Source organism: Halictus rubicundus, chromosome 1 (assembly GCF_050948215.1).
Source record: "Halictus rubicundus isolate RS-2024b chromosome 1, iyHalRubi1_principal, whole genome shotgun sequence".
Lineage (NCBI taxonomy): Eukaryota > Metazoa > Arthropoda > Insecta > Hymenoptera > Halictidae > Halictus > Halictus rubicundus.
Window position 1 is genome coordinate 4,527,808 of NC_135149.1, and position 144,179 is coordinate 4,671,986.

The 144,179-nt window shown below is 41.5% G+C and overlaps 6 protein-coding genes and 1 long non-coding RNA gene across 7 annotated transcripts; 3 read left to right on the forward strand and 4 right to left on the reverse strand.

Annotated features, from left to right (window-relative positions):
- Positions 1–42,009: 42,009 nt before the first annotated feature.
- On the forward strand, positions 42,010–45,078 carry LOC143353222 (TBC1 domain family member 31). Its single transcript, XM_076786386.1, has 4 exons — positions 42,010–43,912; positions 43,990–44,459; positions 44,519–44,748; positions 44,811–45,078. Exons 1-4 carry the CDS (start codon positions 42,515–42,517, stop codon positions 45,074–45,076), a joined length of 2,364 nt encoding a protein of 787 aa, XP_076642501.1. The 5' UTR covers positions 42,010–42,514; the 3' UTR covers positions 45,077–45,078.
- Positions 45,079–45,158: 80 nt separating this feature from the next.
- On the reverse strand, positions 45,159–46,638 carry Aprt (adenine phosphoribosyltransferase). Its single transcript, XM_076786398.1, has 4 exons — positions 46,302–46,638; positions 45,777–46,008; positions 45,620–45,698; positions 45,159–45,526 (listed from the first exon to the last, which is right to left on the reverse strand). Exons 1-4 carry the CDS (start codon positions 46,400–46,402, stop codon positions 45,387–45,389), a joined length of 552 nt encoding a protein of 183 aa, XP_076642513.1. The 5' UTR covers positions 46,403–46,638; the 3' UTR covers positions 45,159–45,386.
- Positions 46,639–47,130: 492 nt separating this feature from the next.
- On the reverse strand, positions 47,131–64,895 carry Lrt (Leucine-rich tendon-specific protein). Its single transcript, XM_076786408.1, has 5 exons — positions 64,421–64,895; positions 56,029–56,398; positions 49,842–50,156; positions 49,355–49,687; positions 47,131–49,258 (listed from the first exon to the last, which is right to left on the reverse strand). Exons 1-5 carry the CDS (start codon positions 64,543–64,545, stop codon positions 47,891–47,893), a joined length of 2,511 nt encoding a protein of 836 aa, XP_076642523.1. The 5' UTR covers positions 64,546–64,895; the 3' UTR covers positions 47,131–47,890.
- LOC143353249 (dynein regulatory complex protein 11) lies at positions 57,429–63,073 on the forward strand. Its single transcript, XM_076786420.1, has 9 exons — positions 57,429–57,574; positions 57,643–57,795; positions 57,924–58,057; positions 59,120–59,383; positions 59,458–59,759; positions 59,828–60,335; positions 60,593–60,939; positions 61,044–61,292; positions 62,627–63,073. The coding sequence occupies exons 1-9, from the start codon at positions 57,429–57,431 to the stop codon at positions 63,071–63,073; spliced, it is 2,550 nt and encodes an 849-aa protein (XP_076642535.1).
- A 2,815-nt stretch (positions 64,896–67,710) lies between the features above and the next one.
- On the reverse strand, positions 67,711–74,422 carry LOC143365818 (uncharacterized). The gene is made up of 8 exons (XM_076806414.1): positions 74,355–74,422; positions 74,027–74,069; positions 73,716–73,849; positions 68,777–73,639; positions 68,542–68,705; positions 68,256–68,460; positions 68,057–68,179; positions 67,711–67,986 (listed from the first exon to the last, which is right to left on the reverse strand). Coding segments are annotated over exons 1-8 (5,667 nt in total). The 5' UTR covers positions 74,357–74,422; the 3' UTR covers positions 67,711–67,853.
- A 1,294-nt stretch (positions 74,423–75,716) lies between these two features.
- LOC143365897 (uncharacterized) lies at positions 75,717–79,859 on the forward strand. Its single transcript, XM_076784479.1, has 5 exons — positions 75,717–75,881; positions 76,209–77,206; positions 78,010–78,100; positions 79,623–79,735; positions 79,815–79,859. Exons 2-5 carry the CDS (start codon positions 76,253–76,255, stop codon positions 79,857–79,859), a joined length of 1,203 nt encoding a protein of 400 aa, XP_076640594.1. The 5' UTR covers positions 75,717–75,881; positions 76,209–76,252.
- Positions 79,860–142,080: 62,221 nt separating this feature from the next.
- On the reverse strand, positions 142,081–142,586 carry LOC143365430 (uncharacterized). Its single transcript, XR_013084544.1, has 2 exons — positions 142,502–142,586; positions 142,081–142,264 (listed from the first exon to the last, which is right to left on the reverse strand). It is a non-coding gene; the product is annotated as an uncharacterized LOC143365430 (long non-coding RNA).
- Between the last annotated feature and the right edge of the window lie 1,593 nt (positions 142,587–144,179).

Genomic DNA, 144,179 nt, shown 5'->3' on the forward strand with positions numbered 1-144,179 from the left:
GGTCGACTCGGTAGGAGTATGTAAGGGGTGTTTTTGATCTGGGGAACGGAGTTCCCCAAGGCAAAAAATTTTTTCGAACCCCCCCCCCCTTTTCGAGATAACAGCACTGACAAGGGGAAGGAGCCGATTTTCGAAAAAACTTTCAACGAGGCAAATTACGCATTCAGCGAGGGCTTTACAACCATATAAGAATAAGTGGGGGTTAACTATCCAAAAACCCCCACTTCCCTCTTGCGAAATCCTGAATTTAGCAGAATTTTAGCATTTTTTAGCGTTTTTTCGTCACGTTCAGACGACTGCAGACAAGTCGAAGCGTTTTTAGAATTTTTCCCGTCGATCGCATGAGATTTTTCCAAAAATTCTAACAATTTTGCGAAATTCGTCAAATTTCCGAAGTTAGCAGGCAGAGAGAACTTTGCAGCCGTGAAGTAGATTTCTGCGGACCTCGGCGATTCTGTGCGATTTGTAGATAACATAGGTTAGGTTAATAGAAAAATTAGAATTACAACTGTTTGCGTTAGTTTTTTGGTTTTTAGTTGATAGGTTTAGCTAGTAAAGTATTAGAGTTTAGGTTTTAGATTTGAAATCCTAGTGTTAATCTCGAGTCTAGGTACTTTAAGTGTCAGTATATATAAAATAGATTAAGTCTAAGCGAATCGATTAGAGTAAATTAAATTAAGTACATGCGTAACCAGCGATAATAGATTTTTAACGATTTTTGTAGAAATTGAAAAGTCAAATAGAGGCAAATACCTTTAAAAAAAAAAAAAAGGATAGGGGATAGGATAGAGGATAGAGGATAGGATAGGATAGAGGATAGGATAGGATAGAGGATAGGATAGGATAGAGGATAGGATAGGATAGAGGATAGGATAGGATAGAGGATAGGATAGGATAGAGGATAGGATAGGATAGAGGATAGGATAGGATAGAGGATAGGATAGGATAGAGGATAGGATAGGATAGAAGATAGGATAGGATAGAGGATAGGATAGGATAGAGGATAGGATAGGATAGAGGATAGGATAGGATAGAGGATAGGATAGGATAGAGGAGAGGATAGGATAGAGGATAGGATAGGATAGAGGATAGGATAGGATAGAGGATAGGATAGACGATAGGATAGGATAGAGGATAGGATAGGATAGAGGATAGGATAGAGGATAGGATAGGATAGAGGATAGGATAGGATAGAGGATAGGATAGGATAGAGGATAGGATAGGATAGAGGATAGGATAGGATAGAGGATAGGATAGAGGATAGGATAGAGGATAGGATTGGATAGAGGATAGGATGGGAGGGTTCCGTGGGTGAGCGCGTTAGTCGATCGGCTACCACCAGTGAGGTCGTGGGTTCGATTCCCGGCGGCGGTGCCCTCATTTTTCCCGAGATCCTACAATTGGTGTCAGAAGTGGGATTGGGGGAACACCGATCGCCGCACGAGGTGGCGCTGTGAGTTTCTAAGTTGTTACGACGAGTTGTGTTTGGTGGCTCTGTGTATGGCCACAGCACAAAAAAGACGATGAGACGACGCTGTGACGGACATTCGAGGGCGAATGTCGTTGCAGGATGGCCGAGTGTGGGATCAGGGACCCCCAGACCAAAAAGTATGTAGGAGATCGGGAAGAATGGGAGGGTTCCGTGGGTGAGCGCGTTAGTCGATTAAGACTTGCTAGTTATAAAAACTTGTGTTTAATTGCATTGTGTCTGAATTTACTCTGAATATCATCATTTCAGATCTCCGGAGCATTATTTAAGAAATAAAACATTCACTTCTATAGAAGATATAAGGAGGCGCCTTGAGTTATATTTTCTGAGGGAGCGGCCCCTCCAATGCTTCCGTTGTTTGGAGACGGGGCACACGCGGGCGACATGCAAGAGCGCGGTCGACAGAGGCGCGATGTGCTACCGCTGCGGGGCGGCGGAGCACCGGGCTTCGGCCTGTAAGGCCGCCCCCAGGTGTCCGCTCTGCGCGGACCTGGGGAGACCATCGGGCCATAGATTCGGGGCCAAAGTGTGTGCCCCGGCTCCCAAGAGGGGCCGCGCGGCGACGAAAGAGAAGGGCGCGTCTGGGGCTGCATCCGCGCAGCGGCCGCAGACGGCGCCGGGGGCCCGGACCTCCCAGGGAGGGGACTCTGCAGAGCCCATGTTAGAGTAGGTACTTTTAATCCTACTCCGGTTCTGCAGGCGAACCTCAACCACTCGCGCGCGGCACAGGACCTGTTTGTCCAAGCCGTGCGCGAGTGGGGGGCTGGGCTGGCAGTTGCGGCGGAGCCGTACGCAATCCCCGAACACCCCTTCTGGGTGGGGGACGAGATCGGCTCCGTAGTAATAGTGGCGGGAAGCCGCCCCGGGTCCCCGTCGGTCTCCCTTCTGGAGCGGGGCGAGGGATTCGTGGCGGTGCAATGGGGGGACATCGCGGTTGTCGGGATCTACATCTCGCCGAGCTGTGGCCTCGATCAATTTCGGGGGTTCCTGGGCGGGCTGAACAGCTGCATCGCGCGGTGCAGCGCCCGCCCGGTTCTCGTTTTGGGAGACTTCAATGCCCACGCGGTATCGTGGGGGAGTCCCAGGACGACCACTAGGGGTAGCGAGGTGTTAACCTGGGCGGCCGGCCTGGATCTCCGGTTGATTAACCGGGGATCCACGCCGACGTGCGTGCGTCCGCAGGGGGTCTCGATTGTCGACCTGACATGGGGGACTCCCTCGGCCGTGCGCCGGGTGTCGGGATGGAGGGTGGCCGAGGAGATAGAGATTGCGTCAGACCATACGCCCATCGTCATGGACGTGTGGCCCACCCTCCACGCGCGGGATTCCCGGCCGGGCCGGGGGGACCGACGGCCGCGATGGGCCTTGAAGCGGCTGGACGCGGACGCGTTCGGGGCCGCGGTAGCCGCGGCGACATGGACGGGGCCGGCCCTGTCCGAGCTGGCGCCTGCGCAAGGGGCGAGGCGGCTGCGGGAGGTAATGACGGCGGTGTGCGACACCGCCATGCCCCGCAGCCGGTTCGCCCCCAGGAGGGCGGCGTACTGGTGGTCCGCCGGCATTGCGGAGCTCCGGCGTGCCTGCAATGCCGCGCGGCGTCGGTACAGCCGAGCGCGTAGGAGGCGCGACGACGAGGAGGCGACGGCGAGGCTCGGCGGGGAGTACCGAGCCGCGCTCGGGGTTCTCCGCAGGGCTATCGCGCGGGCCAAGGCCGACGCGTGGTCGGAGCTCGTCGGCACGGTGGACTCCGATCCATGGGGGCGCCCGTACAAGCTTGTCATGAACAAGCTGCGCGCGTGGGCGCCTCCGGTGACGGAGTCGATGGACCCCCACCTGCTCGAGGGAGTGGTGGCGTCCCTCTTCCCGCGAGAGGGGGGACAACTGCGCCGCTCCCATTGGGAACAGGAGCCTCTCTCCTGGTCCGCAGAGTGGGAGGTGTCGGCCGGCGAGCTGGGTGAGGCGATGGCCAGGGCGCGGCGGGTGGGCCGCAAGGCCCCGGGCCCGGACGGGGTGCCGGGTCGCGCGTTGGTCTTGGCCCTGGAGGGGGGACTCGCCGCCGAACTCCGGCAGCTGTATAACGGCTGTCTGAGGGAGGGGGTGTTCCCCACGGAGTGGAAGTCGGGCAGGTTGGTCCTCCTTCCGAAGGGGGGCAAGTCCCGGGACTCGCCCTCAGGGTACCGGCCAATTTGTCTGCTGGACGAGGCGGGGAAGTTGTTCGAGCGCGTACTCGTTGGACGCCTCGTCCGGCACCTGTCGGCGGGAGGGGTCCCCGATCTGAGCGGGGTTCAATTCGGCTTCCGGGAGGGTCTCTCCACCGTCGACGCTATTCGGCGGGTGAGGGCTCTCTCGGAGGCCTGTACGAGGGGGGGCGGTGTTGCGTTGGCGATATCCTTGGATATCGCTAACGCGTTCAACACCGTCCCCTGGGATCGGATAATGGAGGCCCTGGTCTTCCACCGGGTGCCTCTGTATCTCAGAAGGGTGATCGGGAGCTATCTCTCCGACAGGGGTATAGAGTATCCCGGCCGGTACGGGATGGTGCGCAGGGGCGTCGTGCGCGGGGTTCCGCAGGGCTCGGTGTTGGGCCCGTTGCTGTGGAATCTTGCGTACGATCGCGTCCTGCGGGAGGAGATGCCTCCCGGGGTCAGCCTGACGTGTTACGCCGACGACACGCTGGTATTGGCCACCGGGAGGTATGCGAAGGAGGCCATCTGCCTGGCGGAGCGCGGCGCGTGGCGCGCGGTGCGCGCGATCCGGTCGCTGGGCCTAGAGGTGTCCGTCGAGAAAACCAGGGCCATGTGGTTTCTCCGCTCGGCCCGGTTGGCGGCGCCTCCCCAGTGCTGGATCTGCGTGGGGGAGGGGATGGTCAAGGTCGGGTCCCAGATGCGGTACCTGGGACTCGAGCTTGACGGCCGGTGGCGTTTTGACCGCCACCTTGAGTCGCTGACGCCCCGGGCGGAGAGGGCGACCGCTGCGCTCGGTCGCCTTCTCCCGAATCTCGGGGGACCCTGTGGACGGGTGCGTCGTCTGTTCGCGGTGGTGGTGCGAGTTTTGGTCCTGTACGGAGCCCCTGTGTGGGCGCGCGATGTCTTGGCTAGGGGGCGCAGTGGCGGCACACGGTCGCTGCTGCGTCGCATCGAGCGCAGGCTGGCCATAGGCATCGTGCGGGGGTACCGCACCATTTCATACGCGACGGCGATGGTGATGTCGGGGCTGATCCCCCTCGAGCTGGAGGCCCGCGTGTTGGCGGATGTGCATACGCACTCCAGGGAACTCCGGCTCCGGGGGGTGGCCCCGGATCAGGCGCGGCTCATGGTGGATGAGCTCAGGCGACATGCTCGGCGGCACGCAGCCCGGGAGTGGCGCGATAGCCTTCCCGGGACGAGGGAGGGCGAGAGGCGGGCCGTTCGGGCCATCCTCCCGGTGTTCGATCAATGGAACAGGGGATGGATGGGGCATAGGGTCTCCTACCGTGTGACGCAGGTGATGAGCGGGCACGGGTGCTTCGGCGACTACCTGTGTCGCATCGGGAGGGAGACCGAGGAGGCGTGTCACCACTGCGGCGAGCCGCGGGACACGGCGCAACACACTCTGGAGGAGTGTCCGGCATGGGGGGGAGAGCGCCGTGCCCTGCGGCGCGCGGTGGGCCACGACCTCTCGCTCCCGGCTGTCGTCGCTGCGGCAGCCGGTGGCGAGGAGGCGTGGAGGGGGTTCGCTTCCTTCTGCGAGCGGGTTATGCTGCGGAAGGAGGCTGCGGAACGGGATCGGGAGCGTAATCACGATCCCGGCCGAAGGGGGGGGAGGCGGCGCAGGGTACGCCCCGGGGGCGTACCCCCGTTGCGACGCCTCTGACGCGAGCGGGGACGCCCTTGATGATCTCGAGGCGGGGGATCGGATATCCCCTTACACTCGGTCACCAACGGCGTCCCCGGAGGCCGCCGGGCATCTCGAGCGGGGGCTCGGATGCTCATCGGGCGGCCTAACAGGGGGGAAGGCGCCACGTCGTCCGTTGCGTGGTGCCTTCGGATAGAGTAGGTACGGGAGGGGGCCGCGTCCCCCCCTGGGTGGTATGCTAAGGCGGGGGCACACCGGATTGACATGCGCGCGCAGAGCACGGGTGCCCCCAGGAGTCTAGGGACGGACGGGGAGGAGTTAGTGGGTATACTCGGCGTTGCACCAACCAGCCGAGGAGTCCCACATAACCCGGACCACCCCCCCCCCGGGGGGGTTCGGGTATCCGTAACGAGATTACCTCCTCGGAAAAAAAAAAAAAAAAAAAAAAAAAAAAAAAAAAAAAAAATAGGATAGGATAGAGGATAGGATAGGATAGAGGATAGGATAGGATAGAGGATAGGATAGGATAGAGGATAGGATAGGATAGAGGATAGGATAGGATAGAGGATAGGATAGGATAGAGGATAGGATAGGATAGAGGATAGGATAGGATAGAGGATAGGATAGGATAGAGGATAGGATAGACGATAGGATAGGATAGAGGATAGGATAGGATAGAGGATAGGATAGGATAGAGGATAGGATAGGATAGAGGATAGGATAGGATAGAGGATAGGATAGGATAGAGGATAGGATAGGATAGAGGATAGGATAGGATAGAGGATAGGATAGGATAGAGGATAGGATAGGATAGAGGATAGGATAGGATAGAGGATAGGATAGGATAGAGGATAGGATAGGATAGAGGATAGGATAGGATAGAGGATAGGATAGGATAGAGGATAGGATAGGATAGAGGATAGGATAGGATAGAGGATAGGATAGGATAGAGGATAGGATAGGATAGAGGATAGGATAGGATAGAGGATAGGATAGGATAGAGGTTAGGATAGGATAGAGGATAGGATAGGATAGAGGATAGGATAGACGATAGGATAGGATAGAGGATAGGATAGGATAGAGGAGAGGGTAGGATAGAGGATAGGATAGGATAGGATAGGATAGGATAGAGGATAGGATAGAGGATAGGATAGAGGATAGGATAGGATAGAGGATAGGATAGGATAGAGGATAGGATAGGATAGAGGATAGGATAGGATAGAGGATAGGATAGAGTATAGGATAGGATAGAGGACAGGATTGGATAGAGGATAGGATAGACGATATGATAGGATAGAGGATAGGATAGGATAGAGGAGAGGATAGGATAGAGGATAGGATAGAGGATAGGATAGAGGATAGGATAGGATAGAGGATAGGATAGACGATAGGAAAGGATAGAGGATAGGATAGGGGATTTGGTAGGATAGAGGATAGGATAGAGCATAGGATAGAGGATAGGATAGGATAAAGGATAGGATAGAGGATAGGATACAGAATAGGTTAGGATAGAGAATAGGAACGGATAGATGATATTATAGGATAGAGGATAGGATATGATAGAGTATACGATAATATAGAGGGTAGGATAGGACAGAGCATAGGATAGGATAGAGGATAGGATAGGATAGAGGATAGGATAGGATAGAGGATAGGATAGAGGATAGGATAGGATAGAGGATAGGATAGGATAGAAGATAGGATAGGATAGAGGATAGGATAGGATAGAGTATAGGATAGGATAGAGGATAGGATAGGATAGAGGATAGGATAGGATAGAGGATAGGATAGGATAGAGGATAGGATAGGATAGAGGTTAGGATAGGATAGAGGATAGGATAGGATAGAGGATAGGATAGACGATAGGATAGGATAGAGGATAGGATAGGATAGAGGAGAGGGTAGGATAGAGGATAGGATAGGATAGGATAGGATAGGATAGAGGATAGGATAGAGGATAGGATAGAGGATAGGATAGGATAGAGGATAGGATAGGATAGAGGATAGGATAGGATAGAGGATAGGATAGGATAGAGGATAGGATAGAGTATAGGATAGGATAGAGGACAGGATTGGATAGAGGATAGGATAGACGATATGATAGGATAGAGGATAGGATAGGATAGAGGAGAGGATAGGATAGAGGATAGGATAGAGGATAGGATAGAGGATAGGATAGGATAGAGGATAGGATAGACGATAGGAAAGGATAGAGGATAGGATAGGGGATTTGGTAGGATAGAGGATAGGATAGAGCATAGGATAGAGGATAGGATAGGATAAAGGATAGGATAGAGGATAGGATACAGAATAGGTTAGGATAGAGAATAGGAACGGATAGATGATATTATAGGATAGAGGATAGGATATGATAGAGTATACGATAATATAGAGGGTAGGATAGGACAGAGCATAGGATAGGATAGAGGATAGGATAGGATAGAGGATAGGATAGGATAGAGGATAGGATAGAGGATAGGATAGGATAGAGGATAGGATAGGATACAAGATAGGATAGGATAGAGGATAGGATAGGATAGAGTATAGGATAGGATAGAGGATAGGATAGGATAGAGGATAGGATAGACGATAGGATAGGATAGAGGATAGGATAGGATAGAGGAGAGGGTAGGATAGAGGATAGGATAGGATAGGATAGGATAGGATAGAGGATAGGATAGAGGATAGGATAGAGGATAGGATAGGATAGAGGATAGGATAGACGATAGGAAAGGATAGAGGATAGGATAGGGGATTTGGTAGGATAGAGGATAGGATAGAGGATAGGATAGGATAGAGGATAGGATAGGATAGAGGATAGGATAGGATAGAGGATAGGATAGGATAGAGGATAGGATAGGATAGAGGATAGGATAGGATAGAGGATAGGATAGGATAGAGGATAGGATAGGATAGAGGATAGGATAGGATAGAGGATAGGATAGGATAGAGGATAGGATAGGATAGAGGATAGGATAGGATAGAGGATAGGATAGGATAGAGGATAGGATAGGATAGAGGATAGGATAGGATAGAGGATAGGATAGGATAGAGGTTAGGATAGGATAGAGGATAGGATAGGATAGAGGATAGGATAGACGATAGGATAGGATAGAGGATAGGATAGGATAGAGGAGAGGGTAGGATAGAGGATAGGATAGGATAGGATAGGATAGGATAGAGGATAGGATAGAGGATAGGATAGAGGATAGGATAGGATAGAGGATAGGATAGGATAGAGGATAGGATAGGATAGAGGATAGGATAGGATAGAGGATAGGATAGAGTATAGGATAGGATAGAGGACAGGATTGGATAGAGGATAGGATAGACGATATGATAGGATAGAGGATAGGATAGGATAGAGGAGAGGATAGGATAGAGGATAGGATAGAGGATAGGATAGAGGATAGGATAGGATAGAGGATAGGATAGACGATAGGAAAGGATAGAGGATAGGATAGGGGATTTGGTAGGATAGAGGATAGGATAGAGCATAGGATAGAGGATAGGATAGGATAAAGGATAGGATAGAGGATAGGATACAGAATAGGTTAGGATAGAGAATAGGAACGGATAGATGATATTATAGGATAGAGGATAGGATATGATAGAGTATACGATAATATAGAGGGTAGGATAGGACAGAGCATAGGATAGGATAGAGGATAGGATAGGATAGAGGATAGGATAGGATAGAGGATAGGATAGAGGATAGGATAGGATAGAGGATAGGATAGGATAGAAGATAGGATAGGATAGAGGATAGGATAGGATAGAGTATAGGATAGGATAGAGGATAGGATAGGATAGAGGATAGGATAGACGATAGGATAGGATAGAGGATAGGATAGGATAGAGGAGAGGGTAGGATAGAGGATAGGATAGGATAGGATAGGATAGGATAGAGGATAGGATAGAGGATAGGATAGAGGATAGGATAGGATAGAGGATAGGATAGACGATAGGAAAGGATAGAGGATAGGATAGGGGATTTGGTAGGATAGAGGATAGGATAGAGGATAGGATAGGATAGAGGATAGGATAGGATAGAGGATAGGATAGACGATAGGATAGGATAGAGGATAGGATAGGATAGAGGATAGGATAGACGATAGGATAGGATAGAGGATAGGATAGGATAGAGGATAGGATAGGATAGAGGATAGGATAGGATAGAGGATAGGATAGGATAGAGGATAGGATAGAGGATAGGATAGAGGATAGGATTGGATAGAGGATAGGATAGGATAGAGGATAGTATAGGATAGGATAGAGGATAGGATAGGATAGGATAGAGGATAGGATAGAGGATAGGATAGGATAGGATAGAGGATAGTATAGGATAGGATAGAGGATAGGATAGAGGATAGGATAGGATAGAGGATAGGATAGGATAGAGGATAGGATAGGATAGAGGATAGGATAGGATAGAGGATAGGATAGGATAGAGGATAGGATAGGATAGAGGATAGGATAGGATAGAGGATAGGATAGGATAGAGGATAGGATAGGATAGAGGATAGGATAGGATAGAGGATAGGATAGGATAGAGGATAGGATAGGATAGAGGAGAGGATAGGATAGAGGATAGGATAGGATAGAGGATAGGATAGGATAGAGGATAGGATAGACGATAGGATAGGATAGAGGATAGGATAGGATAGAGGATAGGATAGAGGATAGGATAGGATAGAGGATAGGATAGGATAGAGGATAGGATAGGATAGAGGATAGGATAGGATAGAGGATAGGATAGGATAGAGGATAGGATAGGATAGAGGATAGGATAGGATAGAGGATAGGATAGAGGATAGGATAGAGGATAGGATTGGATAGAGGATAGGATAGGATAGAGGATAGTATAGGATAGGATAGAGGATAGGATAGGATAGGATAGAGGATAGGATAGAGGATAGGATAGGATAGGATAGAGGATAGTATAGGATAGGATAGAGGATAGGATAGGATAGAGGATAGGATAGGATAGAGGATAGGATAGGATAGAGGATAGGATAGGATAGAGGATAGGATAGGATAGAGGATAGGATAGGATAGAGGATAGGATAGGATAGAGGATAGGATAGGATAGAGGATAGGATAGGATAGAGGATAGGATAGGATAGAGGATAGGATAGGATAGAGGATAGGATAGGATAGAGGATAGGATAGGATAGAGGATAGGATAGGATAGAGGATAGGATAGGATAGAGGATAGGATAGGATAGAGGATAGGATAGGATAGAGGATAGGATAGGATAGAGGATAGGATAGGATAGAGGATAGGATAGGATAGAGGATAGGATAGGATAGAGGATAGGATAGGATAGAGGATAGGATAGGATAGAGGATAGGATAGGATAGAGGATAGGATAGGATAGAGGATAGGATAGGATAGAGGATAGGATAGGATAGAGGATAGGATAGGATAGAGGATAGGATAGGATAGAGGATAGGATAGGATAGAGGATAGGATAGGATAGAGGATAGGATAGGATAGAGGATAGGATAGGGGATTTGATAGGATACAGGATAGGATAGAATAGAGGATAGGATAGGGGATTTGATAGGATAGAGGATAGGATAGGATAGAAGATAGGATAGGATAGAGGATAGGATAGGATAGAGTATAGGATAGGATAGAGGATAGGATAGGATAGAGGATAGGATAGACGATAGGATAGGATAGAGGATAGGATAGGATAGAGGAGAGGGTAGGATAGAGGATAGGATAGGATAGGATAGGATAGGATAGAGGATAGGATAGAGGATAGGATAGAGGATAGGATAGGATAGAGGATAGGATAGACGATAGGAAAGGATAGAGGATAGGATAGGGGATTTGGTAGGATAGAGGATAGGATAGAGGATAGGATAGGATAGAGGATAGGATAGGATAGAGGATAGGATAGACGATAGGATAGGATAGAGGATAGGATAGGATAGAGGATAGGATAGAGATAGGATAGGATAGAGGATAGGATAGGATAGAGGATAGGATAGGATAGAGGATAGGATAGGATAGAGGATAGGATAGGATAGAGGATAGGATAGAGGATAGGATAGAGGATAGGATTGGATAGAGGATAGGATAGGATAGAGGATAGTATAGGATAGGATAGAGGATAGGATAGGATAGGATAGAGGATAGGATAGAGGATAGGATAGGATAGGATAGAGGATAGTATAGGATAGGATAGAGGATAGGATAGAGGATAGGATAGGATAGAGGATAGGATAGGATAGAGGATAGGATAGGATAGAGGATAGGATAGGATAGAGGATAGGATAGGATAGAGGATAGGATAGGATAGAGGATAGGATAGGATAGAGGATAGGATAGGATAGAGGATAGGATAGGATAGAGGATAGGATAGGATAGAGGATAGGATAGGATAGAGGATAGGATAGGATAGAGGATAGGATAGGATAGAGGAGAGGATAGGATAGAGGATAGGATAGGATAGAGGATAGGATAGGATAGAGGATAGGATAGACGATAGGATAGGATAGAGGATAGGATAGGATAGAGGATAGGATAGAGGATAGGATAGGATAGAGGATAGGATAGGATAGAGGATAGGATAGGATAGAGGATAGGATAGGATAGAGGATAGGATAGGATAGAGGATAGGATAGGATAGAGGATAGGATAGGATAGAGGATAGGATAGAGGATAGGATAGAGGATAGGATTGGATAGAGGATAGGATAGGATAGAGGATAGTATAGGATAGGATAGAGGATAGGATAGGATAGGATAGAGGATAGGATAGAGGATAGGATAGGATAGGATAGAGGATAGTATAGGATAGGATAGAGGATAGGATAGGATAGAGGATAGGATAGGATAGAGGATAGGATAGGATAGAGGATAGGATAGGATAGAGGATAGGATAGGATAGAGGATAGGATAGGATAGAGGATAGGATAGGATAGAGGATAGGATAGGATAGAGGATAGGATAGGATAGAGGATAGGATAGGATAGAGGATAGGATAGGATAGAGGATAGGATAGGATAGAGGATAGGATAGGATAGAGGATAGGATAGGATAGAGGATAGGATAGGATAGAGGATAGGATAGGATAGAGGATAGGATAGGATAGAGGATAGGATAGGATAGAGGATAGGATAGGATAGAGGATAGGATAGGATAGAGGATAGGATAGGATAGAGGATAGGATAGAGGATAGGATAGGATAGAGGATAGGATAGGGAATTTGATAGGATACAGGATAGGATAGAATAGAGGATAGGATAGGGGATTTGATAGGATAGAGGATAGGATAGGATAGAAGATAGGATAGGATAGAGGATAGGATAGGATAGAGTATAGGATAGGATAGAGGATAGGATAGGATAGAGGATAGGATAGACGATAGGATAGGATAGAGGATAGGATAGGATAGAGGAGAGGGTAGGATAGAGGATAGGATAGGATAGGATAGGATAGGATAGGATAGAGGATACGATAGAGGATAGGATAGAGGATAGGATAGGATAGAGGATAGGATAGACGATAGGAAAGGATAGAGGATAGGATAGGGGATTTGGTAGGATAGAGGATAGGATAGAGGATAGGATAGGATAGAGGATAGGATAGGATAGAGGATAGGATAGACGATAGGATAGGATAGAGGATAGGATAGGATAGAGGATAGGATAGACGATAGGATAGGATAGAGGATAGGATAGGATAGAGGATAGGATAGGATAGAGGATAGGATAGGATAGAGGATAGGATAGAGGATAGGATAGAGGATAGGATTGGATAGAGGATAGGATAGGATACAGGATAGTATAGGATAGGATAGAGGATAGGATAGGATAGGATAGAGGATAGGATAGAGGATAGGATAGGATAGGATAGAGGATAGTATAGGATAGGATAGAGGATAGGATAGAGGATAGGATAGGATAGAGGATAGGATAGGATAGAGGATAGGATAGGATAGAGGATAGGATAGGATAGAGGATAGGATAGGATAGAGGATAGGATAGGATAGAGGATAGGATAGGATAGAGGATAGGATAGGATAGAGGATAGGATAGGATAGAGGATAGGATAGGATAGAGGATAGGATAGGATAGAGGATAGGATAGGATAGAGGATAGGATAGGATAGAGGATAGGATAGGATAGAGGATAGGATAGGATAGAGGATAGGATAGGATAGAGGATAGGATAGGATAGAGGATAGGATAGACGATAGGATAGGATAGAGGATAGGATAGGATAGAGGATAGGATAGACGATAGGATAGGATAGAGGATAGGATAGGATAGAGGATAGGATAGACGATAGGATAGGATAGAGGATAGGATAGGATAGAGGATAGGATAGGATAGAGGATAGGATAGGATAGAGGATAGGATAGGATAGAGGATAGGATAGAGGATAGGATAGAGGATAGGATTGGATAGAGGATAGGATAGGATAGAGGATAGTATAGGATAGGATAGAGGATAGGATAGGATAGGATAGAGGATAGGATAGAGGATAGGATAGGATAGGATAGAGGATAGTATAGGATAGGATAGAGGATAGGATAGAGGATAGGATAGGATAGAGGATAGGATAGGATAGAGGATAGGATAGGATAGAGGATAGGATAGGATAGAGGATAGGATAGGATAGAGGATAGGATAGGATAGAGGATAGGATAGGATAGAGGATAGGATAGGATAGAGGATAGGATAGGATAGAGGATAGGATAGGATAGAGGATAGGATAGGATAGAGGATAGGATAGGATAGAGGATAGGATAGGATAGAGGATAGGATAGGATAGAGGAGAGGATAGGATAGAGGAGAGGATAGGATAGAGGATAGGATAGGATAGAGGATAGGATAGGATAGAGGATAGGATAGACGATAGGATAGGATAGAGGATAGGATAGGATAGAGGATAGGATAGAGGATAGGATAGGATAGAGGATAGGATAGGATAGAGGATAGGATAGGATAGAGGATAGGATAGGATAGAGGATAGGATAGGATAGAGGATAGGATAGGATAGAGGATAGGATAGGATAGAGGATAGGATAGAGGATAGGATAGAGGATAGGATTGGATAGAGGATAGGATAGGATAGAGGATAGTATAGGATAGGATAGAGGATAGGATAGGATAGGATAGAGGATAGGATAGAGGATAGGATAGGATAGGATAGAGGATAGTATAGGATAGGATAGAGGATAGGATAGGATAGAGGATAGGATAGGATAGAGGATAGGATAGGATAGAGGATAGGATAGGATAGAGGATAGGATAGGATAGAGGATAGGATAGGAAAGAGGATAGGATAGGATAGAGGATAGGATAGGATAGAGGATAGGATAGGATAGAGGATAGGATAGGATAGAGGATAGGATAGGATAGAGGATAGGATAGGATAGAGGATAGGATAGGATAGAGGATAGGATAGGATAGAGGATAGGATAGGATAGAGGATAGGATAGGATAGAGGATAGGATAGGATAGAGGATAGGATAGGATAGAGGATAGGATAGAGGATAGGATAGGATAGAGGATAGGATAGGGAATTTGATAGGATACAGGATAGGATAGAATAGAGGATAGGATAGGGGATTTGATAGGATAGAGGATAGGATAGGATAGAAGATAGGATAGGATAGAGGATAGGATAGGATAGAGTATAGGATAGGATAGAGGATAGGATAGGATAGAGGATAGGATAGACGATAGGATAGGATAGAGGATAGGATAGGATAGAGGAGAGGGTAGGATAGAGGATAGGATAGGATAGGATAGGATAGGATAGGATAGAGGATACGATAGAGGATAGGATAGAGGATAGGATAGACGATAGGAAAGGATAGAGGATAGGATAGGGGATTTGGTAGGATAGAGGATAGGATAGAGGATAGGATAGGATAGAGGATAGGATAGGATAGAGGATAGGATAGACGATAGGATAGGATAGAGGATAGGATAGGATAGAGGATAGGATAGACGATAGGATAGGATAGAGGATAGGATAGGATAGAGGATAGGATAGGATAGAGGATAGGATAGGATAGAGGATAGGATAGAGGATAGGATAGAGGATAGGATTGGATAGAGGATAGGATAGGATACAGGATAGTATAGGATAGGATAGAGGATAGGATAGGATAGGATAGAGGATAGGATAGAGGATAGGATAGGATAGGATAGAGGATAGTATAGGATAGGATAGAGGATAGGATAGAGGATAGGATAGGATAGAGGATAGGATAGGATAGAGGATAGGATAGGATAGAGGATAGGATAGGATAGAGGATAGGATAGGATAGAGGATAGGATAGGATAGAGGATAGGATAGGATAGAGGATAGGATAGGATAGAGGATAGGATAGGATAGAGGATAGGATAGGATAGAGGATAGGATAGGATAGAGGATAGGATAGGATAGAGGATAGGATAGGATAGAGGATAGGATAGGATAGAGGATAGGATAGGATAGAGGATAGGATAGGATAGAGGATAGGATAGGATAGAGGATAGGATAGGATAGACGATAGGATAGACGATAGGATAGGATAGAGGATAGGATAGGATAGAGGAGAGGGTAGGATAGAGGATAGGATAGAGGATAGGATAGAGGATAGGATTGGATAGAGGATAGGATAGGATAGAGGATAGTATAGGATAGGATAGAGGATAGGATAGGATAGGATAGAGGATAGGATAGAGGATAGGATAGGATAGGATAGAGGATAGTATAGGATAGGATAGAGGATAGGATAGAGGATAGGATAGGATAGAGGATAGGATAGGATAGAGGATAGGATAGGATAGAGGATAGGATAGGATAGAGGATAGGATAGGATAGAGGATAGGATAGGATAGAGGATAGGATAGACGATAGGATAGGATAGAGGATAGGATAGGATAGAGGAGAGGGTAGGATAGAGGATAGGATAGGATAGGATAGGATAGGATAGAGGATAGGATAGAGGATAGGATAGAGGATAGGATAGGATAGAGGATAGGATAGGATAGAGGATAGGATAGGATAGAGGATAGGATAGGATAGAGGATAGGATAGAGTATAGGATAGGATAGAGGACAGGATTGGATAGAGGATAGGATAGACGATATGATAGGATAGAGGATAGGATAGGATAGAGGAGAGGATAGGATAGAGGATAGGATAGAGGATAGGATAGAGGATAGGATAGGATAGAGGATAGGATAGACGATAGGAAAGGATAGAGGATAGGATAGGGGATTTGGTAGGATAGAGGATAGGATAGAGCATAGGATAGAGGATAGGATAGGATAAAGGATAGGATAGAGGATAGGATACAGAATAGGTTAGGATAGAGAATAGGAACGGATAGATGATATTATAGGATAGAGGATAGGATATGATAGAGTATACGATAATATAGAGGGTAGGATAGGACAGAGCATAGGATAGGATAGAGGATAGGATAGGATAGAGGATGTCTCCGAAGCTGGGCTTCGGAGGTTGTCACAAACTCGCGCCCCCCGGCAACAACCGAGATAGCAGCATCTACAGGTAGATAGGTGCATGCTACGAGAAAGAGTTACACAGGAAAGGTGCTAGGTATCCTCACCTCTATCCATCCCAGCTATAAAAAATAGGGATCAACTAGGCTAAAACACCTAGTTTACTCTTGTGTTCAAGGTCAAATTTTCAATTTCCTTGAATTTCAAGAGACCCTAAGAGTTCGCTAGGCCCTTAGAGGTCCACCCGTTAGGTTAAGTAGTTTGAGTTAGAATAATAGGGAATAATAGTAGATTAGGTGTATTTAGGTTAATTTTAGATAAGCGTGCGATATAATACTTGCGAAATAGATTTAGATTTAGAGTAGTTCTATATGTGTTATATATGTGATATGTGTTTTATATGTGTTATAAGTTTAGAATACAACGGATTTGATATATGTATAATAGAACATAACTGCGGAGAATTACTGTAAGCACCAGTACCTAAAATATAGGCAAATTTCCATTAAAAAAAAAAAGGATAGGATAGAGGATAGGATAGGATAGGATAGAGGATAGGATAGGATAGAGGATAGGATAGGATAGAGGATAGGATAGGATAGAGGTTAGGATAGGATAGAGGATAGGATAGGATAGAGGATAGGATAGGATAGAGGATAGGATGGGATAGAGGATAGGATAGGATAGAGGATAGGATAGGATAGGATAGAGGATAGGATAGGATAGAGGATAGGATAGGATAGAGGATAGGATAGGATAGAGGATAGGATAGGATAGAGGATAGGATAGGATAGAGGATAGGATAGGATAGAGGATAGGATGGGATAGAGGATAGGATAGGATAGAGGATAGGATAGGATAGGATAGAGGATAGGATAGGATAGAGGATAGGATAGGATAGAGGATAGGATAGGATAGAGGATAGGATAGGATAGAGGATAGGATAGGATAGAGGATAGGATAGGATAGAGGATAGGATAGGATAGAGGATAGGATAGGATAGAGGATAGGATAGGATAGAGGATAGGATAGGATAGAGGATAGGATAGGATAGAGGATAGGATAGGATAGAGGATAGGATAGGATAGAGGATAGGATAGGATAGAGGATAGGATAGACGATAGGATAGGATAGGATAGAGGATAGGATAGAATAGAGGATAGGATAGACGATAGGATAGGATAGAGGATAGGACAGGTTAGAGGATAGGATAGGATAGAGGATAGGATAGGATAGAGGATAGGATAGAGGATAGGATAGAGGATAGGATAGGATAGAGGATAGGATAGAATAGAGGATAGGATAGACGATAGGATAGGATAGAGGATAGGACAGGGTAGAGGATAGGATAGGATAGAGGATAGGATAGGATAGAGGATAGGATAGAGGATAGGATAGAGGATAGGATAGAGGATAGGATTGGATAGAGGATAGGATAGACGATAGGAAAGGATAGAGGATAGGATAGGATAGAGGATAGGATAGGATAGAGGATAGGATAGGATAGAGGATAGGATGGAGTATAGGATAGGATAGAGGATAGGATTGGATAGAGGATAGGATAGACGATAGGATAGGATAGAGGATAGGATAGGATAGAGGAGAGGATAGGATAGAGGATAGGATAGGATAGAGGATAGGATAGAGTATAGGATAGGATAGAGGATAGGATTGGATAGAGGATAGGATAGACGATAGGATAGGATAGAGGATAGGATAGGATAGAGGAGAGGATAGGATAGAGGATAGGATAGAATAGAGGATAGGATAGACGATAGGATAGGATAGAGGATAGGACAGGGTAGAGGATAGGATAGGATAGAGGATAGGATAGGATAGAGGATAGGATAGAGGATAGGATAGAGGATAGGATTGGATAGAGGATAGGATTGGATAGAGGATAGGATATACGATAGGAAAGGATAGAGGATAGGATAGGATAGAGGATAGGATAGGATAGAGGATAGGATAGAGTATAGGATAGGATAGAGGATAGGATTGGATAGAGGATAGGATAGACGATAGGATAGGATAGAGGATAGGATAGGATAGAGGAGAGGATAGGATAGAGGATAGGATAGAGGATAGGATAGAGGATAGGATAGGATAGAGGATAGGATAGACGATAGGAAAGGATAGAGGATAGGATAGGGGATTTGGTAGGATAGAGGATAGGATAGAGCATAGGATAGAGGATAGGATAGGATAAAGGATAGGATAGAGGATAGGATACAGAATAGGTTAGGATAGAGAATAGGAACGGATAGATGATATTATAGGATAGAGGATAGGATATGATAGAGTATACGATATTATAGAGGGTAGGATAGGACAGAGCATGGGATAGGATAGAGGATAGGATAGGATAGAGGATGTCTCCGAAGCTGGGCTTCGGATGTTGTCACAAACTCGCGCCCCCCGGCAACAACCGAGATAGCAGCATCTACAGGTAGATAGGTGCATGCTACGAGAAAGAGTTACACAGGAAAGGTGCTAGGTATCCTCACCTCTATCCATCCCAGCTATAAAAAATAGGGATCAACTAGGCTAAAACACCTAGTTTACTCTTGTGTTCAAGGTCAAATTTTCAATTTCCTTGAATTTCAAGAGACCCTAAGAGTTCGCTAGGCCCTTAGAGGTCCACCCGTTAGGTTAAGTAGTTTGAGTTAGAATAATAGGGAATAATAGTAGATTAGGTGTATTTAGGTTAATTTTAGATAAGCGTGCGATATAATACTTGCGAAATAGATTTAGATTTAGAGTAGTTCTATATGTGTTATATATGTGATATGTGTTTTATATGTGTTATAAGTTTAGAATACAACGGATTTGATATATGTATAATAGAACATAACTGCGGAGAATTACTGTAAGCACCAGTACCTAAAATATAGGCAAATTTCCATTAAAAAAAAAAAGGATAGGATAGAGGATAGGATAGGATAGGATAGAGGATAGGATAGGATAGAGGATAGGATAGGATAGAGGATAGGATAGGATAGAGGTTAGGATAGGATAGAGGATAGGATAGGATAGAGGATAGGATAGGATAGAGGATAGGATGGGATAGAGGATAGGATAGGATAGAGGATAGGATAGGATAGGATAGAGGATAGGATAGGATAGAGGATAGGATAGGATAGAGGATAGGATAGGATAGAGGATAGGATAGGATAGAGGATAGGATAGGATAGAGGATAGGATAGGATAGAGGATAGGATGGGATAGAGGATAGGATAGGATAGAGGATAGGATAGGATAGGATAGAGGATAGGATAGGATAGAGGATAGGATAGGATAGAGGATAGGATAGGATAGAGGATAGGATAGGATAGAGGATAGGATAGGATAGAGGATAGGATAGGATAGAGGATAGGATAGGATAGAGGATAGGATAGGATAGAGGATAGGATAGGATAGAGGATAGGATAGGATAGAGGATAGGATAGGATAGAGGATAGGATAGGATAGAGGATAGGATAGGATAGAGGATAGGATAGGATAGAGGATAGGATAGACGATAGGATAGGATAGGATAGAGGATAGGATAGAATAGAGGATAGGATAGACGATAGGATAGGATAGAGGATAGGACAGGTTAGAGGATAGGATAGGATAGAGGATAGGATAGGATAGAGGATAGGATAGAGGATAGGATAGAGGATAGGATAGGATAGAGGATAGGATAGAATAGAGGATAGGATAGACGATAGGATAGGATAGAGGATAGGACAGGGTAGAGGATAGGATAGGATAGAGGATAGGATAGGATAGAGGATAGGATAGAGGATAGGATAGAGGATAGGATAGAGGATAGGATTGGATAGAGGATAGGATAGACGATAGGAAAGGATAGAGGATAGGATAGGATAGAGGATAGGATAGGATAGAGGATAGGATAGGATAGAGGATAGGATGGAGTATAGGATAGGATAGAGGATAGGATTGGATAGAGGATAGGATAGACGATAGGATAGGATAGAGGATAGGATAGGATAGAGGAGAGGATAGGATAGAGGATAGGATAGGATAGAGGATAGGATAGAGTATAGGATAGGATAGAGGATAGGATTGGATAGAGGATAGGATAGACGATAGGATAGGATAGAGGATAGGATAGGATAGAGGAGAGGATAGGATAGAGGATAGGATAGAATAGAGGATAGGATAGACGATAGGATAGGATAGAGGATAGGACAGGGTAGAGGATAGGATAGGATAGAGGATAGGATAGGATAGAGGATAGGATAGAGGATAGGATAGAGGATAGGATTGGATAGAGGATAGGATTGGATAGAGGATAGGATATACGATAGGAAAGGATAGAGGATAGGATAGGATAGAGGATAGGATAGGATAGAGGATAGGATAGAGTATAGGATAGGATAGAGGATAGGATTGGATAGAGGATAGGATAGACGATAGGATAGGATAGAGGATAGGATAGGATAGAGGAGAGGATAGGATAGAGGATAGGATAGAGGATAGGATAGAGGATAGGATAGGATAGAGGATAGGATAGACGATAGGAAAGGATAGAGGATAGGATAGGGGATTTGGTAGGATAGAGGATAGGATAGAGCATAGGATAGAGGATAGGATAGGATAAAGGATAGGATAGAGGATAGGATACAGAATAGGTTAGGATAGAGAATAGGAACGGATAGATGATATTATAGGATAGAGGATAGGATATGATAGAGTATACGATATTATAGAGGGTAGGATAGGACAGAGCATGGGATAGGATAGAGGATAGGATAGGATAGAGGATGTCTCCGAAGCTGGGCTTCGGATGTTGTCACAAACTCGCGCCCCCCGGCAACAACCGAGATAGCAGCATCTACAGGTAGATAGGTGCATGCTACGAGAAAGAGTTACACAGGAAAGGTGCTAGGTATCCTCACCTCTATCCATCCCAGCTATAAAAAATAGGGATCAACTAGGCTAAAACACCTAGTTTACTCTTGTGTTCAAGGTCAAATTTTCAATTTCCTTGAATTTCAAGAGACCCTAAGAGTTCGCTAGGCCCTTAGAGGTCCACCCGTTAGGTTAAGTAGTTTGAGTTAGAATAATAGGGAATAATAGTAGATTAGGTGTATTTAGGTTAATTTTAGATAAGCGTGCGATATAATACTTGCGAAATAGATTTAGATTTAGAGTAGTTGTATATGTGTTATATATGTGATATGTTTTTTATATGTGTTATAAGCTTAGAATACAACGGATTTGATATATGTATAATAGAACATAACTGCGGAGAATTACTGTAAGCACCAGTACCTAAAATATAGGCAAATTTCCATTAAAAAAAAAAAGGATAGGATAGAGGATAGGATAGGATAGAGGATAGGATAGGATAGAGGATAGGATAGGATAGAGGTTAGGATAGGATAGAGGATAGGATAGGATAGAGGACAGGATAGGATAGAGGATAGGATAGGATAGAGGATAGGATAGGATAGAGGATAGGATAGGATAGAGGATAGGATAGGATAGGATAGAGGATAGGATAGGATAGAGGATAGGATAGGATAGAGGATAGGATAGGATAGAGGATAGGATAGGATACAGGATAGGATAGGATAGAGGATAGGATAGACGATAGGATAGGATAGAGGATAGGATAGGATAGAGGATAGGATAGAATAGAGGATAGGATAGACGATAGGATAGGATAGAGGATAGGATAGGGTAGAGGATAGGATAGAGGATAGGATAGGGTAGAGGATAGGATAGGATAGAGGATGGGATAGGATAGAGGATAGGATAGAGGATAGGATAGAGGATAGGATTGGATAGAGGATAGGATAGGATAGAGGATAGGATAGGATAGAGGATAGGATAGGATAGAGGATAGGATAGGATAGAGGATAGGATAGACGATAGGAAAGGGTAGACGATAGGAAAGGGTAGAGGATAGGATAGGATAGAGGATAGGATAGGATAGAGGATAGGATAGGATAGGATAGAGGATAGGATAGGATAGAGGATAGGATAGGGGATTTGGTAGGATAGAGGATAGGATAGAGCATAGGATTGAGGATAGGATAGGATAGAGGATAGGATAGATGATAGGATACAGAATAGGTTAGGATAGAGAATAGGAACGGATAGATGATATTATAAGATAGAGGATAGGATATGATAGAATATACGATATTATAGAGGGTAGGATGGGATAGAGCATAGGATAGGGGATTGGATAGGATAGGATAGAGGATAGGATAGGATAGGGGATAGGATAGAGGATAGGATAGGGGATAGGATAGAGGATAGAGGATAGGATAGGATAGAGGATAGGATAGGATAGAGGATAGGATAGGATAGAGGATAGGATAGGATAGAGGATAGGATAGGATAGAGGATAGGATAGGATAGAGGATAGGATAGGATAGAGGATAGGATAGGATAGAGGATAGGATAGGATAGAGGATAGGATAGGATAGAGGATAGGATAGGATAGAGGATAGGATAGGATAGAGGATAGGATAGGATAGAGGATAGGATAGGATAGAGGATAGGATAGGATAGAGGATAGGATAGGATAGAGGATAGGATAGGATAGAGGATAGGATAGGATAGAGGATAGGATAGGATAGAGGATAGGATAGACGATAGGATAGGATAGAGGATAGGATAGGATAGAGGATAGGATAGAATAGAGGATAGGGTAGACGATAGGATAGGATAGAGGATAGTATAGGATAGAGGATAGGATAGGATAGGATAGAGGATAGGATAGAGGATAGGATAGAGGATAGGATAGAGGATAGGATAGAGGATAGGATAGAGGATAGGATAGGATAGAGGATAGGATAGACGATAGGAAAGGATAGAGGATAGGATAGGATAGAGGATAGGATAGGATAGGATAGAGGATAGGATCGAAGATAGGATAGAGGATAGGATAGGATAGAGGATAGGATAGAAGATAGGATAGAGGATAGGATAGGATAGGATGGAGGATAGGATAGAGGATAGGATAGAGGATCGGATAGGATAGAGGATAGGATAGGATAGAGGATAGGATAGGATAGAGGATAGGATAGGATAGAGGATAGGATAGAGGATTTGATAGGATACAGGATAGGATAGAATAGAGGATAGGATAGGGGATTTGATAGAATAGAGGATAGGATAGGATAGAAGATAGGATAGGATAGAGGATAGGATAGGATAGAGTATAGGATAGGATAGAGGATAGGATAGGATAGAGGATAGGATAGACGATAGGATAGGATAGAGGATAGGATAGGATAGAGGAGACGATAGGATAGAGGATAGGATAGAGGATAGGATAGACGATAGGATAGGATAGAGGATAGGATAGGATAGAGGATAGGATAGACGATAGGAAAGGATAGAGGATAGGATAGGATAGAGGATAGGATAGGATAGAGGATAGGATAGGGGATTTGGTAGGATAGAGGATAGGATAGAGCATAGGATAGAGGATAGGATAGGATAGAGGATAGGATAGAGGATAGGATACAGAATAGGTTAGGATAGAGAATAGGAACGGATAGATGATATTATAGGATAGAGGATAGGATATGATAGAGTATACGATATTATAGAGGGTAGGATAGGACAGAGCATAGGATAGGATAGAGGATAGGATAGGATAGAGGATGTCTCCGAAGCTGGGCTTCGGAGGTTGTCACAAACTCGCGCCCCCCGGCAACAACCGAGATAGCAGCATCTACAGGTAGATAGGTGCATGCTACGAGAAAGAGTTACACAGGAAAGGTGCTAGGTATCCTCACCTCTATCCATCCCAGCTATAAAAAATAGGGATCAACTAGGCTAAAACACCTAGTTTACTCTTGTGTTCAAGGTCAAATTTTCAATTTCCTTGAATTTCAAGAGACCCTAAGAGTTCGCTAGGCCCTTAGAGGTCCACCCGTTAGGTTAAGTAGTTTGAGTTAGAATAATAGGGAATAATAGTAGATTAGGTGTATTTAGGTTAATTTTAGATAAGCGTGCGATATAATACTTGCGAAATAGATTTAGATTTAGAGTAGTTGTATATGTGTTATATATGTGATATGTTTTTTATATGTGTTATAAGCTTAGAATACAACGGATTTGATATATGTATAATAGAACATAACTGCGGAGAATTACTGTAAGCACCAGTACCTAAAATATAGGCAAATTTCCATTAAAAAAAAAAAGGATAGGATAGAGGATAGGATAGGATAGGATAGGATAGAGGATAGGATAGGATAGAGGATAGGATAGGATAGAGGATAGGATAGGATAGAGGTTAGGATAGGATAGAGGATAGGATAGGATAGAGGATAGGACAGGATAGAGGATAGGATAGGATAGAGGATAGGATAGGATAGAGGACAGGATAGGATAGAGGATAGGATAGGGTAGAGGATAGGATAGGATAGAGGATAGGATAGGATAGAGGATAGGATAGAGGATAGGATTGGATAGAGGATAGGATAGGATAGGATAGAGGATAGGATAGGATAGGATAGAGGATAGGATAGGATAGAGGATACGATAGGATAGAGGATAGGATAGGATAGAGGATAGGATAGGATAGAGGATAGGATAGGATAGAGGATAGGATAGGATAGAGGATGGGATAGGATAGAGGATAGGATAGAGGATAGGATAGAGGATAGGATTGGATAGAGGATAGGATAGGATAGAGGATAGGATAGGATAGAGGATAGGATAGGATAGAGGATAGGATAGGATAGAGGATAGGATAGACGATAGGAAAGGGTAGACGATAGGAAAGGGTAGAGGATAGGATAGGATAGAGGATAGGATAGGATAGAGGATAGGATAGGATAGGATAGAGGATAGGATAGGATAGAGGATAGGATAGGGGATTTGGTAGGATAGAGGATAGGATAGAGCATAGGATTGAGGATAGGATAGGATAGAGGATAGGATAGATGATAGGATACAGAATAGGTTAGGATAGAGAATAGGAACGGATAGATGATATTATAAGATAGAGGATAGGATATGATAGAATATACGATATTATAGAGGGTAGGATAGGATAGAGCATAGGATAGGGGATTGGATAGGATAGGATAGAGGATAGGATAGGATAGAGGATAGGATACAGGATAGGATAGGGGATAGGATAGAGGATAGAGGATAGGATAGGATAGAGGATAGGATAGGATAGAGGATAGGATAGGATAGAGGATAGGATAGGATAGAGGATAGGATAGGATAGAGGATAGGATAGGATAGAGGATAGGATAGGATAGAGGATAGGATAGGATAGAGGATAGGATAGGATAGAGGATAGGATAGGATAGAGGATAGGATAGGATAGAGGATAGGATAGGATAGAGGATAGGATAGGATAGAGGATAGGATAGGATAGAGGATAGGATAGTATAGAGGATAGGATAGAGGATTTGATAGGATACAGGATAGGATAGAATAGAGGATAGGATAGGGGATTTGATAGAATAGAGGATAGGATATAATAGAAGATAGGATAGGATAGAGGATAGGATAGGATAGAGTATAGGATAGGATAGAGGATAGGATAGGATAGAGGATAGGATAGACGATAGGATAGGATAGAGGATAGGATAGGATAGAGGAGAGGATAGGATAGAGGATAGGATAGAGGATAGGATAGAGGATAGGATAGGATAGAGGATAGGATAGGATAGAGGATAGGATAGACGATAGGAAAGGATAGAGGATAGGATAGGATAGAGGATAGGATAGGATAGAGGATAGGATAGGGGATTTGGTAGGATAGAGGATAGGATAGAGCATAGGATAGAGGATAGGATAGGATAGAGGATAGGATAGAGGATAGGATACAGAATAGGTTAGGATAGAGAATAGGAACGGATAGATGATATTATAGGATAGAGGATAGGATATGATAGAGTATACGATATTATAGAGGGTAGGATAGGACAGAGCATAGGATAGGATAGAGGATAGGATAGGATAGAGGATGTCTCCGAAGCTGGGCTTCGGAGGTTGTCACAAACTCGCGCCCCCCGGCAACAACCGAGATAGCAGCATCTACAGGTAGATAGGTGCATGCTACGAGAAAGAGTTACACAGGAAAGGTGCTAGGTATACTCACCTCTATCCATCCCAGCTATAAAAAATAGGGATCAACTAGGCTAAAACACCTAGTTTACTCTTGTGTTCAAGGTCAAATTTTCAATTCCCTTGAATTTCAAGAGACCCTAAGAGTTCGCTAGGCCCTTAGAGGTCCACCCGTTAGGTTAAGTAGTTTGAGTTAGAATAATAGGGAATAATAGTAGATTAGGTGTATTTAGGTTAATTTTAGATAAGCGTGCGATATAATACTTGCGAAATAGATTTAGATTTAGAGTAGTTGTATATGTGTTATATATGTGATATGTTTTTTATATGTGTTATAAGCTTAGAATACAACGGATTTGATATATGTATAATAGAACATAACTGCGGAGAATTACTGTAAGCACCAGTACCTAAAATATAGGCAAATTTCCATTAAAAAAAAAAAGGATAGGATAGAGGATAGGATAGGATAGGATAGAGGATAGGATAGGATAGAGGATAGGATAGGATAGAGGTTAGGATAGGATAGAGGATAGGATAGGATAGAGGATAGGACAGGATAGAGGATAGGATAGGATAGAGGATAGGATAGGATAGAGGATAGGATAGGATAGAGGATAGGATAGGGTAGAGGATAGGATAGGATAGAGGATAGCATAGGATAGAGGATAGGATAGAGGATAGGATTGGATAGAGGATAGGATAGGATAGGATAGAGGATAGGATAGGATAGGATAGAGGATAGGATAGGATAGAGGATAGGATAGAGGATAGGATAGGATAGAGGATACGATAGGATAGAGGATAGGATAGACGATAGGAAAGGATAGAGGATAGGATAGGATAGACGATAGGATAGGATAGAGGATAGGATAGGATAGGATAGAGGATAGGATAGGATAGGATAGAGGATAGAATAGAGGATAGGATAGAGGATAGGATAGAGGATAGGATAGGATAAAGGATAGGATAGGATAGAGGATAGGATAGTCGATAGGATAGGATAGAGGATAGGATAGGATAGATTATAGGATAGGATAGAGGATAGGATAGGATGGGATAGAGGATAGGATAGAGGATAGGATAGAGGATAGGATACAGGATAGGATAGGATAGGATAGGATAGAGGATAGAGGATAGGATAGGATAGAGGATAGGAGAGGGGATTTGATAGGATAGAGGATAGGATAGGATAGAGGATAGGATAGGATAGAGGTTATTATAGGATAGAGGATAGGATAGGATACAGGAAAGGATAGACTTGAGGATAGTATAGGGGATTTGATAGGATAGAGGATAGAGGATAGGATAGAGGATAGGATAGGATAGAGGATAGGATAGGATAGAGGATAGGATTGGATAGAGGATAGGATAGGATAGAGGATAGGAAAGAGGATAGGATAGAGGATAGGATAGAGGATAGGATAGTATAGAGGATAGGATAGGATAGAGGGAAGGATAAGATAGAGGATAGGATAGGATAGGATAGAGGATAGGATAGGATAGAGGATAGGATAGAGGATAGAGGATAGGATAGGATAGGATAGAGGATAGGATATACGATAGGAAAGGATAGAGGATAGGATATACGATAGGAAAGGATAGAGGATAGGATAGGATAGAGGATAGAATAGGATAGAGGATAATATAGGATAGGATGGAGGATAGGATAGAGGATAGGATAGAGGATCGGATACGATAGAGGATAGGATAGGATAGACGATAGGATAGGATAGAGGATAGGATAGGGGATTTGATAGGATACAGGATAGGATAGAATAGAGGATAGGATAGGGGATTTGATAGAATAGAGGATAGGATAGGATAGAAGATAGGATAGGATAGAGGATAGGATAGGATAGAGGATAGGATAGGATAGAGGATAGGATAGGATAGAGGATAGGATAGGATAGAGGATAGGATAGGATAGAGGATAGGATAGGATAGAGGATAGGATATGATAGAATATACGATATTATAGAGGGTAGGATAGGATAGAGCATAGGATAGGGGATTGGATAGGATAGGATAGAGGATAGGATAGGATAGGGGATAGGATAGAGGATAGAGGATAGGATAGGATAGAGGATAGGATAGGATAGAGGATAGGATAGGATAGAGGATAGGATAGGATAGAGGATAAGATAGGATAGAGGATAGGATAGGATAGAGGATAGGATAGGATAGAGGATAGGATAGGATAGAGGATAGGATAGGATAGAGGATAGGATAGGATAGAGGATAGTATAGGATAGAGGATAGGATAGGATAGAGGATAGGATAGGATAGAGGATAGGATAGGATAGAGGATAGGATAGGATAGAGGATAGGATAGGATAGAGGATAGGATAGACGATAGGATAGGATAGAGGATAGGATAGGATAGAGGATAGGATAGACGATAGGATAGGATAGAGGATAGGATAGGATAGAGGATAGGATAGAATAGAGGATAGGGTAGACGATAGGATAGGATAGAGGATAGTATAGGATAGAGGATAGGATAGGATAGGATAGAGGATAGGATAGAGGATAGGATAGAGGATAGGATAGAGGATAGGATAGAGGATAGGATAGAGGATAGGATAGGATAGAGGATAGGATAGACGATAGGAAAGGATAGAGGATAGGATAGGATAGAGGATAGGATAGGATAGGATAGAGGATAGGATCGAAGATAGGATAGAGGATAGGATAGGATAGAGGATAGGATAGAAGATAGGATAGAGGATAGGAGAGGATAGAGGATAGGATAGGATAGAGGATAGGATAGGATAGAGGATAGGATAGGGGATTTGATAGGATAGAGGATAGGATAGGATAGAGGATAGCATAGAGCATAGGATAGAGGATAGGATAGGATAGAGGAAAGGATAAGATAGAGGATAGGATAGGATACGATAGAGGATAGGATTGGATAGAGGATAGGATAGGATAGAGGATAGGATAGAGGATAGGATAGAGGATAGAGGATAGGATAAGATAGGATGGAGGATAAGATAGACGATAGGAAAGGATAGAGGATAGGATAGGATAGAGGATAGAATAGGATAGAGGATAGGATAGGATAGGATGGAGGATAGGATAGAGGATAGGATAGAGGATCGGATAGGATAGAGGATAGGATAGGATAGAGGATAGGATAGGATAGAGGATAGGATAAGATAGAGGATAGGATAGAGGATTTGATAGGATACAGGATAGGATAGAATAGAGGATAGGATAGGGGATTTGATAGAATAGAGGATAGGATAGGATAGAAGATAGGATAGGATAGAGGATAGGATAGGATAGAGTATAGGATAGGATAGAGGATAGGATAGGATAGAGGATAGGATAGACGATAGGATAGGATAGAGGATAGGATAGGATAGAGGAGAGGATAGGATAGAGGATAGGATAGAGGATAGGATAGACGATAGGATAGGATAGAGGATAGGATAGGATAGAGGATAGGATAGACGATAGGAAAGGATAGAGGATAGGATAGGATAGAGGATAGGATAGGATAGAGGATAGGATAGGGGATTTGGTAGGATAGAGGATAGGATAGAGCATAGGATAGAGGATAGGATAGGATAGAGGATAGGATAGAGGATAGGATACAGAATAGGTTAGGATAGAGAATAGGAACGGATAGATGATATTATAGGATAGAGGATAGGATATGATAGAGTATACGATATTATAGAGGGTAGGATAGGACAGAGCATAGGATAGGATAGAGGATAGGATAGGATAGAGGATGTCTCCGAAGCTGGGCTTCGGAGGTTGTCACAAACTCGCGCCCCCCGGCAACAACCGAGATAGCAGCATCTACAGGTAGATAGGTGCATGCTACGAGAAAGAGTTACACAGGAAAGGTGCTAGGTATCCTCACCTCTATCCATCCCAGCTATAAAAAATAGGGATCAACTAGGCTAAAACACCTAGTTTACTCTTGTGTTCAAGGTCAAATTTTCAATTTCCTTGAATTTCAAGAGACCCTAAGAGTTCGCTAGGCCCTTAGAGGTCCACCCGTTAGGTTAAGTAGTTTGAGTTAGAATAATAGGGAATAATAGTAGATTAGGTGTATTTAGGTTAATTTTAGATAAGCGTGCGATATAATACTTGCGAAATAGATTTAGATTTAGAGTAGTTGTATATGTGTTATATATGTGATATGTTTTTTATATGTGTTATAAGCTTAGAATACAACGGATTTGATATATGTATAATAGAACATAACTGCGGAGAATTACTGTAAGCACCAGTACCTAAAATATAGGCAAATTTCCATTAAAAAAAAAAGGATAGGATAGAGGATAGGATAGGATAGGATAGGATAGAGGATAGGATAGGATAGAGGATAGGATAGGATAGAGGATAGGATAGGATAGAGGTTAGGATAGGATAGAGGATAGGATAGGATAGAGGATAGGACAGGATAGAGGATAGGATAGGATAGAGGATAGGATAGGATAGAGGACAGGATAGGATAGAGGATAGGATAGGGTAGAGGATAGGATAGGATAGAGGATAGGATAGGATAGAGGATAGGATAGAGGATAGGATTGGATAGAGGATAGGATAGGATAGGATAGAGGATAGGATAGGATAGGATAGAGGATAGGATAGGATAGAGGATACGATAGGATAGAGGATAGGATAGGATAGAGGATAGGATAGGATAGAGGATAGGATAGGATAGAGGATAGGATAGGATAGAGGATAGGATAGGATAGAGGATGGGATAGGATAGAGGATAGGATAGAGGATAGGATAGAGGATAGGATTGGATAGAGGATAGGATAGGATAGAGGATAGGATAGGATAGAGGATAGGATAGGATAGAGGATAGGATAGACGATAGGAAAGGGTAGACGATAGGAAAGGGTAGAGGATAGGATAGGATAGAGGATAGGATAGGATAGAGGATAGGATAGGATAGGATAGAGGATAGGATAGGATAGAGGATAGGTTAGGGGATTTGGTAGGATAGAGGATAGGATAGTGCATAGGGTAGAGGATAGGATAGGATAGAGGATAGGATAGATGATAGGATACAGAATAGGTTAGGATAGAGAATAGGAACGGATAGATGATATTATAAGATAGAGGATAGGATATGATAGAGTATACGATAATATAGAGGGTAGGATAGGATAGAGCATAGGATAGGGGATTGGATAGGATAGGATAGGATAGAGGATAGGATAGAGGATAGGATAGGGGATAGGATAGAGGATAGAGAATAGGATAGGATAGAGGATAGGATAGGATAAAGGATAGGATAGTCGATAGGATAGGATAGAGGATAGGATAGGATAGATTATAGGATAGGATAGAGGATAGGATAGGATAGGATAGAGGATAGGATAGAGGATAGGATAGAGGATAGGATAGGATAGAGGATACAGGATAGGATAGGGGATTTGATAGGATAGAGCATAGGATAGGATAGAGGATAGGATAGAGGATAGGATAGGATAGAGGAAAGGATAGGATAGAGGATAGGATAGGATAAAGGATAGGATAGGATAGTCGATAGGATAGGATAGAGGATAGGATAGGATAGATTATAGGATAGGATAGAGGATAGGATAGGATAGGATAGAGGATAGGATAGAGGATAGGATAGAGGATAGGATAGAGGATAGGATAGGATAGGATAGAGGATAGAGGATAGGATAGGATAGAGGATAGGATAGGATAGAGGATAGGATAGGGGATTTGATAGGATAGAGGATAGGATAGGATAGAGGATAGGATAGGATAGAATAGAGGATAGGATAGGATAGAGGATAGGATAGGATAGAGGATAGGATAGAGGATAGGATAGGATAGAGGAAAGGATAGGATAGAGGATAGGATAGGATAAAGGATAGGATAGGATAGTCGATAGGATAGGATAGAGGATAGGATAGGATAGATTATAGGATAGGATAGAGGATAGGATAGGATAGGATAGAGGATGGGGACCGAGGGGATATGGGCTTAGTAGTGGTGACTCGGATCCACTACTATGTATGCCACAGTGGTGGCGGTCATATCCCTAAAATCCTCTACGCTCCACCTCCTCGTGGTGGTCCCTGGGAACACACATAGTTGTGTGTTGCTAACGGAGCGAGGGGTATTCCGCGGGAAGTAGTCCTAATGATGTGTGAGGCGATGCCGGCGGGATCTTCGGATCCTGGCAGGGCCTCCCTTGCCGGTAAGGCTCACACGGAGGGATGAAAAGCCGCGGAATGGGTCCTGCGATAACGACCGGGGAGGTCGCCGCTGGGCCCTTGCCGTAAACCGGTGGTCATGTTTTACCGGAACGGTGGTCTTGCCTTAACCGGCCGGGCCGCGAGGATGATAACCTCTATAAAAAATCCCCAACCCTAAGCTTGGTGCGCGGTGAGAGGGTACGCCCTTGTTACAGGGCGTGGCTGGTGGGGTACATCAGCCACTAGCGCACCAACGTCTGGATACCTGGCGAACTCCAGCGGAAATTAGCCTTACCCGGGCAAGGAGGCTCTGCCCGGGCGGACGTGTTTTTTCCTGCCAATCTCGTGGGACCAGAAATGGAAACAAATAACGAAAAAAATCTCGATGTTGTGGGGGAGGCTGCCGATACGGCAGCAGCGACGGTGGGGGAAGAGACGGCAGCGGTCACTGCCGGGGAGGGGATGGCAGCGGTTACTGCCGGGGAGGACGCGGTCGTGGTCATCGCGGACGAGGACTCGGATGGGGATGAAACAATCATCTCCATCTCGAGCTCCGTCGGCTCGATCGTGACGCGCGGGGGCGCGGAGAAGCGGGGCGCGACATCTGGGGTCTCTGACCCCAAGCGTGCCCGGTTAGAGGGGGGGCAGCACACCCGCGGCGGGTCGGTGTCGCGGACGGACCCCGGGGAGGGCTCGTCGGGGACGCCCATCATGGATCTGGCCCTCGGCGGCCGCGCCGAGAGGAGTCAGAAGAGGAGGGTCGGTGACCTCATCGAGCTGGGTGGGAGGATGCCGACAGCGCAGCTAGTAGGGGAGGTGGAGGAGGCGATGTTGAGGGTGGAGAGAGTCTCCACCGTCTCAAAGGGCCTCAAGGGGGACCTGGCTAAAGACTTGCGGGATTGTTCTGCAGTCGCCAGGGCCCACTGCACCACCTTGATGCAGCGGTGCTTTACCGGGATGGCGTGGCAGGGGAGCCAGGAGGTGGCCCGTCTCCGCGAGCAGAACGCGGCCCTCGCGAAGGAGGCGGGTGACCTCCGGTCGAGGCTCCGGTCAATGGAGGCCGGGCGGCGGGCGAACACCGACAGCGGTCGCCGGGCGGGACATGCGCCAGTAGGGGAAGCGCCCCCCGCCTCCTCGACAGCGGGGGTCCGTACGCGGGGGACGGAGGCGATGGGGTCGTCGGGGGAGGGAGTGGGAGTTTTGGACTCGGAAGCCCTGCTTCTCCGGGTCGGCGCGCTGATAACGGCCAGGAACCGGGAGCTAGAGGCCCGGATGGAGGAGCGGTTCCGGACGATTCTGGCCGGGTTGGCCCCGGCCCTCCGGGCGGAGGGTAAATCGGCGCGCGAGGCGACGCCGGTGGCTTCTCTGCCGGCGACGTCTGTCACCAAGGGGACTGGACCGGTGGTCGTGTCCAACGTGAGGGTGGTGCCCCCCGTTGTCATTCCGCCACCGGTCGTCCCGGCCTCGTGGATGGAGGTGACGAGCAAGGCGGCGAAGAGGGCCAAGAAGAAGATGGCCGCGGAGGAGGCTGCGGCGAGAGCAGTCGCGGCCGAGGCAGCTGCCGCCGCTTCACGGCTGCAGGCTGCGAGGGAGCCGAGGGCGGCGGGCGGCGCACGAGTGCAGGGCGGCGAAGCCCGCCGCCGGGAGGGACGGTGGCCTGGGACGCACCCCCAGAACCGGAGCAGTGGCCATCACCATCCCCGAGAGCTGCAAGCTCACTTATTCGGAGGTGATGGCCAGGGCAAAAGAGAGGGTGGACCTCAAGGCTATCGGGATCGAGTCGGGGGTGCTTCCCAGGCGGTCGAAAACCGGCGGGATCCTCCTGGAGGTCAGGGGCACGGGGTGCCAGGAGAAGGCACGGGCCCTCTCCGGGAGGATCGCCGAGGCGCTTGGGGGGACCGGGGTTAAGGTCTCCCAGGCGGTCAAGCGCGGCGAGGTGCGCGTGGCGGGCCTGGACGACTCGGTGTCGTCCGGGGACGTAGCGGTGGCGCTGGCGGCGGCGGGGGGGTGTTCCGCGGCGGAGTTCCGGGTCGGCGAGATCCGCAGACCCGCCTCGGAGCAGGCGCTGGGCTCCTGTTGGGCCCAGGGCCCCCTCGCGGCCGTCAAGAAAGTGGTGGCGGGAGGCCGGCTGCTGGTCGGCTGGTCCTCGGCCCGCGTCGAGGCGATGAGGGAGCGGCCCCTCCAATGCTTCCGTTGCTTGGAGACGGGGCACACGCGGGCGACATGCAAGAGCGCGGTCGACAGAGGCGCGATGTGCTACCGCTGCGGGGCGGCGGAGCACCGGGCTTCGGCCTGCAAGGCCGCCCCCAGGTGTCCGCTCTGCGCGGACCTGGGGAGACCATCGGGCCATAGATTCGGGGCCAAAGCGTGTGCCCCGGCTCCCAGGAGGGGCCGCGCGGCGACGAAAGAGAAGGGCGCGTCTGGGGATGCATCCGCGCAGCGGCCGCAGACGGCGCCGGGGGCCCGGCCCTCCCAGGGAGGGGACTCTGCAGAGCCCATGTTAGAGTAGGTACTTTTAATCCTACTCCGGTTCTGCAGGCGAACCTCAACCACAAGCGCGCGGCACAGGACCTGTTTGTCCAAGCCGTGCGCGAGTGGGGGGCTGGGCTGGCAGTTGCGGCGGAGCCGTACGCAATCCCCGAACACTCCTTCTGGGTGGGGGACGAGATCGGCTCCGTAGTAATAGTGGCGGGAAGCCGCCCCGGGTCCCCGTCGGTCTCCCTTCTGGAGCGGGGCGAGGGATTCGTGGCGGTGCAATGGGGGGACATCGCGGTTGTCGGGATCTACATCTCGCCGAGCTGTGGCCTCGATCAATTTCGGGGGTTCCTGGGTGGGCTGAACAGCTGCATCGCGCGGTGCAGCGCCCGCCCGGTTCTCGTTTTGGGAGACTTCAATGCCCACGCGGTATCGTGGGGGAGTCCCAGGACGACCACTAGGGGTAGCGAGGTGTTAACCTGGGCGGCCGGCCTGGATCTCCGGTTGATTAACTGGGGATCCACGCCGACGTGCGTGCGTCCGCAGGGGGTCTCGATTGTCGACCTGACATGGGGGACTCCCTCGGCCGTGCGCCGGGTGTCGGGATGGAGGGTGGCCGAGGAGATAGAGATTGCGTCAGACCATACGCCCATCGTCATGGACGTGTGGCCCACCCTCCACGCGCGGGATTCCCGGCCGGGCCGGGGGGACCGACGGCCGCGATGGGCCTTGAAGCGGCTGGACGCGTACGCGTTCGGGGCCGCGGTAGCCGCGGCGACATGGACGGGGCCGGCCCTGTCCGAGCTGGCGCCTGCGCAAGGGGCGAGGCGGCTGCGGGAGGTAATGACGGCGGTGTGCGACACCGCCATGCCCCGCAACCGGTTCGCCCCCAGGAGGGCGGCGTACTGGTGGTCCGCCGGCATTGCGGAGCTCCGGCGTGCCTGCAATGCCGCGCGGCGTCGGTACGGCCGAGCGCGTAGGAGGCGCGACGACGAGGAGGCGACGGCGAGGCTCGGCGGGGAGTACCGAGCCGCGCTCGGGGTTCTCCGCAGGGCTATCGCGCGGGCCAAGGCCGACGCGTGGTCGGAGCTCGTCGGCATGGTGGACTCCGATCCATGGGGGCGCCCGTACAAGCTTGTCATGAACAAGCTGCGCGCGTGGGCGCCTCCGGTGACGGAGTCGATGGACCCCCACCTGCTCGAGGGAGTGGTGGCGTCCCTCTTCCCGCGAGAGGGGGGACAACTGCGCCGCTCCCATTGGGAACAGGAGCCTCTCTCCTGGTCCGCAGAGTGGGAGGTGTCGGCCGGCGAGCTGGGTGAGGCGATGGCCAGGGCGCGGCGGGTGGGCCGCAAGGCCCCGGGCCCGGACGGGGTGCCGGGCCGCGCGTTGGTCTTGGCCCTGGAGGGGGGACTCGCCGCCGAACTCCGGCAGCTGTATAACGGCTGTCTGAGGGAGGGGGTGTTCCCCACGGAGTGGAAGTCGGGCATGTTGGTCCTCCTTCCGAAGGGGGGCAAGTCCCGGGACTCGCCCTCAGGGTACCGGCCAATTTGTCTGCTGGACGAGGCGGGGAAGTTGTTCGAGCGCGTACTCGTTGGACGCCTCGTCCGGCACCTGTCGGCGGGAGGGGTCCCCGATCTGAGCGGCGTTCAATTCGGCTTCCGGGAGGGTCTCTCCACCGTCGACGCTATTCGGCGGGTGAGGGCTCTCTCGGAGGCCTGTACGAGGGGGGGCGGTGTTGCGTTGGCGATATCCTTGGATATCGCTAACGCGTTCAACACCGTCCCCTGGGATCGGATAATGGAGGCCCTGGTCTTCCACCGGGTGCCTCTGTATCTCAGAAGGGTGATCGGGAGCTATCTCTCCGACAGGGGTATAGAGTATCCCGGCCGGTACGGGATGGTGCGCAGGGGCGTCGTGCGCGGGGTTCCGCAGGGCTCGGTGTTGGGCCCGTTGCTGTGGAATCTTGCGTACGATCGCGTCCTGCGGGAGGAGATGCCTCCCGGGGTCAGCCTGACGTGTTACGCCGACGACACGCTGGTATTGGCCACCGGGAGGTATGCGAAGGAGGCCATCTGCCTGGCGGAGCGCGGCGCGTGGCGCGCGGTGCGCGCGATCCGGTCGCTGGGCCTAGAGGTGTCCGTCGAGAAAACCAGGGCCATGTGGTTTCTCCGCTCGGCCCGGTTGGCGGCGCCTCCCCAGTGCTGGATCTGCGTGGGGGAGGGGATGGTCAAGGTCGGGTCCCAGATGCGGTACCTGTCGCTGGCGCCCCGGGCGGAGAGGGCGACCGCTGCGCTCGGTCGCCTTCTCCCGAATCTAGGGGGACCCTGTGGACGGGTGCGTCGTCTGTTCGCGGTGGTGGTGCGAGTTTTGGTCCTGTACGGAGCCCCTGTATGGGCGCGCGATGTCTTGGCTAGGGGGCGCAGTGGCGGCACACGGTCGCTGCTGCGTCGCATCGAGCGCAGGCTGGCCATAGGCATCGTACGGGGGTACCGCACCATTTCATACGCGACGGCGATGGTGATGTCGGGGCTGATCCCCCTCGAGCTGGAGGCCCGCGTGTTGGCGGATGTGCATACGCACTCCAGGGAACTCCGGCTCCGGGGGGTGGCCCCGGATCAGGCGCGGCTCATGGTGGATGAGCTCAGGCGACATGCTCGGCGGCACTCAGCCCGGGAGTGGCGCGATAGCCTTCCCGGGACGAGGGAGGGCGAGAGGCGGGCCGTTCGGGCCATCCTCCCGGTGTTCGATCAATGGAACAGGGGATGGATGGGGCATAGGGTCTCCTACCGTGTGACGCAGGTGATGAGCGGGCACGGGTGCTTCGGCGACTACCTGTGTCGCATCGGGAGGGGGACCGAGGAGGCGTGTCACCACTGCGGCGAGCCGCGGGACACGGCGCAACACACTCTGGAGGAGTGTCCGGCATGGGGGGGAGAGCGCCGTGCCCTGCGGCGCGCGGTGGGCCACGACCTCTCGCTCCCGGCTGTCGTCGCTGCGGCAGCCGGTGGCGAGGAGGCGTGGAGGGGGTTCGCTTCCTTCTGCGAGCGGGTTATGCTGCGGAAGGAGGCTGCGGAACGGGATCGGGAGCGTAACCACGATCCCGGCCGAAGGGGGGGGAGGCGGCGCAGGGTACGCCCCGGGGGCGTACCCCCGTTGCGACGCCTCTGACGCGAGCGGGGACGCCCTTGATGATCTCGTGGCGGGGGATCGGATATCCCCTTACACTCGGTCACCAACGGCGTCCCCGGAGGCCGCCGGGCATCTCGGGCGGGGGCTCGGATGCTCATCGGGCGGCCTAACAGGGGGGGAAGGCGCCACGTCGTCCGTTGCGTGGTGCCTTCGGATAGAGTAGGTACGGGAGGGGGCCGCGTCCCCCCCTGGGTGGTATGCTAAGGCGGGGGCACACCGGATTGACATGCGCGCGCAGAGCACGGGTGCCCCCAGGAGTCTAGGGACGGACGGGGAGGAGTTAGTGGGTATACTCGGCGTTGCACCAACCAGCCGAGGAGTCCCACATAACCCGGACCACCCCCCCCCCCGGGGGGGTTCGGGTATCCGTAACGAGATTACCTCCTCGGAAAAAAAAAAAAAAAAAAAAAAAAAAAAATAGGATAGGATATAGGATTGGAGAGGATAGAGGATAGGATAGGGGATTGGATAGGATAGAGGATATGATAGGATAGGATAGAGAATAGGATAGGATAGAGGATAGGACAGGATAGAGGACAGGATAGAGGATAGAATACAGGATAGGATAGAGGATAGGATAGGATAGAGGATAGGATAGGATAGGATACAGGATAGGATAGGATAGAGGATAGGATAGGATAGAGGATAGAGGATAGGATAGGATAGAGGATAGGATAGGATAGAGGATAGGATAGGATAGATGGTAGGATAGGATAGAGGATAGGATAGGATAGAGGACAGGATAGGATAGAGGATAGGATAGGATAGAGGATAGGATAGGATAGAGGATAGGATACGATAGAGGATAGGATAGGATAGAGGATAGGATATTATAGAGGATAGGATAGGATAGAGGATAGGATCGGATAGAGGATAGGATAGGGGATTGGATAGGATAGAGGATAGGATAGGATAGAGGATAGGATAGGATAGCGGATAGGATAGGGTAGAGTATAGAATAAGATAGAGGATAGGATTGGATAGAGGATAGGATAGGATAGAGGATAGGGTAGAGGATAGGATAGGGGATATTATAGGATAGAGGATAGGGCAGGATAGCGGATAGGATAGGATATAGGATACGAAATTATAGAGGATAGGATAGGATAGAGGATAGCATCGGATAGCGCATAGGATAGGGGTTTGGATAGGATAGAGGATAGAATAGGATAGAGGATAGGATACGATCGGATAGAGCATAGGATAGGGGATTGTATAGGATAGAGGGTAGGATAGGATAGCGGATAGGATAGCATATAGGATTGGATAGGATAGGGGATAGGATAGGATAAAGGGTAGGATAGGATAGAGGATAGAATAGGATAGAGGATAGGATAGGATAGAGGATAGGATAGGATATAGGATTGGATAGGATAGATGATAGGATACGATAGAGGATAGGATAGGATAGGGGATAGGATAGGGGATTGGATAGGATAGAGGATAGGAGAGGATATAGGATAGGATAGGATAGAGTATAGGATAGGATAGAGGATAGGATAGGATAGCAGGTATTTTCTTGTAGGAAGCAACAAACAACAAGCTAGTGACGCCCCGGGTTTGCTAATACCCGTACTCACCCACGGTCCGGCCCGTGAGTGAGCCCCTGAGGGACCTCCGATCGGAGGAATACCAATTTTATGTCAAAAATATAATATAATATAATAAAATTTCAAAATACCAATTTTATGTCAAAAATATAATATAATATAATAAAATTTCAGAATACTAATTTTATGTCAAAAATATAATATAATATAATTTCAAGAAAAGAAACTTGTGAAAAATTCCGGAGCAAATTCGAAATACAAAAAAATTAAAAATACAAAAATAATAATTGACGGCGTTCATTGAATAAACACGTATTCCAAAATAGAAAATGTATATTTGTATTGTCACTTACCAGCTGCTGAAAGTTGACCAAGGTGAGCGGAGACAGCTTCCAGGAACCGCGGGCTGACTGCGAGCCAGCGAGGCGGACCAGGGTTGACCAGTGATGTCCACTGCAGCTCTGGAAAATCCCTGGTCCACTCGAGGGTAGGCCAGGGTGGTCAGGGTGGGCCAGGGCAGCTCTGGAGAACCTCTGGTCAACTCCAAGGTCCTTCGTCCTTCTGGTCCCGGAGCCCTCCCGCTCCCTCCTGAGTGCGCACCTCGACTGACGGACTGAGCGCGGCCGCCGAGATCAGGTGCGCGGTGCGCGGTGCGCAACTCCCCCACCCCAAACTAACTTCGCTAGATTTCGATCGCGGCGATAGTAATTATTGGTGAATTTGTTATTTCTGGCTGCTTAATGTTTATAACCATTTCTTTTGGTAATGGTATCAACAAGCAATCCCTTGACCATCTTGCCATCTAATTTTTTAGTAAAAATACCTAATAGAACTCGAGATACAGAGTAACTTTTGAACCATGAATATTCGCACGTATTAATTTATCGAACCCATTTCACTGATAAATTAATTATTTCTGGCTGTTTAATGTTTATAACAATTTCTTTTGGTAATTGTATCAACAAGCAATCCCTTGACCATCTTGCCATCTAATAATTTAGTAAAAATAAATTATAGAACTCGAGATACAGAATAACTTTTAATCCATGAATATTCGCACGCTTTAATTTATCGAACACAATTCACTGGTAAATTGATTATTTCTAGCTGGTCAATGTTTATAACAATTCTTTTTGCCAACTATGTAGACAAGCACTCCCTTGACCATCTTGGAATCTAATTTTTTAGCAAAAGTAATTGATAGAACTCATGATACAGAATAACTTTTGAACCATGAATATTTGCACCCATTAAATTATCGAACGCAATAGACTGATAAATTTCTTATTTCTGGCTGTGTAATGTTTACAACAACTTCTTTTTCCAATAATGTCGACAAGCACTCCTTTGACCATGTAGCCATGTAATTTCTTAGAAAAGGTAGGTAATAGAATTCAAGGTACAGAATAACTTTTAAACCATGAACATTCTCACGGTATTTTATGTCGTGCGACACGAAACAGCATAAGTTGAGATGACTGAACTGGCCTATTCCTACATCTCGTCTGTAATATTAGTTCCACAATATTAGTTCCGACCGATACGGTAGGATGTGACACAAAAATGGTAAGAGGGCTTTAGATGGCTCTAGAGCCCCGTGGACGTGAGACAAAAAAATACATTGGGTGATTGGTCTACTCCTGTACCTCGTCTGTGGCAATAGACCCTTAGACCATAATGATATGACAGGATATGAATCCTGTCATATCCTCTCTGATACATCCTATACCTCATCCAACCTCATCTGTGCTGAAACTGGCTGAAACCACAGACGAGGTATAAGACTTATACCACCACATTTATATTATAAAGAATAATCCTATTTGTATAAATAAATAATTAACATAACAATTTTAAATGTTATTGAAGTACTAGGAGTTTCTTAACAATCACCTTTAATTTTCTGCATTACAAAGAAGTACAGATTATGACGGCTTTTGACATGAAGGTTTCATGCTTTATTGTAAAATTTGGTAATAATGCCACGAAAGGATCATTGCATGTGTTAATCTGAGATTCAATGTGTTAACATATTTTGAGAGTTTTGAAATCCAGTATCTTTATTAACTATTACTTGTTGTAGTTTGTATGACTTTTTTAATTCAAGGAAAACCGAATTAAAATTTGAACGGCGTAAACAATGTCACGCTTGACGTTCCCGAATGTAAACATAACCTACATGTAATTTTTAACTGGGAAATACACAACAAAAGTACTGAAACGAAATTGCCTTGTTCATTGTATGCAAGCCAACAAAATGTATAAGAAGAACTGGAAGAATTTGCGAGAAATTGATGATGCGTTTGAACTCGAACCGGAAATTGTTCGCAGAACACAATGTTCTGGCAGAGTTAATTTTTTGCACTTGGCATTCGATTGCCATGTGGAGTATCTTATTGCGATAGATGCAGCAGGATACTTGTACCATATCGACTTAAATAATACTCCTTCTTATCAAAAGTTAGGTAATACTGGACAAGCAACACTAGTGGCATTTAATCCTGTTAATAAATTTGAGATATTAGTTGGCCTTATTACGGCCGACATCAAAATTCTAAGGGTAAACGCAAACGTTGCACAGTTTTGTTTATTGATCGCTCACAAATTACCACCTACACATATTTCCTTTTTCAAACAATATTGTTTAACTTGTTCGCGCAAAGAAGTTATAATTTGGTGCCTACGTTCTTGTAGCAAGGTTCAACAATTAAGAGTCAATACAAAGAACGTTATAATAAGGAAAGCAAGCTTCTCGAGCTTAGGACACATTGTTGTGTTATATGACAATGACACTCTACAGGCATGGAATTTTAATGAATTGGAAAATGATGTTAAAATCGACGGAAAAACATTTGGTATTAGAAATATAAAAAACTTCATTTTCACACAAAATGGGAGAGCAATGATCATGGCTGGTGCTCAAAATAAGATGATTATTCTGAGCACAGGCGACTGGAATTTACTCAAGACTTTACTGTTGCCGGATAATATTGTTGGCATAAAGCAAATGGCGTTTATACCATCACCTTTGGATGGTGGAGCGAATAATGTACTGGCATGCATCTCGTCGAATTGCACTCTTCATTTTTTCGATCTGACTCGATCTTGTATTGTCCACGCTTTGCAGTCTAAGAAGCCTATAAAAAAAATTGCAGTCTCTGCAGATGGCAGATATATAGCGATAATAGAACTAGAAGGGCACTTAAAATTAACGATGACCGAGAAACTATACTCGGAAAAATGTAAGCCTATGAAAATGCTTAGAGAATCATGTAGACCAGTAGCGCATAATGTACCGGATCACTTGCAATGTATCAGGCAGCTCATGAAACAAGAATTGCGTCTAGAAAGACTGATACCAATTTTGAAAGAATTCGGCGAATATCCCGAAAAGTATCGACTGCTAATATGGTCGACTATTTTAAAATTACCGGGCAATAGGAGCGCATATTGTACTTTGGCTAACGAAGCTGCAAACGTACATTTTTCACCGGAGTCTCTAAAAAGTTATTCATTAGCAAGCAGAAGCAAACAGATACTGTTGACCACAACAATGAATTGCTTGATGCAATGGTCCACTTTACTGTCACAGTGCTCATTTTTACCCAAACTTGTATTTCCATTTCTTATGGTTTCCCAGGTGAGGAAGCTTATTTCTGCGATGAAACAAATGATATATGTATATTTAACATTCCAACTTGTTTATTGTTCTTGCAGAAGGATCCCCTTCTTGGATTCGAACTCATTGTCAGTATATTACTAAATTATTGCCAAAAATGGTTTGAATACCACCCTCTGCCACCTTTGAATGTGTTAGGCATAATAGAAAATATCCTTCTACAAGCTGATCCAGCTTTGTTAAATATATTTTGCGAGAGAGGAGTAACGTCCAGCGAATACGCGTGGCCACTTTTAATGACTGCGATGAGCGAAGTTTTGTCTGGTCCCGAGTGGTTGATTTTATGGGATCATTTGATATCTTATAAAAAACCATCGCTTCTTCTGATGAGCGTTGTCGCATACAGCATTTGTTCACGAGACATTATAATTTCCTCGTTACACACCCCAGAACACTTTAAGCGATACTATACCAGTCAAGGCCACATCAGCGCGAAAGAGATAATCAAACTCGCTCAAAGACTCGATAAAAACATACCGTTAAGAGCACATCCTAGTCGTTATCTCCGGTAAGAACAATTAATCGCCGTTATAAATATCATGTAAAGACTGCTGGTTTCTTTTACAGAAATGAATTAATCACATTATTTCCGAACGGACCATATTTACCATTCATGTTACACGAGTTTCCAAAATTCTTGACTGATGAAATGTCTGTACTAGAGTTGGAAAAAATTAAGGAAAAAGAACGAATTGCACAGGAACATAATCGTAAAACTGCAGAAATCGCGGAACAGAAAAGACTGAAACAAGAAACGAATGCATTTATGGAACAAATCAATCGAGCAAGGCTTAACGGTGAGTTATTATAACAACTATTGGTTATCATTTCGAAAACCTAAAATGACTACAATTTTTAGAGGTGGAAAGATGCATCAAAGAACAGTTCTCTGATGAGGATTGGAGATTCGGAAATATAGCGCACGTGCATAAATCAGAAATACAATATAACATTCCAGAATTGGAGATAGCAGCAATCTCAAGCGACGAGGACATTTTAGATTCCAAAAGTAACAAATCAAAACATTATAAACGACTGCAACAGGATGTAGACAAATTGGAATACGAAGTATACAGCCTTTTAAACTCTTTGAGATCGCAAAAATCAAAATTAGAAGATACTTGACGTTTTCTGTGTTGCAATGTGAAAAGCATCATCAGGTAGTAACATCTGAAGTGGAATGAAATATGAATGTATAAACGACGTCAATCTGTATAAATTTATTGTGAAATCTTACTACGATATTTATGATTTGTAAATACTACATAAAGTGTCTTTGTACAAGAGATTAAGAAAGTCTCACATTTTCCTATAAATGTATACAAAAATATTTGTCTCTGTATTTATAATTGCCTTGTCGCAGCAATAAGAATAATGTGTACAATGTATGATTTTTAAATTCTAGATTGTGCTTCTCACATTACCTAAAGGGAGACTATTCATACTGAATGAACGAATGAACCGGCGCTTTGAGTTTCTCTCTTCCCTTTAATCCAATTAACTCAATTATTGCTAAACATTCTACCACTTTGGTTTCTGCTGATTCTAGCAATTCTATAGCAGCAGCCATAGTACCTGAAATCACATTGTTGAATTATAATGAACAGTAAAATAAATATTTGTATACTCGGTTTTTCTATATAGTGCTCCGAACAATAGTCTGCTCACCTCCTGTTGCTAGCAGGTCATCCACAATCAACACACGTGCTCCTTTGTGTATATTATCCACTTGTATCTCAATCGTTGCCTGTACAAAGAAAATTTGTACACAATGCTGTGAGCAGTGTTAAGAATAAAGAGGTCCAAATTCAATTTATGTTCTGACCTCTCCATATTCAAGGGTGTAACTCTTCTCTATAACATTTCCTGGAAGTTTGCCCTTTTTTCGAATTGGTAAGAAAGGTTTACCTAATTCCAGGGAAATCATAGGGCCAAAGAGAAAACCCCTGGAATCCAAACCTACGACCATATCAACTTCGAGAAACAAAATATGTTCCACTATCAAGTCTTTCATTGCTCTCAATGCTACCACATTGTAGAACACGCCAAATATGTCTCTGAAAATAATATTTGAGTAAATCTTATAAACTTCCTGAACAACATTGATTTAACACTAGGTTTACGCAGCACTATAAGTGACTATTTTACATTACTTTAAATAACAAGAATGTATCTATCCAACTTTTTAGCCATTTCTTTCATAATATATACCCAACGAAATAAATTTGTTGAATAATTCCTCATGGATGCAGCTTCACAATCTGAATAATCGTAAACTAAAAATATTAAAACGCGTCCCGTAAACCTAGTGTTAAAAACTATCGTCAAGAGAATTAAACAGATTACTAACCGAAATTCAACACCTGGTTTAGGGAAATCAGGATAAGATCGAATTGCGTTTCGCAGCACTTCGAGCTTTTGGCCCTTATCCATCCTGGGTATCGAAGTCATTAGAGCTTAATTAGCGATAATGGTTGTCCTATTTGCTACAGAGGAGGAACTAATTTGAAGCAATTTTGTATGACAAACTGTTGAAATTATATTAAATAAGAAAGAACGTGTCAGTTAGGGACGATAAACGGAAGCAATATTTACGCACGCAATTCAAGTTTTGATTCCGAAAATCACGTGTAAACATCGCGATACAATCGGCATCTCGCGTCAAGAATGGTAATCCACTAGATAACTGAAGGTTAGCTCACTCAGATAACCTGCGATTAGATGATGGATAATTATTTATATTACTGAATATATCTAGTCAAATATGTACAATAGATCAACCTAATTAATAGAAACTAATCTATGAATTTACCAAATATTTTGGCTACTTAAATTAGGCGTACCCCTTGTGTAGGCAACCGATTATCCAAGTAATAATTTACTAAATGTATTTTAATCATTTATTATATATTCTTCTAACACTACCAAACCGCTCTAAATATTCATTTTTTAGATACCGTTAAAATTATTTTTATATTTTGCACACACAAATACTGATTGAAAAACTAAGTATTAATAAATAAAAGAACAATATAACATACGGGGAAAATAAAACTCGATGGTCCACGTATTCAAGCTTGTAACAACCAGCACTATGTATTTTACATCGAAGTTGTTAGCTATTTTTATCTGCTGCGATTTTTAGGAAACTATGTACACGAATAATTCTAGTATTAATAGTATAGTACAATAAGGAGTATTTATTAGAGAGGGTGTAACAAAGGAGAACGTTAATTAAAATATGTACAGCTTTACGATCTTCGTATATAGTAGGATTTAGGCACGAAACGCATTTACTTAAAATGTAAAAATATATAAGCCAGGTTTCTTAATACGTTAGTAACGGGTTTCTAACTTTATACAATAACTAAAACATTATAAATATACAACTCCTTCGCTAACGATTGGCCGAAGTGTACTTTTTATTGTTAATAGCGGACGCATACCTGGCACCTCGGATTATTTAACAAATATACTTTAATAATAAAACCAACGCATTGTCTTCTCTTTCCTAAAGATATTACAACGGCAGTGTGGAAAGTGGGCACTTCATACATTAACAGATTACCATAAACAATCTACCTGTCTCTTCTATCAACTTCTCGCAAAATAATTCCGCGTAGAACGCATCTAAATTCAGTCACGTTCTCCTTTATACTAGAATTCACTGATACTTCTACATGGAATTATCGGCTCTGTGACTAGTAGCTCATGGGGACGGTCCCTCGCAATATAATCAGATACACCATCATTCACTCCTACCGAGACTATTGTCTCGTCTCGAGAACTTTAAATAATCAACAAATATAGGCTGTATTATTTACAAAGCTGTCATTGTCTTGATCAAACGTCAACCACCATGGTTCAAAAGATAAGGCCATCGTACAACAAAATTCCTACAGTTCATCTGACGAATAAAAACCTGTTGATCGACACCGATCAGACTTTCGTTGTGGCCAGCAGTTTGATATAATGCGCTTTATGAGTGATCTCGAACTCCTGGGCAGGTAGGAAGCATTGCGTCTGTATTCTGGGATGTCTCACCCTCTTGACAACGCTTCTTGCGAGCAGCACCAGCGCTACCAGAAGGGCGCAGCCAGCCCCGATGATCACCAGTACAATGATCTCGGTGTTCTGCTTGAATCCTTGCACTTCGACGCAATGAAGCCGGTCCCGATCCATGAAGTTCCCGATAACATCTTCCACGTTCACCTCATCGAGACTGGCGCAAACCTTATAGCGACCGGGCAGTAAAACCTCTAGGGTCACGAACGTTAAGCTGCAGTTCAGCTTCTGCTTGCGAACCGCGGACTCCGCGTCGAAAACGACGATAGACAATTCGCATTCGGGCAGATTGAACTGTTTCGGTGTAGACAGGCTGACGTCCACGTGAAGGAACCCCTGATCCGACACGTTCACGTGGACTCCGGTGATCCTGGTGTCCGTGGACTCTGTGGCAGGTGTTTCTTGGTCCTTTTGCAGCCCGCGTTTCGTTTCCTCGAGCGTCAGCACGTCGCTGCAGCCGAGGCCCAAAGACATCTCGTCGTAGCTTCCTGACACGAGGATCACCACGCAGTAGCGGTACTTATGACCCGTCTGCAGGTTCAAGGAAGCCGGGATAGCCACCGGCAGCGAGCAGGGGTCTCTCATCATCCGGGAGTCGCAGTGAAGCGAACTCGAAACGGTCTGGACCTCGCTGTCGCCTATGGTCTCGTAGACAATCAAGGTATCGCAGGTGTAACGCTCCGCGCATATCTCCACATGCCACAGAAGATTCACGCCGGCCGATTTGTCGTAGTGGAACTCCTTCAGCGTTAATTGAGTAGCGGTGGGAGGCTGCCTGGTAGTGATGGACGGCGTTGGTTCGCCGCACAGCAAGCTACCAGGAGATACCTGCGTCAGGACACCGTTCTCCAAAGCCGGAGGTGTGGCGCAAACCGCGGAGGATTTGTCCTCCTCGTTTAAACTGGAATTGCTCAACCAGTTGGCGAATTCGAGGAGCGTACAGTCGCAGTTTAGGGGATTGTCGGCTAGCGAGAGCTTCTTCAATCGTAGCTTCGATGTAGGCACGTCGCTGGCCACCATCGTGATGTCGTTGTCGTCCAGGCGAAGATCTTGCAGGCTCTTCAGCGGCACTACTAAGTCCGCGGTCAACGATCTGAGGAAGTTGTGGGTCAGGTCCAGTGTCGTCAATTTCTCCAGGTGAGCCAGAGAGGCGCTCGACACCGCGACGATGCGATTGTTCGCCAGATCGAGTCTGGTTAGGGTGGACAGGTACTTGAAAGAGTCATCTTCCAGCACGTCGATCTAAAAATAAGAATAGCAATTTTAATATCGGTATAACGAAGTAACGACGAATAGGTATAATGTACATTAGTATATACAGAATAGTTTCTAGAATACCTGATTGTGGCTCAGGCTGAGATATGTCAGGTTTCTCAAGCCTATCAGTGCTCCTTGCGTGATGTTTATCAGCTCGTTTTCCGATACGGTCAAGGTCCGCAATCGCGGCATTTTGGGCAGAAGGTTTGGACCCATCGGACCTAGCAACAGGTTGTTCGACAAGTCGAGTTCCTCCAGCATCATCAGACCCCTGAAAGCTGACAACGCCGAGACACTTAAGCGGTTGCCTCTCATCCTCAAGGATCGCAACGAGGGCAACGCGACGAAAGCTTGCGGAGATAGTTGAGACAGCAGATTGTCGCACAGATCCAAGTACGTCAGGTTCGACATCCCCTGGGATAAAGTATATCGTAGGTAGGTTCAAACATGACCAGGTAGTTTCAAACATTTAACGAGAACATCAAAAACTGTGAGCGGTACTTTTTTGTCGCTGCAATTGTACGCTAACACGCTTTGTTAATAAAACTATGCGAAAACAACGGATTACCTTGAACGAGTCGGCTTCTAGGGTCTTCAGCTTGTTCTGAGATAGATCCAGCCGTTCCAGGCCGACCAGGTGCGACAAGGCGACCGTGGGCACGGTGTCTAAGAGATTGTTGGGCAGCCCAAGGGCCTGGAGAGGTCTTGTTAACGCTGTGAACGCGTTCTCGTGGACGCGTCTCAGTTCTCCCGTGGAAACTACCAAACCATGAAGAGCGACGCCTTCGAGGAAGCGTGCTGGTAGCAAGGAGATGCCCGACACGGTCACATCGAGAAGCGAAATGGTTCCCGGGCGACTGGATCTAAGGTGTTTGCTGATGGTCTGCAACGAACAAAGTTTCGATCAGTCCATGCAACTTCGATCGTCGAGATACTAAGTCCTATATAATAATAATAATAATAATAATAATAATTAAAAATAAGTTTATTATAGATATATAGATATATATGTATACAAAAATCAATAATGAATGTTAGCCGACGTGACGGGCACGTCGTTTATTTGTTTATTTGTTTATTTGTTTCCTAGGCATTTTTGAACAGAAGCATCTCGGTGCGACGCATTTGTTTTTTTTTTCTTATAATGATTCACTCTCAGTTCGAATCCGGCAGCACACGGGAGAACACTGATAAAATAAAGTATTTGAATTTTATTCACGAGTATACCTGCTTCCCAAAACCAACAGGTTATGGGCCCAGGCACATAATTAAGGTGTACGTGTTAGTGTAGAGTGACGACAAAAAAAAAAAAAAAATTGATATAAAAAAAAAATATAAAAAGAAAAAGTGAAAGTGCAAGTATTAACTGTAAGTGTTAAAACTCAGTGCGAAAATGTGTGAAGAGGCGAAAAAGGCAAAACGTAACATTAAGCCGTTTAACGGTGAAAAATATAGTATCTGGAAATATCGAATTCGTTCATTAATAGCAGAAGAAGACGCATTAAAAGTCTTAGACGAGGAAGCTCCCACTGATCCAAAGGCATTAAGTAATTGGAAAAGATGCGAAAGGATTGCCAAAGGAATTATCATTGAATACTTGTCTGATTCAATGCTCAGTTTTTCAACAGAAGCTGATACGGCAAAACAAGTCATACATAAACTGGATTCGATTTATAACCGAAAAAGCCTGGCGACTCAATTGGCGATTGAGAAGAAACTTCTAACGTTCAAATTTAAAGAAACTACACCGCTGTCAAAACACCTGATCTGTTTTGACGAAATGGTAGTTGAATTAGAAGCAGCAGGGGCAACATTAAGTGAAATGAGCAAAATCGCAAGACTTTTACTTACATTACCGAATTCATACGATGCACTTGTAACTGCGATTCAGACTCATGCGGACGAAGACCTGACACTCGGGTTTGTGAAAATAAAATTACTTGATTATGAAGTGAAATTGCAAAATGAACAAAGTGAAACGAGTGCGAAAGTTCTGCAAACAGAGACAATTATAAATAGTGAGAAGAAGAATAAGAAAAATAGAGGATTTAAATTAAATTTTAAAAAGAAGCAAAACTACGGCTTCAGAAATAAAAAATTTAATAAAAACAATAAAATGCAGTGCGATCATTGTGGGAGACGCAATCACGAAAAGAAGGATTGCTATTTCTTCAAAAGAAATCAAGCTGCAACGGAATATCATCAACGAACACTGCATACAGTTCAAATGCAGAATGAGGGTGAACGATTTGCATTTATGACTGCAGATCAAGCTGATGACGAACAGATTAATGATCCAAAAAAAATCAGTTTTATAATCGATTCGGGAGCAACGGATCATGTGGTCAAAGACATCGAGGTGTTTAAGACACTGTCTACATTGGACAAGCCAATAAAAATATCGGTTGCAAAGAAAGGAGAAGCTATCAGCGCAACAAAGATCGGGACCATCGATGTGACAACAAATCTTGGTGCAACGGGTGTCCTAGAGAATGTGCTGTATGCACCAGAAGCGACGACCAACCTTTTGTCGGTGCGCCGAATCCAGCAGAGCGGGATGACAATCATTTTTGGTGAATCTGGAGGCGTCATGGTAAAAAAGGGTGGTAAGACTATCCTAACCGGTAAGTCAATAAATAATTTAATATGCGTAAATTTCACGATAAATAAAAATATGTGTAACAAAACATATGCAAATAACATCGTAACTTTAAACGCATATAAATTGTGGCATGAACGTCTAGGTCACATCGAACAATCTAAGTTCATCAAAATGAAGCAGCATAATTTATTTGAAGACAAAAATTTAATTGAGTCAATAAGTCCTACAAAAGATTTGTGTGAAGCTTGTGTATTAGGAAAACAAGCACGACTGCCTTTCTCAAAGGAAAGGGACAGGAGTCATATTACGAGACCTTTGTTCATCATACACTCTGATGTATGCGGTCCAATTAAGCCTCCGACTATTGACAATAAAAATTATTTTGTTACATTTATCGATGAGTTTACCCACTATACGACAGTTTATCTCATTACATATAAGTCTGACGTATTTAAAATGTTTCAAGACTTTGTCGCTAAAAGTGAAACCCACTTTAATTTAAAAATCGCAAATTTAAATTGTGATAATGGGAATGAGTATTTGTCAAATGAATTCAAAGCATTTTGTGTACAAAAGGGTATCCAATATAATTTAACAGTTCCATACACGCCACAGCAAAATTCCATAGCGGAGCGAATGAATAGAACACTGTTAGAAAAAGCTCGCGCTATGATTCACGGAGCTGAACTCAAAAAGGAATTTTGGGGTGAAGCTATTCTAACGGCTAATTATCTAGTTAATATAACCCCAAGTAAAGCCATTATAGAAAACAAAACTCCTTTTGAACTTTGGCACAATAGAAAACCAAAATTAAATCGTTTGAAAGTTTTCGGTAGCACCGTGTATATTCATGACAAAAATAGACAAAGTAAATTCGATAAAAAGTCTATTAAAGGGATTTTAGTTGGCTATGGAAAGAATGGATACAAAGTATTAAACGTGGAAACAAATCAATTTATTATAGCACGTGATGTGGTTGTTGACGAGATTAATTTTAAAAACTCGAGACCAACTTATGTACACAGAAATAATGACTTTGAAGACAATAACCTTCAAACAGAACGTTTTAAAACTGATGAAATAAAAATCAGTGAGAATCAAGAAAGCGAAGCAAACGATTCTAGTAAAAAGATCGAAGCTCGTAATGATTCTCATGAAGGTGAGTTGCGACGAAGTACAAGAATAAAGAATAAACCTCAAATAAATTATAATGAGGAATATGATTATCATATTTGTGCACTGTCGACAACTTCTGACATTCCTAGCTCGTATAATGAGATAAAATATCGTAGTGATAAATGCGAGTGGGAGAAAGCTATAAATAATGAACTTAGATCGTTGTCACAAAATAACACATGGACTTTGATTCCACGTCCTAATAATAAAAACATAGTTGATTGCAAATGGGTGTTTAATATAAAAATGGATAAAAATGGAAATTCATGTATATATAAAGCTAGACTTGTTGCAAAAGGTTTTAGTCAACAATATCTACAAGACTATAATGAAACCTTTGCACCAGTTGCACGAATAACAACCTTTAGAATGATCATTGCGTTTGCAAATCAACATAATTTATTGGTCCATCAGATGGACGTAAAAACCGCATTTTTAAACGGTTTATTGAAAGAGGAGATTTACATTCGTGTGCCGGATGGGATTTCAGCGCCTGAAGGACATGTATGTAAATTAAATAAAGCATTATACGGTCTGAAACAGTCTGCAAGATGCTGGTTTGAACTTTTCGAAGTTACACTGAAAAAGCATGGTTTCCAAAACTCCTTATCAGATCGCTGTCTATATCTTTTAAATAACAATCATATTTATAAGAATATCTATGTACTCTTGTATGTAGATGATGTTCTGATAGTAACGTATGATAGAAATACGATGCAAAATTTCAAAGAATACTTAAAGAAACAATTTTCTATGACAGATATGAACGAGATAAAGTTATTCTTGGGAATAAATGTCATACGAAAAGAAAATACAATCTCATTAGATCAAAATGTCTATTTAGAAAATATTTTGCGTAAATACAATATGATTGATTGTAAAAGTTTAGATACTCCTTTGCCTCCGAAAGTAGATTTAAATGCTCTGAATGCTGACGAGTATTAAGATGCACCATGCAGAAATGTTATAGGCTGTTTAATGTATGCTATGCTATGCACACGGCCTGATTTATGCTTTGCAGTAAATCTGCTCAGCAGATATCAAAATAAAAATAACAAAGAGCTATGGCAAAACTTAAAGAAAATTTTAAAATATATAAAAGGATCGTTAAAACTTCGTTTAGTTTACAAACGAAATGATAATTATGAAAATTTATTAAATGGTTATGTAGATTCTGATTGGGCAGGTAACGAAATAGACCGGAAAAGTACAACTGGCTATATCTTTAAAATGTTTGACTGTAATACAATCTGTTGGAATACGAAAAGGCAAAATTCAGTTGCAACTTCCTCGACAGAAGCCGAATACATGGCATTATATGAAGCAACTAAAGAAGCTTGTTGGCTTAGATCTCTTTTGAAGAGCATAGAGATAAATATTAAAGAGCCGATAATTATCTTCGAAGATAATAATGGTTGCATTGCTATCGCAAGTAATCCAACAGATCATAAACGAACAAAACATATAGATGTAAAATATCATTTTACACGTGAAAAAGTGGAACAAAAGGTAATAACACTTAAATATATTCCCACAGATAAACAGTTAGCTGACTCATTCACAAAACCATCACCGAAAGTGCGGTTTTTGTACATCCGCAAGCAGATGGAACTAGTGGAACATGAATAAAAAAGGGGGAAACAAAACTATTAAAATTAAATTCATGTAAAACTACAATTTCCAAATGTTTTAAATTTTTTTTTATTTTCATCTGTAATCGTCAGTATAGTGGTCTGATTGGGTTTTTCTGGGTTTTCCCCAATCCAGTGCAACAAATGTTGGACCATTTATGTACCACCCAGTATTAAAGCATTATTAAATAAATGAAGTGTTCTCTCTTGCGTTAATTGTTAACGAATTAATTTTTGAGTGGGAGTATAGATATATAGATATATATGTATACAAAAATCAATAATGAATGTTAGCCGACGTGACGGGCACGTCGTTTATTTGTTTATTTGTTTATTTGTTTCCTAGGCATTTTTGAACAGAAGCATCTCGGTGCGACGCATTTGTTTTTTTTTTTCTTATAATGATTCACTCTCAGTTCGAATCCGGCAGCACACGGGAGAACACTGATAAAATAAAGTATTTGAATTTTATTCACGAGTATACCTGCTTCCCAAAACCAACATTTATCGTCTAGGTAACTAGAAAAAGATTTTTCTAGGCATTAACCCTCGCCAATGCTGGCTCGCGGTATCAACGGATCGTCTAGGTTTCTCCGCTAATTCCGAGATTAATTAGTCATACCGGATTGCATAACGGGGATCATTTGATTCGTGGAGGTATCGCAAGGCAGGATATTCGTCGGAGTAATTGATAACGGGACATTCAACGCAAAGCAGCCAGCGTGTACGGGAGAGGAGAAAAACGGGCTCCGCACAATGGTCTCTCGGATAATACGAACGACTTGTATTTCATCGGCGGTCTATACGCCCACGCTCGCCTGGCGGGTGGCTAAAAAAACGCTGACATCGATAGCGTGGCAAAATAATCATAATCTAAGACAAAACGCGCGACCAAACTTATTCGCGAGCGCACGATCTACAACATTAGTCGATATTACTTTTAATAAGGGAGGGTACTCAAACTTGCGCCTGATTACGATCAGCTTCTCATAGGTAGACTGCGGATTTTATGCGCTTATGGCAAAGATGAATAGGTGCAATTTAACGCAGTGGACCGATGGAAAGAATTTAAGAATATCAATGCATTACTCTTAGTATATTGAAATCATTGTCCATTCTTGCGATGGATAGAAACAATATTTATTTTTGCATACAGATCCACAGTCTAGTTATCAGGAGTTAGAGGAAGCAGAGACGATGGGTCCGGAACAAGCGTTTGTCCTCGTTTCTCGATACACCCTGTACAATCCAGACGTGGTCGTTAATTTCATTTAAAGGAGCCCACGTGAGTCACCCGTGTGCATACATATACATTCAGGATGAAGTGTACCACGCGTGAAAATTACCTGCAGCGTGGTTCTATCGCCGGTGCATCGTAGCGTGTGTGGAACGTCGCAGGAACACTCGACGCCCGCTTTTGTAATATTTGGACACTCCCAAACGGTGTCGGGCGAAGGCGAAGGCGAAGGCGAAGACGAAGGCAGAGGCGCGTGGGACGAGTCTTTAACATTCTCCTCGGCCGGGCTTTTTACAACGTTTGACGAATTATTCACCGGTGCCTCTTCAACATCGTCTGGGATCAGCGTGAGCATCGGGACGCTCGTCGTCGTCCCGTCGATCGTCCTCTCGTCTTCCGTCGGATCCTTTGTCGCGTCCGTGCACGACGCCAGCGTTATCAACACCAAGACCAGCGAACATCGTGGCGTCCACAGCATCCTGTTGAATTCCAATATTTAGTAATTTTAAGTATAAAGATTTTCATCTACTAACGAAGATACATATTCAAGTTACATTAACTAATTTTAATGAAACTTCTGTGATGGGCAGTTCTTATAAAAATTTCCGACGTATGTTTTTTTTTATCGACCATTGTCCGCACTGAAGAGGTGAAAACAGCCCCCAAAGTTGAGGATCGGGGCCATATTTTATTGAATAACTTGGAAACTATTAGAGCTAGAAGAATGGTTTTAATGGCAAGGTTATCTAATTTTTTTTTTTTTTTAAAGAATTGATCTGCAAAAATAGATTTCAAATGTCACTATTTGTTTAAACAATATCTTAAAAATTGAAATTTATTTTGCAATTTTCCTTACTAATTGTTAATCGATGTTTATACAAACTCGTATCTGTGATCTACGAATAAAAATATGGGATACGTGTTTTTTTGTCATTGAACAATAATTAATAAAGACATAATAAATTCCCATCTCGCGTGAACGCAAGTATTCGGGCTTGTATTGTAGATGAAAACATGATCAAACACGAATAAACTTCTGAACAGTACCGCATTAGATGTCGTTACTTGTTTTTTCAATGGTTAGAGAAGTTGCCCTACATAGTGAAATTTGCAAAACGCTTATGCATAGTTTCAGCCATTGTAGCAATACTCGAAAGCTATGAACTGAAGATTGTCCCGTTCAGTCCTGTCACCTTGTCACCACCGATCCCGATAACCCAACTTCCGGTCCTTCGACCACCTCAAAATTCACCCGTCCATGGCCCCATAGAAGCAATTTCCCTTAACACATTACCTACCGGCGATTATCAGCAATACTCTTCTACAAATCGGTTTTCCGTAGCTAATTTATTAGTTCCTCGATCGGTTCTTCAATAGTTCCAACAGTTTCGTCAACCACGAGGACAAGAGATAATCAGTGAACAGAAAATAATTCCCTTCTTGATGGAACAAAATCATCGCAAAGCCGGTAGTTAAAGTGTTAAGAGAGAGAGAGATTGCCCGAAACCGATGTCAAATAATTATTACAACGAGTTATGGCTGATCACGAGGAACGACTTGGACAAATTGCTGATGCTCGATCGGAAGATACAAGCCCGGGAACGAACGGAGAGTCGGGAAGACGGTTTGAACATGCTGCTTCCCACGTATTTGAGGTACACGATTTATACTTCACGCCTGCGATCGATGGCCACGAGTTAGAAGAATCGATCCGGCCCCGTAGGTATCGGAATCTGGTGAAGAGACTGATAGTCTGTCACGATCAAATGGTGCAAACGCAGAAACGGGACTTGATCAAACGAGTTCTGGACTGCGCGGTCGGTCGGATGCTCGACTACAAGAAACGGATAGTCGATCTGAATCACTCGAACTACCAGTACGTAAAACAAATCATTTTGTTCTGAAGTGAAGTTTGTTTTCAAATGAAGTTCTTCACGAAAAGAACGTAGATTTTATTGGCGAGGGATCTTCTTCTTACGATAACCGAATGTGAAACCTGTTTAGGTGGCCGGACGATTTCATGAAGCAGCTGAAATACACCCCGGACGATGTAGAGATCGCAGTATCGGCGAGTGGAAAAGATTTGGTTCAGCAGCGCAGAAAACGCTTGGCGGAGATGATCGAGAACGCTTACAAATGCAAGTGGTGCACGGTGGGAAGTTTCACAGAAATCATGGCCAAAAGTAATGTTCTCAAAAAGCTACAGGAGACTCTCTGTTGACAGTCCCATATGCGACCTCTGGTCGGTTAATCTAAATCATCCACTCTGTGTAAGCTTAAAATGAAATAAGATTTATGTTTACATAAACTCTAGATGTAATATAGTAAATCATATCATACAATAATTGTTAATTGTCTTATGTCGAAGTCCACTATTACTGTAGAAAACTGAGAATCGACAACGATTGTGTTGATCGGTAGAGCGAGACCGGATTAAAAGGAGTATACTGTACTGGCAATATTACTTCAAAAATTGTATATTATAGAACGAGCAACTTCGAGATCGCTTGTCTCCGAATAAATTGTGCAATAAAATTGGTACTCATAAAAAATCGTGATTTAATAATTTCTAAATGAAATGCAATAAGGTGCAGTGGGGTAAATCCGTACACGGGGCAAATCCGCACTTGGCCCATATTCATTCGAATATACGTTGCATTGTACCCATTGTAAGGTAGAAATCACAATTGCATGAACTGGGTTTGTGGAAACTGCAACAAAGGATAAAAAAAAATACAATATGAATGCGAGAGATGTCTTGACTAATAATTCGCTAATTCCTACATCCTCGACGATAATTCCGATTTTGCCCCATACTATAAGGAAATAAGATTCAATAATTTTTAAACAGGTAGGTGCAGTTTTGCCCCAGTTCCGGGGAAGTCCGCCGTAGCAGCACTGTTTTTAAGAAAATCATAAGTTTCAGAAGATATTTTTAATCCAAATTAATGCAACTTAAAGAATAAACCACGCGCTAAATAAAAACACTAAGATTATTAGGTTTTAGTGGAATAGATAGAAAATACATCAGTTTAAAGTAAACTTTACAATTTCTGAGTCGGTTTTACCCCACTCCACCTTACATAAATCTTTCCAATAAAGAAGACATTTTGTTCACTTTTGGCCAAGATTTCGGCGAAACTTGCCACTGTGAGGTTGACGTTCATAGAGATATTTCGAGCTGACTGGGTTTCTTGTAGTGCCCGAGAAGGAGGAGGAAGAGCAGACGTCGGTAGCCGAGATCGAGAGTGACGGAATATCGGAAGAAACCGTGTCGAGAGGCCGCAGACGTAGGGTCAAGGAAGAGAGCACGATGACGGTGGTGCCGTCGATCCTCCAGATTTCACCGGAAGAGAGTGCAGCCCGGGAAGCTCGTCGCGCAGCAGAGGAGACCAAGAGGAGAGCGATCTTGCGCATACAGACCCACGAGAGGGCGAGGATCGCGAGAATCGCTGCAACCGAGCGTCGGCATTCTTTTAACGCGATTAACATTCGATCTATTAACATTTTCACGCGTTCCTTTCGATTAACGTTACAGACGAGCGAATGAGCGTGTACAGAAGAAAGTTAGAGCTCGGCGAGGTCGTTCCAAAGAAGTTTCCCAGGGAAACGTTCGAGAGAGCAGCTAAAACGATACAGGGGGCTTGGGGTAGATACTTGAAGAGGAAGAAACAGAATAAAAGGATGAACCGATTGGAAGAACTAATAGGGATGTCGATACCCAGCTGGAAGTGTAACCATGTCCTGGCGAAGGATAGAGAAAACTTTCAGAAGAAGCTGGACCAGATACCGGTGTACGCTAAACGCGTCGAAGATACGACACAGGATCATCGGACGAAAGTAATAAATAATTGTCGTGCAAATTAATACATAGGAATTGATAACGAAGCTCGTTCAATTCTCTCAAGCTGTGGAAGATCAGAGGTCCAGGCCTGATGGAGGACATCACGGAGGAGATTCGCGAGTGGTTCATCATCTGGTACAACGAATTAGGTCATTTCGACGCGTATCCTGCGGCCAACGTAGGCGGTACCGTACTTGTTATCACCGAAGAGACCATGACTCCTCAAGAATTCCTAGCCCAGAAGACGAAGAAGCCCGAGGAAAAAGAAAAGGAGAAACCCAAGAAAAAGAAGAGAAAGCAAGTGCCGTTGATACAGAAGACTACAGCGTTCACTCGTTTGGACACGGCGAATCAAGACTTCATCGCAGATTGGAGCTTCCGCGACGAGTCGGATGATCCTCGGCAGAAGATTTACGAGGATCTAATCAAGAACAAGCTGTGCCACGAGCTGCAGTTGGAGATGAGGAAAATAGTCGACGAGTTGATGAGGCTCGAGCTGAAGAGATTGAACCGAGCGTTGAAAAAAGACTGTAAAGCCGACGGCAGGGAGGCTGAGATACCTAAATCGAAGGGTGAGCTAATTCAATTGCCTACGCTCGAAATGAACGAGCCTAATGTCTCGTTAAGACAATCGTATCAGCGAACAGTACAACAGATTCCGCGACAGAATAATCTGGCATGAGCCGATAATTAAGAAGTAATTACCCCCGCTGACTAACGCGATCACCGTGCTGGTTTCGTAGCAGCTATCGTAGGCGTGGCAGATAACAAGCGAACCTCGTTGTCTAATTGTAAGAAATAATTAAATCGCGTTCCATTTTACAAGCAGGGAAGAGGGGTGTGAAATGGAAGAAGAAAAAGAAAGACAAGGGGAGCCAATTCAGCGTGGAAGAGAGCTTCAACGAGCTGGTTCAAGCGGACATCATTGCAAACTATCCGACGACTGCTTTGAAAGATTGGGCAGGCGATCTGTCCTATCAGAATTACGAAGCAGCGAGAGAGTTTCGAGAATACAGGCACCGAATAGGCGAGATCAGGCAGGTGCTGATGGAGAATTGCATTCTTCCGTTAAGCTCCAAAGAGATCCACGAAGTTGCGCCGTTGGTGCGATCGGTTTGCATCTGCGGGCTGCCCCGACACGGGAAGTCGTTCTTGGTGAACGCGATTTGTTCCGAGGTTCGCATGTCTTTACATTCTTTATATTCTTAATACCTTTATATGTCCGCTTCGGACGAAGGCGTTTCGAAATTGTTGAAACGTTCCATTTCCGACCGGCGCAGGTCGGAGCATTGTTGATTAACATGACGCCGACCGTGCTGGTGGACAAGTACACAGGGAGGAAGAACGAGCGGAAGTTGATGGACATGATCTCGAAAGTCGCTCGCGAGCTCGCTCCCTCCGTGATCTTCATCGACAATGCCGAGAAGGCTTGGGCGAAGAAAGTGCCCGCGGAGGAGAGGTTCATGAAACCGAAACGATTCGCGAAGTACTATTTGAAGTTCGTGAAGAGCATCAAACAGGGCGATCAGGTATTCAACGAAGAATACCATAAGCCGAGCTATCGGTTGCACTATGCAGGCGATTGATCCCGACAGGGAACGATTTAATGGGATATTTTGATTTTCAAGGCCGTTTTTGCACGAATTTTTCGGAATCTTTTTCAGAAAAACTATTGAACCCTTTGCATTGAGGTTTTGCACACACATTCATTGGTTTTTGAAGTACACGTGTGGTTTTTTCAACGAAAAATAATCAAAAGTTCATGCGTCATATATTTTGTTTTTCTGCTGCTAAATCCTTACAATATTTTACAAAGGGGTTATGATAATGACCCCTTATAATATGTAAGCAATAATGAAAGTAAGCATCGAGAAACATGCTGGTTGCGAACGTATTAAGGGGCGAGTCTCGAGTAATTTTCCACGTATCGATAATTAATTCGTCTCGATGAAAGCACGTCGATTCCTTTGATTCGGTTGTCCGCGAGGAAAGCGGCCGGGTGTTGCAACCGATCGGCGTTGCATTGCCTCTCTCCTAAAGTGGCGAGGAATGTTAAAGTTGGTGATCTGGTAGCGCGCCCACTTTATGAAATTCTCGATATTCCTGTTTTGACTCTTTCTCCGATATGAATGAACCACCTGAATAAGCAGCCGGGTCTGGGTGCCCCCACCTCGGGGGCCAGCCTCTTTCTCATTCCCAAACGATCGTTCGTGCCTGGTCATCAATGAAACACCTCCTACCAAACGGCCGGGGCACGTAGGTGGTAGCGAGTTAACGTAGGATTTAGAGTGTCAATGATTCCGGACGAATACGGGCGACCATTGGCGTAGAGATTCCAACGTAACAATTAATATTCATGGTTGTTTGGCAATTGTCGTTGAGAGCTCAGGATGTGGCACGGTCTGCGATTGGTCTCAAATATTAAGGACGGCCTTTGCGCATAGAGAGACACACAGAGAGAAGGCACCCGCATTTTCCTTCTTGATCTCAGCAATGTCTCAGATCCGAGCTTTAACCCTTCGCGATCCGTAGCGTTTTCTCTCTTTTATTTCAGAACTTGCTTTAACATCATATAATTCAATTGTACTCCCATATGTACCTTTGCTAGTCTGTGTAAAATGGCTGAGAAATACTACAATTGTTATTATGTATATTTATATCATGAAATTGTGGCATTATGAAAGGGTTAGGAGACAAAGGGCTGCTTCCAATATTTTTACAACGCCCGAGCTCTCTGTAACTCCCGAGCTCTTAACGATACATTGAATCGGTACGCTATAGGATATCGCCGTCAACGCCGATCGAAAGGCTCGATCGTCGGTGAAACGCGTCCAATAAGAGCCCTCCACGTGATACTTTACAGATCCTATTTCTCACGACCTCCTCGGAGCCATATAAAGCAGCAAGACCCTTCGTCAGGGTCCACGACAAGTTCATAATGATTCCTCTCACGGACTACAACACGCTGTACATGTTTTACAAAGATCTGCTGATGAGGTACCACGGCGTCGATCGCGGGATCGACGTCTCCTGCCTGGCCAAGATGTCCGTGGGTATTCCGCTGGACTTCATAAAACAATCGGTGGAGAACGTGCTGAACGTACGCCGTAGGATCACCCTCAGGTTCAACCCACTGAACCCGCAAGAAATCATCGATGAGCTGATGAAGTACCAGCCGCCCGCGAAGAAGGCGTTGAACCAGTTCGCGAAATTCGAGTTGCGGACCCCGCTCGGGAGGAAGAGAGCAAGACTGTTGATGGCCGAGAAGGCGGAACGCGAGAGAGCCAAGCAGAAGAAGACCAAGAAATGATTCGTAGAACCGTATCTCGGCCGGTTTTTCACCGGGACAGACCGTTCCCGAAGGTTTTCTGTGCCCGCGAGAACCGTTCACCGAAAGCGAGGGAACGGCCACGACGGAAAAACTTGTCGGCGAAAACGTGGGACGTGAACGCATTCGGAGGCAAGGCTGCGCTTTTCAACCGAGGGGAAAATGTTGAAAGCGTGTCGCGCGTTTCCTCGCGTCACCTGTTTGCCAACCGAGAAAAATCGGAACAGAAATTCGAAGGGATCAAGATCGAGCGGGAACCGGCGCGTCGTCGAAGACGGCGACCTTACTTGCGAAGGGAGATAGAGAGGGAGAGAGACGTCCGTGGAAGAAGCGCGGTCATCGATTGAGCGATTCCTTCTTCCTTTCGTGTCGCGATTCGCCAACGTCCGCGTCCGGACGTGAAACTGGTTTTCGTCTTCGTAGGAGGCTAAAAACAGTCCTCGAAAAAAGCGAAGCCAGACGCAGCAAGGAACAACGGTGAAAAAACTTAACACGCTCAGATAGATCCTGGCCGAATACTCGAGTCCGAACTCGCTTCAACTCGAGTGTCCCCCAAACACTCTGTAAAATTTTTCGAAAACGATCTAACAAGCGGTAACCGTGGTACGCGAATAAAACCGAGAATGAAACTATGAATGGCTAACATGGTGAATTCATTAAGAAGCTACGGGCAGCGTTGTGGGTGCTTCGATCTAGGTGAGACAACCCACTAGAATGACGCGCTTCTTACGCACGTTCCACTTATTGTTAGCGTCGCGTTGTGTTTTCAACTGTACGCGCTAGCTGGACAAAACATAAAATTTATGTATTTTCTCATTGTGCAAATTCCCATTTTCATCTCCGACTTTATGAATTTTAAAACGAGGAAAACATTTCTGTCCTCAAGATGTACGGTTTTATTATGCACAAACACATAGAGGTCCGTAAATCTACCCGTAAGTACACGATTAAGAATGACTGTTTATTAAATTTTGTCTCTTGACAGTCCCCGCCGGTAAAAAATGAATCAAAATTTTATGATAATTGTAAAAGTATTGTCTAGCTAGCTGGGATATCTGTTAGAACCGAACATGCGATCTTAAAAAATTTACTATATAAGTAGACTGCGGATCTTTACACAAAATAACAATTTTTAAGCATCAATTGCAGTCTTCAGAAGCTAGGTACAAATTGAGAGTTAATTAAAATGATTAGAGGTTGACTATTAGCAGGCCTGGTCCACTAAAACGACGTAGGAGCAGTTTGATCACACGACGGAGGTTTGAAATCGCTAGAAAGGAGCAGGACAGCATTGGTCTGTTGCGGAGGTGTATCCGGGCACACACGTACCTACGGCAATGTGTGTCCCTGCGGTCCGGGTGTTTGCGGCCCCTGCGGCTTCTCTTCACGCTCGGCACACGCACACGCGGTATGTTGTAGCACTGACGCAGGCGCGGCGGCGGGCATTCACGCATCCAACCCACGTTGGTTGCGCGCGGGCAACGCTCGTGAGGGCCAATCGCTCGCTCGCCAAACCGAGAGAGCTGTCACTCGGCCATAGGCGCGGACGCTTGAACTTTTCGGTTCGGTTTAGACGAGAGTAGGCGGCCCGGAGCGTGAACCAACAAACAGAGACGTCGACACCGATGCGAGCAACGTGTTCGCCGATTGCATCTTCCGGTTTGCTTGGGATCCGCGTTTGCCGGGTGCGACAAGTTTCAACGCGTTATTCCTTCGCGTCGCGCTCGTTCGATTACGATGAAGCTTTGATCAGGATAGTTACCCGTTGTACACGCAACGAAGAACGACCGTACGACGACGTGGGACTAGCTGATACTGTGCACGAGGCACGCGGTGGGCACTCGTGCCGAGAAAACGTCGCCTCCGCCGTGTCCACGCGGTGGGGACTCCGCCGGTGCGTCCGTCTCTCTGTGTCTCTCGGTTTCCACATAGCATAGCCATGTATGGAACACGGGACGACGTTCTCTCTCCCGGCCCTTACGCCCACTTGAACCGCGCTGCCATGCCGCTCGCTCTTGCTCCCGCTACCAGCCGTTTCGTTCTCATGCTCATAGTCCCGGAGAGCAGGTATCGTCGCTGCGACGCGACGTCACCGTTACAGGTTGCCCGACGGTGGCTCCCGACGACATTGCCACCCGTCAACCCTGCTGTCTCTCCTGGACACAGACTCCCCGGGATTCCTCGAGTCGATCCTGGACCGGTCCCAATGCGCTCGTTTCGAATCTAGCGCGCCCCATCAGAAAAACACCGCTGACAACGCGAGACTCGCAATGTGTTAGCGTTATACGAATTTCATTCAGTTAACGATACGTTTACGATACGGACGGTGACTTCTTTGCCATTTTTCAGAGAAAACCTTTCCTTAACGCGTTCAGTTCTTCATTACTTTGTTTCGGTACCAGAAAGAAAGACTTGGATTTCTTCCTGTGCCTCAATAGCAATAATATCCAGTCTTGCAAAGCTTGATGAAAGGAAATACGGGATTCCGTGTCCTGGAACGTTCAATTAAAAATATTTGTTAAGCCTGGTACGTTGAAAGGCTTGCTATTTCTTGTAAAAAAAAAAATACACTTTATTTCCCACTCTTTGTTACTCCGCATAAACGTTTCACAAGCGGTCTCTGGACGTGGTCGGGGCCCCGTTCCTATACACAAGGGCGTTCTGGAAGAAGGAGAAAGGATGAGGGAGACAGAGACGCCACTCTGAAGGCCTTCGGGATCTTCATGAAACGCTTTTTGATACTGGAAATCGGTCTGTCGTCGTTACGAAATCACGTAAAACCGGGCCTTTACGCCCACGCAGGTACCGCTTGGCGTAGCCATGACGAAAGAAAGTTAAACTTCTTTAACGAGCTGAATGTTTACTACGAGTCCAGGGGAAAAGTAGGACTGAACGACGGTACGTGCTGATAATACCTGTCTCATTTCGCGGTGATTTATTGTTCGAAAAAAGAAGCTCGAACAAAAAAGCTCGCGTTAATTGAGACGGGTCGTAATAACTTCGTAAGCTGAAACGAGAGAGGGAGACAGCTCATTAGTTGGGTGAACAAACAAGAAACGAACAAAAAAGTAGACGCACGACCAATTCCTTTTTATCGATAGAAACTTATTTTCGTTCTTAACACTTCACCTACCGGAAGCCTATTAATAGGACTTTTAATAACTGAATTGTACATAAAAGGAGCTCAATAATTTTCTTTTAAACAATAACTTCCGAAGAAGTTGTTCTATTATATTGATTCTAAAAGTTTTAATTAACTGTTTTTATTCTACTTTTATTTAAAAAATTTTCATCTAAATCTGTTGAATTATTGATAAAATTGCTGTCGCTTTTAAGCAATTTATTGAGAAATTCTCAACTGTTGATCTTTGGTTTTGAAGACTATCAGAAAATTTCCGGTAAGTATAGTGTTATTATGTTTAATAGGTTGAAAATAATGCACCTACTCATTTACGGCATAAATGCATCAAATCTGCTATTTATCGATAACTGTCTGTTGATATTGCTGGTACGTGTATATTGCAATAATGTGCACGTCGAGGCAAGCACGTGGTCTCTTGATGCATTTTTTTTCTATCTCTGTGCTCCAACAATCTCCCCGTTTTCCGCGACTACCGGAAGTTTCGTAGATTCCAGTCCTCCGCGTCTATAATCGTTGTTCTTGCTCAACGATTTACGCGGCTACGCGATTTCGAAAATATCTGAAAAATACCACGATGCTTTAAGAAAAAAGACAGTACGGGCTATCTGCGAGAAGATATAGATACTCTTTTACGGAAGCACTGATCGAAGATGAGGAATGCTGCTCTCAGATGATAACGATCCCACATGCCATTGAACCAGGCAGCTTGCATCGACTGGAACAAAAGTAATTTTTGCGGGACGAGAAAGGCCAAGGAGAAGCGGCTCCCCGTGGTCCTCGTGACAGCTTGATCGAGAGGTTCATTGTATACAAATTTTCCGGGAATTTAGTTCGTAAATTTGCAGTTTATGTAACGACTTGAACAACGGTCGAAGATGATGTCTGCATCAATCGGAACGCAGTAGTTGCTCCAGGCTCTCCGGACGGCTCGATCCTCCTCCTTTTAAGATTCAAGACAGTCCGAATCGAAAGAAAATGTTTATTCGCACGGTTCTCAATATCATTTATACCTGTACCATTTTTTATGATACGTTAAAAATTTAAGAACTTGGGTATGAGGCTGTTTTACATACTATTTTGTAGAATGAATTGAATGTGTTGAAAAGGAATGGTGAAATAATTACCAGGAAAGTTTGAAAGAACAAAGCAGAGACTGATACGATTCTGCGAACGGAGGCGATTGTTCACACGATACTATCGGAAGGGCTGCAAATGCTTGAACAAAAAGCTGCTTCGTCTGAACCGGCTACTGGTCAGCTAGTTGATCGACCTTTACTCGTAACTTCAAGCCAGTAGCTTGCCTTTACGAGCGGATATTTAAAAGGCAAGACCCATATATCTGTTTTTCATACTAACAAATTTTGAGCATTTTTTAAGTACAGTATTTGGAACCCTACCTGAGTGAAGAAGTATTACACAACATTCCGAACCATATACGGCCTCTTGACTACCATATAAAGTTCAGACAATATTTTTTTCCGAAAAATATAAAATACTTTATTATGCAGTTCAAATACAGTAACAGAATAATATTAATATAATATAGTACAAGTAACGCATCCCTCGAGTACGAATGTTCGCAGCGCAATTATTGCACTTTCAATTATTGCAACTGACACACTAGTATGGCACGTTAGTTGCGAATGCAGACACCTCCATCAGGTATATATAATCTCGTACATCGTTCATAAACCTTCGCAAAAACTTATGGTCCTTCTTTACATTCTTTATTAACTTTTTAATTTCGTCCTCCCTGAAAAATAGTAACGTTCCGGTAATCGAATTTTCGATACAGCTTAAAAACAGAGAATGTATTAACAGACCTCACGGAGCCTAATATACAATGTACACCGATGTCCTGAGAGTTAATCTTTTCGAATGGTTTAATGATAACTGTTACCCTCAATACAATATCCATCTTTTTCGTATGAGAAACAAAGGACACGCTGTAAAAAAAAAAGAGAATATATGTACAATGCATCTAACGTGGAACGCATCAATAAATTGTTTTTAATTAATTACCTATCCCGAGTGACGGTCATTAAATTTAAATCATCCAATCGTTTCAGTTCAAACATGAAATTTAAGGCTAGCTTTACTTCCTTCGATACATAATCCAACATTAATGTAATATCTTCAACACTCTTATACAAATCGATTGATTTTATAGCATATATTTTTTCTAAAATTAACCTATGAACCATACTTATTAAAGTATCTGCATCATCTGGTGGAAATAATGTTTGCAATAGAATTTTGTTATTTGTTTCGTCAAAATATTTATCAAAACACTGTCCTATGTGCTCACCTGCCAGACGAGAAATTATCTTAATATCTTTAATCATTTGACCACCCGAGATATCGTAGTCATCCCTTAAGTATACTACTATCAATAGCGAGCAAGATATAAATCCTACTATAAACCATTTCCTCTCAATATTTTCATGGTATACTTCCCAAATAATTTCATCACTGAAAAAAAGAAATACAAGAATTATTATACACTTTTTAGAAGACTATTTCAACGTTTTTATTAAATATACCTTTGAGCACAAGTGCGCAATTCCTTCACCAACGAAGAAAATTGATCTAGCTCAATCGAGACATCATTCTCTGCAAGAGAAATCTGTGGATCAATTTCCTGCAGCTCTATTTCCATTGCATTGTTCAGTGTGTTTCCATTACTATGCAATTTGACTTCGTCGCTCTGAAGATGTTTCTCTTCAGCAAAGTCACTTCTATCCAAGACAGACTGTTCCATATTTTGATTCTCTGTATTGGAATTATTCCACGTGTCCTTATCTCGAGGAGGACTGATAACATTATATGTACAAATTTTCGGGTCGTTATTTGTTGTCGACGAGGAGCACTCGAATTCTTGAACTTCCGCGCTATCACTACCATTGAACGATAGTTGAATTCGTTGCGCTTCTAGGCATATTTCTTTTCTGGACTCATCTACAACTTTTTGCTGATCAAGTTTGAGAGTTTCCTCCGGTAAATCCTGAACAGTTTTTGAAGGTGAAACAACTTCCCGACTACAGTTTGTATTCATAGGTACATCTTCAACAGAGTCATCTAAGCAAAGAAACGACGGTGGTTTAATCGCCTCCAATTCCTCTAAACCTTTATCAAGCAATGTGCAACTCTTTTCGAAAAATGCTTGTGCCTGGAAACTATTTGTATTTTGCACATCATTATTCGTGTCTTTACTTTGACTATATTCGTTAATATTATCCGTAAAAGAATGATCAGTGCTTAATGGTTTTATAGTGAACGTTCTTCGAGGATATGGTACAGTGTCTTTCGCGCGTTTGTGTGGCAAGCATTCTCCTTGATTCGCATCTGGTGTTACAGTGTATAAGAAATCATTTGATGCAGAATTAGGTGTACCACAAGCTGCTCCCGTGTTATCCAAGTTTAAAGCTGAAGCAGAAATATCTTGCACCGGAGAATCATGCAAGGCCGTGTTAGCTTCAATATCTACTAGACCTGGAACTTCACTTGAAGAAGGTTCCTCGACAATTTTAGCTTCCAAAAATTCTGCATGATTCATTGTGCAGTTCCTTTCTTCTGAAGATTCGCTTGAATCTAACAAAGGGGGAACTATTAAAGCAGTGATGTCTTTTAGGACATTATCAGGTATACTAGATCGCTTCAAGAAATCTGTAGAAGAAGATCTGTTCTCAATGTTCTCAGGTAGTCTTGTTCGTGTAATCTCAGACATGTTCGTAATATAGTCTTCTCGTTGAGGAATACTCTCTAATGACGGCTTGGTTTTGTGTGAATCTTGAGCATTTACGTTAGACTCATGATTTTCCACCTTTTCTTCAGAGACATTTAGAGGAGGTACGACAGCTGTGATTGCCATTGAATCACCATCAAATATCCTAGTTTTGTCCGATTCTACATTTACGTTTCTCGATCGAAGTACTGTGCCAGTGTCATTTAAACAAGACACCACAGCTGTAGTTGTCATCGAATTATCGTGAAAAATCCTAGTTTTGTCTGATTTAACATCCAAGTTACCCGACTGCATTTTAAGTACTGTTGATATGGCTGCAGTAAATTCCATTCCTTTGTCATTATATATTTCAGTCTTATCAAAACTTTCAGTTCTATGGGAATTTGCAGAACACCTCGAATTTTCAAAATTATTTCCATTGCCTGTTTCCGTTATATTCATTATCTTGTCATTCATACATGTGGTATCATTCTCATTTTGTTGAATCGTGTTTATTGACGACAATATATCATCTCGAATTTCGTCTCGTTGCATCCTATCTGCATAGACATTTATTGGTACAGCCTCAGTTATATCTATAGATACATCATGGAACATGCTGGTCGTTTTATCGTTGTTAAGTCTTTCTTCTTGCAAACCATATAATTTGGTTGATACTGCTCCAGTAATTTCCATCGAAACATCTTTGAAATTTTTCGTGCACTCCAGGTATGCTTCACTTTGCAAATTGCATAGTCTCATTGGTATTGCGGTCGTCATCTCCATTGAAGCATCATTAAAATTTTTCGTCCATTCCATGTAAGTTTCTTTTTCTTGCAAATTGCATGATCTAGTAGGTACTGCAGCAGTCATCTCCATCGAAGCATTATTGAAATTTTTAGTGCGTTCTGTGTATGTTTCTTTTCCTTGCATATTGCATGCTCTAGTCGATACTGCAGCAGTCATTTCCATTGAGACATTGTTAAAATTTTGTGTGCGTTCTGTGTATGTTTCTTTTCCTTGCATATTGTACGATCTAGTAGGTACTGCAGCAGTCATCTCCATCGAAGCATTATTGAAATTTTTAGTGTGTTCCGCATATGTTTCTTTTTCTTGCAAATTGCATGATCTAGTAGGTACTGCAGTAGTCATCTCCATTGAAGCATTATTGAAATTTTTAGTGCGTTCCGTGTATGTTTCTTTTCCTTGCAAATTGTACGATCTAGTAGGTACTGCAGCAGTCATCTCCATCGAAGCATTATTGAAATTTTTAGTGCGTTCTGTGTATGTTTCTTTTCCTTGCATATTGTACGATCTAGTAGGTACTGCAGCAGTCATCTCCATCGAAGCATTATTGAAATTTTTAGTGCGTTCTGTGTATGTTTCTTTTCCTTGCATATTGCATGCTCTAGTAGATACTGCAGCAGTCATTTCCATTGATACATTATTAAAATTTTGTGTGCGTTCCGTGTATGTTTCTTTTCCTTGCAAATTGCATGATCTAGTAGGTACTGCAGCAGTCATCTCTATTGAAGCATTATTGAAATTTTTAGTGCGTTCCGCATATGTTTCTTTTTCTTGCAAATTGTACGATCTAGTAGGTACTGCAGCAGTCATCTCCATTGAAGCATTATTGAAATTTTTAGTGCGTTCCGTGTATGTTTCTTTTCCTTGCATATTGCATGCTCTGGTAGGTACTGCTGCAGTCATTTCCATTGATACATTATTAAAATTTTGTGTGCGTTCCGTGTATGTTTCTTTTCCTTGCAAATTGTACGATCTAGTAGGTACTGCAGCAGTCATCTCCATTGAAGCATTATTGAAATTTTTAGTGTGTTCCGCATATGTTTCTTTTCCTTGCATATTGCATGCTCTGGTAGGTACTGCTGCAGTCATTTCCATTGAGACATTATTGAAATTTTTAGTGCGTTCTGTGTATGTTTCTTTTCCTTGCATATTGCATGCTCTAGTAGATACTGCAGCAGTCATTTCCATTGATACATTATTAAAATTTTTAGTACGTTCCGCATATGTTTCTTTTTCTTGCAAATTGTACGATCTAGTAGGTACTGCAGCAGTCATCTCCATCGAAGCATTATTGAAATTTTTAGTGCGTTCTGTGTATGTTTCTTTTCCTTGCATATTGTACGATCTAGTAGGTAGTGCAGCAGTCATCTCCATCGAAGCATTATTAAAATTTTGTGTGCGTTCCGTGTATGTTTCTTTTTCTTGCAAATTGCATGATCTAGTAGGTACTGCAGCAGTCATCTCCATTGAAGCATTATTGAAATTTTTAGTGCGTTCCGCATATGTTTCTTTTTCTTGCAAATTGTACGATCTAGTAGGTACTGCAGCAGTCATCTCCATTGAAGCATTATTGAAATTTTTAGTGCGTTCCGTGTATGTTTCTTTTCCTTGCATATTGCATGCTCTGGTAGGTACTGCTGCAGTCATTTCCATTGAGACATTATTAAAATTTTGTGTGCGTTCCGTGTATGTTTCTTTTTCTTGCAAATTGCATGATCTAGTAGGTACTGCAGCAGTCATCTCCATTGAAGCATTATTGAAATTTTTAGTGCGTTCCGCATATGTTTCTTTTTCTTGCAAATTGTACGATCTAGTAGGTACTGCAGCAGTCATCTCCATGGAAGCATTATTGAAATTTTTAGTGCGTTCCGTGTATGTTTCTTTTTCTTGCAAATTGCATGATCCAGTAGGTAGTATATCAGTCATCTCCATTGAATCATCATCGAAATGTTTACTACACTCCGCGTGTGTTGTCACTGTAGTCATTTCCATTAAAGTACCATTAAAATTTTGCGTGTGCTCTACATATGGTTCTTTCTCTTGCAAATTGAATGGTATAGTTGATACTGCCATAGTCATGTCTATTGAGAGATTGTTGAAGTTTTGAGGGCTCTCTGAGTATGCTTTTAAATCTACATTACGAATAGGAGATTTGTAACAGTTAGGATTGGGACCTTCAATGGGTTGCTGAACAGATTTCATGTTGTTCAACAGTTGAATCGAAGTTGGAACTACTTCTCTAAATTCGGACATAGTATTCTCAAGTGTCTCTGATATTTTCTCTTCTTCAGTAAAATTTATGCTAGGATATACATTATGACTAAGTGCTTCTGTAAAGCCCATATGCATATTCATAACACAAGTAGCATTCATTTTATTCGATTTAAAATTATTTGCATTTGAATATTGATCAGTCACAACCTTGCTAGAAACATTTACAGCTGGATCCTCGAATAGAACAAAGCATCTATTTACATAGCTCTCACTACCCACTGGTAAGTCAAGTGAAAGTACAGATTCATTTGTCTCCCTTGCTGTACTATGAAAAATTTTTGGGGATGAATCTGGCAATACTTCCTTCTCGGTTGGTTGTTTGTATATCAATTCTATTTCCTCTGATGCAACTCTAGAAACTGCTTCATGATCTTCACGGATGTAACATATGCTAGTTTCATTGATGGTACATTTATCAACAGTTTCAGAATTAACAGACACTAAGTCATTATGATGGTCTGTTGTAATTTCTACATTTTCCTTGCATGTACTTTCGTTACAATCTTTGTTGAAAATACATGGTACCTTAAGGTTACTTAAATCATGTTCTTCGTATGTACTGTCCCACACGGTCCCTTGCTCCAAGGAATTACAGAATTCTCTACACAATGAATTAGATAATTATACTTTCAGGAAATTCCAGGAAACAAAATTTACAGACAAAGAATGAAACTCACTTCACATGTTTCTTTTCTGCAAAGCTCACACGTCTCTTAAGCTTTGTCGTAGTCACTGTAGGACTACTTTCATTGAATGAATTAGTGAAATTTAAATTCTGCAATGGCTGTCGTGGTTTAGGAGGCTTAAGAATCTATATACAATATAAAAATTAATAAATCAACAAAGCATGTTGTTAAATACAGGCATATCAAATTAAGTGGTTTATCTTGAACACAAAACCATAGTGCAATGTACATAAAGCAATACAAAAAGTAACAAACATTCGTGTTAATTTATTATACTATTATATGCATATAAATATACTTACGGAAGATCGCCTCGAGCTACTTCTAGTAGTTCTGGTGGGAATCCTATAAAAGATTAAGTAATATATGTAAATTATAAATTAAAATCTATAAGAACCCCTTAACAGTATTAAGTTTCATGATTAATACTTCATATATTAGCGGAGAGTCACTAAATTTGTTCGTAATTCAATCTGAATTCATAAACAATGTATGTTATTAGAGTATTTCACAGTTCCGCGTCAGATACTTGATATTTCTTGATACTCGACATTTTCAATTATAATCAATTATAATTGGGTATGAATGTGTTCAAATAGAATGTAATGAAACAAATGACGCTTTACTTACATTTCATTATATCTGATGAATTCAATTCAAATTCAAACGGAATTTGGAAGGTGTTGCTTGCCAACAATCCCTTCCAACTAAAGCCATCTACGCAGGCGCCACCTATGTATATCTTCATGCGTAGTTTCCATGAACATTTCTTGAATCATGAAGTATATCAGAGGCGAAACTCTAGGTCAGAGACTGTCTCGGTGGATTCGATGGACTCTTTGATGTACGTATGCCTAAATTGGGTCTCTTAGATATCCTATTTTAAATTGATATTTTTATTCATAAAAATAATTGTCATCATGCCTCATACGTAATTGAATATTTTTGCACATTCCAGACGAATTGTATTATTGAATTAATTTAAAACAAATATTTCTCTAAAATATGGTCTAATTTAAACTACTTGCGAGCGCATGCGCACGGAGAATTAGTCACAAAACAATTATCCGAATTTCGCCTCTATAAGAATGTTCTGTCGCAGACGAGGTATAGGCAGGTATAGGCAGAGAGGATAGGAGAGTGCTCACGCCCGGGGTTTCGGCGTTCCCACTTTCGTGACATCGCCGCTTTAGCATGGCACAGAACCGAGTCGTCTTTCCTGGAACAGAACCGGGCCACCGACGAGATATTTAGAAAGACTACCAGCCTTACAGGAGAATGTGTCGCTCGAAAAATGCGGTGGTTTCTACCGCCCTCTAGGCTAGATTTTGACTGGAGTAAGAAACAGAAGGCCAACGACGGTATCTCGTCGGTGCAGAAGACCACTAAGGAAATTCTCGTCGCTGAGAAGGTGAATCATCACGGAACCATATCGATTATGAAATGTTACATTCTCCGACGAACGTATTCGAATTACACAGATATTTTTTTCTTTAGAGATAAAACATACAGATAAAAGATGAAAAAATTATTCGAAGTTCGAATAAATCCGCTTCGAATAAAAAAATTATCTTTTTTCGTCGGATAAATTCTCGTCGAATAAAATTATTTATTCGATACTCGTCGAATAAAGATACTTTTTTTATTCGAACCTTCGAATAAGGAAATAAAAATTTTTTTATCTTTTATTCGTTATTCGAAATTTTTATTTAGATAAATATTTTGCCCAACTCTGGTCGGAGAATGTAACATTTGATAATCAATATGGGTTCGTGATGATTCACCTTCTCACTGACGAGAATTTCCTTAGTGGTCTTCTGCACCGACGAAATACCGTCGCTGGCCTTCTGTTTCTTACTCCAGCCAAAATCTATCCTAGAGGGCGGTAGAAACCACCGCATTTTTCGAGCGACACATTCTCCCGTAAGGCTGGCAGTCTTTCTAAATATCTCGTCGGTGCCGAGATTCTGTTCCATCCTAAAAGTTGCCCAGGTTCTGTTCCATGCTAAAACGGGGATGTCACGAAAGTGGGAACGCCGAAACCCCGGGCGTGAGCACTCTCGTATCCTCTCTGTTATAACCAGTTATAACTAAAAGAAATATCAATACCAGCGCCCAAAGAAATTGAATTATTTACCATTCCAAGATTACAAAAAGGTACGTATATTTGTGAGAACGCGTTGTGTGAAAGTGTGGTTGCGTAAATAAAAACGTAAACTTATTGCAACAAAGTTAAGTAAACAGTTCGTATATAAATTTGGACAAAGCAGGTTAGACTAGTAGGTTTTGCGTTATAATATAGTTACTATAAGAAAATGTTCAATCGATTCAAGTGGTAGACTACACTACCACGAAATGACTTGTTCTCACGAGTTGAGGTTTTTTAATTAATGAAAATAGTTAGATCGTTCGGTTTTTAATATTATCCAGCAATAGATTAGTAGTATCCTGTTGAGAAATATAAAAATTATGGTATGTTTATAGTACAAGTTGGATTTGAGGAGTGAGTGAAAACATTTACATTAGTAATGATTAGACTTCTTGCACAACCTGAAAAGGAAAGTCCTGAAGCTGGTCCTTGCTCCAGCAAACAGAGGCATTCTGCTTCAGATAAAGATGATATAGTTTTGAAGAGGCTATGTAAGGATGTAAATACTAATCAAAATGAGGAATTCAAATTTGCTAAAAGTGTTGCTGGTAAAGAAGGTACACCTAGGTTTAATATGTTCTTAGATTTTTTACTTATAGGAGAAGGCAAAAAATGTCTAGTAGTTCTGAAAAGAGAAGGAGTAAATTTAACCAATATGTCTAGTATTTTAGGTAAAGCAGGAGCTAATGCTTCTCAAGCTTTTAATAACTTATATGATCTTTGGTTTGATACACAAGGAAATGGAACAAAATATTTAAAAACTCTAGAAGAGAACGGAGTAAATCTATCTAATATGTCTAGTATTTTAAGTAAGGCAGGAACTAATGCTTCTGAAGCTTTTAAAGTCTTATATGATCTTTGGTTTGGTAAACAAGGAAATAAAACACAATATTTAAAAACTCTAAAACAAGAAGGAATAAACCTAGTTAATATATCCAGTATTTTAAGTAGAGCAGGAGCTAATGCTCCTAAAGCTTTTAAAAATTTATATAATCTTTGGTTTGATGCAAGAGAAAATAAAACACAATATTTGAAACATTTTATTGAGAAAAAAGATGGGGAAAGAAATTTTACTCTGTATAACTTATCCGGTATTTTAACTAAGGCAGGTGCTAAAGCTAAACATGCTTTTAAAAAATTGCATAATATTTGTTTTAATGATGTAGGAGAAAGAACAGAACTTTTAGATGACTTTTATAGGGGAGGTTTTACCCCAAGTAACTTATCCTCTGCATTACGTGGAACAGGAACTCGTGCTTCTTCCATTTTAAAAAGATTACATAGTGTTTGTTTTAATGAGAAAAGAGAAATACTCTTAAATGATTTCTATAAGGTAGGTTTTAGGCCAAGTAATCTATGCAGTATGTTGAGCGGAGCACCGGATAATCTAGAAAAGTTTCATGATTTTTGTTTTATAGCAAAAACAAAAAGCTATTTAAATCATTTCTTAAATCTTGAAGAACGTTTTAAGCTGAGTAGTTTATCTAAAATGTTGCATGGAGCAGGAGCTAATATTTGCACTGCTTTAAAAGATTTTCATGATATTTGTTTTGATGAGGAAGGAAACAAAACACAGCTTTTAAGTGATTTTCATAATGCAAGTTTTATGCCAAGTGAATTATCTAATATATTATCCATGGCAGGAAACAATGCTTCTTCTATTTTAAGAAACTTTCATAAAATTTGTTTTAATGAAGAAAATTATTTAAATCACTTCTTAGCTGAGGAAAAACCTTTTACGCCAAAAGGTCTATCTAGGATATTATACGGAGTAGGAATTAATGTTTGTCCTATTTTTGAAAAATTGCATAATCTTTGTTTTAATAAGGAAAGAAAGAAAACAAAATATTTAAACAATCTCATAAAGAATGAGAACATGGTAACATTCATCACAAATAGAGAAAGTGTGCTCTCGACATATCATTTCTAAACAAATTCTAAACCGGCAAAATGATGAATTAACCCCCCCCCCCCCTAATTTCACGTGGACTACAGCATATTTTATTTTAAAAAGAAAATCCTCGATGGTAACGTCAAAAAGTGATGGATTTGGCATGACCCACAATTCTTCACTTCACGCGGTGTGCCGCAGATTTCGTTGCAGTGATCCCACATATACTGCTATCACTTTCGTAGATGCAAGCGGATGCACAAAATTCGTACTCAGTAGGGGTCTGCGAGAACCCAAAATATCGGAAACCCGATGGTTGGGGCGAGTCGGGAAAAGGTTGGGTCGGGTCGGGAAAAGGTTGGGTCGGGTCGAGTCAGGTTCCTGAAAATTTCGAGAGTCCGGAAAGAATCGGGATTCCCGAAAATTTCCAAATTTCCCGAAGGAATCGGGTTTCCCGAAAATTTCAAGAATATAACATATGACACTCTTGAAAATAATTCGTGACGGACAGCATTCTTTCAGTTTACAATAAATAATTATACTTATTATTTATTTGTGCCCCATTCCTATTCCATATATTCCGAATTGTATAAATTTATAATAATTAATTAAATAAGTAAAAAGTAAAATAACATAATTTGCCGAAAACACCTACAATAAAAAAATCCAAAATCATGAATGTATTCATTAAAACAAATATAAATGGTTAGTGGGTTCTCGGAATTTTCGGAAATCACGATTCTTTAGGGAATCCCGATTATTTCGAGAATCCCGATAAATACGAGAATCCCGACACTTTCGAGAATCTCGAAATTCTCGGGTACCGATATTTCGGGTTCTCGCACACCCCTAGTAATCAGTCACCTTCGGTAGGTTCTACCAAATACATCCGTGCAAGATTTATCGTAGCTTCGCGTAAATTCCGTTTCGTAGGTCCAGTTAAATCTTAAAAAGCGGAACAGAAAGGGATTGAGGAAAGGATATTGTTTAAAGGGTTAAATTTATTGTTATTGCTTTCATCTTTTATGTCCGTGTAGCTAAAAGACTGCTCTTTGACGCTACATGAGTAGATTTGAACTGTCTCCAATCAATCGAAAAATATAGTGAGGTCAACTACGCCAATTTCGCTGAATATATAATCGTTCTTTCTTCCGCTCTTTTCAACGCTCTGAAAAAGATTCTGAGTGACTTATAGCCATCCACAAGCATGTCAAACTTACTTCAAACATATAAGAATTTATAGTTAGAATTTCAAAAAATTTCAACGACGTCAAAAATTAGACTTTAGTTCGTGTTTTCACGGTTTTGAACTACTGTGTGACAAGGAGACTCCGGACCAGCGGCAGGTTCCACTGAGCGAAGTGTTGGTGTCGCGCCGCGGTGATGTAATGAACAAGAGAAGGAGCAGAAATTGATTTAATTATAACTCGCTTATTCAGTCGTAAATGCACTTGCTGCTTCGAAATGTTTGTCACTGGGCCATTCGGAGACGAACTGCACAGCTGACTTCAGGTATACGACAGTTCCGAAAACTAAGGAACTATTATGCGGGACTATTGTCAATGGGTTTTTTTGTCAGTAGTATCTCCTATAGGCCTATTCCACTGCATCGTATGATAATTTTCAGTCTTCATAATTTCAAGTATTCTTTCTCGCCAAGCAGGTCTAACGTGCGCGAAAATCTAGTTTTCTTAAATGTCAGTAAAATTTTAACAATATAATTCAAACTATTTTCCAAATTTATTTTCTCGAAATTATCATGTGATGCAGTGGAATAGGACTACAGGGGATACTACTGACATAAAAAACCACATTGTCAATACTACCTCATGGGTAATGTGGAAACCTTTTGATACAGGTGTCTCCTTAATGCGCTACGTGCAGTTCATATGGTACGGGCCTGAGGTGGCTCGAGAACTAGGACCGTCACGGAGAGCGATACACGCGGACGCAAATCCTGAATTAGGTCACGTACAATTTTTTAATACCCTCAATCTTGAGAGCGGTTTCCACCAAATCCCTATGACCCGTATCTATGCTCCTAAAACAGCTTTTTGATCTTGAGGAATCTTTTGGAAATGGAGATTTTCTATAAATGTGTTGCACTCGATTCTACAACCCGGAATCTAACAACAACATTAAATACGTAATTTAAGTAATTATCCTGTATTCGGATAATTGGTCATACGTATAACCAAAATAGGATATTCGGCGTTTCGGAAAACCGGCATCTAGATAATCGAGTTCCACTGTGCTCAGAAACTAATTGGACGTTAGGGTCTTCTGCTTGACAGAAAGTGATATTTTTAATATATCTTCATAGTTGCTAGCCACGACGCGACGAGAGAAATTTGCATACGAAACATGATTGCGGTAGCAATAGGCGATAAATTTCCCATGGAGTGTCGGAACAGAATCAGCGTGAGGTGAACTTATCAAAGAGCAAATAGACATGTTTGGAAGATGACGCGTCGCGTCACCCTTCGAAAAGTCGACCAGTCGAAAAGCGTCACCGCGAATGCACAAACGGCCCCTTGTTTCTCCTCTCGCCGTCCCTTTACGGCCGTGCAGGCTCGTCGGTACAAAAAGCATTCATGAATATCCTTCTTTCATAGTAACGGATACGGAAATAAAGTAAAAAAGAAGAACCACTTGAACGGAGCAAAGTTCGACATCGGAGTTTCGATGAGAGTAAAGGATAAACGTGTTCGTATCTTTCCAATGAATGTGTGCTAGATATTGAATGTGTGCACGAGATAAGCAACAAGTTATTGTCGTAAACGTTGACACCACGACTGCTTTTTCTTTATCGTAGCTTATATTCCAGAATCTCCCGACGGTTTTGTTATTTCTCGGGACTTCGTTATGGTTCGAAAATTTATGGGGAATGATTATGTCACTAAAAGAGACTACATTATACATATAAACTCTGTTCACGCAATATTTCGTAATATTATCACTGTATCTCTATTTCGTAATATTATCACGAATTATGATATGAATGAATGAATGAAATATGAATGAATTAATAATAGGAAGCCTATTAATTCGATTTTCAATAATTGTACTGTATCAAAAGGAAGCTTGAAAATCATCTTCTACATTATAATTCCAAATTATTGGATGACGTCATCCCCCTTAGGTGGTGACTCGATGGTTTACAATAAAAATTGTTGTTGCTGTTGAAAGAAAGAGTCTTTAGCTACAAACCATAGACTTTTAAAAATTCTTAAATATTCGCCGGGTGGTAATGTATTAACGTCTCTACAAAAAGTGTGCTAATCGAAATAAATGTCAATATCAATAGTAATCATAATCCATATCATAATCATAATCAATACATATCAGTATACAGGGTGTCCCACGTAACACTTTCCACGATTTATCAAGCACTTGCGATAATCTGACAAACAAATATTTTTAACAAAAGTTGATCAGTTTTCGATTGGCTATACATTGAAATAAAAAAAGTTCGAAAAAATGTTTGTTTAGTATTGTCAAGGTCACCTTGAACCTCCATATGTCCTAAATCTAATAGTTAACGAGATATTATCGAAATAATATTCTTTCTTCTTTAGATAATATCTCGTTAACTATTAGGTTTAGAACATATGAAGGTCAACGCTTTTATACTCAGACTTTGATACTCTATCAATCTATGGTATAAAAAATGGGACATTCCATTAAAAAAAGTGAAGTTGACCTTCATATGTCCTTTACGCGTCCACCTACAAAAAAGCTACTAACATCAGATTAATGCCCTCGAAACCAAGCAAGTTCCATCTGATGCATTTCTTCCTAACACCAATAGCAGCCGAGTTATTCAGGTGGCCTGTTTCTGGCGTCTCACCCTGTATACTTGGTTTTTTTTTTATTAGTACCGTAGGTTTATTTGGCAAACATGTGCATAATCTTTATTTGTATTTGAAACAATGAACGTTATACGTGAAAAATTTACGAGGCAATATTTCTGGCATTCTGACGAATGAATTTGCATATGTATCGACAATATCATTACAAAATATCCTTACAAAGTTACAGCACTCCTTAAAAAATTGTCATAATTTACCTTATTTTCATACCTTCTAGGTTGTTATGTACGTATTAGGGACCCGAAATTACGATACTTGTCTGCATATGGCACAACCGGTTAATCTATCAATTTCGCGGCATGAGTTCAAACGCCTCAAAGTACTAAGGTACTAAACTCCCGAACGCGGCTTTATCTGGGAAGGGAAAATGGATATAAAATGTTATAAACGTAACTTGGTCGGAAAACTTTACTGTATTTCTAATAATGTTGATGGGTCGACAAAAGTGATTTTTGTGAGATCAAAAACGAGTGTGGCGGGCCTTTGCTCTGTTCCTTTTATCGGACCTCCGGTTCCAGGATGCGTTGATGGTGGGGCGTCGTGAGGTCCAATCAGAAGGGTAGTCTCCTCCCCTAAGTTGCGTGGGCCTAGAATGCGTAAGGCCTCGAAGGAGTGGCCCAAGGGGACGTAATCTGAGGGGTTACTCGCGTGTAGCATGCCACGTGCGTTTCGATTGCCGTTCGATGTCTTCGTAGGTGGCCTCTTGTTCGGGGGTGACTAATTTATGTCTTCCAGGTCCTTGAGGGAGGCTGTAGAGCTGTCTTCTCTCGGGTCTGTTTTTCCTCGTTGTCCTTCGCTTAAGCGGGCCTGGTCCTAGTAGAAGTGGTTCCGCTCCGTTATCGCTTGCAGCTGGCATTCCTTGCGTCTCGCTTTCCCTACTCGAGTGACCTCTTAACTTAACATAACATTTTCTAACTGCGCTTTCTTAAAAATTATCCTTATAGAATACGTGTCTGTTCGAATACGCGCGGTATCATGTCTAGTTATTACCGAGATGGCGCCTGTTTCGATTAGGGCGACGTCACACCTCCCCCCTTAATAAAAAGGATGTTACATGTAGTAACAACTTTTACTTTAATACTAGGTAGAACACCTTATAACTAAGCGGAACAATAATAATAAATAATAATAGATTAATAATAAAATTAACGGTAAACGCAAAAGGAAAAATAATAGCAAAGCGCCAATTGCTACAGTAGTAATAATAATAATAATGATGACAATAAAAAAAAAAATATAGTATAGTATGATTATAGTATAGAAAAGGGGTAGTTATAATAATATTTATTATAGAAAGCAGAGGTACTAAAATGCTTAGTAACATAGACAGATATTTTATTTTGATATATAGAATAATAGAGAAAATAACTACTGTAACATAATCATATTAAAGGTATGCATATATACAAAAACACAAAAAGAAATTAAATGACAATAGTAATAGCGATCTTAATAATGATGTTTATAATTATAAAAGGATGTGGTATGACTAAGTATAAAAATAGGTGTTACTAACGATACAGCTTATTTAGAAGATATATGCATATATTATTATTCGCCTATATTCCGCATTCATGATACATATGCATACATACGTAAGCACCCTTGCTATAATGCTCGACTCGATATTCTACAGGTATATCAAGGATCTGGTTGTGGATCGGGTAGCGGTTCAGGCCTAATATGGGCTAATTTAAGTTTATTGGTATGGACTATCTTCATACGTGATTGGTTGATTGCGATTTCGGCATTGAAATCATCAAATAATCGGGTTATTTTATACGGTCCGTTCCATTGGGGGTCAAACTTGGAAGTTCGAGGTTCGTGAAGCAGGTACACGTGGTCGTCGATCCTAAACTTGTGTGGGTTGACGTTCCGGTCATAAAGTTTTTTACACTTAGCCTTGGCTTTCTTAAGGGTTTGGGCGGCAGATGCTTGTACGGTTGTTATTGTAGAGAAAAGGTCGTCGAAGTATTGAGAAAACGTTCGGGGTGGTTGTACGTCGGCAAATTCTGAAGGGATGCGGGCCTTTTTACCAAAAATAAGTTCATGGGGAGTGAAACCTGTAGACTCGTGAACCGATGTATTGTAGGAAAACATGCCGAATCGTATCCATTTATCCCAATCTCTCTTAGTGCAATAGTGTTTTAAATATTCGATGAAGACGTGGTGAGCGCGTTCGAGCGAACCTAATGATTGGGGATGGTATGCTGTAGATTTAATTTGTTTGATTTTGAAGATGCGGCAAAAGCATTTCATTATTCGGCTCATAAAATTTCTACCTTGATCAGTGTGGATGGTTTTTGGGCATCCGAAACGAGAAATAAATTGTTCTGCAAGTGCAGAAGCAACAGAGACTGCATCCATTTCTCGGAGAGGGATAGCATCTGAATATTTTGTCAGATTATCTTGGAGAGTGAGGAGATATCTGTAACCTGATTCGGTTACTGGTAAAGGTCCAACAATGTCTAACTGTACCTTATCGAATGCCTGTTGAGGGGTGTCTGTAATACGAAGAGGTTGTTTAATCCCTTTCCTTACTAGTTTGAATTTTTGACAACTGGGGCAGGTTTTTACAAGGTCTGCGATATCTTTTCGCATTCCTTTCCAATAGAAGTCTTCACGAACACGGTTATATAACTTAGTAATTCCTTTGTGACCACCCACCACAGACTCGTGGTATTCTTTAAGGATACGACTTTGGTCGTCCTTTGGGGGAAATTTTAGTTCGTTTGAGCATATAGTGATAGTATACCCTTCCGTCGAGAAACCAGCCTTGAATAGTTTTTCTATATCGATCCAAGGAATTTGATCTAAGTCGTTACGATTTTTCGATACACTGCAAGTAAAGAGGCCAAGTCCCTTCATTAAATTTTTTAAACTATGAATGCACAATTCGATGTTTGTAAGGCTGGTAGGTGAATTGGGGGTTTCTTGGGTAATTAAGTGGAAAATATTGGTTCGACCGGATCGGATGGCAATGGCTTCACCTACGTTGGCATCCACGTTGCGCAATTCATGGATGGAGAACCTCCCTTGTTCGAGTAACTCATTACTAGTTGCAGAAGTTAACTCGTAGTTTGCCGAAATGAAATGAACTATGTGATCTTTTCTCAGAGATAGGAAATCTTTACTGTAGGTAAAACATGAATGGGTTAAAGTGTATAATTCGTTAGTGTTGAATCGGGCAGCGATCGGTGGATCTTGGTTGGATATGTTTCGTTCTTCTGAAAAAGGGTTATCGTCGGGTTGGGTAGCGTCAGAGTCAACCGTGTCCCATAAATACCTTCCCTCGATGCGTGCACTGCAGCCTGTCCGTGGAGACGGTACGGGAATTTGCGCGCGTACCGGAACTCCGACATGGCGTACAGGCGAGATTTCCCTCGTTGCGAGTACGGGTTTTATCGTCGCTTCTCGTTGCACTGCAGCTTGTCCTTGGAGACGGTCTGGGAATTTGCGCGCAGAACCGGAACTACCGACATAGCGTGCAGGCGAATTTTCCAGCGTTGCAGGAAGAAGGGTCCACACTTTACTCCCCGGGACACGATCTACTGTCTTGTCTTGTTGAGTAGTCATGCAAATGTTGTTGCAGGATTTCGATGTTATTGTGGATGGTGTTCGGGTGGATACAAGTTGGTTGTTTATCTGGGGTAGATTTCCTATCTCTTCCGCCAACTTCTCGCTAGCAAAGAAGCAGGCGGCAACGGAAGCTTCACATTCGAGACATTGAGATACTTTGCCAGGATCGTCACCCGTTTCGATATCAGTAACCGGTGTTTTGTCCGCGCGGACAAGCATCTTTTCCTGACATCTAGAGTGAGAATCCCTTTGAAGTTCCACTGCCGTTTGTTGCAAAACCTCTTCCGGAACGTTACGGGAAAGAGCATCCGCGTTGGAATTTACGCGTCCTGGCTTGTATACGATATTATAATCGTACTCGTTCAATTTGATTCTCCATCGCATTAATTTGGAGGTTGGATCTTTGGTGTTGTGGAGCCAAACTAGAGGTCGATGGTCCGTGACAAGGGTAAATTTATGGCCGTACAGATAGGGGCGGAAATGATTAACAGCGAAAATTATGGCGAGTAATTCCTTTTCGGTAGTAGAATAGTTTGTTTCGGTGTCGTTCAGTGTTCTCGATGCATAGGCAATAGGAAGATCTTTGCCTATATCACCCTGACTGAGGACGGCACCGATGGCATAGTTGGAGGCATCGGTAGTGACTATAAATGATTTGCGAAAATCCGGATATTGCAGGAGGGGTTGCCGGCAGATAGTGTCTCTTAGTTTTTCAAATGCTTCTTGCGCAGCATGGTTCCAGAAGAATGGAGTACTCTTTTTTAGCAATCGAGTCATGGGTTTTGCGAGTCTCGCGAAGTCCTTGATAAACCTGCGGTAGTATCCGATTAATCCTAAAAAGGATTTAATTGTTTTCCTATTCGAGGGTACCGGGAACGATTTCACGGCTTTAATTTTACCGGGGTCCGGCTTCACTCCTTCGTTAGTGATCAGATGCCCTAGATAAGCTATTTCTTTGCGAAGAAACATGCACTTTTCCGGTTGAAGTGCCAGCCCAGCGTTTTGCAAGCGACCTAGCAGAGTGTTTAGTTTTCTAGAGTGTTCTTCGAGTGAATTAGCATAGACGACAATATCATCCATGTATACGAATAATTCGATACCCTGTAGACCGACGAGGACACGATCCATAAGCCTCTGGAAGGTGGCTGGTGCGTTACGAAGACCAAAGGGCATTCTATTAAACTCGTAATGTCCAAAAGGGGTTGAAAATGCGGTTTTTGATTTAGAAGAGGGGTCCATAGATACCTGATGAAACCCTGAGGCTAAATCGAGCGTGCTAAAATATTTAGCACCTCCTAGTTGATCGAGGATATCCGTTATATTAGGGAGTGGGTAAGCGTCGTTAATTGTTTTTTCATTGAGTCTGCGATAGTCGATGACCATTCGCCAACGAGGTTCACCAGACGAATCCGGCTTCTTCGGCACGATCCAAACAGGTGAATTATATGGGGAATCGGAGGGTTCGATGATTTTATTGTTAAGAAGGTCTTGGACTTGGTTCTGAATTTCTGCCTTGTGGATCTGAGGATATCTGTATTGTTTGGTGTTTAGCGGGCTCTCATCGGTGGTAATTATCTTATGTTTTACGGTGGTGGTGGACTCTAATCTATCTCCAGGTAAGTGAAATTGGTATGCGTAAGTAGCAACACTTGATAGAATACTAACTCTTTCTTCCTCGTTCAAATTATCTAATTTAAGAAGGCCAGAAAGCTTTGAAAGTCTCTCGGCAGAGGAGCGTTGGTTGTCTATACCTGGGTTACCGATTCGAGCAGAACGGGCTAATGGGGGTTGAGCCTCGAAATCTTCCAGTTCGACCGGAGGTAGAGTAATATTGACCTGATCATACGTACAATTAATGGCGAACAATTTTACATGACCCTGATCTTGCGAAACAATTGCTTCTCCTACGTACACTCCCGGTCCGAAATCCATTTTCCTAACGTAACCTTCCCTTAAATTTGGAGTTTTAGTAGGAATTTTAATTAACGTTTTAGTTCGCGGCGGCAAGTCGAACGAAGGGTGGTTACAAAACGGAATTTCTTTATTCCCTAAGATTAGTGAACTTGACAATTTTTCTCGAAAAGCTAGAAGAGCCTGCTGTTTAGTAAGGAATTCCATTCCAATAATTCCGGATTGTTCTATGGGGAAGCTATGGTCTACTACTTGAAATTTTATTTCGACACTCAGCATATTGAGAGTAATTTCTCCATAGGTTCGACGAGTTCCTGTCCCAATGCCTCTCAAATGATACGAAATTTTAGTGTTAACATGAACCTCTGGAGAAATCGCACTTTCTTTAATTAGATTCAATTGTGAACCGGTGTCAATGAGGAAATAACCCTGGTTGTTATGGAAAAAACAATGATCTATAATTATGACGGGGAGTTGGGTTGTTCGCTTTCGACTGAGATCGTAGTTAACCTGGCAGAGTCGGGTCGCGCTTTTATTGCTACACTCTTCGTAGCGCTGTCTCGAAGAGCGAGATTGGAGTTTAAATTACGCCCAGGTGCAATGTATGATGATGGGTGATTATCACTACGTCGTTCCCGATCGCGCTTAGCAAAACAATTAAACTCGTTATGACCTTTCCGTTTACAATAAGTGCACATAAGGGCCTCCCGCCGTTTGAAGCTATTGCAGTTTTCTGACGCGTGACCCGGTTTCCGACAGGTATGGCAGTAAAGGCGTGAACGACGATCATCACCGCCTCGTGTTGCCCGGATTTCGTTTACCCGGACTGTCTCTATTTCTTCGCGAGGACGTCTCGTGTCAAATCTTCGTTCTTGCCCACGTTCGCGACGATCGTATCGCACGATTTTTTCCCGACGAACACGAGCTCTATTCTTTTGATGTTCCTCCTCGTCCATCGCCAAATCAATGGCCGCTTGGAGAATCGCGGGTTTTCCTTGACGAACCTGAGTCTCGATTGTATTACTCAATCCCGTGATGTAACAACTGCAGGCGTTGTTTATGGCCCTAGTCCGTACTCCATATGCGACGTCCGGATCACATTCTTCATCAATCGCGTCAAGTATATCGTCTAATAATTCTTTGACTCGATTCCCGTACTGGAGTGCAGATTCTCCGATTTCTTGATACATATTCGACATACGCGTTTGGAGGGTGTCGAGAGTGTGCCTTGGGGTAAATGCACGTTCCAAAGATTTTAGTAATTCTTCCAGGTTATACGTATCTCGTTGTCGTCGGATATGACTTTTCGCGTCTTTAATTACTTTTTTCTCTATTATTTTAACAAGAAATTGCCGTTCGTTCAACTTTACCGCCTTCCAAATATCGCGGCATAATCTCGTAAATTCTTTCACCGGTGTAGACTTCCCATCAAATTCAGGCAAAATTTCCGAGGCTAATTTTAAAGAGATTTGGCATCCGCCGACGGATTCGACATTAGAGACAGCGGAAGCAGAAGATAATTCCTCTATATTCGAATTTTCGTACTGTTCAGACACAATCGATGGGAGTTGATACCCCAGTGGCCGAACAAATGGTTTGTCAATTTCATTTCGCATGATCTCAGGGTCACGCCAAGGGATAAGAGAGAAATCGGAGGAGCTATCAGACCGTGAGGTTCCCTGCGGGCACGCGACAACCCACGAGCTAGTCGATCGACTATCGTTACTCATGTTTACACTAGACAATTATCTATCTTAATCTAAATACCAAACTAATCTAATCCTGACTGGTCACTCGAGATAGAAACAATGAACGTGTCTTACACTTGAGCTGCTGATGAGTTGACGATGTCCGCTGCTACTGAATTCCAGAAGGGTAGGTTCGTTTACTAGATGTTGTTCCCTTCTTCAAATGGACGTTGAATGTGCAGCTATCAGGATGGCAGGTGCGCAGCAGGTATCCAGTGATTGCCAGTGATTTCAGGGTTGCTTTAGGCTAGCTTGCGTGGCCGCTGATAATCACCTCTTCCGGTATTCACCCGTCGCTCCCTGGGGAAACCACGCCAAAACCCAGGAGGGAAGAGTGGCACGAAAACTCAGTTTGTAATTCACAGTTCAATGTTCACCTGCACTCTTTTATTGTCCTTATTTAATTAAAATACACTGTTAGTTCAGTTCGAATTCTAAGTCACAAATGTGTTCTTTTGAAAAAGCGCGCACGAAAGTTGGCGTATCCCACCGCTGTCACCACTGTTATGTACGTATTAGGGACCCGAAATTACGATACTTGTCTGCATATGGCACAACCGGTTAATCTATCAATTTCGCGGCATGAGTTCAAACGCCTCAAAGTACTAAGGTACTAAACTCCCGAACGCGGCTTTATCTGGGAAGGGAAAATGGATATAAAATGTTATAAACGTAACTTGGTCGGAAAACTTTACTGTATTTCTAATAATGTTGATGGGTCGACAAAAGTGATTTTTGTGAGATCAAAAACGAGTGTGGCGGGCCTTTGCTCTGTTCCTTTTATCGGACCTCCGGTTCCAGGATGCGTTGATGGTGGGGCGTCGTGAGGTCCAATCAGAAGGGTAGTCTCCTCCCCTAAGTTGCGTGGGCCTAGAATGCGTAAGGCCTCGAAGGAGTGGCCCAAGGGGACGTAATCTGAGGGGTTACTCGCGTGTAGCATGCCACGTGCGTTTCGATTGCCGTTCGATGTCTTCGTAGGTGGCCTCTTGTTCGGGGGTGACTAATTTATGTCTTCCAGGTCCTTGAGGGAGGCTGTAGAGCTGTCTTCTCTCGGGTCTGTTTTTCCTCGTTGTCCTTCGCTTAAGCGGGCCTGGTCCTAGTAGAAGTGGTTCCGCTCCGTTATCGCTTGCAGCTGGCATTCCTTGCGTCTCGCTTTCCCTACTCGAGTGACCTCTTAACTTAACATAACATTTTCTAACTGCGCTTTCTTAAAAATTATCCTTATAGAATACGTGTCTGTTCGAATACGCGCGGTATCATGTCTAGTTATTACCGAGATGGCGCCTGTTTCGATTAGGGCGACGTCACAAGGTGTATGTAACTTCGTGAGGATATTTTAATGATATTATCGATACATATGCAAATTCATTTGAAACAAATTCGTCAGAATGCCAGAAATATTGTCTCTTAAATTTTTCACATGTAACATGCACTATTTCAAAATTTAATACAAATAAAGATTATGCACATGTTTGCCAAATATACCTACTGTAATTATTTAAAAAAAACCAAGTATATTTAAAATTATGTTATACGTTATGAAAGAAGTACCGTTATTACCATTATGTATTTCATAAAAACGCAGAGTTGAATCTCGGGTATCGCGATAACTCGCTCGCCCGAACTTGTCCGATTCTTTCCGAACTCTCGAATAGTCCGAAACTCTGGGGCCGAATATAGGGCGGCCCGCACATGCCTAATTATCAGTGGTTGAATAAAATACTAATCATTACAAGCGAGGATCCGTTTCCGGTTATATGGAGAAAAGGTGTGATCATTGCGAGTAGCAGATAAAGAGGTGATAGTAGCGAGTGAAATTAAAGAAAAGGTGGAGTGAGTGAGATCCGTGGGTGGAGGAAGAACGAAGGAGTAGCTGGAAGATGAAAGAAAGGTGAGCAAGGGTAAAAGGAGAATAGAGAAAGAGATTAGGAGAAATAAGTGAGGTTAGGCGCACAATAAAAAGGAGAGCAGAGGAAACAGAAGCTGAGGGGAGAGCGCCACCGTGGAGGAAACGAAAGAAGCTCAGAGGCAGATGACAGGAAGGCAGGTAAAGAAGGTAGACGAGAAGATAAGAAAAGAAATGAATAAAAAGGAAGATAAAGAACAGGAGAGAGAGTCGGAAAGCAAGTTAATGAGGATAAGAGATAAGGAAAGAACAAGGTGTAACAGTCTATCCAAAGTGGAGGGCTTAGGAAAATGATTAGATAAGAAGAGAAAAGAGAGAGAGAGAGAGAGAATCAGGAAAGAGATGAAAAGGAAAAGGATCCGTTCAGAAAAAGTAGAAAGACAGACAAAGAAAAACAGGTTGCGTACAAACTTATTGCCCTATCACTTGAAATTAGGAAATTATTCGCTTTTGCTTTTATTATTTAGAATGCGACACTACAAAACGCTAGCTGATCACGGTACTAACAAGGGAAGTTACCGAACCCGTAAATTAAAGAAATTACGAAACTTTGCACACAAGTAGAGTAAGGTATGCCTAATTCAATCTTATTTTTTTCTCGTGGTACTTCTCGCATTGAAGGGGTAAAATCAGCCCTTGAAAAAGTGTCAATATTTTCTTTTTCGTGAAATATCTCAAGAACGACGATCAATGATTAAGGAGGGGAGTCAGTTCCGATGACCTTCACCTTGAAATATGTTATCAAGGTTGACATTCTGAACAACTTTTCCCTATACACGTACCCGTCGCTCGTTCTTAGTTTCCGAGACAATTGCAAAAAACTTTCAGGGTTAATGTCAGGTTACAAGTACAATTTATTTTCGTACAAACTGTCACTGAATAGTAATTAAAATGTATAAAATCATATACAGGATCTCAAAGAGAAGGTATAGTCTAAGTTGGTTGGGATTAGGTTCGTGAGGTGGTGGAGAGGGCCGGCCCGACTACGCTTGCAATGTTCCGCATTTCGCATGGATTTTTATATGTATGACTTTCGCCACCTCCACACAAACCTAACCCCAACCAACTTCAAATTGGTAAGATTGCTGCATTTTTTAAAATAGTGAGCAGAATTTATCCAATGAAGAAGTGATTCAAACTATTAATATTTTATTTTTACTGTCCTGTATTAAATCTTGCAGAATGAACTGTACTCGCAATCTCGATTTATATAAAGTTTTCTGCAAATATCTTGGAAGCTAAGACCGAGCGACGTATACATGTATAAGGAAAAGTTTTTCAGGATATCGACTTTGACAACATATTTTAAAGGCTGAGTCATCGGAGCTGGGTCCCCTTTTGTAAACATTCACCAAAAATTATTTTTAATTGAATTTTGTTTTGAGAAGGAATATCTCAAATTTTCCATGGTTTAAGTCCAAGAAATAAGAATAATAAGATAATTTTATTTTGTTAACAAAAGATATATTTTTATGTTTTTCTAAAGAAAAGCCAAGATTATTGTATAATTCTTCGTTTAAACTCGCTGAATCTAAAAAATCTTTGTTTTGTTGAAAATATTGCCGAAATATTTTATAACAAGAACAATTAATTTTTTACTTATTAAGTTTCATATTACATTATGTAGCAATGTGACTTGCAGTGTGGACGTGCCTTAAGATGGACAGACAAAGAACTGGGAGGCGAGAAAACGCGAGCGCGGAAAATTCATTCAGAGAAACGTGAACATTCAGTTTTTTTTATATATAGTATAAAAAGCATATATATTTAGTAATAGTGAAATCTTCCAACACATCAAATACTATTATCAAATAATATGGATTTTTTGTCCAAAGCCGCAAACGGGGCAAAAATTTCCATTTTGAATTAACTAATATTTTGTGCTGTAACTTATAATAAATAGCAATATCACTAAAAAAACCTATGTAAAAGTAAAGTATGATAGTTATAGTTTATGCAAAGTAAAAAAATATCTCTGGATCGTTACTACCAAATTTTACATAGGTTTATATGAAAAACGAGAATTTTAGTCCCACTCTACCCTACATAGCCGTATGCTTTTAACACTTTTTAAAAAAATTGACATATTAGCTGAACTAAAATTTTCAATATCAACCTTGAAAATATAAAGGACTGTACATACTTTGCATAAAACATTTTGAGAAAGATAAATGAAGTCTTTTGTATACAATAAAATGATATTATTGTATTGCACTAACAATATTTCAAATTGCGATAAAAGTTAATGAAAACAGTGACAACAGTATCTTTCAGTATAAAACTACTGCTATCATTTGTTTATTATGAACGAAACCTACATTTTTAAAAAAATGGTATCCACCTCAAAGATTTATCATATATATATATGATTTATTTATTCATATATATATATGAAGTTCAATTATTAATTATAACATAAATTAATGCAGAAAACATGAAGTACAACTAGAGCAATATTGTTTTCCTGAATTTTTACTCTAAAACATTTCTCACTATATTCGAGATAAGATATAGGAAGTATTATTTGTTTTTAAACTTTATTACTATCAATCAATTGAAATATTACTTTGGGCACACATGTGTTGTTTTATAATGAACGAAATGACGTGTAATCGAGTTCTTGTTCATCTATTAAATTCAAATGCATGGAAGTTGTAGAATATCACCAGTAATTACATGATGCGTTGTTATTTAAGATTTATTTTATTTATTCTATAAACTTTCTGTTAACAAATAATGAAGCTGTACTAAAGCATGTATGTAGATACAGCGAAGTAGATTTTTTTTATTCAACTAGAAAAAGCCGCCACTAACAGTATAGTTGGAAAACAAATGGACGGCTGATAATTTCGGCTGTACACGTGACGTCATGACAGATGCCAACGAGGGTTGTCACGTTATGACAAGAAGGGACCATTTGACCCCACTCATTGTTTCTAATCCCACAATAAATTGAAGCAGCTGTACCGGCAATTGATACGAATTTACGTACAGTCCCGTGCATAAATTGTCGATCTTACGAGACGTATCGACGGCTTACCCTTTCTTATGAACATTTCGACACTACAGAATATAAAATTTCAGTAACTGATTATTGTTAATATATACAGGGTGGTCCACGCAACTTGCACACCTATATAATTTCCAAAGGATGCGTTGCACGAAAAAGTTTTGTATACAGAAGTTGCATGGTCTGAAGGGGTACACAATTTAGTGTATTTATTTTTTTTACAGGTGGAAGTGTTTCGGAGATTTGAAGGTCGACTTTGTTTTCTTAAATGAAATACTATATTTTTTATACCAAAATATGGAAGAATGTCGAATTCTGAGTAAAAAAGTATTGACCTTCATTAGCCCTAAACCTACTAATTAATGACTAATTTCACTTTATTTCCTGAAAATTTTCTTCGCGTAATATCAGGTTAGAAAAATAAAAAGGAAATTAAATGATTTTTTTTTTCTTTGTAAGAAAATTTTCAGGAAATAAAGTGAAATTACTCGTTATTATTTTATTTATACATTTCTCCATACTCATAATTATTATTCGCATTTCTACAATTTTTTAACACTATTAATACGCATCCATTTTTAATATATTTTGTAACTGAATTTTAAAAAGAAATTAAAGTGAAATTTACTATTTATTTTCATGTATATTTCCTTTAAACAACATTGTTCCGTCGTTCGGGACGGGAATTGTCGGTGGAGACGATTGGACATACACGAAAGAAACGAGCGGTTACGGAACACACAACGAACAGTATATTTACAGTTATGTACACGGTATTTACAAATTCGTGGAGGCGCGAGTGTACAGTCGCACTGGCTGCGCATTCGGTCGTGGCGTGAGTCGCGACATGGGGTAGCGATGCTGACCGATGGATAATACTCGTGATAATCGCGTAACTACATTAAGGGGAGGGAACCGAACCTGACCAGGGCAAGCTCCGAATGCCCCGACACAATAATGATCGTCACGCTATGAAAGAACGAACGGCCGCTAGAGGAAGCTAAATAGTAACATTTCTGTCCAGTAGGGGAGCTAGGAACGTTTTCCAAAGTTCAGTATCGAGCAACACACTGTATTGGTAAAACAGAGGAAGAGAGAATGTACGGACGTACGACAACGTGGATGGCGCTGTCGTAGCTTCGTTCGAATAGCCGTGCCGCGGCACACTCCCACACCGCCTGATCAGCGTGTACGTGTGCCGACGGCGATCGCAAGGGTCAGGGATGCCTGGAAATATTTCCCAATAATGCAGTCACGGGACTTGTCAATGGTGAAAAGAGCTAGATGAAAGTTCTATCTAGGGTGGAAAGGTCCTCAGAAGTCGTACTTTTGCATCATTGAGAAACGGTTAGCAATATTCGGCAGCACGTCGTTTCTCAGGGAGGCTATGGGAACTGACATGGCGGCACACTCACACACCGCCTGGTCGGCGTGTACGTGTGCCGACGGCGATCGCAAGGGTCCGGGATGCCTGGAAATATTTCCCAATAATGCAGCGACGGGACTTTTCCATAGTGAAAAGAGCTAGATAAAGGTTCAATCTAGGGTGAAAAGGTCCTCAGAAGTCCTACTTTTGCGTCATCGAGAAATGATTAGCTATATTCGGCAGCATGTTGTCCGCCAGAGAGGCCTGTAGGAGCATGAGCGGCGCGACAACGTGGATGGCGCTGTCGTAGCTTCGTTCGAATAGCCGTGCGGCGGCACACTCACACACCGCCTGATCAGCGTGTACGTGTGCCGACGGCGATCGCAAGGGTCAGGGATGCCTGGAAATATTTCCCAATAATGCAGTCACGGGACTTGTCAATGGTGAAAAGAGCTAGATGAAAGTTCTATCTAGGGTGGAAAGGTCCTCAGAAGTCGTACTTTTGCATCATCGAGAAATGGTTAGCAATATTCGGCAGCACGTCGTTTCTCAGGGAGGCTATGGGAACTGACATGGCGGCACACTCACACACCGCCTGGTCGGCGTGTACGTGTGCCTACGAGGGCTGGAAGGGTCTGGAATTCCGCAACCCATTTCTCTATAATACAGGGATGTGAATTTTCAGTAATGATTCGCACTAGATAAAAGGATCAACCTAACATGCTGAATCCCTCGAAAATCCGTAAAAATTATTGTTTGCGAAATGTAACAAATGGTTTGACAAACTATATTTAAATAAATGATTCTTTTCTAGTTTTTATCTCTAGATACAAGTGAACGCATTCTAAATATTTTCAGTAAAAATTTGCTTTCTATAACTCCGTGCCGTGACATTGACACTGGAGGGTGTCATAAATTAGCCCTCCCACGACACTGTCCCGCCGAAGACGAAAGAACTTTCCTGTAACCTCGGTGCAAAACACAGTCATTCTCTAAAGTCTGAAACATCACCGCTTCGCACGAATGTACGATTGCCTAGTAAATATGATCCAAATTATATCATGTTTGGTGTCAATTTTATCAGGAAAATGACGCGAATGTGTTGAGAGAAGTTTCATGAATATATTATGAAAAACAAAAGAATTGGGACATTGCATTAGTATTGTCTCACCGATATACCTGACCCCGCATAATGTTACACTCTTCGGCGAATTTCGCGAACAATAATTTTTAGGGATTTTTGAGGGATTCAGCATGTCAGGTTGATCTTTTTATCTAGTGCCATTACTGAAAATTCACATCCTTGTATTATCCAACCTTCCAAGATGCTAATTGGCTAAAGCGCTTTTCACTATGAAAAAGTCCCGTCTCTGCATTATTGGGAAATGGTTAGTGGCATCCTAGACCCTTGCGATCGCCGTCGGCACACGTACACGCCGACCAGGCGGTGTGTGAGTGTGCCGCCATGTCAGTTCCCATAGCCTCCCTGAGAAACGACGTGCTGCCGAATATTGCTAACCATTTCTCGATGATGCAAAAGTACGACTTCTGAGGACCTTTCCACCCTAGATAGAACTTTCATCTAGCTCTTTTCACCATTGACAAGTCCCGTGACTGCATTATTGGGAAATATTTCCAGGCATCCCTGACCCTTGCGATCGCCGTCGGCACACGTACACGCTGATCAGGCGGTGTGTGAGTGTGCCGCCGCACGGCTATTCGAACGAAGCTACGACAGCGCCATCCACGTTGACGCGCCGCTCATGCTCCTACAGGCCTCTCTGGCGGACAACATGCTGCCGAATATAGCTAATCATTTCTCGATGACGCAAAAGTAGGACTTCTGAGGACCTTTTCACCCTAGATTGAACCTTTATCTAGCTCTTTTCACTATGGAAAAGTCCCGTCGCTGCATTATTGGGAAATATTTCCAGGCATCCCGGACCCTTGCGATCGCCGTCGGCACACGTACACGCCGACCAGGCGGTGTGTGAGTGTGCCGCCATGTCAGTTTCCATAGCCTCCCTGAGAAACGACGTGCTGCCGAATATTGCTAACCGTTTCTCGATGATGCAAAAGTACGACTTCTGAGGACCTTTCCACCCTAGATAGAACTTTCATCTAGCTCTTTTCACCATTGACAAGTCCCGTGACTGCATTATTGGGAAATATTTCCAGGCATCCCTGACCCTTGCGATCGCCGTCGGCACACGTACACGCTGATCAGGCGGTGTGTGAGTGTGCCGCGGCACGGCTATTCGAACGAAGCTACGACAGCGCCATCCACGTTGTCGTACGTCCGTACATTCTCTCTTCCTCTGTTTTACCAATACAGTGTGTTGCTCGATACTGAACTTTGGAAAACGTTCCTAGCTCCCCTACTGGACAGAAATGTTACTATTTAGCTTCCTCTAGCGGCCGTTCGTTCTTTCATAGCGTGACGATCATTATTGTGTCGGGGCATTTGGAGCTTGCCCTGGTCAGGTTCGGTTCCCTCCCCTTAAGGCGCGCTTCGTTTGCAAGAGAGTCACAGCTCAACTCAGCACGGGTATATCACCGGGCCTTCCTAGCGCGGGGAAGGGTGTCGAGGGGTACGCGTTACCGAACGGTTCGGCGGCAACCGTTTTTTCGCGGCGCGACCTCGGGTTCGAATTCGCCCGGCGCGGGCGACCGTTTTGCCGGGCGCGCTCGCTTGTTTGGGACTGTGGCGGTCCTTTCGGTCGCTCGGTCGATGCTCCCGGCTTCTTGTCGGGCTCGGCCGTTGGTTGAGACCGAACAAACATAAATTTTAGCTTTAAAGAATCATGTAAAATATCAATTAATATTTATTGTGAAATTCTAAAGAGTTAAGAATAATTAATCAACAATTATGTAGTTGATCGTTTTTTGCGAGATGTCAATCTATTTTACTGCTGACACAGAACGTAGTTGTATTATTTTCTATCACGTTTGTAGTGAGAAAAACGACGAACGCAACAGTACGACACGTACGAACACTACCGCATTCATCGAGCTCGATCAGACTCGTCCAGTCGTGATGCCAGAATCGAGGGACGGCGCACAGGGGTGCCAAATGGCCAAAAAGCGGCAAAAAATCTGTCAAAATGAAACTATCCAACGAATGTTTGTACATTTGTGGAGAGATTGCCACAGGTACAACGCTTATTTGGAAGCATACAACAAATCCTTGAATAGATTTAGGTCTGACACTGATCGTTTTGGCAAGGTATAATATTGAACTATCTTTGTGTAAAAAATCATGAGACCCTTCCAGACACTTTCGCCACAATTTAAGTTTAAATATGAACTTTCAGAATTTTCAAGAATTAATCACACGGAAGTTACGATTATTTGATGTTTCAGGTAAACATTTTTTAGGAATATTTCTAAATAATAAAAAAAATGTGAAATAGTTAGAATTAATTGTTTAAAAAAAAATTTAATAATAATTTCTTGATTTCCTTTTCGGGTTGTGCGAGAGGTTGAGGAGTGTGAAGCGGTGAGAGAAGTTTTTGTAAGAGACAGTGAAGATTGAAAGGTGTGAGAGGGGTCCTAGGGTCTGTGGCCTCTACAGTGGGTGAGTCTGTCCCACTGTCGAGCCGTTCTCTCTATTAGAGGGATGTCACAGGTCTAAAGTCCTCTCGCTCCACCTCCTCGTGGTGGACCCTGGGAACACACATAGTTGTGTATTGCTAACGGAGCGAGGGGCATTCCGCGGGAAGTAATCCCAATGATGTGTGAGGCGATGCCGATGGGATCTTCGGATCCTGTAAGGGCTTCCCATGCCGGTAAGGCTCACACGGATGGGTGAAAACCACGGGCTTTTCTTGTGCACGACCGGGGAGGTTGGCGCAGGGCCCCATACCGTAAACCGGTGGTCATGTTTTACCGGAATGAGGGGCTTGCCTTAATCGGCCGGCCTGCGAGGAGGATAAACCTCTATAAAAAAGTCTCTATTCCAAGCTATCGTAACGTGGCGACGGGAAACTCCCGGAGTAAGCGCCGGGGTGGGCGATGGATGCATCCGCTCTCAAGCGTTGTACAACCTCGGGATACCTGCCGACCTCCCGTTGTATTTAGACTTACCGGGGTAAGCGGCTCTGCCCCGGTGGACTTTTCTTTCCGCTCGTTATACGGAGGGTATCGAGTGACGCGCCCCCAGAAATGGGGGCGTTGTAACCAGGCCCATGAATGAAAATTGTAGACAATTTAAAAGACAAGCCTCGGAACACTGATGAGGTGAAGGAGGGGCAGTCGCGCCCGGAAGCAGTCGAGGAAGGTACAGTGGTGGCTGCAGAGCCACTGGTGATGGGGCCCCCTGGCCCAGTGGACGGAGTCCGCGGCAGGATCCGTCTGCGAAAGGACGCACCTGCGCGCGACCAGCCCGACCAGGAGGAGGACCGAGTGTCAATAACCTCGGTCGCCTCTTCTGGCCACGACAGGAAGCGCCCACGTTCGCAGGACTCACCGACCCCGTTGGTAGACAAACGTGGACGTCAGGGGGACGATCACCTGCCGGAGGTGAGGAGCCTCCTCCCAGGCGAGTTGACCGCTCTTATAGTAGAGCGGTCACGTGAGGTCGAGGACCTGGCCGGGAAGGCGTTCCGGGAGTCCGCCAGCGTCATAGAGGCGGCGGTAAGGGAGCTGGAGCGAACGGGAGTCCAGGGGGGACAACCCATCGCTGGCTCCGGCCCCGCCCCCCTGTAGGTCCAGGCGGCTCCAGACGAAAGGCTGCGAGCGGAGAATGCCGCCCTGAAAAGGGATCTGCGCGAAACGCGCGACTCCCTGGAGGCCATAAAAGGAGAACTTATGGCCATGAAGAGGTCGCGAGACGCCCCCCCTCTACCGCCGCCGACCGCTTCTTTGGTCCGAGGAGACCTCAGGACCTCCGGGACCCCCGAGGAACATCACGCGGAGAATGTGCGGAGGCCGGCTTGGGAGGCCACTCTGCTAGCCCAGATCGGGGCCCTAATCGATGTGAAACTCGCATTGCATCGTAAGAAGCTCCGGCTGGGCCGGCGGGATGCGGCCGTCGCTGATGTGGCGACCACGGGCGGGCGTGGGGCCCTCCAGCCCCTGCCCTGCTCCCGTCCCCACTGCCGCTTCCCCTGCACCCGTATCCGCACCACCGGCGCCAGCCCCTGCCCCGGTGTCGGTCGGCGGGAAGAAAAAGAAGAAGGGTGGAGAGGCCGCGGGGGGAACGCCGCGGCGACCCCTCCTGCCCCTCCACCCCAACAAAAGTTGGCGGTACCCCGCCCGGCCCAACCACTTTTTTTCCGTGGGAAAATGCTTTTCGCATACACTGGTTCCCTAGGGGAAACCGGGGTTATTCGGGACTATATCTCGAGAGTATCCCCAGAGACTACCCACTAAAAACCCACGCCCACCTAAGCTAAAGGGGAGGTGCCTGGATCACGCGAGTACTCAACAGGACACCTCCCAGGTAAGATAATACCCGGGGGAGGGCGATAGCCTCCCCCCTTGCTTACGCTATAAGACGGGCGGTCGGACCCGCCCGGTGTCCCCATCCCTGGGGCCTTCGGATTGGGCTTCCCGAGCCCCAGCTCGGACCCACATCTGCCTGTGTCTTCGTGCCCCACTCGGAGCCGGTGTCCCGAAGGAACCAGCCGCGACCGATGCAAGAAGACGCCGCCACAGGAAGGAAGGGCCGTCAGAGGCGCGATCCGGCACGCCCCGACCCTTCCTACCCCCCCCCCCGAATCCCACTCAACTTATAGGGGAGGGGCGGGCCGATACCCCCCCCCCCACACCGAGAATTATCCTGGGGGGTGTGGTCCTAACACGGTGAGAGCTATGCTCCCCCCGGGGCCGGGGTCAGCTTACACCCCGAGCCCCCGAATCCACCGCCCCCCATAATGGGGCACATCAAGACGCGGGGGCCCCACTGCGCCAACTCCTCTCCACCCCTCTCTGCCGGGGACACCAATAGGCGCGGGGATGTACTCCGCGCCCTCCCACCCGTCGCCCACCATCGCGTGGTCGGCATACTCGGGCGCAGGGGGCGTCCCCGCGCCCAAACTCTCCTCGCGGAGCCCGGGCCTGCTCGGCGGCCTGCTTCTGCGTCATTACGACCTCACAGAAAGAAACCACCGCCATCCACGACCCCTCCCTGGCGAACATGTCGTCGACCACGGTCGGCAGCGAGAGGTCCAGCGCTGTTAGCCTTATGTTATGCGACCGGGTAACTTTAAGCACATTAGCCAGAGGTGAAAAATTGTCGCAGCGAGTTCATCAGATGCTCAATCGAATCGGCAGAATCTCAACCTCAATCCGACCTTAAGATGTAGGTATTGCGATCTTTTCTCACTGAGATATAGCGAGTTGAATGAAAAATGGAAATTATGCAAATTTTAAGCATATTTTCAGAAAGACCTGGTGTATAGAAATGTTAATTAAATTGTAAAAAAGAAGAATCGCCTTCAAGAGAAAGAATGCTCTTTCTATTGCTTTTTTGCACAAGATTCTACAATTTTTTCACTTTCTAGAGCCAGTTAAAATTAAAAAGATCATTCTTACTTCAATGGTGCATAACTCGACCAAAAAAGAAAAATCGCACTATGTTTGACAACCAGATTTTTTGCACAGGAAAACAGGCGCTTTCAAATAATGGTAACGCGATTTATCAAAAAAATTTATCTTGTCAAAGTCTTCTTTATAACGCTATAACTGTGTTAAAAAGCAATGTAGCTGAAAATGTGAAAAAGCATTTGAAAGTAGAGACTTCAAGCGTTTAAATGATTTTCCAACGATATCGATACAACAATTTCATATTAAACTTTTATAACAGGTTTTTCACTCCAAATTCACCCTTTTTCAAGTCAAATTCATCTTTTGCAAATCATATTCACCCTTTTGCAAATCAATTGCACCCTTAAAATTAATGACACCTGAAAACATCTCCCTTGAGTACAAAAGAGACGCATTGTCAGGAGGGTTCAGCGAAGTACGAAGTGTGGTTAATTTTGGACGAGGCAAGTGTCTACAAGACACAGGAAGTGCGTAATCGAGTTGGTCAGACAACCAATTACTTTTTCCACCACCATATCCTCCAATGATGAACCCCATTGATGAAGTTTTTTCAAACATCAAATTCTGTGCGAGAAATATGCTAGCTGATCCTTCAAATCATGAATATTTAGAAGACGAAATTAATAACTCCTTTTGCTATTGTTACCTCTACAAATTGTTACAATTATTACATGAATATAATATGTATGTTAAGTTGGCAGCAGCTGTTGCATGAGAATCATTATAGGCTAGACTGTGTATGTGTACATTATGTATGTGTCTACACACGGTTTTCATACATGAATTATGAATTTCATACATTACAAATTTAATGAATTGGAAATTACTTTTAAATAAGTATTTGATGTACATTCAAGGACGTACATGGTCGAAGTTCGTCATCGTTTCCTTCCGAAACAATCATACACTGTTACAGCCGAACTTTCGAGAGAGACGTTTTTATAGCATTCGAAATTCTAAGAACATTCGTCAGACATAGGAAATAGACGTTTCTAGAACACGAAAAATGTAGGGTAAGGGACCCATTTAATGTGGGGGAACCAATTACTGTGCCTATCATAATTATATTTATTTTTAAAGCATAATGAATATGATAAAAGTGATATTAAATTTTTCATTAAAATCAGTAAATATATAATGTTACATATCTCTATTTTAATATTTATTTTGCTTTAAAAATAAGTATAATTAACAGAGGCACAGTACAGTGAATTCCCTGAAAACGCGAATGTCAGTATCCGTCTCTATGTCATACACCTATGACATACTCACGGATAGTGACAAGAAGTCTGGGAAAATGTCTTTCTCTGATACAATGTTGCACGTGGTAACGGACAGCGACGCTCGAGAGGAATGTAACATAACATGGTCGGGTATATCGGTGTGAGACCAGAAGACCACTACTAATCCAATTACAAAACTTCTTCAGTTTTCATTATTTTTTATGAGACTTCCACCAACATATTTGTGGCATTTTTCTGATTAAAATGAAACTAAATATGACATAATTACGATAATATTTACTTGTGTAATGAACGATGAAAGGAAGTGTCTCTCGTGCCTCGCGACTGGACATCGGCTCTGTGGGAAATTCTCCCCGCGTGGGGGAGTACGATAATGATCAAGAGTCACCAGTTGCCAGAGGCAACGCGCTCTCAAGAGAGAATACTTTATATGTCCGAATTCAACCGTCGTCCAAGATGGAGTCCACGTGGACGCGGGAAGTTCGTTCGAGAATCGTGCGTGGAAGGCCCACACCTCACACGCAGAGAAATACACTCCATTAGCAAAATCAACAACGTTTATTGGAACTCGAGGACGGCGAGCTGAAACAGCTCGCAGCGCTCACATCGAGACGCAGAAAGAGATACAGAAATATACTGGCATGGCGACACGTCGTTATAACTCGAGAAACGTGTAACGAAGAAAAATTGATCGGCGACGCGCTTGTCGACACGATCTCGCTGTCGCGCAGGCGCGGTAGTCCTTACTGCGCGACGCACGCGCAGTGGTGACACCGGCCCCACAGCTCCCACAATGTCCCTCCACCTTTCGGTGCTGGGTCTGTGGTCAGCAACACCACACGACGCTTCATGATGCCTACGCCGTTACCTACTGCCGTTACGCGGCAGGACTGGCCCCACATTCAAGGATTGTCACTGGCCGATCCGGACTTCGCCAACCCGACGCACGTGAACGTTCTTCTCGGAGCCGACGTGTGCGGACTCCTGCTCCGGGAGAGAATATTCTATATTCTTCCATGGCTATATTTATGTCTAAAGGAGTTTCGTTATAAAAATTCATTCGTTTTTTAAGTTTTTTTTTTTATTCACATAGGGTAATTTCCTTGCAATGCGACTCTGTCTCCCTGCAATCGACGTCGGATAGTCTGTAGAGACGGTGCATTTTTACCTTTTTACCTACAGTATAAAAAGGCATCTAGCGAATTAATATTAACTATTTTTTTGTCTAATCGATTATCAGTGATTTTTGCACGTCCGGGTTTTGGAGCATGTGACACTCTTGCAGCTTTTCTGTAAGCTGCTACTATTTTCGAAACGACTGTCGATGTTTTATTAAAAAATCTGTCAATTTCTCTGTATGAACCGTTGCCTTTAAAAGTGGAGTAAGTCCATTTATTCATACATTGAGATATTTAAGGGTTTGCGTATGGACTTAAACCACTTTCAAACCTATACGGCTCATATGTATTTCCCTCATTTTTCAAATACATTTTCAGACATTTTCTCGTACTGATATTAAGGAAAAATGTAAGTATCAAAGAAATTTGTATAGCCTTGGAAAATATGTTTTAATAATGTACTAATATAAGCCTAAAGCCACGAAATAGTCGATACACTATAAATTTGTAACATTACAGTAATAATGCAAAAATACATCTCAGAAACGGAATGTAAAACAAAAACTCGAAATGTTTATTTACTTTTGTAACCTCTGTAATAACTTTGTTTTAATGAATTAACGCAATAAGCAGTAAGCAGTCAGCTCTTGATTTGCTATGAATTTGACACCAAAACTTGTCTACAAATTCCGACCCATCAAAATTTGCAGGTGGGATTCCATGCCAAATCGAGGCCAAACCTTGCCCTCGTGAAGCGGGCAGGTCGGTTGCACTAAGAGGGAACCTAACCTTTTTTTTATCAAGGAGTCTTCAGAGAACACGCTCGCGAGATAGAGATGCTCTTTTTCGCTCTCGGGACAGAGATAGATCCATTTAGCGTTTGCCGCTAAGACCAATAATGATGACACCTTCCAAGCCAATGCGGGGGGGGGGGGGCGTTCCGTGAGAACAGACAACCGCTCGCTCCCATGATGTGGCGCGGGCCACCCACCGGTGATTACGTCCCTCATTAAATAGAGGGACGAGAAACTTTTCATATACAGGGATTTGGAGCAATGTTTTAACTAGAACTGTATTTGGATTGAAAAGGAGAAGGATGCGTGATTCGTCCTAGGGCCCGCTGGAAGACTCGTCGATGAGGCTATGTCTCTAGCGGGCCCTGTCTCAGACGCTGGGATAGAGCGAACCTAACCTTGCTTTAAGAGTCTATATCGGGAAAAATCGTTATTGCCATTTTTTAAAGATTTGTAAATATTCAAATTATTGAAAATACGTGAATCTTAACATTGTATAATTTAGAAATTTAAATAAAATTCCGTTTTCCCTTCTATAGTGAGGTTTACTCCGATTTTGCCCGATATTTACTCTTGGAGCAAGATTAGGTCCGCTATTAGTGCGACCAACCTCTTCTCGAGGGCAAGGTTTGGCCTCGATTTTACCTCGCCTTGGCGTGGATTTTTGCCTGCAAACTTTGCACTCAAACATCAAGTTATTTGTTTCCGCATTAGGCTCGGAGGTTGTCAACAAGTTTTGATTGGCAAATTCATAGCAAATAGGGACGAAATTCTGCTCTAAGTATGGTCTTGGCACCAAAATGACCGCCTTTTGCTCGTAAAATATGATTACAAAGATTGATGAAAGTTCGCTCGAAACAGATTTGGCTGACTGGGTTAACACGCAAGGGAACGTTGCAATCTATATACAAAAGACAATTGAGCAACATTACTCTGGAATATGTTGTTCTGGTTTTAGGATACCAAATTCTAGGTTTCAAGAAAATGTGTTAAAACGTTAGAAATGTTCGCGTTTACTTAGATTTGTTATATATTGTGCTAGTATACTATATTTACTATTCTAGTAAAAGTCGAGGTGTAACTTCCAGAAGATATTAGGAAATACGACGAAACGTGATAAAAGGACACATGATCTTTATTTTTGGTATTTCGTCTTCCTAGCAGTTTCCTAAACAGTTGGAAACGTATTTTGACGTACTAAAACAAACCCTTGGCCTATCTCGGGTCAGTTTTTATTCTCAATGGAGCCCACCTTTATGAAAAACAGGAGGGTGTTCCTCGTTGTTGGCTTAGTCTCTTGCTAAGTCACCGTTCAAATGGACTGTAGTGACTGCTTCACACTCGAGAATAGCGCGCGTGTGTGTTGTTGGTTCAGAACAAAAAACCTGGAAATTAGGTGTGAACACAGTCATACACGGTGAGTCACAAAAATTTCAGCTGCAATATTTTCTAGTCAAAAGTGGTAAAAGAAAAACTGTAAACTAATTTAGCTTTTTAACAGGCATCGAATAAGCTGACAAAGGTTTCTATTAGGCTGAATTGATTTTCCACTCAAGGAACGAGCGCGAGTTTTGAAAGGTCAAGGTAATATACGCTGGGTCTACCGAATCCGACAAAGTACATAACAGGTTACAGATATTTTATTTTACTGTTACCGTGTTTGTATAGATACTTTTGTAATCAATTTCGATATAAACGTATTTATTTGGACGTATATTACAAGAAATGTTCAATCTCGTCACTTTTACAAAGCAATACAATAATCAGTTTTAGCCTAGTACTTCCGCGTAGTGGTATTGTTAAGGAGTGTAATATGTTAGTGGCGTATCGTTTCTGTGGCTATTTTAAAGCGACGCACGTTAAAATGTAGCAGAAAGCCACAACACGTTCGACTTTCACTTTCCTTTAGGTTGCCAAAATTTATGACTACAGACATTCCTACAAGACATGTTCTACAGCGTGCCTTAAAAGTAAACCTTTTGTTCTTCAAGTTATAAATCAGTGTAAATTATCATTTTGAACTGTTGTTTAATGCTACGATCGAAAAAATCAAGTGTTTTATAGAAGTATACCAATTGTCACCAGTTTTTATAAAATTTCTGACAATGTAACGAGTTTCCTTTATTTCATTATTTGGTGTCAGTAGTGAAATTCGTCAGTAGCGGAAACTGAAAAGATTACTGAAGCATCTTGCATTAAACTTGGTCGATTGTAAAGTGCCATCGTAGATTTCGTAACAAACTGTGGCAACCGAGGTAATAAAAAACGTGCAGACCATCCTAAGAAGCTTTCGCTATGAGACAAATGTAAATCGATGCGGGTATTTTCTCATACGGTAAAGCTAATTCAGAACATCAGAGCAGAACATAACGCAAATGGTTGCAAAAGTACCATTTATCAGATTGTTATAGTTCTAAGGTATATATCATAAAATCGAAGATCTTGCTTGAAGCTGATAAATTCGCGAGTACATATTGGGTCACTCAGCTAAGTATGCCATCTAAGGTACTTGTAAACTATGTATTTGGTATATGAAAAATGGTTCGAACGAAAGTTGTACGGTTTCAAGGGTAGCACACAATCTTCTTTTCTATTTTGCTTCTTTATCAAGATATAAAGATCACCTTGAGATTTTTTTTGTAAATGGTAAATTTTACTCTTGTGGTTGAACAAAGAATTGAACCCTGAATAAAAAAGAACTATAGAGTATGTGGGGTGAAAAACTAATGGTTACCTAGATATTCTCTGTTAATGATTTTGAATGCGTGTAATGCTCAAAATGTGCTCCATTATGATTGTGACGTTTGAATAATGATTCGATAAGTGCAAGTGATACACGTTGAAGTGTTTCTTAAATTATAGCATAAATTAATAACTTTTGAATAGCACTTCTTTCTGCACACTTAACTCATGAAACAATAGTTTCAAACTGAATGTCTAACAATCGTCACAGAAAATAAGATACGCCTCGAATGATACAAAGTAAACAATCAGGCAAGGGTTATGTCATCATTCGTTACACAGATTTTACATTTGGAAGTTTCTGGATGTTCATTGAAAATTTGTACATCCATAACTATTAGCTTTGCACTACATATGTTACATATGTTAGAGCATGTAATGCAGTAACTCAAGAAATAGTCCAACATGTATTACTTACACCCATCGATCGATTACGTAAATGTATTAATTGTAATGAAGAAAATCTCAAGTATTACTTGCATTAAAAATCATTTGAGAACATCTCAGTATCTATTCGTTTCTCCCACCACATTCACCCCTATAGTTTTTTATTCAGACATTTGTATCTCGAAAAAAAGCAAAATAGAAAAAACTATTTACTACCTAATTATTGCTAATTATTCTTGAAACCACCCAACTTTCGTTTCAATTATTTTTTCATATGTCAAATATTTTATACATATATAATTTAGACAGCTCACTCAGCTGAATCGCCCTGTATGTTAATTATATTTGTAATTATATCGTCTTTGGTGTCATTGTAATTAGAAAAGCGAGACAAATACGTTGGTAAAAGTTACATAAAGAAAGAAATTAAAACTGAAAAAAGTTGAAATCTTTTGCTTCGCTTGCATTAGTGTGAGTCTTGCTAATACTCAAACCCCTGCTGGTTCGATCGTTGAGCGTGTTTAGCGCTTGACTGATTCCAAGGGGGATCCTTCCACTGGTGAGGATAAAATTTTGACAGTTACGGTAGAGATCTTTGCGGTAGTTACGAAGATAATGCTGTAGTGGTAATTCGGTATTGAATAAATTTTGAGCTTGTATCTTTCATTGCTCGTCCTTTCTCTTTGCTTCAGTTTTGATGTCAACGTAACATTGATCCCGAAATACAGTAGAACCTCGCTAGTTGCAACCTCGTTTATTGCACGGAATCCTCGTTCGTTGCATACTAGCGACCCCTCCTTGTGGTGGACACAAGGTGTTCAAGGTTTTGGAACTCGTAGTGGGGATTGTGGTCTACGTAGAAACAAAAGAAGATTGACACTATGATTAAATACCTGTTTCGTTGCACAACTTTGATTTTTGCACGCATACAATAGATTTGTCATGCAACGCAGTGCAGATACCGTTGATGGAGAAATCAGTGCGAAAATATGGAGAAGTAAATACAGAATATAGAAAAATTCGACAAACGTTAAAAATACATTAAATAAAGAACTTCGGACCGTAGGTCGGAGAGAAAGTAGAGATCAAAATATGTACACTTTGCGACAAAAAGATAGCACATCTGATTTATTTAAGGTTTTCATAATTCGCACGTAATGAAGTAATGCGTCTTCAGCTATGACATACTAGTCTTATTTAGTATGTGTATTTCAATTGCAAAGTACAACCTATCACTATAAAAAATTGAAAGAAAAAGTCTTATTTTTCAAGCATATAATGAAATAATAAAATATCGGTGTGCCAAAATGGTGGCACACATATGAAGAATTTTTTCTCCCTTTGTCTTGTACGATATTTTAATTTTTTGGCAAAAAAATTCATGTCTGTTACTCCGTGACATGCAATACCACACCAAATCATAATATGTACTTACTTTGCTTTGCTTACTGCTGCATTAAACGTGAAAATTTGAAGTAATAAAATATAGTGTATATGGCATAATGAACCTTAACTCGAGATATAAAATGCTTGCATCTTCCCTGCATGAATAATGTAGGATTCGAATCTAGGATCGGCATACAGTCAGTTAAAAAAGTCTCCGTACACCAGTTAAAACAGAATAACTTTTTGAAATATTCGAAAAGTTAGTTCACTAGATGATGCATAATAAAACTTTTAAGCATCTGTTGCGAATAAAATATAAAGAACGCTTTCTACAACGTTTTTATTTGTGCGTTCATTAAACATTAAAAAACAAGTTTTATAACTCGAAACAGGTGGCAGGCAATGAAAGTTCCAAGAATATTTCGATTCATTACAGTTATAGGTCGACAATTGTAAACAACTGCGATTTTCACTACTTTTACATCAACCGTTTACATCTTGTTGATTGATCCACTTAAAAAAAAATGACACCACTAAGGGTGTACAAAGATTTTTTGGACTGACTGTATGTGGATACGTAATATGCAATGTAGTTGAACACATTGCTGACCTGGTCATAATTATCTTCTGGTGACTTTTGTTTCATGATCAAGTTACTAAATGTATTTATATAAATTTTTAATTTTTTTCAAAAATGGATGTCTATTCTAGAAAATGCTTTGAGGGACTTGCAACATTACATTTGTACTACAAATTGCAACTAATGAAGTTTCGAACGTAATTTTTATACTCTGGTCATGGTGCAATCATAAAGATTCATTTTTAACCACGTTTCGCCATATTTCTTACAGGTAGTCGCTTACTTATAATTACCTTTACTTATGACTAACTTTTACTTATAATTACCAGGTTGTATCGTAAATTACATACGAAACAGTCGTTCTTAAGTACTTATATTTTCAAGGTTTTCGTTTTGTTTATACTTTTCCTCTCTATGGATCAGCATCCTTTTGTCCTGCATGAAATCTTAGGTTCCTGTGCAGCTATTTAGCTGGCTCTCTGCCAATTCTATTGGTAGCTAAAGAAAGATTGGAAAACAGGCATAAACGCTACCGAAAATTGTAAAGCTTGTGTTCCAAAATTGTTGTCTTTGTCGAGTATTAATATTTCCAAATTAGTTCAAACTGAACGTACTTTTGTCACACAAGAACAAAATTGCTCAATTATCCAAACAGCAAAAGTCAGAAGTAGATTGAATAATTATATGAAGGTAATATTAGGGTTATTTAATGATATTAAGTAACATATTACATATGCCAACACATACATGTCTATAATTTTCAATTTCAGAATAGAAATGCGTCTAATTGCATACACTATATTACGACTGATGACTTACCAGTGGATCCAACAAGTATTCGATCACTAAATTTCTCATTCTCGAGTAATTGTCGATATTTGAACTGTGATAATTTCATTAAAAAATATAGTACAACAATATACCTGAACTCGTTTTAAAGTTCGAAATCTCTACTTTTGCCATTCATCGTTCATCTTTATCTAAAAGATATTTTTGCATGATGATATAGCGACTGGTTAACTGAAGACACTATTTTGGCCCAAAACGTTACAAATTGAAACGACTGTTAAAACATTGAACAATTTTTTCTCGTGACTGAAACCATCGTAGATTTAAAGATTGAAGGTTTTCCGTTATGACGAATACTTAAAACTTGATCTACGTTTTTTCTAGTCGACTTTTTGAGTTTTAAATGGAAGGTGTACTGTTATTTTTGTAATAATATAATAAATGGTCTCCCAAAATTCAGGTAAGATTTAAATTCTGCGCTATTTGTGCAGTAAAGTGATACCAACGAAAAAAGACAGCGTGACAGCTGACAGTTCAGGGTTATTAAAAATAGAGCGCTACACGAAACAAGTTTTCATTGCTGAGCAATATTTTAAAAATAATGTAAGCTTTGCAGTTCGCAATTTTCGCACAAAATATGGTCGGAATAGTGATTTAACTTCATCAACTGTGAAGATATTAATTAAAAAATTTAGGGAGACTGGATCAATTAGTGATCTTAAAGACTTTGGCCGTCTTTCAACAAGTCGTTCAGCACAAAACATCGAAGCAGTTAGTGCAAAACAATATTTATGCAAAACGGTCACGGAAAATTTCAACAAAAGAGTGCGTACGTGCCAGCAAAGCCGTGGAGGCCATTTACCCGATATGCTATCTATACTGCATGCTTTATGAATCAATAAACAATTTACAATTTTTGATTATAAACTTATGTTTTCTATCAAAATTACTTCTTGCGTGAATTTTGGGACACCCTATATAAGGTACACCGAGAAAGCCTTACGCGACTAAACTTATTCCTTATTGTTGCTCTATAAAACAGCGACAAACAAATCGTCAATTAAGTTTTAAGTAAACGTTGTTAAGGGAAAGATTCAATCTTCAAACCTGTGATAGATTTGTCCAGAAAAAATTTTTCATATGTTTTTATAGACGATTCAATTTGTAGTATTTTCACCTACTATATCGTGCACAAATATCCTACGAAAAAAATGAATTATGGCCTGCGAAAGTAGTCTTCGAGTTTAAAAATTAGCCCAAACTTATTATTGTAATATTTTAATAACGAAATTATCATAGCTCAAAAATTGAAAATTTTTTCGACAATCGGAAATTTAGTGTTCAAATACTTTTTGGATCCACTGTATGAATTGTACCATGTGAAATATTAAAACATGCTCATTTGAAGTCAATTATTGCAGCTTAAACGTGAAATCTACTATTGCTTTTCGAAATCATGAATTTTAACGAGCATACTCTACACGATTACGTGTATTTACGTACTGCACTATACAGGAAAAACATCCTAATTGATGTCATCAAATATTTTTTAATTTTACGTTTACAGAACATCTAATTTGTTTGTATATAAATTTTGAAAACACTTAGAACCATTTAATGATATGAAAAGAATAATCAATCCTAAGTACCTAGTATGTACACATACATATATGCAGTAAATCCCCCCCCCCCCCCTCCTCAAATGACATTCATGAAGCTGAGGAGTGAGGAGTCGTCGATCATCATGAGGAGGTCAGAGCGTGTCATTATTCAAAGCTTACTGGATTCTTCGGATGAACCGGTTGACGAAGAAAGTAAATGGGATTATTAAGAGCGAGTGAGGAAGAGTATTAACGAGGAACCTGTCAGACTGGTCCTGAAATATCAAAGTTGTTCCGAACAACGTATCCACGTATCACCTACTAGCACAATATACAAACTTTTTTATCTCCTGTTATAGTTTTGTAAATCTTCGCCAATGAATTCGCGATGCTGTCTCGATAAAAATGAGATTTCGCGAGCTATTATGTGTTATAACCTTGAGATGACCTTCAATCTTAGCAGTGACGAAAAAATATCAGTGTGCAAACTTTTAGCATTTTGGAATGGACACTTTATTGCTCTTATTCAGTATCGCACGATCTTCGTTGACTTGGTATTCGTTTCTGAAGACGCCTATTATTTTTTTATATAACTCCGTGTGACAAAATTCAGATACCTGTCCCAGAAATTTATTAGAATCTTTAAATTATCTTCAATCTCAGCAGTGATGAACAAATATCACTGGATAAAATTTTAACATTTTGGAATGAATACTTTACTACCCACTAAGCCATCTGTTCTTGATTTGCTATGAATTTGCCACCAAAACTTGTCTACAAATTCCGATCCACCTGTTTCCACATTAGACTCGGTATTTCAGTGCAAAGTTTGCAGGCCAAAATCCATGCCAAATCGAGGTAAAATTGAGGCCAAACCTTGCCCTCGTGAAGGGGGCAGGTCGGTCGCCCCAAGAGCGGACCTAACCTTCTTCTAAGAGTAAATATCGGGCAAAATCGTTATTATCATTATTTTAAGATTTTTAAACATTTAAATTATTGAAAATACATGAAACTTAACAATATAATTAAAAAATTTAAATAAAATTCCGTTTTCCCTCCTATAGCAAGGTATACTCCGATTTTGCCCGATATTTACTTTTGGAGCAAGATTAGGTTCGCTCTTAGTGCGATCGACCTGCCCTCTTCACAAGGGCAAGGTTTGGTCTCGATTTTCCCTTGATTTGGCATGGAATCCCGCCTGCAAATTCTGTACTCAAATACCGATCTATTTGTTTCCGCATTAGGTTCGGAATTTGTCGACAAGTTTTGGTCAACAAATTCATAGCAAATAGGGACCAAATATTGCTTCAAGCATAATCTTGGCACTAAAATGACCGCTTTTTACTCGCAAAATACGATTGCAAACATTGATCGAAATTTGCTCGAAGCAGGTTTGGCTGACTAGGTATTTTTATTTTGTATCACACGATCTTCGTTTCTGAACGCGGATAATATTTTTGTATATGCATAATTCGGAGTAACAAAATCCAAATTGTTTCAGCAGGCTGTTTCGTTGGATATGTCAAGCTATCATGAAGACACTTACCGTACAAAGATTTTTCTGACATAATCGTTCGAACAAAAGTGATAATTCTCGTAAAATTTTGCAGGAATAACAACGAACGTTTTAATTATAACGCCAAATGGGTTGGTTAGGACATTCAAAATCGTATTTGAAACTGAAAAGCTGTAACGGAATTGAACTTGACAGAATTGAATGAAGGATTGGGGCCGGAGGGATCGTCATCAGCACATGGAAGCGATATACTGAAAGATGATCTACAAGACAGAGGAACCCGTAGAGGCTCTTACATTTTTACCGACCCCATGCTGAGGAGCAAGTGCAGAGCACACTGTGCACACAACCGAGAAAAAGAAAGAAAGCCAGAGAATGTTTTCTTCCTTCACGGCGTGCCTCCTGCACGAAAAGCTGTTCACTTATAGCTTTAACGCTAGACTCGCTAGCATGCAAGAATACGAGGCCCAAGCCAATGACACCAGAATTCGAACTGTTTCACCTACTCGTAATGTCCAGAAGACGGAAATGATGGAGCGTCCTCGGCGTATTCCAGTTGCTTAATGCAAACTTACAATCATCTATTATGCATTTCTAAATATTGACTCAGCTTCGATAATCCTACGCTCCGGGACAAAAAGATAGCACACATTAAGATTTACATGATTTTCATTTATTTTCACACTGCACCTGGTTTCTATATACTATTTCAGGCTACGTCTAATAACACATACAGGGAGACCTGTCCAATGAATGAACGCTTAAACTGAATGTCTCTTCAAAATAGTATTCGCCAATCGTTATTTTCTCAGTGCTATTTCTATAAGAAGGCTGTATCATTGTTAATTTCTTACATTCTAGAACACAATTCTAACAATGATGGTTGTAGCTTGTATTCATAATCATTAATCAATTAATCATTCCTTAAATAAATTAGTAATTATGATTACTTCAGTGCTATGTAATCACGGAATTTATCTTTTACTAAAATCAACGGTACACATGTAACTATACAAATGTACAATATTGAATTAGCATTATTATACCGTATTATCCAATTTTTCAGTTAATCATAATAAAAAAAGGTGATCATTTCATGATTAATGATTACTGAGGTAATCATGACCAGTGATTACATTTTCTCTGATTACTTAAGTTATTCACTAATCGTGATTACTTGATTGCTCGGTATTCGTAATCATTAATCATGAACATGATTTCATGTTCGTTATAATCTCTAATAATTAATTAGACTATCTTTTTCGACCAACTCTGTCTCACGGCAACAATACCTACCTTGAATACGTGGGACGTCGTTCGAACGACTGCTAAATAAATTAATGTAGTGGCGAATAGGTTATAAACAAAATTAGATCTCTTTAACGAGACATCTGTGAACTCACTCTGTGAGCTTACTGCATTAATTTCAACATGAAGAGGGCATCATAAACTTTTTTCTTTTTGTTATTTTTTCGTTTAATACGAATTACAGTAAATCTATTCTGAATTAGCTGTCGGGGAATTATCGGCACTACCGCAGCCTATACCGCTTGAGGGACCAAGAAGCTCGAGTGGCGCCCCCACCGAGGAGTGTGAAGATGACACGGATTAGGTATATCGGTGTGAGACCAGGAGACCACTACTAATCCGATAAGAAAACTTCTTTATTTTTCATTATCTTTTTATGGGACTTCCACCAACATACTCGTGGCATTTTCCTAATGAAAATGATACCAAATATAATTCCGATAATATTTATTTGTGTAATGAACGATGAAAGTTACTCCCCATTACAATTATATTAACGGGAAAATAGTGTAAATATGATCCGAATTGTATCGTGTTTTGTATTATTTTAATCAGAAAAATTCCACGAATATGTTGGTGAAAGTCCCATAAAAAAATAATGAAATATAAAGAAGTTCTTAAACTTCGCTGTCCTCTTCTATGTTCGGCACTGCATCAAAGAATAGTGCTCCGACCACAAGATCCGAGCTGCTGACATACAACGCGGATTCACTGTGTGTTCATTCACAGGGAGGTGTTCATTTTCTGGACAGGTCACCCTAAGTAAAATCAAATTGGATTTTAGCAACCTGGTTAGTTTTATTTGACAAGAATGACATTTTTGTATTTTACCCTATATTTTTGTATATTACCCTAAAAAGATTCCTCCAACTATTTGCAATAATGTTTAGGTCGGAACATCTGTTGGCCAATCTAAAATGTTAACTTTTCTTTAGGAAAAGAATTTCTTCACCACCTTTGCAATATAAATCACAGCGTTTTCATATTGGAAAATGAATTTTTCTTCGGCAACACTTGTGGAATATGGGTGTATTTGTTCATCAACCATTTCTAAACATTTTGTGTCATTCCTTTTTCCAGCAATAAATTTTGTGTCCATTTTCCCATAGTAATATGGTACCAAGTCATTACACCCCACCGCTGCTGCGCCGCCACCTTCCATTTGACGATGACGCTATATTTGTTGCCCCTGTCTCAAATTATGATAATAATTATATATATATATATATATATATATATATGCATTTTATTTTATTATTATCGATCCTATTGATCTTTTACATTACGTTGTGTTATAATGAAATTCCGAGCAAGTAAGGTTATGTGTTATTTGAACTTTATTCAATTTTCAAAAGAACGGCTCATTTTTTACCCATGGTTCCTTTGAAAAGTTTGTTCACTGGACGTTCTCAATGAGTAGAACATGATACAACTATAAAAAATATTTATCTTGAATAAATCGGTCAAGGTCGATCTTGAAATTTGTGAACCGAGATATCTCTTATATACCTTCTACAGAATTCATATAATTTAACTGGCAACAATTTCTTTTATACAGGGTGTCTCACCCGATTTCGACATCGTGACTTTCTCGCTATTATTACTCGTAGCGAAAATTTTCTCACAAGGGAACACATTCAGTTGATACAAACCGATTTTGATGAAACTTATGTGAGATATAGGTCTTTATCAAAACTAGCGATTTATCAAAAAAATTTATCTGAAAAATTTATCTGATGTCTGAAAGTTGAACAAAATTTTTTGTAACTGTCAAAGTCTTCTTTATAACGCTGTAATTTTGTTGAAAAGCATTGTAGCTGAAAATTTGAAAAAGTATATAGAAGTACGGACTTGAAATTTTTTTAACGATCTCGATACAACAATTTTTGCCGAAGTTATGATCATTTGAAATTGACCCAATTTCTCGGGTTCGTAGAGGTGATCCTTTAATTTTTGTGAGGAGGGTATTAATCAAATCACGCTTCATTTCATAATTTTTAAACTGCATTGGTGATTTCTTTTGCAAAAACATACAAGAGTCATGATCAAGTAATATTATATACTAATATATACGAAATTTTGAGCCACGACGCATCCATCGTTTACAATGAATTCCTACACTTCCGCTTTATTCTAAATAATTGTTATCATCATAATATGATTTACACTTTATGTTTGTATTTTTTGCAGAATAAATTTTAACAACGCTCGAACGCTCGGTGAATGATTCGTTTGGCCATTAATACGTGACGGGAATACTTTCGTTCAGAAAATGCTCATGCAATATTAATGCGACATTAATTCCGGGAATAGGCACAATCAAAATGTACATAATTGTCTTTTATAGATGCACTGTTTCTATGCAGTGTTTATATATTACAGAATTCAACACTCTGCGGACAAGGATTTCCTAAAAGATTGAACATTTTTTCTTTGAAAACGTGAACCTGATACCAGTAGATTAATACTATAGTTTATACTAGGTATTCGCAAAGTTCTACATAGGTGAACATATTATAAATTCCAAAATATTTGGTGGGCCAAACAAAAGTGTTAGATATAGGGAAAAGATTTATATTAATTTTATAACATAATCATTCTTTATTTATGACAATAATTACTTCTAATTACGAACTGTATTAACACATTTCATAAATAAGCTCTGAAGCATGTGACGCATGCAGTTGTTGTTTTCTTTTAATAATATCATGGATCCTTGTTTCTAAATCGGTTAAATGTATTTTTAACCCCGCTTGTAAATGTTCATCAGTTAGTTTTTATCTAAATTTGGACTTATTAATATTCATGATTGAGAAAGTTTTTCCGCATATTGTATACAGTTGGTGTACAAAGTATTCGTAAACCTTTTAAAAACCAATAACTTTTTTAAAATTGGAGAAAACGGCTTGTATTTTTTGGAGATGTTAGAAGGATTAATTTACTAAGTAATCCATGAATAATTTATTTTTTAAATTGCTATTAGTCGCAATTGCGAAGAAAACAGTAGAGGTCACGATTTTTAAGTTATTTATCTATGTCTATAATGAAAATTTAAAAGGTGCTTTTTGTAGTTCTAAGTAAGTTATATACATGCACAAAGTTTCATCGAAATCGGTCAAGGTTGCTGGGAGATATAATTGTATTTTCTGTTACCACTATTCTACACAATTCAAAATGAGATACGTTTCCAATTTGAAGTTGTTCTTGTAATAATCGAAATTTTTGTTCTGTCACTTTCACACAACCAAGAAGAGATTAAAAATAAAATTTAGTTATTTTCTTATAAAAACGTAAATTATATCTATAAATTCAAGATTGCAGATGATCTGAAATCGTGGGCCGCACTTTAGAAACCCCTGCCTCATGTAGTGTAAATTATGATAATTATTCATTTATTTAGTTCTGTTAGGAACGTCTATACGTTCCTTAGCTTTTTTGATAACGTATTCAGGTAACACTGTCGAAAGTGTAATGTGCACTTTTGGAAACATTTTTAATATACTTTAATAGTTCAATTTAATTAAAAAAAATAGTTTCGGTATTTATTTTTTCCAGTTAATTTTTATCATTTATTTAAATATGAAAGGACATTAATGGGCGGGCTCACTAATAGGTTGAAATACCCTAGTTACGATTTTAGTATAGTACGGTAACCACTGGATAACTGTCAACTTTTGAGGCACAAAACACTTACGTGACGGCTAATGCCACGCTCGCTCTCCTCGTCGCTTATATCCGTGTGCGTGTCACTGTGTTCATGCCAGACACCGTATACATCTCTGCTTGGCGACAGAGGAGGGACACGGGCATGTATGAATAATATATGTAAGCAAGAGGCGTTCTCAATTGATAGTAATGTGATGACACTTATCGAGCTGCTACTGTATTTATAATTAATGCTGTATACACCGCATGCAGTATTATCACGAATATTGTGAACGGCAATGAACGAAATGAATTTCTCGCGTTTATTGTTAAGAGAACTGTATAAATATTTTAATAATTGTTTTCAAGATTGCATTCAGAGCTAGAAACACAATGTAAATGTATAGGTATCTTTTTCTTTACCTTTAACTGTTACGGAATGAACGTTTTAAGTGCCGCAATTTGGAAAGTGGTTTCACCACTTAAGTGTGAGTTAACTCAGCTATAAAATATATTGTATAACTATTATTTTCAGCTGTACTTAAGTCTGCGAAATTTCATTAAAACCCGAGCTTGGCTAATTTTAGGTTTTGATAGTTTCCTTTTTTCCTTTATTATAAATAATGTACAATTGGAATTTCTAGCTTTATTGATCACTGTACACTATTCTTTTTGAACTTTTTTGTTTTTAACAATGACGATGTATTGTTAAACAATTTTTTAACGAAAAGTAATCTCCGCGTCAAGTATTATTGATGTCTATCTTTACTTTCGAAGTATTGAATGAGAAAAATGATTATTATTGTATACCTGTACACAGTATACTGCATACATACATATATATTCAGACATTTCGTTTTCTTTTTCCTTGGTGTTGTGGACATTGGTGACTCCTTAAATTGGAAATTAAATTTCTGGACATATTTTGATATCAGACATTTCTTATTATGATCCTTCTTTTTAAAAAATGCTTACCATTTTCCTTATAAACCTAATATTTTATCTGCTGAGTACATTGAGAATTCTCTTCTAGCATTGCTGAATATTCAATAAGTCCTGCGGTGAACTCACGCGTTTGTTAGATAAAATATTTTATACCAATTATAGGTATAACAACAACTTAACGACGATTGTGAGTTTTTATAATAAAACAAATTGTATTGATCTTAATTTTCGCAATTAAAAAATTCTATTAAAATTATTTAATTAATTTGGTTGTGGAAAGGTTAATAAACTCCGATACATTTCAGGGTAACGAAATGAAAGTGTAAGTTATATAGTGGGTGGAGTTTTACAGTTTACGCGCGTTAAATTATTACATGTTTGGCTGGCGTAACACGCGTGTGTGATTACTCAATGAATAACTTTTATAAGACCATTCATACGTGACAGACGTTATAAAATAGCTGACCAATTGACTCGTCGACAATAAGTTCACCGAAGCTTACGAAAATATTGAAATCAACGTAATTCTCGTTGTATAGGGTGTATAAGAAGTAATGGTCATCCTACTATAAGTAATCTACATCTCTGGATCGAGATTTGATTGAGAGGAGTTGTACATATAGACAGAAGCCTATTACTACAGTCCACCCTTTGTCCATCCTTTGTAAGTATGCTTTACATTAGTATTTTATAATGTAGGTATATGCGTATATAACAACGTATATACAACGGATATAAGGTTTTCTTTCATATTTTGCAACTTTAAATTTATGATCTGAATGGGCAGGGTGACAATGATTTGGTACGGGCCTAGCGACGAATGTTCCTTTAAATGTCGTTTGTCTCGAATCACGCACACAATTATGTTCTGCCTCATCGACACAGTTAGGTGGACTGTAGTTATAGGCTTTTGTCTATACGTACAACTCCACACAGACTTACAAAAACTTTAACAGCTTATATCTCAATAATTATTTGTTTACGACGTATAGTTCCTTTCAAACTTTTCTCTTCTCGGTGAGTAGAAGGTGTTGATATAAAACAAATTTTAACAACAATTTTCTTTGTTATAAACAATTTTGCGACAAGTTTCTTTTAAAAATGTCCACCGATCCAGAGGTGTAGATTCATCCCTAGGACGGATGACCATTTTTATACACCCTATACATACTTCGTGTCTTCTTAATTCTCCTTAAAAGAATGCTGCAGGCGTTTGTATTATTTTATTATTATATGAGCAAGACAGTTTTAAATGGGTTCCATTGAAATCACCAACACAGTTTTCACCAACAACAATTCACCAACAACAGCTTTGACCGACAACAACTTTGACTGACAGCAACTTTGACCGACCACGGCTGTGACCGACAACAGCTTTAAGGGCCCGGAGTAGTCACGTGACTTTTTAATTAATAATTTCCATTGACAGCCTTCGGACACAGACTTAAGATCCGTCTCGGTCTTGATCCGACGGGTCTTAAGTCTATGACTAAACTTGTCACATTTTTTGCTCTGTATTACTCTATATACTTTTCGCCTCTATATCGCAACAGAATCAAGACAAATTATTGCTCAATTTGTAGCTGGAGATATTTTCTAATGCGCGCTGGTCTCGACATCATCCAGAAAACTCATCCAATGGCATAAAAATGCTTGGATTCCACGGCATGCACATCGTCAATTTTTGGCCTACTTCGAACGCTTATATTATCAAATATCTGCATAATCTCGGCAGCTCCTGACCAGCGCGCACTAGATTGAACCTTCCTCTTTCGAATGAGCCCTTTACGAGCGACAAAATATTCTTATTTAAGGACGATAGCTTGAAGCACGTAAAACCATTTTTTGACGGTAATGTAGTCATTCTACCTTATCACGAGGGGGCCGGCAGGCATTTGGCCTTGACTATCACGCTATGTTACGCTGTGCCTTTTGTTCTAGACATTTTACGTCTTAAATAAGTAACTAATCAATTAAAAATGTACACCACCGTGTTTGTACATGCCTTTGCTACGTCTGTTCAGAGCCTTTTTTTCGATACGAACACTAAATCTCTCGAAATTAAGAGAATCTCTCAGCAATATACGTATATGAACTTGCAAGGGTCTAAATCTTGACAAATTGACGCTTCAATATTGCAATGAGCAGTTTAAAAGTGGTCACTTGTGTTTCCTAAAAGTCCAATCTACGTCTGTCCAGAGTCCAAATTGCGAATTTCCACCTCATCGTGGAGTAATTTGTAACATTCGGCGGAAAATTCGCTTTCTGAAGCAAGTATGACGTCACAAGATGGCTGCCGCTGAGAGATTTTCTTAATTTTGAGAGATTTAGTGTTTGTATCGAAAAAAAGGCTCTGGACAAACGTAGTAAAGACATGGACAAACACGGTGGTATGCATTTTTAATTGATTACTTACTTATTTAAGCGGTAAAATGTCTACAAAAAAAGGCACCATTTCGCGGTTCCGCTTACTAGCGCCACGGTCTCCCTGCGCCAAACACTGTACGTTGCGATAGAATACGGTCGATAATGCAGATCGACAGTACAGGTTTACATATGTATGATATGTATGCTGCCGAATATTGCAAATTGAAGAAGTTTCTGACCGTTGCACGTTTCGCTACGCATATCGTGACGTCACGCTTACTTCGAACGTCTCGCGACTGGCGGTATGCTGCCGAATATTGCTAATTACTCGACGGTGAGACAGAAATTCGCATTTTGGCCTCTGAACAGACCTAGATTGAACCTTTAGGAAAGACAATGGACCATTTATAAACTGCTCATTGCAATATTGAAGCGGCAATTTGAAAAAGTTTCTGACCCTTGCACGTTTCGCTACATAGCACAGTGGCAATGTATGTATGTCCTATGTAATGCCGTATTTTTTCTACGCTACAGCAAGATTCGGTTTGGCGTGACTGCAGTGTTGCCAAGTTTTCAGCCGAATGACCAGTGTTCAAATCCTGTCCACATTATCAATTTTTATTAAACTTCAATATAATAATAAGTACCGATTTCATTTTGATAAAATATAGCAGGCCGCCAAAAATTATCGGAACTACCATGAGGCAGGAATCAGTTTTACGAATCGCTTATACATTTACTGGTTTGATGACATGGCAACAGTGAGGCGAAGGATGATATGTGGCAACCATGTCTAGTCGCAAGCTTCCTCTCTCAATTTTCGTTTCTCTCTTCCGCTACTACTCAAGTCGGCATTTCATATATTCTTTTTTACCGATACGTCGTAGATGCGACGTAGTCCCACACAGAAAATTTTAACCACTCCACGAGGATTGATGTGACAGTCAAGGCCAAATCCCTGCCGGCCCACTTGTGTATAAATGTTAATAACAGTTACCGTAATTAGTTCAAGTGTGCCAATTTCTGTGTCGTATCCCTTTACTATACACGTGGAGAGTTTATCATTTTTTAGTACACATGCGTACGAATTCTACAATAAACAATTTTGATTTGGGAACAACATAACGAAATTACATCAATGTTTTCTTAAATCATTATTGATAAATATAATTAAAATAAGTGGATTATTTATTGGTAGAAAGAAAAGGAGTAGGAGGGCGAAGTAAAAGTGCAAAAATGTCTAAATTGGTATTGTAATTATGTTAATTTGCGCACTTTGACCAGTTAATGAAAATGAAATGGTTGGCCCCAAACTATACCTAGAATATTTAATAACCCAGACCTGCATTTACGGAATTTCAGGAAACCAAGTTTAACTTTGTGTTTTCATAGCGACTCCACCTTTTACGATGTAAATGCGCAAAAGGAATTAGAAGATGCGGTAGGGTCGGGAAGAATAGATGATCTCTAGCCGATTGTTCGCTTTGAATGGGGCACCTTGCTCACACCCAGCGATCCCTTTTTTCGAGGCTGCAGGTGAGCTTGAAGTTTCGACGTCAATGAGCCGGAACAACAACTTTTCAAAGAGGCTACACAATGCTTTCAATGGGGAATCCGTTCTAAAGGGTCCTGTAAATTTTCCATAAGGACAATTGATCCTAACTGTCAAAAGACAATCTGATGACGCATATAAATCTAACAATGCTATATTTTTAAGAGGAGTCTCACATTAGGATTTTCTTTTGTAACTGACTGTGACCCAAGGGATACATTTTCTTGACCTAAAGTGTGTCCTTGTTCGGTACAGGTGAATATTTTGTTTCTAAATCCCGTATTTTTTCAATTTTTCAGATCATAGATCATAGCACGTGGACACCTGCATAATTTGTCAAACTATAAAAATTGCTACGATCAGAATTTGTTTTATCGAACAAGAAGTGTGTAAATTTATTATTTAAAATTTTACATAAAACTTTATTTAAAAGTTATTTGAAGATTTATTCGAAGCCTTCGGATAAAAGATACAGATGAAAGATGAAAAAATTGTTCGAAGTTTGAATAAATCCGCTTCGAATAAAAAAAATTATCTTTATTCGTCGGATAAATTCTCGTCGAATAAAATTATTTATTCGATTCTCGTCGAATAAAGATACCTTTTTTAGTCGAACCTTCGAATAACGAATAAAGATAAAGTATCTTTTATTCGAATCGGTATTTAAATAATTTTTTATGTAAATGATGCCCAACTTTCTTGGGCCCATCATCAGTGACTCAATAGAAGGCGTCTGGGCATGTTTCGAACATTTCGGATAATCTGGCAGAAAAATGTTTGCAACAAAAGTTAATCGATACTCAGTTATCTATAAATCCTAACAGAAAAAAATTACAAAACATTTTTTTTAATAAAAAATTATGGTCACTTTAATTTTTTAAATGCCACTAAGTATTTTTTATTAGATATTGTTGTAGCTGATTGCAAAACGAATCTTTTATTTATTGCTAACAAATATAGTAATAATTGGTGTTCAAATTTCAAATATCTACTGATTAGAGGCTATTTATATATAACCAAGTTACGTTCAAAGCTTGGCTTTGTAGTTTTTAGTAAGTTATGAAAATATTTGTTTTGTAATGTTCATGAAAATTTTCATAAAAACCACTTGCTATATAATCCACATATAATTCATATAACGAAATCATGTTTATTTCTTTTCTTATTGTTGAAAACAATGTAGTTAATCAATAATAGTTTTATATATATAACTATAACAATATAACAATAACAATACGGTTCTAAACAATGAATTTATTCGTGTATACATTACATTTATACAGTACATATTAATAATTGGCTGTTTACAAGATTTTGAATTTTGCTGTTACACATATTCTTTATTGTACGTACAGTTTAATTAATCGTAATCGAAATTAGTATTTCAAATCGTTGAAGCATTTTAGAAAACAATATTCTATTGTATTCGCGAGACTGCAGTGACTATATATGTATAGCTATTTTTAATTTTGATTCCTACCACTAACGACGCTGTCAGCAGATTTTAGTTCCAGTTGGTAAAGAGGATGTGATACGAAAATGGTAATGGGGTAACGTGACCCCACAAAAGTGGGCCACGAAAATACATTGGATGATATGTCTATCCTATACCTCGTCTGCGGTAAATCCATGTTTCGCCTATTTTTGTCGGTAACGTAGTCACTCTATCTTTGGTAGACCTGAGCCTTATAAAGAAATACATAACTTGCGACAGTTGTCAACTATTTTAAATCTTAACTATTGATCATTACGAAATGGTACTTGTAGGCTAAAGTTGACAACATTCCAAGTATATATAAATAATTCGTGACACCGTGCCCATTTAATCCTTGTGATTTAATTCTGTTCGTTTGCAACTATTTGCATGAAATGAATATAGAAACATTTTAATTTCACTGCCTGAAGAGTCGTTAAATTAATATAGTTTAAAATATCTTAATTGTGTCAATAGTTTTCTCAGAACAAAAATACGAGTTCGAAGCCAGATATTATTGCTTAGAATATTCGATGATAGCATCAGAGTTTAGGTTCCAGCAACTGAAAGAATATGTCTATGTAACTGTACGTGTACGCAAAGAGAGCCGGATATGATAAGACATTATCATTCGGGGGCACGAACGGCGAGCCCACACAACTGTTCAGGACTCGGTTTTATCGCCGTTGAACTTGATAACGTGTCAAAAACAGTGATATATGTAGGTACATGGGAAACTCTTAAATACAATATAAGAGAGAAAATAGTAATATTATTGTATATTTATACATTGCCGTATAATATGTATGCATACATATGCATAAACAAACCCAGACAATATACGTGCAATAACATAGTTAATAAATATCACTCCAAAATAACTCGATTTTTCATAATGATTTAATTAGGGAACTGAAGATATGGAATAAAAATTATTCCGTTTCAAAAATTATTCTACTCTATTTCCAAATTATTCTGAATAAGAAAAGATATTTATAATAATGCAATAGATGCCCTGATCTTATACACAAGGAAGACGAAATTTTATTGTGAAGGATGTAAGCACGATTTCGAATACAATAGGTTATTTCAAATAGAGTATTTACAATTTAAGGTGGCCGGGGCACTTTGATGACTGTGTGAAACTGCACATACATATAAGAAACCCATATACGTATACAAAACTTACAAGGGTTCACGGCGGCTCAAACTGACACTTCAATATCGCAATGAGGAATTCAGAAGTAGCCAATTTGGTTTCCTAAAACTCCAATCTAGAACTGTCCGGTCTCTGAAATGCCTATTTTTACGTTATCGTGGAGTAATTCGTAATATTCGGCGGCATACATACTACCTGTCACGAGGCATCTGAAGGCGGCAGCGTGATGACTGTGTGACATTACAACCAAACAGAAGAAACCTATATACAACGAAACTTGCAAGGGTTTACGGGGTTCAAACTAACGCTTCAATATCGCAATGAGCAATTTAGAAGTGGTCAATTTGGTTTCCTAAAAGTTCAATCAGACTTCGCCGGCGGCGAGTATCGCTGTCCTTTCCTACGTTCAGCGCAGATCAAAGAATAGTGACTTTTCTAACTTATGCGACGTTAAGACCCGTGCTGCTGACATAAAACGCGGATTCACTGTATACATATAACATATAACATCATATGTTTAAAGAAAAATATATATATATTTGTGTAAAATTGTAAATTTGTATTTGTTTGTTTGTTTAACTTCAGATTTGATATATAGAATAAAAAAATATGATAAATCTGAAAAAGCTGCTTTAAATTTCATTTAAATGATATTTAAATAAAATTTACTTTAATAAAAAGCTTGATAGGAAGTGAGTTCCAGCATCTTTTCTTTAAAAAAAAGCCCTGGTAATATATATGAAATTATTATAATATTAACAATTATAATGTTAACAGCTGATTCAATTGAATAAAAATCAAATGATTCCCTTATTTTTTGAATACACGTGACCGCCATTCGAGTTTCGTTTCAGAGATATCAGCGAAAACTGCTGGGGTAATGTTACAACGAGTCCTGAACATACTTACGCGCCCGCGGCAGTGTATGTGTTAGCATGTGTTGGTCGGCTGAATCGGGCTCATGAGACAAGAATCAGTTTCACGAAACTAAATTTGTACATAAAACGGTTTTTATGACAGGTCAACAGTGAGGCGAAGAATGAAATGTGGCAACCATGTCTAATCGCTAGCCTTCTCTCTCAGTTTCCTTTTCTCCCTTCCGCTACTGTTTAATTGTCTTAGCTTACTCTGGCAGCATTTCATGTATTCTTTTTTACCGATACGTCGTGTGCGATGAAGATCGTCACAGAAAATTATAACCACACCACCTATCGGTCGAAAATCTTAATGCATTTAATAGCTTTGTCTATTTACCGTTCGCACAACTATATAGTATGTGTGACCGCTGTAGTCAATCTTTGGACTGCAGCCGAAAATACGTGTGAAACGGGGCCTGCCCCTTCCAGTCTGAACCAATCGGCCGCACATTCGTACTTCTACTCTGTCCAACGAGACGAAGCAGTGAAGTATCAGCGTGCGTCCTTTGCTAATTATCTTAAAAGGATAACTTCAACTCTGTCCCACTCGACTACGATGTTTACGTCTACTGCGTCGTCTCATTGGACAAGATATAGATACGTCATCGCATTCCCGCCAGGGAACCTTCCATCTAACCATTTTTAGGTCATTATGGACAAGAATTCAGAAGTTTTCCATATACATACATTTCTTCGCTATCGACCCTGACTTCAGATTGTCTAAAGAATATCCAGCAATTTTATGAACCTAAAATAATGAATAGTTCAATAAATAGTTTTGCGGCTCCGCGAATTACAAAACGAAATTTCAAAGAGAAAGATGTAGAAACGTAAAATACAGCCATATATTCAAATTTTTTCACACTTGAACCAGTGGTAAAATTTGCAAAACAAAGATATTTCTAATATTTTATAATTAAGAAATGACATTCGCGAAGGAAAAAATAAATTATTTGAGAACAGCTGTCTTTTGTAATAACCCGGCTCAACCCCCGCCTCCCACTTTCTCTTGGACTACAACATATTTCAATGTCATTAAAATTCGAGACATAGTCCCCCAAAAATGATCGAATTCACATGGAATGATCCTCTTCCTAATGTGGATATTCCCTCAAAAAAAAAATAACAACTATTCTCGTTTTTACAATATATGTATGTATAATTTACATACAATATAAGGATGTATGATGCTGTTTCACCAAGAGGCAGGAAGGTTTCCTATCTTCATGTTGTGGAGGATAGATACCGATAGTTTACCTAAGGAACCGTGAAGGCCCTAAAAACATTTTTTTGTGCCATGCACAGCAGGGAACTGTCAACGCGATCCCGAAAGGCCATCTGGAAATGGTCAAACGTTCGAGATAATCACCCAACCGGGGCGAGCAGAAATATAGTCGAGAACACTGATGCTCTGTCGACTTAAACCCTACACCCTGGTGTCGAATCTAGCGGCCAAACGTGCATGGTCTATTCCCCGTCTCGTATACTCTGACTCTTATACGGACGCCCCCATGGATCCCTATGGAGGGTATCCAGGAGCTCATCCCAGGCCTTGGCCTTGGCGGCAGCGATTGCTCCCTGCAGAGCCATAAGGGCGGACCTGTGCTCTCTGTATAGATCGGCTACACTCGCTTCATCGCCGCCCCTCCTCGAAAGGCGGCGTTGAGCATGGGTGTAATTTCGCCAGGCGTGGACACACGTCCCCCGCATGACCGCGATTCCATCCGACCACCAGTACATGGACCTTTCCGGAGCGCAGTCTTTGGCCCGGGGCATGGAGGCGTCGCACAGCGGCTCCATAACGCCTAGGAACCACTCCATCCCCTCGTCCGCCCGCACTGCCTGGCTCCCAGCCACGAGTAGGCGAAAGCTGCGGCTCTCAAGACGTCCCCGTCCAACTGCTTCCGCGCCCATCTCTTGGGCGCGGTCCGAATGCTTCTTATCCGGAGAGACCTATCCGCCCGCGTGGTGGCCTCCACCTTCATGGTGACATGGTCCGATAGAGTCTCCCACTCCTCGGCCACCCGCCAGTCGGACACACGGCGCACGGCTGCGGGTGTGGCCCATGTCAGGTCGACAATAGACCACCCATTCCACCGCACACACGTGGCCACGGAGCCCCGGTTCATAAGCCGGAGCTCCAGTCCCTCCGCCCATTCTTCCATTGCCCTGCCCCGGAAGTCAGTCCTGAGATTCCCCCACATGGTAGACTTTAACCTTAAAGTCCACCAGGACCAGCATTGGTCGGCTCAGCTGCGGAGCGATAACCGTCCCCAGCCCGTCTAGCAATATCCCGAACTCGAAAGTGCCACTGTTGGGCGAGATGTAGCATCCCACAACCAGAAGCCTTCCCAGGCACACCATCACAAAACCCTTGCCCCGCTCAACCACGGGGCAGGATGGCGCATCACCGCCTTGGCGGTGCCAAATCGTCACGGAGCCCCCCACATCCCCCGCCCAAGCAGGGTGGTCTGGAACATTGTAGAGCTCCGTGACGACGGCCAGCCCGGCGCGAGTGGTTTAGATTCGCGAGCAGGATTGGGGTCTTTCTAGGCATTATAAGACCCCCCCGGGAGTATTCTCGGTGGGGGGGGGAGTGTCGGTCCGTCCCTCCCTTAGGGGAGGGAGATCCGTAGGGGGTGAGGTAGGAAGGGTCGGGGCGTGCCGGATCGCGCCTCCGACGGCCCTTCCTTCCGGTGGCGGCGTCTTCGTGCCTTTGTCGGAGCTGGTTCCTTCGGAACACCGGCTCCGAACGGGGCACGAAGACACCGGGAGCTGTGGGTGGACCGAGCTGGGGCTCGGAAAGCCCAATCCGAAGGCTCCAGGGATGGGGACACCAGGCGGGTCCCTCTGCCCAGGGTCTTACAGCGTAGGTAATGGGAGGGGGCTCGACCCCCTCCCTGGGGTAGGATGTTAGCTGGGAGGTGCCCTGTTGAATACTCCCGTGATCCAGGCACCTCCCCTTTTAGCTTAGGTGGGCGTGGGGTTTTAGTGGGTAGTCCCCAGGGGTACCCCCCTGGGGACAGTCCCACATAACCCCGGCTCTCCCCAGGGAGCCGGGGTATGCCAAAAGCATTTCCTCACGAAGAAAAAGGCATTATAAGGCCTCAAATCCCTCTCCTGCCGTGGCCGCCGAACGGACTGGCCCTGGTGGAGTTGCCACCGTCATAACTACCTCCTCGGGGGGAGAGAGGGCTTCCGCCCTTGACTCTCTGCCCGCAGTTGCCACTTGGCTTAGAGCCCCCCCCCCCCCGGTCGTATGGCCCTTCCTCGATGGCGAGGAACAAACATTGTTCACCACCTTGTGTCCAACAGGCCGCCCCAGCTCCGTGCAGGTGGGGCACCGGAGGACAGCAGAGCACACATTTGCTGGGTGGGTGGTTTCACCACACTTGTAGCACTGGCCGCTACGATCCACAGCGCTGGTGCACCGCTGCCTGACGTGACCTACGACCTGGCAGCAAAAGCACTGCAACTCCGAGCCGTTGGCCACCGTTGACCTACCATAAATACTACTAGGGTTGGCTTATAATACTTCGGCCGAAAAAGATATAATGTATATCTGCATCTAAGTAATCGACAGTGCGACCTTAAAATAACACGATGAAATCTCTGTTTTTTTCTGACTAAACACGAAATTGTTCGAGGGGATCGGGCAACTATCAGTATCTCTGCCAACGCAATGATTCGATGATTCTCTAATATGTTGCACAAATCAACATTTTGAACAAATAATTCCAGAAACTTGTTTACATATTTATTATTGTTCATTATTTAAATAATTTTTTAAATAAATAAATATTAATAATTTTTTTGGTTTTTCTACAACAAGAAATAAATAAATTAAACCATTTTCATTAATCCTTTGACTACGACGGACTTTGATTATTCTTACTTCGAAGTATGGTTTATAAAATATTTTGAGCGCCTATAAGCGCCTCTCGTGTGAGCGAATCGAACAAGTTTAAGCGTCTTTCGGCGCCAACAGTAGTCAAGGGGTTCAATTAATATCTGATTCTTGGTCCATGCTGTATATTGGGCACTGTAAGCCCTTGATATTTAAGAAAGAAAAGTGTCTAACAAAATTTATTTTAAATCTATAAACGTTGTATACTTCTTCAATATGATTCCAGCATATGTAAGAATTTGTTACGACTGACAATAAATAAATGGTTTATTTTTTGCTTACTTAATAGTACATAATAAATATGTATTAATTACGTAAAGTAATAGTATCAACAATATTAAATTTCATTTAAACTGTTGATTATAAGGAATTGTCTTCAAGAGGTTCTTCACGTTAAAATAGTCCACTCGCAACCTGAAAATATAGTTTTCACTTGCATAATGTTTATAAAGGTAGTTAAGTTTATGATTGCATATACACGATGTCCCAGAAAGAGTGTAAGAAAAAGAAAAAGGTAATTCCTGAGGTGACATTAAACACCTTTTTCTTTTTTCAATTCACGCCGAAATGCTTTGTCTTCGAATTATTAACGTTATATTATCCCTTCGGCGTGGATGCGTGTACGATTAGGACTAGTGAGGAACTAGGCTGCGGCCTACAACCGCCCGGAAACAATGAACTGGGTGGAAAATCACCACTGCGCGTATACGGTACGAAACTTTATTTGGACATGTGTCTATTCCCAAGGCTAATGCAGAAATGGGAAAAGGCGGCAAATCTGCCGCGAATCTTTGACCACGCAGAGACTACAGAGGCGCTTCTCTTGCCGGTCGCTTCCGACTAATGCCGGCAACACTAGCGCCACGGCAAGGTGCGGAAACGCATGTAGCCCCTACATGCGGCATAAGGATGCGAACTCTGTCGGCGTGCGAACGAATTAGAGTATGTATGGTGCATAGCAGTGATGCCAGTATCGTAGGATGTCGTCCCACTGGCGGGGGCGAACCCCACCGCCGCACAGTGGGGTATTTGGCCCGAAAAACCGGAAAAAATTATTTAAGCGTTATATACAGGCTCAATGCCACAATGTAGGTGGTCGTTGAATTCGTCTGAACATCAGCTATAACATTATGAGATCGAAAATATATCTTAACAGTTAAAAAATTAAATTGATCCTCACTTTTTATAAAAAAAAAATTTTTTCCGAAATTTTATGTATTGAAATTTGTAGACATCTGAATACTGTTAATCTTTTGTTCGAACCTTTTTTTTCGTCAGATTATCGGAAACCCTTGAAAAATCGTGGCGCTTGTGGAGTACGTGCACCGAAAAGCTAGAAAAAGTATTTTTACACGTAAATTATGTTAAAATGATGTAAATTATTATTGTAATACAAAATATGTAGATCATGAAATGTTTTAATAAGTAGATATGTATTTTAAGAATATTTTTAAATTATTACCATTAATTTGCGTACGTAAAACACTTCTAAACGCTAATACTAAATTAGCTATAAAACGTCAATCTGGACAAATCTGGAACCAAACTTTATTAGCTTGGAATCGCAAATCTCTACCGAATATAATGAGACCAGAAAGACCATCGGGACTCACTCAGAACCATAATAAAATCGTTAATGAAGTCTTATAATTGTAAAAATAATTTCTGAATTATTGATCATATTCAAATATTAATAACTTTATAAATGAGTATAATAAAAAAGTGAAAACAGTCTGAGAGTGTAGTCCATACTTACCTAAAAGATGTCCATAAAGCAAAAAATTACACAGCTTTTTTAAAGCATGTAAAAATCACTAATAAATGTACGATATGTTATAGCATGATTGGAAAGGCAATACAAGTCATAGAATCTCTCGACTTTCGATTAAGTTTAGACATTCATAAACTTACAAATGAATAAAAACAATTTAGTACAATGTTCTACACACATTCAACAACTTCGAGCAATAAAAAAATTACAGTTTACGTTAAATTTTTGAAATTGACTTTTTTCCGGCTTTTCGGGCCAAATACCCCACTGTGCGCCGGCTAGGCTCCCCTACGCTGACGTACCGTCGTCGCCGCTACATACAAGCGTACCTCTATTTTGTCCGTATGATTTGCCTGTTCGACTGTTTGATGCGTTCCTCCGAAGTTCACGTTACCAAAGTTTCGAAAGCCTGAGCCGGCGAGGCGCACATTTTGCTACAACTTTTAAACTAAAAGAGACATCAATGCGAAATTTGGACTACAAATTTTTTTAAAATCAGGTTTAATGGTGTGTACTGTAATATGTTCTATATTTTTTAAATAATTCTTTTTGTTCTCTTTTAAGATATAGCCGGATAAGATGATCACAAGTGCCCCCAAACCAAATTGATTTTTAGTTGCTCAACAAAGTTACATATACGATTAAGATTGTTTCAGAATTTTTGGTAGCAAAATAGATTTTTAAACAAATCAGAAAGCATAAAATTGCCGATTTTATATCGAAGTTTTCAGTTAACCACGTTTATGTTATTATATTAGTTGTGTCTCATCGTTATTACACTGTCCAACAAAATAAAATTTTTTTCGTGTTTTGCAATACATAGTTACTGTTATAGACTTTGTCATTCTAAAACCAAATCCGAAAGCAGAATTGCTCTATCACGCAATGCTTTAAAAAAACATTCGTCTTTGTAAAAATTCATGATTTTGATAAAAAATTACACAAAAACTAAACATGCGAGAAAGTTCAAGTTTGACGCGGGTACTTTATACGCTCTATTTTTTATTTATGTGAAAAATCCTTTATCTAGCAGGAATTTATTATACAGATTTACTATACAGAATGTATTTGGTTCCCTTAGTAATGAGCAGGTTAAGAAAATATTCATTGACAGCTTGTGCGCGACGCTTCCGCGCCACGCGACCATTGCAGCCTTTCTAGACTCGCCAGGGCCGTCGCTATGCGTATTCGACATTGGTGCCAGTCAAATACATATGTCTTTGCTTACTATGCTTAATTACATACATTTTTTTTTGTCTTCTTGGATGCCAATCATTACACACAATTATAACAATACGAGATATATTCACATTTCATTGTGAAAATACTTAATAAAGAAAATTAAATACAAAAACTTACTTATTTATGATGTAAACAAATTTAAAAATGTTTCCGCCTTGCTTGACGCTTGTACATGGTATCCCGATTTTCAATAATAAGTGTCCAACAGTAATCAACAAGCATCGCATATAAGTCTTTCCCTTGGTAACGTTTTCTCATTATTGAAATATCTTCGACTGAAATTTCCCGGCTGAGAATATTTTGGTCCCGAATCGAATCCCGCATCGAAAGACTTTTATTTTTCGTTAAACATTTTTTTCTTGTTCTTTCTACTACATAAGTCTTTTTCCCTGTGCAATTACAATTACAATAGTGTAATAACATAATAATAAAAAATTAAATTAGTTTAATATTAGCCAAAAGTAAGAACGTAATTTAACTTTAATTTTTAAAAATACGACGTTGAGATTACTAATTTTGTTGCGGATCACTCGAGCCAAGCGACGGCACGTGAGTGGGTATTGGCCAGGGGAGAAAGAGGAGACGAGGCTGCCAAAATCACAACAACTGACTCGCTACTATCGAGGCTCCTCGTCACCTCTCCCCTCACCGTTCTAATTTCTCGGGCACAACGGATTCCCGAAAAGTCAGTTGCTGCTAAAAAACCCAGCTTTGCTTGAGCTGTTAAACAGTGCTCCTTACAAACGATAAAGAACAAGGCCTTAGCACTTCTCTGGCCTTCTCTCGTTTCGACACTTAATTCTAGTATTTCTTTTTAAGTTCTCGTAGTGTGAAGTTGGTGTCGGGTTCTTTAGTTATAAGTTAGCGTTCGTAAGTTTTAATAAAGTCAGCACTACGCTCAAAAACTCTCGCGCAGTTAATTTCTACTCCCGTCCACGACCATACTATTCCTCAACAAATTTCATTTGAATATTTAATTGCTACCTATTCAATCTACTTCTGATATTGATATCTTCTGATATTTTCATTTGCAGCATATATATTCTAATGAATTTCAGTACTTGGGATTGAAAAGAGATTGAAGAACAATATTTATAGTAAATGGCTTTGAACATTTTTTAAGGGTAATTAAATTTAAAAAACAAAAAAAATTATTTAAAAATACAAAATATGTTTCAGTGTACACCATTAAACCAGATTTTTAAAAATTTGTTTAGTCGAAATTTAACTTTGATATCTTTTTTTGTTTAAAAGTTATAGCAAAATGTGCGCCTCGCCGAGCCAGATTGCGGCTCAAGCGCTCTAAACTTCAGTAACGTGAATTACGGAGGAACGCGTTGTTACAAGCCAGGGCTGCGAGCAACGCGAGAGGCCGGCGAGGGGGTTATTACCCCAGGAATATGGTTTCAATTTGTTAGTTAGGTACGCGGACGCACCCAATGCGAAATCGGGGAGCCGCTAGGATAGTTGACGTCGAGGACGCACCTGATGTGAAATCAGGGAACCTCTGGGAGGTTAGAGTCAAACGCAGACGCACCCGATGCGAAATCGAGGAGCTACTAGGAGGATGCAACTTCGTGAACGCACCCAATGCGAAATCGGGGAATCACTAGGAGAACCCGGAACGAAATCGGGGAACTGCTAGGAGGTTGTATAAGAGCGCGGAAGAACCCAATGCGTATCTCTGAAACTTGAATTCGAAATGTGCATTTTCTTCAAATGATTGGCGATATCCAAATTTCGTTAACATGTTTGCATAATATGGAAAATCTGTAAAAAATACACATTAATAGTCACGACGAGAAACAACTAACATAACAACATAAACGTGGTCAACTGAAAACTTCAATATAAAATCGGCAATTTTATGCTTTCTAATTTGTTTAAAATTCGATTTTGCAACCAAAAATTCTGAAAAATCTCAATCTTGTATGATATTGGGTAGAATATTCATGAATTTTTTCGTAATTTTTTGTTGAGCATGGTGCGACTAAAAATCAATTTGGTTTGGGGGCACTTTTGACAATCTGATCCGGCTATATCTTAAAAGTCAACAAAAATTTATTTTAAAACTATATAACATATTTTAGTATACACCATTAAACTCGATTTTAAAAAAAAATTTGTAGTCCAAATTTCGGATGAACGCCTTTTTTAGTTGAATCGATTGTGGCTCACAAGGGAACATATCCAGTTGATATGTACTCGCCGATTTTGATGAAACTTATGTGAGATATAGTTCTTCAAAAAATATTTCCATCCACTTTGAAGGGATGAAAACAGCCCTCAAATTTGGAGGCCAACATCACATTTTTTGAGATGTCTCGGAAACCAGAGGGGAAAAAATTAAATTTTTGTTTAAATTGTGTTTTCTAATGGAAAATGTAGTCACGCAAAAAAATGTTTGCGAAGAACTATATCTCACATAAGTTTCATAAAAATCGGCGTGTATCAACTGAATATGTTCCCTTGTCAGGCGCACGAAACTTTAGGAACGTGAATTTCGGAGGGACGCATCGAACAGTCGCACAGGCAGCCCACAGTTACAGGGTAGAGGTACGCTTGTGTGTAGCGCGTGCGTAGTAGAAGCAATGTAAGGAGACGACGGTACGTCAGAGTGAGAGAGCGCAGCCGGCCGAGTCGGCGGAGGGGTTCCCCCCTCCCTCGTGGGACGACGACCCACAATTCTGGCATCACTGGCGCATAGTCGCCAGGCAAACGGAGGGAGCACAAATTGAGGGGAAAAAGTTACCCTCTCTCTGCCAGTACCGGTTAATCACGTGACATTGTGACATAGACACGACAGAGACGGAAGACGTCACGTGACAGGGCCGTAGCAGAAGCGTGGGGAAATAGCGCGGTAGAAGAGAAATTTAGAGTGGGGAAATAATTCTTGATCTGGCGACTATGGTATGGCGCCAATACACGTTGTAAGGTACGTGTGGGCTTTACAGTTCTGAGTGATATATTAGCATGTGATAGTGATATATTACCTGTTATATTAGTTCTTTAATAAATATATATGTGTGTTGAAAGTAATAACCGAGTTATTTGCTTCACCGTAACGCTATCCTAACAATTAACTGTTTTGTTTTGGCGCCCATTCAGTAATGCTTTACTTTTTATATCACTAAACCAAAGAGAGCGTTGTCATCGTGTAGAGGTTCCGACTATCTGTGAACTGTGAAAGGTTAAGCGTGCTGTGCAGGGAAGTCCGCAAATTAGCTAATATACAACTGAGAAGCGTAGATTTTGTACTTGTGCTATCATTTCGCCCGTTTGCGTACTACAAAATTTACATTTGCATTCGTAGAATATCGTCGAAGTGAATATTCTGGACAATATTAAGCATGTTATACATACAAGTATGCCAAAAATTTATAATGACACGGAAAATGTATTTTTAATAGGTTTTTACTAAAAGACTTAAAAAAATGTAAGATATGCTATTCTCTTGTCCCGGAATAGGTAATTGTTTACAACAGCGGCTTCTTCACCGCTTTCAATGATCTTGAAATATGTTATTAAGCTCATTATTCTGAACAACTTTTTCCTACACATGTTACCGCCGGACGACCTTGGTTTGCGAGATACTTGCTCCGCCCCTCCTCCTGAACCCCCTCCCCTAATTTAATCCAGACCTAACTAAAATTCGTTCAAAATGACTATACAAACTTTAGTTACGTTAAGTAGTTTAATTTTTCTTCGAGTTGTCAAAGACCACGGAGAGTTAGATTTCTAAAACTATTTGAAAAGAATCTTGGTGAGGACTGGGCTAGATTTGGCTTTGACCTTCCGGACTAACTTAAAAGGCATTTTGGCATACTTTCAACTATTTTCCCGCAATGATAGGGATAGTATGAACTACGGTGCGCAAGGTATTAGATCGTTCTAGTTAAATACAGATAATTATTTAAACCAATATATTGTACTTTTTATGTACTCATTCCAATCCAATCATATCATCGCGTAGGAACAACAATAGGTACAAGACCGTGACTTGTTATGACAAGAAAAAAAAACAATATAAAGTATACGAGAGGTATGTATGTACTGTCCCTGCCTCACAAGAAGTCTCTCGAGACGGCATAGTAGCAAGAGGGGCCCTCGCTCGCGCCTAATGATTAACTTTGACGTCACACACTTTAACCAATAATTCGGCTAAAACCGAAAATGCGTATAAAATGACCGAATCGGACAGCTTACAGCCGCATTCCTGCCGAATCCCTACCAAGGAACTTCTTGTGAGGCACGCAGAGTATGTCGTGTTGTAAGCTACAAGTAGCAACAGTTTTTTGCAAATATCTCAGAAACGAAAGTTGTCCGGCAGTAACATGTATAGGAGAAAGTTGTTCAGAATTATGCCTCCAACAACATATTTCAAGGTCACTGAAATCGGCGAGGAAGCCGCTATTGTAAATAATCACCCCAGAATATAGTCAGGTTTGACACACTTGTTTGTTACGCAGAACCATATTCTTGGTTCTAGACCGGAATACATCTAGTATTTACTATAATCGCATATATTGATATGCTGATGTATGTACATACATATGTAGATAATAAATGCGAAACAGTTTTATAAAAGTGTAAATTGGGTGAGCATCTCTTCTTTCGTAAATCGCCCTGCGTAGAAGTCTTGCTCAGGAAAAGGGATTTGAAGCGGGTAAATATTCTTAAATTTATAAGTGGTTCGGCGTGGTGGTAGCCGTGGGCATCGTTTTTGCGCGGGAAAGGTATTTTCGTTCTGGGATCCGCTTTGTTGGTTCGTGTGTTAAAATATCTTTGCACGTTAGAAAGTGTTTGCGGTCGGAAGATATTTTAGGACATGAAAACGTTTCCTCGGTGAGGTGAGGTCAACGAAGTCGTAGCATAAAGGAGGGAACTACGAGCGATAAAAACCTCGTAATGCATCTTAAATGCAAGAATTTTGTGATACGATAATAAACAGCCAACACGAAATTCACCGAACGACACGATCCCCTGTGCAGACTGTTTGACGGATGCAATATAAAATTCGAATCATTGCGAAGGAAAACGGAAATAAAACGGTAAATTGGAAATAAAATGGAACCGTTGCTGCGTTACTATCCCCGTATTGTAGGTGTTAGTATTGAGCCAACGGTGAAGGATATGTGTGTACATCGCATACTTTTCACTTTTTATAAAATACTAATTCTAACTTGAGATTCACTTGTAAGAGAATAAATTGTTACGCGTAATTGCACAAAGCAAAGATCTTGAACATTTGTTACTCATGATTATAGAATTAAAAAAATGTTGAAGGTCGACGTATTAACTTTGCAATAACACACTGGAGTCTCTGAGAACCCAAGAAATTTATATTTACATTAATTTTTTTTAAATAATTGGACTTTGTTTTGTGTAATTCTCATGTGTAGTTTTCGAGAAAATAAATTTTGAATAAAATACAAATATTCAACGTTGCGAATGTCTTGTCTTTTAAAAGTAATAGTTACACTACTAATAATGACACACCACAAATAAAGTGATATAGTTTCATATTACATTAGGGGTACGTAAATATGTATACGTACTTTAATAATGTTTAGGACTTTAATAATAGCGCTAAGGACTGGTTGATTACGCCGATAAACTAGTTGTTAATAATAAATCGATATTACTTCACGACGAAATCGATACCAATAATTAATAATTATCCAAAACGGTTATTAGAAAAGAAAATCAATATCGTAATACCGTAAGACCCTCGCTCGTGCTGACCAAGCAGGAAAATTATTGATAGATCTTGTTTAATAAGCGACATAGAGAGCTACTAATCGTTACCTCGGCAATTCAAGTCAAATCCATTCAAAGCGTTGCGGTTAAAATTAAAAGGAAAGGACGAAAGAAATTTAGCAGAAACGGAAAACATCAACAAACAAAACTATAGACATTCAATCAGGAAAAATATATTGATGAATTTTTGGACAAATTTTGATTTACTCTCCCCGCATAAAGATACTAATTCACAGCTTATTCAAGATAATTATTCACCATGTAACAACTACAAAAAGATAAAAGGAAATAGTGTAGTAAAATTTTCTCCGCGTAATATCAGGTTAGAAACATAAAAAGAAAATTAAATGATTTTTTCTCTTTGTAAGAAAATTTTCAGGAAATAAAGTGAAATTACTCGTTAACTATTAGGTTTAGGGCTAATGAAGGTCAATACTTTTTTACTCAGAATTCGACATTCTTCCATATTTTGGTATAAAAAATATAGTATTTCATTTTAAAACACAAAGTCGACCTTCAAATCTCCGAAACAATTCCACCTGTAAAAAAAAAATACATTAAATTGTGTACCCCTTCAGACCATGCAACTTCTGTATACAAAACTTTTTCGTGCAACGCATCCTTTGGAAGTTATATAGGTGTGCAAGTTGCGTGGACCACCCTGTATATAGCGATACAGCACGCCTAGGCAATTGGTGCTCCGAGAGTCGATGACATAGAATCAGCTACCCCCACTATCGCGTTACCGCCTTACTTGTCTTACGGCGAGCTTGTATTCCCCTCTCGTGCTGGTGCGAGTCGGCCTGTCACGGCCAATGTCGCCAGATCAAGACTTGTTCTCCCACTCTAATTTCTTCTTCCACCGCACTAGTCCCCACACTTTCGCCTCGGCCCGGTCACGTGACGCGTTTCGTCTCTGTTCTGCATACTCCGGCACTGGCATAGAAAGGGTAACTTATATCCTTCAATTCGTGCTCCCTCCCCTCATCTAATAACACTGCTGTCACGGCAGGCCGGACCGGCGACAGGAGTGCGATAGTGGGGGTAGCCGATTTTAAGTCACCGACATGTCCATATGTATAATATACTGAGTATCATCCACAGCATTGACGTCATCAGAATTCTAGGAACAAAAACGTAAATATTGTGGTCCGCAAACGGGACAAAATGATAGCAGTGAAACTTGAAATATAAAACAATTAATTAATAAAAATCAAACCTTAATATTTTGTAGAACCTCCTTTATATCTAATGACTTCAATCATTCTGTTTGGTAAAGATTTATATATTTTTTTAATACTTTTTTGGCTAATATTCTCCCACTCGTTCAGAATACATTGTTTTAAATCGTTAAAATTTTGAAATTGTATGCCATTTTGGTATACGGCTCTGGCAAGATGTACCCAACAATTTTCGATAATGTTGAGGTTGGAGGATCTTGCCGGCCAATATAAAACACGAATATTCTTCGAAAAAAATATTTCTTCACTACTTTTGCCGTGTGGACTGCGGCATTATCTTGTTGTAATATGTATTTATTTCCAGCAATTCTTACAACATATGCGTTTAATTGTTCATTCGTTCTTTTATAAATTTGATTTCTGTTTTACTCCGGTGTCCAATACCGGCCCAAACCATTATGCTACATCCTCCCATTTGCCGACGGCTTAAAAATTGCTGTTCCTTTCTCAAATCGTGATAGTAATAACCTAGGCCGTCTGGTCCATCCAAATTAAATCTTTTTTCGTCAGTAAACATGATTCTCCGCCACTTTGGTCCCACATTTATAAGCTTTTCGGCAAATTATAAGCGGAGCGCTGACGCTTCTTCTTTAACCAAGGTTTCTTCCGCAATTTCCTTCGCATTAAATGCTTGCATTTTTGTAAAACCCGACGTAGATTTTTTATGTTAGTGTTTACACCAACACTTTCTGCGATTTGTATCGCAGTCATGCTCGAATTTGATGCTATTCTTAATATTGCACATTTTTCACGAACAGTTAAACTTTGTGGACGCCCAGAACTCTCCTTTTTTCCGTAACTTAATTTAATTTTTTAATAAGTTTATAACTACTTTTCGGCTTCTATTTGCATCTTTTGATATTTTCGTAACTGAATATCGTTCTTCCTTTAACTTCAATATTGTATGTATTTCACATTCATTTCTGACACTGTACTATGTTCTTTTTATCAAGTAAGCACAAATAAATGACGTACACACTTTATCAATTAGGTTGTACAATGCATGTATCCACTTCAGGATCTTATACACAACTGAGAATCGAAAATCTGTAGCTTGTACTATCATTCTGTCCCATTTGCGGACCACAATATTTATGATTTCATTCCTAAAATTCTGTTGACGTAAATGTTGTGAATAATATTCAGTACATTATATTAGGTCGTCCCATAAGTTCGTGCCCCGTGGATATGTTTATATTATTCACCATTGAAAAGTATTTTATAGTGACGGTGATGTCTTTGCCAAAAAGGTCAGAAAAAGTTGTAGAATGAAAGGGTGATTACATATTTTATTTTTAGAATTTAAATGGTACAAGAATAAACGGCAAGAACTTATGGAACGACCTAATACATATCGACATGTTAAAGTATTAATTTTCTTCAGTTTATGGTATCAAACGAGAAAAAATATGTGATGTGCTATCTTTTTGCCCTGGAGTGTAATTCTGCACCAACCTAGTATCTGAGAATAAATTAAATTTCGAATATAGGGCTTGCATTCGTATAATATTATTGTATAATATTATCGTATAATATTATTGTATAATATTATCGTATAATATTATTGTATAATATTATCGTATAATAGTATTGTATAATATTATCGTATCTTCCGTGAGTATGATAAATGTCTCCAAACGTCATGAGTTAGTGAATTAAATTACGCAAAGATAGATAACTTGCGAAATAAAAACGAGCCTCGTTCCCAGTAAATTTTAACAGATGTTATGCTCCGAGAAAGATCCTCACTGCAAATACGTTTTGTGTATTCTCAAGACATTCTTCGTAATCTCGCGAGAGATAGCGCATCTTCCGTAAGCACAATATTTTAAAGAGCGAGGAGTCTTATCAAAAATGTGTTATTATCGCGGATCGAGTGTTTGCCATGAACGATACCAATTGTTGAGCCTGTTTGTACCACATTTACTCTATAATTTTATACACTCGTGTTGCTAAAATAATTTTTCTATTATAATACTTCAAGCTTTTATCTTAATCTGTAGATTCCACGTTCCCCGCTTGAAAGTTAATGCATTACTTTGAATACAGTAAACTTCTAATTGTTTGTGCTGTACAAGTGCAAACTTACGCGTACAATTTTTACGTAAACCAGAACAGAACGGTCCAACACAGGAAAACCAGTTAGAATTAAATACATATAAATCATTGAAGATTACTTTATTTTTACAGCACTGTCAGTCAGTAATTAATAACTAATATCATTGTTATCTTTGATACTGTGCTAGATGAATACGTAATAGCTACAATTGCGTGTATGTAGGAATACCTATTCGAAAATTTATCCTCCAAGGCTTTAGTGTGTTACTGAAACACTTGTTCACTTATATCTTAGAGATAATAACCTCTTTTTCACTAATATATCCATTCTACACATATATATATGTACACTGTTGTTAAAATGTTTAAAATCCATTTTGATTTCGAAACAAATACAATATTTTTGTAAAGTCTACACATTACGGCGTTACAAATGTTTGAAACTTAAGGTACATATGCTTCGATTGTAAGTGTATTATAGATATTGTTCTCATTATTTCAGTAATTGTACATCATTCTTTAATTCTGCTTTCTTGTTCCAAAAGCATTTTGCATATTTCTGCATACCATTAACGTATACTATATACCATTAACTTACTGTATATCTTGTAATATGACACTGTTAAATGTCTAATAGTCACAAAACATGCAAACAAAAATTAAACATGAGTTATTATTAATACTTAAGAGCTTCATTTAATCACTTGCGATATTATATGTTAAAAATATTACAATAAATTAGAAGTATGACCAGAAAAATTTTATTTATTTAATTCTTCCAAGAGGATCACCTTCCATCTTGTATAAAATTTAACATTCTAAATTATATTATTGTCATTTTACTTTTTTCGTATACGCATATTCATTTGTACGCACTGCGTTCATCGAATAACAGCGATTATGATGCAGATACTTATACAAATGTATATTTCCTAACTGTATTATAAATAAAATAAAAATTGTGGATACAG

Excerpts from the sequence above, each read along its gene's own strand:
- LOC143353222 (XM_076786386.1), top strand. The coding sequence starts at position 42,515 with ATGCAAGCCAACAAAATGTATAAGAAGAACTGGAAGAATTTGCGAGAA. Across the intron at positions 43,913-43,989 it reads CATTTCTTATGGTTTCCCAG|AAGGATCCCCTTCTTGGATT; the intron begins GTGAGGAAGCTT and ends TTGTTCTTGCAG. Across the intron at positions 44,460-44,518 it reads CATCCTAGTCGTTATCTCCG|AAATGAATTAATCACATTAT; the intron begins GTAAGAACAATT and ends TTTCTTTTACAG.
- Aprt (XM_076786398.1), bottom strand. The coding sequence starts at position 46,402 with ATGACTTCGATACCCAGGATGGATAAGGGCCAAAAGCTCGAAGTGCTG. Across the intron at positions 46,009-46,301 it reads AAACCAGGTGTTGAATTTCG|AGACATATTTGGCGTGTTCT; the intron begins GTTAGTAATCTG and ends TATTATTTTCAG. Across the intron at positions 45,699-45,776 it reads ACACCCTTGAATATGGAGAG|GCAACGATTGAGATACAAGT; the intron begins GTCAGAACATAA and ends TTCTTTGTACAG.
- LOC143353249 (XM_076786420.1), top strand. The coding sequence starts at position 57,429 with ATGTCAAATAATTATTACAACGAGTTATGGCTGATCACGAGGAACGAC. Across the intron at positions 59,760-59,827 it reads CACAGGATCATCGGACGAAA|CTGTGGAAGATCAGAGGTCC; the intron begins GTAATAAATAAT and ends AATTCTCTCAAG. Across the intron at positions 60,336-60,592 it reads TGAGATACCTAAATCGAAGG|GGAAGAGGGGTGTGAAATGG; the intron begins GTGAGCTAATTC and ends TTTTACAAGCAG.
- Lrt (XM_076786408.1), bottom strand. The coding sequence starts at position 64,545 with ATGCGTGAATGCCCGCCGCCGCGCCTGCGTCAGTGCTACAACATACCG. Across the intron at positions 56,399-64,420 it reads AGGGACACACATTGCCGTAG|GATGCTGTGGACGCCACGAT; the intron begins GTACGTGTGTGC and ends GGAATTCAACAG. Across the intron at positions 49,259-49,354 it reads TCAGCCTGAGCCACAATCAG|ATCGACGTGCTGGAAGATGA; the intron begins GTATTCTAGAAA and ends TCTTATTTTTAG.
- LOC143365818 (XM_076806414.1), bottom strand. Across the intron at positions 73,850-74,026 it reads GTAGCTCGAGGCGATCTTCC|ATTCTTAAGCCTCCTAAACC; the intron begins GTAAGTATATTT and ends TATTGTATATAG. Across the intron at positions 67,987-68,056 it reads TGTATATTAGGCTCCGTGAG|GGAGGACGAAATTAAAAAGT; the intron begins GTCTGTTAATAC and ends ACTATTTTTCAG.
- LOC143365897 (XM_076784479.1), top strand. The coding sequence starts at position 76,253 with ATGATTAGACTTCTTGCACAACCTGAAAAGGAAAGTCCTGAAGCTGGT. Across the intron at positions 78,101-79,622 it reads TTGGGGCGAGTCGGGAAAAG|GTGTCTCCTTAATGCGCTAC; the intron begins GTTGGGTCGGGT and ends CTTTTGATACAG. Across the intron at positions 79,736-79,814 it reads CAAATCCTGAATTAGGTCAC|CTTTTTGATCTTGAGGAATC; the intron begins GTACAATTTTTT and ends CTCCTAAAACAG.